Consider the following 144,179-nt stretch of genomic DNA (forward strand, 5'->3'; position numbering starts at 1 on the left):
TCATACTTTCCCTGACCTTGGAGAAATCAGACTGATTGTATCTTTATTTTCTCCCTTCAAGAAGGATAATTCTTGACTAACTACAGCCTTAGCAACGTGCTAAAAGCCTTGGCAAGCAGATACATACAGATATGAATATTAAAGAAGAATCTCAAGGTAATATAAAAACCACATCTCCACCATCAACACAGAAGAGTACCAAAGTACTGAAATGCCTACTGCATAGCAAAGAATACTCAAATAAGAAACTACTGTTCAGCAGAGCTTCATGGAGCTGATTAGAATGGAGTACTCTCAGATCAAAATACACAGAGAGTTTACTGTCAGAACCAGACAATTTTAAAGTTCCTGTAAGATAAATCCCCAAACGTTGTGCTTGAAAGTATTTTCACTTACTTCAGTAGCAGAAAAAAATATATGAAAAAAATTAAATGCAGTATAAAACAGCTTCATGTTTACCTGATTCTAAATGGAGTTTTATGCCAAAAATACTCATTCCTCATCCCAACCTCATTACATTCAATATAGCAGCAACTCTCATAGTAGGTACTGTTTTTACCATGAGAAATCACCCAAGAAAATGCCACCTGACATGCTTGTGATAGTGCAGTTTGTTTTGAACTTCCAGTGTGAAAGCTGCCAAGACACTTGAAGACAAAAATTGTGGTGCAGATAGCCATAAGCTTAGGGGCTCGTTAGCCTCCTTAGGTTTAAGATCACACATGGGCTGAGCAGAGAACATCAGCAGCACCTCAACTGAACAACAAAGTAAACATGTAATAAATCCTTGATCAGACCAAAACTGCTGCTTTGATTTGGTAGTACTGAGTCTGCATCTGGAACCTGAGGCTCTCTTTCTTACACACGAAACCACTCTTGTTCATCAGCCCTAATGTACAGCAGCCATTGGAAACCTTAATTTGGCTCTACAAGCAACTCTCAAAGTTCCATTTACTATTAGAGCTTACAAATTGAATGCAATAGATTTCCTCCCCTGCACCATTACGCTTTGGGCTGTTGGCTGACACATAATGGCTTATAGGAAACATGAAAATTGTCATTTGCCTACAATTTCCAGTTTATCTTTCCTGTGTTTCCCTCTCTTCATTTTAGAATAATTCACTGCCAAAAGGTCGAATCTCACAAGTGGCCCCAAACTGGGTGTTGAAACAAGCCATTCTTTGCTTTCATGTTGAAAGGAGTGAAGCATGCTTGAAATTATAAGGATAACAAGGTATCCTTCAGAGAGAAAATAGTTATCTATCAAAATAATCTTTAGGTTACTGAATGAAATTTCCACCTAAGATGACCACGACGCGTAATAAACATGTAGAAAAAACAAAATTTATTGCACAGACAAAATCATACTTAGTAGGGTGCAGAGAGGAAAAGGGAGGGGATCTAGAGTGGGAAACTAAAAATCACCATTAATGAAATCTCCTTAAAGAAGGAAAGGAAAATACTTGAAAGGAAATATAGCTGTTAGAGAGAGATGAAAGTTACAAGAGAAAAGAGGGAATGAAATAACAGAATGTACATAGGACCAGAAATTGCCTGAGGGGAAAATTAGACTGAAAAAGATGGAAGCAAAAGAAAGGGAAGTGTTCAGGCAGAAGAAGTAAAAGGAAAAAACCAAAGCAATGTGCAGAAGTAGAAAAGTGTACTGCTCTGTATTTCATTATCACTGTCAGGGTTTACTACTTCAAACTGCAAACACTTAAACCAAACTGGATGTAAGCAACTTTTGTACTGAGGCTGCAGCACCCTGCAGATGCTCCCAGCGCCTGATCGCACAGTCTCACAGGGATGTCATTCCTCAGGTTTGTTTTTCTTTTCTGCAGATGTAGCTCCTGCCATTAGTTAAACTCAGCTCACTGAATCCCAAAGCAGTTGACTTCCTAACACCAGCTTCACAACTGCTCCTCTTCACAGCATGTCTTTTTTGGCAGCAACAAAGACAGAATATGACCCAAGTAGCTTTATGTGCAAGACGTCCATTTCTTATCTCTCAGCAGCACTTACTCACATCTCCCTTTGCTGCCTTCAGTTACGTTTCTGCCCTTTAAGCAATAAAGCGTATTTATAATTTTATTTTCTTAAGTAGCACAGAATCAGTCTAATTAAGCAATATAATCATAAATAACAAGTTTTGGCCCCCATTCGTGTTAATGTAAATCAGGTGTTATTTCAGTACCAGATAGTAACTGAAAGCAAAAATTGAACGCAAATCTTCTTGGCTGCTACACAACGCCAAGGACATGAAAATAATTTGCCTTCAGGTTTATAAAGGTACTTCCTTTTGTTTTAAAGGAACGTTTTAGTTAATACCTTCACTTATTTCAAGTATACATTTTCCACTCTTCTACTGCTTAAAAAAGTAAAGCAGCAGTCTGTTCTTTCTCTGAGCAACCATGCACAAAGATATTAAACCTGAGCTGATCAAAGGTCACAGAAGTACCAAGACAAGGAGAAATATGTGTTTTAATTAGCAATAATTGTTCATTAACAGTTTAATAATAGTATTTCCTAACATAAAATAGATTTGCATCATATCTTGAACTTCAGTACATGCTGGAGTCCGATGGAAGCCAAAGCTGAGACAAGCAAGTATTGAAGTCTCTACAGAAGGATTTTGTAATCTGGTGTACATGACAGACTGAGAAGCATAAATATGTCATCATTTAATAACTCATTTACTTGTTAAAATTGATAGCAAAAGAATGCATGACTTGGTTTTTGTATGGCTGCAACATGCAATGGATTTACTCAGTGACATAAATCAGACTTGATGGTCATAACTGTAAAACAACCTGTCGTTAACAAGTAATTTGCCTCTCCACAGGCATCAGACATACTCACACCTTTGCAACGAGATATTTTGAAACACCAGATAGAAAACACTCAGATGCTACAAATCTTCATAAACTCATTATGAACACAGTTTCTGCTTTTCTGTTGTTATTGATTATGGATTTGAACTGAGTAAAAGAAGAAACAAAGCCAATGAATTGATGGATGTGGCTAAAGCATTGTTGATAGGAAACAGAATTTAACATTAGGGTAGAAGAGAATGGGGTGAGAGAAAAGAGTGGTCATAGTAGGGTTCAGTGGCAGAGTTAAAGCTTTTACTCTCTCTTGAATCTCCCACAGCATCTATTGTTTTAAAACTGTCTTTTATGATATACAGTCAGGGCTCTTGTTTACTTGCCTAAGTACCACAGATTCCCCTGCACTGGCTCGTTTACTCTAAGAGAACTCTCCTGGATTTTCCAACTCTTCTCCACCCATCATTCCTCAGGAGTCAATGGTACAGCAACTATAGCTGTGTATGGTTCTGTAATCTAAACTACTTCGACAATTTAAAATTGATCAGAAGCAGTATTTCCTCTGTGGGATAACTTCAGCTTTTCAGAGCCAGAACAGCTTGGTAAACATCCAATCCCTGTTTCTGGAAATACCAGATGGAAGAGGGCAAATGTTGTCTCTGGCCCTTCCTTCCTTTGTTTCAAGGCATCCCCATGAAAAAGAGGCTGTTGCAGGCAATTTTTAGCGTTCCTATACAAATAACTTCTCCAATTTAGCTACAAGTATGTTACTTGCTTGCACTCCTCTTTGTCCTTCCCAGCTCCAAACAGCTCCCCATTTCCCTCGTTAAAAGCAACGCAGGAAGGTTCAATCATACCCCATTCCTGCTGTCCCCTAGTTACTTCGCTCTGGAAAGCTACAAACTCTTTAAAGTAACTTTGATATTTTAATTGCATTTGGAAGATTTCCCTTCCAATGTTCTCTACGGCAGTAAAACCATTCCAAGGGCTAATTAACGCTCATACTTGCCCTTGTCATCATGCAATAAAATATGCCCTTCAGAAGAAGGCACATGCCTGTATCGCTGAGAATCAGTGACATTTTCCCACTCAGAGCAACAAACTTCAATGCTACGTTCACAGCATTCATAACCACCTTAGAGATTTTGCGAATATTGTTTGATTGCTCCTCATCAGCCTTTGTGTTTCTATGCTTCATTTTCTCCAAGATGCAGTTTTTGTTTAAAGTGAAAGCCCATCATCGCTAACAAAGTAAGGGTTTCAATTCTTAGGTACCAGCAACATCCATTTTAGTCTGCCTGTCACAGACAGCGGGTGCTGAGGCTGTATAGACAGAGTCCAAAAGCACACCCCTATCTGCCACAGACAGAAAAACGCTTGAGACAAGAAAAAAAAGAAAAAAAAAAAGCCCCATCTCACTGTATCAGTCTATTTGAATAACCATTCTCATATCCCTGCCCGAGGCTCTTGTTCTATCATTTTGTAATCCCCTGACAAAGACCATTTGGGTTTTAAATTCCTTTCTTCCCTATGGAAACTAATTAAGCAAGATGAAAACCTTTGTACTGCAAAGGTTTGGTGTTTTCTTTTCCTACTAATCATTTTGATTGAAGAGCAAACCTCCGTTGCAGCTATTGGTACAGTCAGGTATTTTATAGCTTTTTTTTTTTTTTTTCCATAGCTGCTCTGAACATTTTATATTTGCTGGATTAACTCGCACAGACCACAGTGGCCACCATCCCTCAGGGGAAGCGTTTCAGCAGCGCAGAAAAGCTTTCCTGACATTCCCTTGCTTTCACATAGCTCATAGCTATCTTAGAAAACGTTATTGGACAAGTTATTGTAAAGAACCTTTTAGCAATTCGGAGAGGTCAAGAAACAAAACAGAAAACAATCTTGCTGTTTAATTTTTTTCATAGTTCATTGCACTTATCCATTCACCCGGCTGTTCCTAATCTATTGATACCCAAGTGTGACATCTTCTAATCAGAGCCTTTCTGTATAGGGAACAGGTTGTTGTTTCTACCCAGCAGCCATAGAATCACTTGTTTAGCCTGACAAAACAAAAGTAAAATGCTCTCCAGAAGGTACTGAAAGGAAACAATTAACAGATGATCTTCCATGACTGCTTTTCACAACAGTACACATTCCATTGTTGTCATCTCTTGTCTTCAGTTCACAAACAGACAAAGATTCTCCCAGGAGTACATCTATGTCAACATGTGGCTCTGTACTGGCAGGTTCAAATTAGTAGTTGATGTGAATTGCCATAAAAACTTGGCATCTTTCCTCTTCACTGCTGAAAATGAAATTTGAGGAAAGCAACATCAGGTGGAATTAAAACTTATCCTTTCAGAGCTCGGTAAATAATGAAGATTTAGAAAATCAACACCGAGTATAGAGAAGAGCTGATGTAGGAGAAGGAAAGGTTGGAATAACAGCTGAACAATTGGGATAATAGAAGAGAATAGAAAAAAACATAAAAATAGGAAGACCTAATAGAAAGAGCAGTGCTTTCAAGTTTGAGATGAGTGTGAGACACAGGAGACAAAGTACTTGGTTGAAAGATCAATAAGGGTATTTGGCGTGATGGAAAAAAGTGGAAGTTTTGACATTAAAATGGAGAAAATCTATACCAAAATTTGGCTGGAAAGAGAAAGGGGGATGTGAAAAATAGGGATAAAAATCATTTCCAGTTCAAGATGGAAAGGATTCTCTATCCCAAAAGCAGGAAGCACAGTGCTTGAAATTCTCTGTTGTAATCCTCCTGTACCATTAGTTTTTTCTGAGCCAATCACTTAAGTCAACATTTTCAAATGCAATTGTTCTGATTAGACAATGACTTTTAGGTCCCTGAAGCCGCTGCAATAACTACAGCAAAAGAGCAACAGTTATAGGAGGAAAAGAAAACTTATTAAACCTTGATAGCCACTGAATTAACAGCTCCAAAAAGTAGATTTCTTAATTTCACAAGGTTAGGTGCAGAACTGCACAAACGGTTTAAAGTCAGTTGTGAAGAACAGCTTATTTCCCCTAACTTGTTCAATTTTCACATGCTATCAAGCAACCTTAAAGCTTTCCATTCAGTTACTGAGACCAGCTAGTATTTTAATCTTCCTTTTTTTTGATTTATTCAATCTTGATCAAATCTTATTTTAATTTCATTCAGCCAATGCCCTCACTACAACACAGATGCAAAAACAGAGCACCCTGACCTCCTTCCGCATGAGATCCTCTGCACCAGCCTCAGAAGTGACTGATGAGAAGAGGTAGCTGCCAGCGGTGGCCAGTTGACAAAACTAGTCCACATCAAGACACTACTCAGTGAGATCAGGTGGCCTCAGACTGGCATTGCCCACCTCTTAATTAGTCTGACAGATTGCTGGGTTAGATAGACAGCGTTTAGAGGAGACAGAAAACGTTCCAGTGAGAAACAAAACGGCACTCTGGTAGGACAAAATTGAAAATCAGCACAAAAGAAATGGCAACAACATCTACAGAATTAATAGACAGGCTCAAGAATAGACTAAGGGAAACAGATCTAATAGGGCATGGAGCCTTTGGTTTCTCCATTTCATGCCAGTATTTTACCTAAGCTGGTCTACTTCTCATTACAAATACTTCAGACACTTCTGTTGATAAGATAGAATCATAGAATTACTCAGGTTGGAAAAGACCTTAAAGATCATCAAGTCCAACTGCAACCTAACTATACTACCCTAACTCTAACAGCACATGGCTGAATCATGACCCTGAACACATTTTGATGATTTATAATTCTAAGAATTTAGTGTAAGAATGAGTTTATCTGTTAGGAAAGGTATCTAAAACCAGGGAATTATTTCATGAAGTATTTCAATGCATTCTACACTATTTTTTGTGTGTGTATGTGAAATAAATATGAATAAAATATGAAGTTTGAAATCTTCACTGAACAATTTTTTTTTTCTTTCTGTTCTCAAATTAATGATAACTTTCCTTTTTTTTTACTTTTGAGGACTCAGGGAATAACAGAAATGTCACTAGTGAAATTTTAAAATTCACAGGAGTTATGTCAGAACATTATATTACTTAATGGAAAACAATTTATGTGAAAGAATATCTTTTCCTGAGACAAAACTTGCATAAAACAGCTCTGTAAGTCACTGTCAAAGCATGCTGACTGCTGCACTGAGCTTATTTTTTCCTTTGTGAAGTACCTTATAAAAATAAAAAGGTGGAACATTTTGAAGTTGGACTGAAAATGTTAATGTGAGAACGTGAAAACAGAATGGATCCTCTTGGCAGCTCAAATGTATAATTTTCCTTCAAATAATGGCAAATCCATACGTCATTTTCTGCCTTTTGAGTGCAGAGGTCCCCAGCTCCCCTGTGCCAGTGAGTCTGGCCAGATCATTGACTGCAGAGTTGATCATATACTCCTCTAACTGGTACTTGACCCTTATCAAAGAAACCCAGCTGCCCAGCCATGAGTAGCACATATAATATTAAACAGATTTCATTGTCCTTCTTTCATTTCCAATCAAATAAGCTATCCATTAAGATCAATGATGGAAGCCAGCTCTGCGTTCTCCCAGCCTACCACCTCTTATTTTGTTTTCTGTTTTGCCTGTTATCTATGCCAGTACTTGATAATTACCAAAGCACTTACATGTTTATGATTGCATTTTCTGCTGTAGTTACAGCTGACTGTCACAGCCAGTACACAGGATTTCTCTGTCCAAGAACTGAGCTGTACTTCAATATACATCATCTATATCAGCCTCTGAGCCTAGAGTTTTATAAAAAACAGGAGGCACCAAATGCAATAATGAGTAGCAAAGCTTGGCTTATTTGCTTTTTTAAATCAAATAAGCGTTGCCTACGTTCAGATGAATTGTTTGCATTTCAGTAAAATGGTTACATTTTACATTAATATTTCCCCTATTGAGCATAATTTTACAAATCCAGTTTTCTGTTGTTGGTTCCATATATTTTCTTTGGATGGGAATTATCTCAGTGACCTCTGATGTCTGTGTTCTCTCAGTGATGCTCATTTGGAGGGTATACAGCCACTTGCACTTGTTAATATTTAGTAACCTGGAGTTAATTACAGTAATTTCTATTCACACAGGCATGTCAGGAAAAAAAAAACAAGAGTCTGGATTTCTTGATGCTGAGATGTTTTTAATTAAAGACATAAGGAACTGATGTTTTATATTCCTCTTTAGACTTCCTCAGAATGCTAAAGGAAGGCACAGTTGGTAGGAAAATGCAGTAACTTTCATTACACCAACTGGTACATCCAAGAGAAGCAGCCAAACGGGCACACAGTGCTGAGCACAGCAGCTGAAGGCCAGGTATTTACCCAAGGCCAAGCAGCCTCTGCCAAGGACACCACAGATACCCTTTAAGAGACAGCAGCACTGTGACCACCTAAGGAAAAGAGAGATTTGGGAAAGACTTCAGCTGTACAGCTCCACTTACGCTGTTTGCATGCAAATATTCCTTTGCATCTTTTGCCTCCAGCTTTCTGTAAGCAGCTCTGTCACGCATCAGACATTTCTGGTAATTCTTCTTATGCAGCAGAGTCCTCCCACAAGGACAAGTGTCAGTCACTTTCTACCTGCTTGTAAGAAGAGTGATAAAGCTCTATTCACAACACACACAGCTCTAGGCATGTCCATCAGGAGTCCTGTGAAGGTGTTTTTTTCTGAACAATTCTTTAAGCTACAGAAAGCCCAGGGTGTGTGATGAATGAGTTAGTTATGAGCTTTCCTGTGTTGTTTCTTTGCAGTGGCAAAGAAATTTCTGAATGCATTCATTCAGAAGTGAAAGAAGAAAAGAGCAATATCAACAATACAAGGAAATGAAAAAACACGTACACAATAGAAATTGGAATCCAATCCCCAGTAGCCCCACTGAGACACAAGGAAGACCAACAAACAGTATTTTACTATCAAAAATAACACTAGGAAACCTGCTGTATTCCATTGCTACCTCCTACGGCACACCAACCTGGATTGTTCAGCTTTCTGACCTTCTGTTTAACATGCAGCAGACCTCAGCTGCCTTCAGTGGTCTCAGTAGCCATCACCAGCAAATGCTGTTTAAACAAAAAGGGTTTAATCATAAAAAGGTTTAATCACAAAAGCAACAATCATCACAGGCAAACACAAACGGTAGATGTACGAGCAATAATACATTCCTTGATGTGGCAACTTTTCAGAAAATATCTTTTCATATATGAAATCAGAACAATTAAGGTTGGAAAAGATGACTAAGACCAGCTACTCCAATCTACCCTCACCATAGCCACTGACCATACTCATCAGTGCCACATCCCCACAGCTCACAGACACCTCTAGGGACAGTAACTCAACCTCCTCCCTGTGCAGCAGCCTGTGCCAATGCCTCACTGCTCTTTCTGAGAAGAAACTGTACCTAATATCCAACCTGAGCCTCCCCTAGCACAACATAAGGACCTATTATCCTATCACCGCTACCTAGGAGAAGATATGGGATCTCACCTCACTACAACCTTCTTGGTACCAAAATGACCAGCTTAGATTTGGGACAGCCAAAGGGTGCTCCTTCTAATAACTTCTTCCATTTTACATTCGCCACAACTTGTTTCCAGAAAGATCAGATGCATTTTAAGAGATGCCACGTCTGTATTTCTGAAAGTTATTCTCCAACCAAATCATACACTTCTATTTCTACAAGGGATTACCAAACCTTCTCTTAAGAAGAATTACAAGTCACTGCAGCACTCCTTGGCTATATATATAACCTTAGACACTGGCTTGATCAACAAGTTTCCCATATTCTCATCAGACTCTGAGTGGAAATGTGGATTTCAAGTACACATCAGATAGTGATAGAATTATAAAGATATTTAGTCTTGCGAATTTTATGCATCACTTGCACTCAGGTTAAATTTACTCAAACCTTTGAAACCCTGGAAATGTAAAGCATTTGCTATCAAATATTAACTTTACTCAAAGGAAACTATACAGAGAAAAAAAGCCATCAATAGTACACATAACTAGGGATAGCTTTCCAAGTAGAAAATTAAGTTTTCCACTGTTTTCTATTCCTGAAACCCTCAGAAAAGCTTCATTCATCATTAAGCAAGTTCCCTGAGTTGCTCCGCAGCTTCTGATCTTATCAGCTGCAAGCAGTACAGACTTAAATCACATTGAGTATGTGCTGACACCAATACACATCATAAGAAACCCATTTATACAGCATAAAGCAGAATATCTTGATTCAGAGAAAATTCATGGGACATGGGGAGGAGAGTAAAACAGTGAATGCTCATTTATTCCCACATACACAGAATTTATATAAAGTAAAATAAATAAATAAATAAATTTTTCTTTACCTAAGTCAAGGATATAACTTCTAAAAGTAAATAAAAGTAAATTAACTTACAACATTTCATTCCCTTTGCTCCTACAGAAATTCTCTTCCCCCAGTATATTCCCACAGTTCTGTTAAGAGCATGCATCTGCTTAAGCAAATGCACAAAACCTCTCACACACACTGAGCCCTCCTGTGATTTTAACAGCTGCTTTCACTAACATTCCCTATTGCAGGAGTGTTTCTCTCATTTAGTTTGCTAGGTTCAGCTCTCCAAAAGTATGCAACTGCTATAATTAAACTCAGGTGTGAATTATTTCCTTTATACTGCATGCCTGCCACAACTTTGCATGCTGCACTGACCCTACTGAAGGCAACAACGGAATTTCCTCTGAATGCGGTAATATTTCCATCTTCATAAAAAAATCACTGGGCAGTTGTCACATGTATAACTCACATGGTTACTGCATGTATAGCTGCTCCTTTGAGGCATGATCAGAGCCTGGAAGACCTTTGTGTTTAAAAAATACCTCCTCCTCTCAGCTGCCGCTATTTGATTTCATTTTCCTCTGACTATCTGCCTCTGGAACTTTTTAATTTTCCAGCTTGTGGTTTGTGTCTTTCAGCACGCTACCCCAGCACCAGGAGCTGCAATCCATACCTCTGCATACAATCAACCTTTAGGACTAAAGAGGCACGCAGCACTCCATGACATTTCATTTCACCACCTTTGCCAGGTCTTTAGATACCTAGAGTACTTTGCTAATACTCATAGAGCTCATTAGGGATCTGTGATTCCTCCATAAATCAGAAAGGTTATATGTGCTGTGAGCTCTGCTTTCCTCATTTCTCTGTCAGCTCAGAAGAGTTTGCTTTCTTGGCTCTCCATGCAATTCCTCTGCTCTCTTCAAGTCAAATACTCTTCAGACCTGTGGCTCTAGGCTAGAAGCAGGGTGCCCAGGGCCCCATATCCAGGTGGGACAGTCATGCCTATTGCCTTTTACTGCTGGCAAATATCTGTTTTTTTCTGAAATAAACATAGATAAGGAAAGATATGCTCAAGACTTTGCTTTGGCTTCCAGTACTAACGAACTCATGTGGGAGTCATAGTGCCGCAAGGAGATGTGTAAATCAAAACTGTCTGGTAAGGGTCACAGATGTGTGACACAGAGAGCAAGGTTTACAAGTACATGCACACCTTTTAAACCTGCTCCAGTTTCTTCTTGTGCTCTCACACATGAACGCTTCCATTCGTATGTTTATCCAGATCTATTATAGCATCTCTGCAGCACCGTGGTTTCCTGCATTACTCACGAGGAAGTCACATCTTCCTGTACTTGATGGAGAGAATTGAGAAACCTCTACTTTTTTTCTGACTGTAATCAAAGATCAAGCGTTCTGTGGCCCCAAATCACTGCCAGGATAAATGAGTCTTGACTATTTATTTGGGGTGAAGATCTTGCATCTCTACAGTATGTAGAATGGAGAAACCTAAAGGTACTGAAGTATAAATTCTGCCTTTTGAGGCACTGCCTCATCTTCAGAAAAAGGAAGATCTCTTCCTATGGTGTGGTTGTATTAATTATTTCTGAGTTCTCAAAACGTATATAGTATAGTTGCATTTTTCTATCTAAATTGAATCAATGATATAGATGTTTTAGGAGATCTCATGATGATCTTTCTGAGGATACACCTGACTACATCAGGGGAAATACACAATTCTGCATTCTTGCCTCTCACTAATCACAGGTATTCTGCGACTTCAAGTAGTAGTGCTTCTTTACACAGTAACACCACACTGACATTTTGCTTCAGATTTGGAAGGTTTGTGTCCTAAAGGAAGGTGTGTAATGAATGATGGAAGTATAGTATTCAGCGACCCACATCTGTTTCAGGGGGCTCAGAAGTAGCTCTGCATTGAGTTAGTTCTTCAGATGACAAAAAGGAGCTGTACATCAAAAATTCGAAGAACTCAGCTTCTAAGCAGATGCTAAAGTTAGACTTTTGTCTCTTATTCTATTGACTTTATTGCACTCAATATAGTTCCAGCAGAGCCATACTTTAGAGGTTTCCTGAACTAGAGCCACATATACATGTTGAGCTCAGAAGTAGAAGAGATCACCAGAAAGTTTATCAACAAGCTATATTATACAAATAATTATGTTTTGAAGCAAAGACCCCCTCCACATCCAAAAATTTGGGTTCTATAATTTTAATATTACAGATAGGAAGAAGTCTTTGGGAAAAAAAAAAAAAAAAAAAAAAACAACAACAAAAAACCAAACCTTCAGTGATTTCCCATCTGGCATAAGCTATGTATTATTTTTTGCATTTTTGTCATTGGTGTAGATATGAAATTAAAAAACCTGCCCTAAAAAATACAGAGGGATTTATATTGTCATTGTGGGAAAAGCAGTACTGTCATGATTAGACTAGAAATGGGAAAGGATGGAGCCAGCTCACTGAATTTTAACTCAAATTTATTTCATCAGTTATTATCTTAAGTTGAGGAAATAATTTTTCTTTGGGTGACTGGGAAAGCATCCCAGCTAATCAACAAACCAGGCGGGTTGTTCAGAGAGAATGTCTGAGCTCCTTGTTTTAGACAAGACCAGGCATTTCTGAGGCCCCAGCAGAGCACAGGCTGCACAATAGGAAAGGAGGGTTTTCTATCTGGAATTGACTTGTCAGTGATGATGAATATGTTATTGTGAAAGAAAATCAATGTGGAGAGATGGCAGCAGAGCTGAGCAACAAACTGCTGGTAAAGGAACACCTGCCTCTTTTGTGGTTTTATCCCCAAACCTCCTTGATATTTTCATCCAGGAAATCATATTGTGTTTTCTCTTAATTTAAGACAAGATTTCCACAAGTGCCTACAGGTAGCAAAAGCCTCCACTCATCTTTGAATAAGGAAACTCAAACTGAATGTAAAACTACCAGCAGTACACGTTATAGACAGTCTGTTTAACTCTTCACTAGTTTAATAACAAAGATATGCTCCTGAATTCTTATCATAAGGTGAGCAAAATTATGGCTGCGTTGCCTCTTGTGTTCAACAGAAGCTATCAAAAGTATCATAGTCTTTTGTAAAGTCCCACAAATTATGCATCAACCACAAAAGCCACTTCCAAACTTCAGCAGGGAAAGCTGGTTCACACCACCCAATGCCAAGCTTACATCCACACTCCAAGCTAGAAACCTCTCTTGGCTTGTGCTTCCAGTGCTGCCCTGCCAAGCAATAATTACCAGTGCTACTTGTTCTTTGCCCAAGCATCATCATCACAGACTCCCACGTGCCTCAATTCCTGACGTGTCCAGCACTGATCTGGGAGCTTGTACTTGCATCACAACACAAATTACTCGAGATCCTTGTTCACAGTGGCCTGTCATGAGACAGCTCAAAGATAGGAATGCATGCATGTGACAGATTCAGTTAGCTAATGATTGCTTTGTATTATTTTTCCTTTGGGGGAGGAGAGGTTATTTAATGGGCTTTCTTCCTCCCTGTTGGTAAAAACTGACAATGAGGCAAAGCACAGAACATTTCATTAGCTGGAAACGTGCAAAATTGCAGAGCTCTACTAAAGTGATTTTCTGAAATAAACAAGATAAAGAAAACCTTTTCACTGCAGTTAGACATGGGGGGGAAAGGGATTTTACCAGAGAAGAAATCCTGACGAAGTTATTTTAATCTCATATTGAGACTACTTTTTCTGTTTTAATGCCCTCATATAATCCTCTGTGCACTGATCTGTGCAAGGGAAGTGCAGTCTAATTTCTAGAAGAACCACCTTGTTTGTTTTTTTAATCTTCCCTTTTCAGTGAATGCAGTACCTTGTTACATCAATACGTGGAAATGGAGTCACAGCAGCTTAGACAAAGCAATGGGTGCTGCATTTCTGTCTTGTAGCTGTGAAACAAAGGTATGGAAATGTTAAATAAAATTCCTCTAAAACTATTCATCCACTGGGGAACAAGAACTTCCTTGGATGAAAATGGGTGATTTTTATCATGTGTATCTCTTTAAGACACGTCTTCTCGACAGAACAATGTAATTACTTTTAATAGATATTGGTGTCAGAAGTTGAAATTGATAGAAGAGACAGGTCAGATCGCAGGATGATGTTAACAATGTTTGCAGTGTCCTTTGAAAAACTGATTTTTTATGAAGACAGTCACTCTGTATACAAAATGCAAAACATTCATCTGCATTAGGAAATCCCATCACTGCTATGGTTGAATACCAGAGAAGAAAGAGATCAGGAATGGGATACAGCTGACTGTATTTGTCCTGAGATACTACAGAGTGTTGGAAAGATTAAAAGATTTGGCAGCAGTTGACAGCAAGAGGAATTCAATTGTGACCTGAGCTTGCTAAGGCCTCATTATACCAACAAGAAGAAAAAAGTTACTTGCTTAAAAAAAAACAAACACAAAGAACTCTTCTCCCATGGTGAGGAGGAGGGAAAGGTGGAAAGGCTGCATATTCCCAAGTGAGGATGTCACCAAGAGGGGGAATGAGGAGCTCAGTGCCTGTGGGATTCAGCCCCAGCTGCCTGGACAAGACAGCTTACATCCAGCAGAGGGCATGAAGGCATAAAGGTGAAACAGGATTTTTGGAAGAAAAGAACACTTAAAAGATTTGCCTAAAACTTTTGAAGAACTTGTTTGGCTTCAATTTAGGCTCCACTCATTGAAATATTAGTACAGGATTAGGGACTTTCTCTGGGGCAGACTTAACTGGCTTAAAAATCAAATGTTGGCTTTAATTGAAAACTAAAAGGCTAGATTTATGGATGAAGTGAAAATTGAATTCAGAATTTACCCAAGTACAAGAGTCTCTGTGTGCTCTTGCTTTATATACGGATGGAAAAGGAGCCAAAAAAAGTCAAAAATTGCTTTCTTTGAGGAAAAAAAAAAAAGAAGAAGAAAAGAAAGCACAAGAGCAGTGCACAGCTGCTGTCAGTTCTGCTTCTTGGTTCTGACTCTTAAGAATTAGAGGTAGAAGTAACAGAGACTCAATGAATGTTTTGTGCTTTTAAACCCCACACAATATCAGATATTAGATGTAAAGCTAAGAACTGAGATTTGGATTCCAATTATCTTAAATCGTGGGGTAATTTAGAGAAAAATAAGACATCTTGTTTTACTTTTTTAGGCATAGGTGCGTATGTAGCATGGGCAAAGCTCTTGAAATAAAGTTTATGTAAGCGAGTTGCATTTTTGGGCATCTTAAATACGAACAGAGGGAGCCATGTCTGTGTATTGGAAGCAGCTTTGAAACCTTGCCTTTTATATGTTGAAACAAGGATTTCAAAGTCTACATGATGTTTGAAATAACTGATGGGCAATTTTGGTTTGCATTTTAAAGAACCACATAAAGCTAAACCTCTAATTCCACAGATGCCAAGATCTTTTTTTGTAAACATACTGCCCTGTGATGAATAATAACCTCACTATACTCCAATATTTAAATGATTGCATTTATTAGGAGAGATAAAAGTATAGTCCTCAAAGGAATTTGTTAAGGGAGCAAAGTTATTATTATATGCTAAAATTTAATGGATCTTTGAGGAAAGAAAGAACCTGATGTTTGGCACTGTTTCGTATTATTTTCATCTTTCCCAATAACTATGTTTTTTTTTATTGTTACAAAGGGGAAAATATGATCCTTTCTTGTTTTCCTTCTGTAGTCATCAGGATTTTAACTACATATATTTAAATTTTCATTATCAGACAGATTAATGTCAATGGTAGAACTATGTGCTTAGGAGATCATAGGATTGCTGACAATGACCTGATGCTGGCTGGGAATTCAGTGCAGTGATATTTTCTGATTATCTTTAGAAGAGTAATTTCACCCACCCTCCCCCCAAGCTCCCATTAGACTATCTTGACGTGGCCCCATGAGAAACCTTCACAATACAGTGAAGAATGGGTTCATTCCTCTTCAAGTTCCAATCTTTTAGCACATAAAGCTGATTCTAAAAGTAATGGTGGCTCTTGTAATGGAAAGAGGCAGTAAGGTAACTTCCAAACAGGTTTGTAAGTACCCTGACTATGGGCTACCTAGGGCTTGAGAGGACATTACATTGGGCTACTAGTCAGTAATCATCTGGAGACATAACCTGCAGCCATTGTCTGAAGTAGACAAGGTTGAAGAGCTAGTCTCTGGATGTGGCTGAGCTAAACTATAACTGAGTTCAACACAGTGTATTCTAGCTGAGTCTTAAAACTATTAATTATCAGATATAATCATTTTGCCATTCCATACACAGAAAATCAAGCAGTCCCATTCAGGCTTGCACAGACAATTATTTAGTTTGCGTTATTCATCCTGACCATTAGAATATAGGAAAATATTCCCAAAATAACCACTGTGCCTTCTTTTCTATTATTGATCATAACAGTAACATACATTAAGTCAATGATATTTTGCTCTTGCTCGGTTTCCTTTTTAACATAAGAATGAGGAAGATGAAAAAACATGGAAAATAGTCTGAGTGAGTTCAAAAGAACTCTCATTAGAGAAGGCAGCATGAAATCTACCCAGAGAGTAAAAGGAAAATGGAAATATTTCAGAACTAGAATATTCCCTTGGTCACCTCACCAATAAAAAGTTAGTACAGTTCAGCTGTACTGAATTGGTTGTGCCAACACATTATGACACCTTTAAATAGAGAGGACAAATACAGATTTCCCATTTAATAACCCAAATGAAAGTTGCAATAAAATTTTGGTAAAAACCATTTGAATACATGCTCGAGCTGGCAGTGAAAGCAGAAGAGTTCTGCTCTGAAATTGCACTCTGATAAAGACCATTCAATCCTCATCACTGCTAAAAAGGAAAGCTGACAGTGCACACAGACAGAAGAGCCCTTAGCCTATGGAAGTAATAAAGAAGGATAACTTGACGTTTTTTTCATAGATCTTTTGCTGCTACAAGATATTGGGATATAAAATACAAAACAAGTTCAAGCTACTTAGACTGGCTGGTTGTTAGTGAAAGCTAGATACACTTGCTGAATGGTTGTTTTCTCCTTTATTTTTGTGTGTCTTTAGAAAAGAGACATGTTGAAATAAATTCCTGTTACACAAAAGACTAAAAAAAAAAAAAAAAAAAGAGACCCAAAAAAGAGCATTACCATATTCAATTTCCCAGAAATGTCTATTATTGCAGTAAAAACAGATGGCACCAGAAACAAATGATCATCCACTATTCTTGACATGTAGTATGTCTAATTAGAACAGGTTGTTTTCGATGACAATAATGACTTTTGAAACTTCATCAGTTTTTACACAATAAAAAGAAGTTGCAGAAAGCATTTTCTATAGCCTGTAATACCTGTATCCAAGCAGAGTTCATTTATAATTGGTCTGCAAAGAAGTCTGTGTACTTTCTTATTTCTCTCTGAACTGACTGAGAGATAAAGGCATTTTAAACTTTTCCAGCAGCCCGTTGACAACCCATAAACTCAATGTAACAGTGCTCAGCTTGGTCAGAACCTTGGATGTAACACTGCTGTGCCAAATGCTTCTTCTGACCCGTTTACTTGGCACTTATTAGTGATCATTCAGGAAGACACATCGCTACACTGACTTACCTTCTGCCTTGGAACTACTTTATTTATTCTGAAAATGTAAAACAGAATTGTAGGTGCTATGGCTGTGCATGCAAAAACAAAATTTGAATTAAATTTGTTTCTAAGACAGCATGAAATTTAAGTACAAATGTATTTAATTGCACCTAAATTATTGAAATTTAAGTTCAAGCCTTAAAATACAATCCAAAAGTTTAAGAAGATTTTGGTATGAATTGGTCTTCATACCTCAAAGAAGTGTATAAACACTTTTTCTGATTTGAACATTGAGATACAACCTAAAATTAGAGCACCTGTAATCTGAGACTGAATGGTTGAAACCATTAAAGATGTATTTTCCAAAAATTGTGCACAACGATTTCATAAATGCAAAATAAATAATAACAAATCTGACAAAGGAAAAGTGCAGTGAAAGGCAATTTATCAAAACATAGAACTGTTCAACCAGTATGGAGCTTCGCTGCAATATTCAGATAATCTTTGACCTACCATAATTGTAGCTAAAATATAAGCCATATCTTTATTACATTATATATAATGTAGCATTATAAGCATACTTTTAAAAACTGATATTTAAGGGTCCTTTGTTAAACTTTGTCCTAACTTTAAAAAAAAATAAAAATAAAAAATGAATCTAGGTGGCTAAGAAAGCCCCTCACAGAATCTGTAAAATTGTCCAAAGTCATAAACTCAATCTTGATGTTCAGGAGTAAGATTTCGTTAGTATGAATAGAAAAAGAAGAGAAAGAAACCTGAAAACATGAAACTTCTCAAGAGCTACCGTGCAACGTGAATATATATAATGTGTCAGTGAATTTACTCTAGCTGAAGCAAGCATATTTCCATATCATTTACTGGAGATGATTACTTAATATTTTAGTTAATATCCAGTGCTCATTAAACAGGCAGATGGACGATGCGGATGTGACTCAACATCTGCCTCTTCCTTCTCTTCTATTAAGGAACCGTTCATCTCAGGCCAGTAAGGATTTTGCTACATAACATCAGCATCATTAAGCATATTAAGTGTCATCTCATTAAAAAGACTGTGAATTTTCGACTATCAAATGGTTTTCTATGAAGCTTTGTCAGTTCTGCTCCTAAATACTGCAAGTTAATTCATTACATTCAACTTACATTATAGTATAACTTTTCTGGGGAGAAGAACATCCATCAGGTTCATATCCAAGACACTGAAAAGATTCAGACAGAAGCAGCTTTATGATTTAGCTATTTTGAGGACCCCAACCCCCTTTTTTTTATATTTTGTATTTGCAAAGATTTGCATAAGCCAGAAAATACTTTGCTGGTTCCCCAGGCTTACAGGAGCCTGGTTCTTTTGTAATTTCTAACAGCTGCAACATTGGCAACACTGCTGAATTTAATTAACCTGACAAAATGTCTGCTGGCCCTCTCCCTACAGAACATATTTTGTGCTCTGAAGACTCAAATATTAGGACAGATCTGTGAATTGTGAAGGCTGAGACTGACTTGCCTGAACCCACAAACAATGAGGCACTCAGTACGCATCTGTAACCTCCCAGCATGAGAACAAGACTAAAGACATTTAAGCTCATGCACAGCATGGTTTCTGTGAGTAAATATGGCAGCGAACCAGAAGTCATCCAGTCTAGCTAGAAAGCTCTCTGCTGAGCTGGGTTGTGACGCGCTTCTCTGTAGCCTAGCAGGGATCACTGAAATATCTCTATATAACATGGATGGTTGAGATTTTTTGCTTTCAGGAAACTCGAATAGCCCATAACACCTCCACAGCTGCGTGCAGCCAGGCAGCCTCTATCATTTAATCCGCAGGTCCTGCTGCTCCATTCCCACATCTTCTGGGTATGCACAAGTTCTTCTCATCAAAGAAATGAGAAAACTACCTAGGTTTTACCAAAATATATTACTGAAAACATACTTATGTACTGAAAACGTGCTCATGTACAGACACAACTTTGTCACACAGGAACGGCCTTAAGAATTGCAAATAGATGAGGTCTTGCTAAATGTTTTCTTCTCTGGTGCCTATGACGATCTCTGAAGGCAATGGGAACACTAAAAGAAACAGGATGACAGAGAAAATCGGATACGACAGTATCTTTCACAACAGGATTCCTTTGCTTATGACCTCCCCTATTCCTTTTTCTTGGCTCTTGTTTAAAAACAGTCTGCAGCTGGGAGGCTCGGCATCTTTACCACCAGCTCCTACCTCCAGGTGGCTGTGCCAGCACCTGCACAAGTCATGGTCCCATTTAGAAACATCAGTAGTCTTCAGTCCTTTGGCCTCAAGCAAGGTGTCTTTTTTCTCATGTACTGTGGTGTTGATGTGCTTCTCCTGTGCTTGCTGCACTAGTTTGTTCCTTTTTAGATTTGCTTAGTGTGAGGAGTTGTTTTCCCTCAGAAAACTAATTCTGTTTAATGCCCCAAAGTAAAAGCTCTTGTAGAATTCCCCCATAAATCAAGATCCTAATTCCTGTTACCAATCACATCTATCTCCCTTTCCCTGCCTGTGTGCCTGGCTCTGCTCACCAAGAGCCTGCCATAAGACATCAGGATCTACTTGTATCACAGGGTGTGTGCAGGTTTCTTCATTGCTTGAACAGTAAAAAGCCATCCTGAGGTGTCCTTGGTAACCTAATAATTACAAATTCAAGATGCTGAGAGCACAGACAAATGCAGACAAGGAGAAGAAGGATTCATACAGCCTGGTATTTTTGCTTCAGCAGTCACATAGCCATTAACTCGCTGTGAACCAGGCTGGTTGAAAGGCATATTTAAGTTCTCTCCCAGTTTTCCCAGCTGCTAGCAGTCTCTATGAAACTTGGTCTCAGGTGGTTCAGCTAAGCAGGAGAGCAAGGTGCCTCTGGACAGTGGGGTCACCTACTGAGGCTTAAAGCCTAATGGAAATGTCACCGGGCCTCCAAGGAAGTCCCTGCAACAAGGGGACCTTGGAGACCAGAAAGTGGCATAAAGTTGAAGACCAGGACATTTACAAGGAATAAAATTAATGCCCACCACTTAATGTTCTGCTGTAACATCCCGTGACTAAAACTTTCCCTTCCTATTCCTGTAACAGCTTGGCACAGACTTGCAAGCATGAATAAGCATGAACTTCACAAGCTGATGCTGCATAAGGCAAGCTTAAAAATCATGCTTGATTCCACCCAGCAGCTGTGGCAGTTCCTTTCGTGCTCCATACACCTGAGCTCCTGCCAGTCACTGTGGGCTCTGAGCTGGTCCCACCACTGAAGCCTACAGGTGCCAGCACCATGCTGGGCACCTCATGGCAGCCAGCAGGCAATTCCTGACTTCAGCTTTTCCATTTCTGGCCTCAGTGGGTTCCCCAGAATAATTACATGCTTCAAATGCATTTCAGAGTCTCTGCACTGGCACTGCCAGAGGTAAAGGCAGAAATCCATAGGTGTGATTTGTTCACCTGCTTAAGAAAGGAAATATGTAATCTATTCCCTACCCAGCATCTGAAAGACAGGAGCCATTACATGGGCCAAAACGTGACTGAAAACACACAGATTTGTTTTAGAGACACTGTTTCAAAACTCTTAATATTGTCTTGTTTCTTCCTTTAAGATTAAAACTGGGGTTATCTTAATTTGTTAAGGATACTTCATTTCCTCCTTTTTATAAAGCTATTTTCTACACTTGAATTTGCATCAAATGCTTCTCATTCTGAGATTATATTTTCCAATATTAATCTATTTAGTAAAATGACTTTTCTGCATGTTTTATTGCCTGATTATCAGCTGCCTTGGCTCTTTCTGTCCCTTGTGAAAGGAGGGCTGCAAATGACTCTTCATGAGGACACAAAGACATAAACGAACTCCCACAGCTCTCTAAGAAATTTTTGTTGGGATCTCTATGATTTGTTGGGATTTCCATGTTATCTCCTGGGCAGTCTTCCCCTGCCCAGCCTGGAATCAAGCTCTTAATTAGAGCAGCAGTCTTCCTCTAGTGGCTGAAATCAGGAAAGGCTGGGATTGCCAATGTAACTATAAAAGCTTTCAATTAAAAAAAAAAAAAAACAAACTGTGTCTGCATTATTGGTTTGTTCACTGCAGATATTTCATTTTCTACGGTGAAAACGTAGACTACTGAGCAACTGATGCATAGAGACGGAACTCAAAATGTATGTCTAAATGCCAAACTAAGATTGATTTTACTACTAACGAAAATCCAGTGAAGTGGTAATATTTTGAGATTAAAAAAAAATAAATTGGAAAATCAAGTTGCTGATGGAGCTGATCACAAGGGAAGCTTGCAATCAGAAAAGCACATAATCAAAACATACAATCACTCCAAATGTGACAATAGAAAAGACCACAGTTTGGTAATGAAAACAGGGATTGCATGTATAATGAAAGCTCATCAGTCAAAAGAAGGAAAAGGATAAGCCTCAGCACAACTGGATAAACTCAAGACTCCTCAACAAGGTCTGAATTGTGCCTCAAACAGCACAGTGACAAATATGGCTGGGAGTACAGGAGGTGGTATTCCATCCCACTTGTTTTCAATACAGGACAAAATGGTAACATGCAGGGGATGGCATAGAAGACAGTACAAGGTGAAGAAATGGGGAGCGATGATGAGAGTGACCAGAGCATATGCTTTGCTCTGGAAAGCAGTGTTCACTGAAGTGCTTTAGCCAAGCCCAGTGCAGCCCTGCTATTTTGTACTTGTAAGCAAATATGGATAACAGAAAAACATTGTGCACTACAAAACTCTGTAGTGCCTCTGTGGCTTCTTTTCCCTCATCTAATCATTAAAAAGCACTTCTCTGCAAAGAACCACTCTGATTAAGAAAACTATAAACACAGCAAGGAACGCCTATCTTAGCCAGATTTTCCTGAGGTCAAAGTGAACATTACTTATTTCTGATTGTTTTTTCTTCTCCAAGTGAAAGAATCTTTTCGCATTACAATTCCTGGACTTTACTGACATAGGCTCACTATCTTACACATAAATCTTTTTTTATTTTTATCACTTGCTAGAGCTCCTGTGTTCACTGTAACATCCACTTTGGCAGGCAAAAGCACGGTGCAATAAATTGTCTGGCAGAAAAAATGCTGAATTTTGTGAAGAAGCCAGACCCAAGCTCCATAAATCTGGAAGCAACAGTTCATTGTTATGCCAGGACCCACATACTTCCCTGTGATCATGACATGCCTTGTGCTCCCAGCTATGGGTCATCCCAGTAGTGGGCTGCCCACAGGTCACCGCCATCTGCTGAGAAGAGATGGATAGCTGGAAGCTCATTCTCTCTTTTAGCTCCTCAATACCTATTCCAAACGACTGCAAATGCTGTGATTAAAAGTCACTTTTAAATCAACACAGATACCACAAACTCATCCCAAGGTAGCTAAGGGCTTGGAAAAGGCTGAGGAAGAAGGGTCGGATAATGCATTTGTGTTCTCCTAAGCAGGAGCAGATAAAGACAAGCCTGTATCTGTTGAAGTTGTTTTATATACACATTATATACACTCACCAGTAACTTTTCTTTAGTTTCAGGAAATGTTACATTTTTAAGTGTTTTGGTAAAATACACAAAGAGAAGAAAAGCAATGATATCTCTAGCACAGGACAGATAGTTCCTGTTCTTTTTCCCCACTGCTCTCTCAGCAGGCAGCATAACTGCTTGGACAGAGCAAATTTCATCCTCATCTTGCCTGTCAGCCTTGAGAGATTCAGGGGGACAGATACTGTTCATCTTCCCAAGATGCTGAGCAGAATCAGGAGCAGGCAGCATCCAGCCAGGACTGCTTATGATAAGGCTACATCTTTCTCTAAAGATGTAATAGTATTAAGCAGAGAACAAAGCCACCTCTAGCTTTGAGGTGGGCAATTACAACATGGCATGGCCAACAGCATCAATAGATAATAATGTAAGCAGGGAGTCATTACAAGTTGGAGAATGGTTTTATTCAATACTAATCAGCAGCCTCAATCAATTAAGGAAAAATTATGCATGATTATTTTGCATAATTCCAAATCTTAGTCTCTTGCATCTCATTTTGTCTGTTGGTATCTGCAAACAGCCATCTGACTGGGTTTTCTTAGAGAGGGATTTTAGGGGATTCACAAATGAACAAATCTCTGCATGTAAATGAGTTTGCGTTGCACTTTACTTAGGTGCTGGAAAAAGGATGCATTTATTCCACGTAAGCAATAGCTTCAAAAAGGTCTAGCAAATTCTCTGAGTGTTCAGAGAACATCTTTAGCAAATCCTTTCTATCACAGCCAACCTCTTTGCAAAACTGTTTTCTACTCCTTTTTTGTACTTGCTCTAAAACCTTCACGTGTGCATGTGCTCTGCAGCCTACCTAAGGGAGCAGGAAATCCAGGATGTACTTGGTGAAGAAAAGTTACAGGATGAAGAAAAGTTACAGGTTCCTGGACCATTTCTTGCTTCTAAAAATTTCAGAAGCAGGACGAAGTATCTCCCTGAGCCTAACCAGCCTGGGGGAGGCACCAGCATCACTGAGTATGCAGTGGCACAACTGAACCATGCCAAGGTACTGAGCACAGAGGTAGCTGGTGGGGATGGAAGGATGCAGTCACAATCCTTACTCTGGTGGGTGCAGCACAGCAGATTTGAATGTTAATTCTGCTGAATGAATTCAGCCAATGTATCTGATTTATATGCAAACATTTCAGCAGATGTGGTTTCCGTTTACTTCTAAATTTCTAAGATCCATGTATCAAGTCTAACATAATGCTCTTACACAAGCAAAGCTCTAAAACATTTCATTGCCCCAAGAAATTACCTCCTGCATATTTCCTCTGTTATGGAAGGCACATTTTTAAGCAGCTAGGCATTTCTTTTAGCAGTCAGCATGCTTAGTTCATCACATCAAGGAACAATTCATTTACAACCCAGCTTGGTTAATCCATAACATTGCATGAGGAGCCACGTCTGATCATAAAACTATCCTTGCTGTGAAGTCTGCTAATAAACTCAAACCTACTAGTTTTACATCTTGCTAAAAACAGCCTTCAGACATCGTTAGTAAAGAGGAAACGGGAGACTTGCACAAGCTCTGAAGTGACCCATCAGTCACCCCAGTCTGCCAGTTACATTAGTGTCAAATCAAATACTAAGAGGATCACCTCATTGGAAAAAGTACCTTCTAAATGTCTAAAAGAGAACTTAATAGCCACCATATAAAGATATTGGAAATTATACTCTAAAGAATAAGTGTAAAAAAAGATACCAAAAAAAAAAAAAAAAAAAAAAAAAAAAAAAAAAACAGAGGTCATACTTTTTTCCTGCATTTCTTTAATTTGGATTTTGTCATCTGATGCAAAATGTCTTGATTTCTTCAAATTCCCCTCTTTGCAGAAAGTGTCCTGGATGATGTAAAAATTTGACTTATGATACATAAAATATATAATAAGAACTTAATTCGCACTTTTATGGAAGCTGTACCCTATAGGGGTTCTTATCCTTGCAGAAACATTTAGGCTTTGCAAGGATGAAATGCAACAGGTACCTCCACACGTGACATAACACAGACAGTTGAGTGACTGGGACATTAATGTGTTTGACAGCACTCTGAGTTGTGCTTTCTGATATTGGGTTATTAAAGTCAACATGCAAACAAATTTCATGATAGATTTAATCTAGCTTTCTTCGCCTTTATTGAGCGTATATGCAAAGTGTGGCATTTTCCCCAGATACAGAAGGGAACCATAGACTTGCAATCAGAATAATACTACATGGGCTACACCAAAAGAAAATTATCATCAGGAACAGGCCCAATTTCTCAAAAACAGGTAATGTACAACATACAACTCTCCAATAAATAAATAAACAAACAAACAAATACTGGAAATTACTTCAACAACACACAAGTCTGCATCAGCTTGGAGCTGTGGTACATTTTTTTCTAGGTGAAACCTTTGCTTGCTTTAATATTGCACTTGCTGAGAAAGTGCTGTCACCACTCCCTACCTTCCTCTCTGCCTTGTAAATTATTGCTGCTGGTAAGCGCTTCTGCCTAATAGGTTCAAGTCTGAAATACACACTGCACCCCACCGAGTTCACTGATGAAGTAAACACTGAAATGTCAGTGAAAGAGTTCAGGGAGGGAGGCAAGGGATGGAGTGAGGGAGCTGTGATTAATCAGCAATGATTTACCAGCGCTGCCTGCACACTCCCGGGATGTTTCCTGAAAACACATCAAGCCTTGCTCACTGTGTGAGCAAAAGTCATCGTTAGAGTGCTCATAAGCTGCTCTCCTGGGCAATATACCAACTCACAGAGCACACTTTAAAGTTAGAAATTGCCGTATTTAAATAATACAGGTTCCAAACCTTTTCTTTACAATAGTACATTAGCATGTTTAAAAGGTTATATTCTCTAAAGAAAAGCGAAAGCATTGGCTGGGATGCATTTTAATGTATTTTGTTTTCATCCCACTGCCAACGAGAACATTAGCTTTCCCCTCAGATTTGTGAGAGAATCAGATATAGTTTGGTCTTTTCAGATTTGTTGCACAGATGCTAAGTAAACAGGCTCTGTAATTTACAATGCATGATATGCATGGAGCTGGGCCAAAGTGACCCAGAGGACCTCTTTCGGCCTTCAATTTCCCAATATGTCAAAGGTGAGGTCCAAAATGCATTGCCTGGGATGCCAGGGGGGCAGAAATAGAAAGGGCAAACTGAATGAAAGCAGATTCTGTATTGTAGAGCATTGCTCAGAGGACGTAAATCAAAAATTGGCCAGGTAATTTAGATGGAAGAAGATAGGATGATAAATTGGATGACCTCGTATGATCTCCTTCTATCTACTTTTAAATGATGTGTCAGACAGGCTGGCAACCACTTTTCATGATCACAACAGGAGTCTCTGCTTCCATCTGTGTGCTCCTTTTTGCACTCCTGTCACATGCACAGATACCAAACTCTTATGTACATTGGTAAAGAACTACTCTTGGAGGATGCTGTCCTCTTCTCTTCATATAAGTCACTACAGGTATATATGTTCATCAGGTGTGGTAGTTGTCCTGTGTCAAGAAAGCAAGATGAATGCTCCCAAAAAACTTTCCTGAGAAAGGAATAACTGAGGTAACAGGCATCATTACTTGCTGATGTGGAAACAATAACACGGATCTTGATTTCTGTCTCCTCCATGCCCCCACTTGGACTACAGAGTAGTTCCTTGTCCCATATTGCCACAGCAACAGAACTCACCGCTGAGGTACCCCAGCAGCATGCCCACAGTGACACCACACCAGCTGTCCTTTAAACAGCTTCAGGACCGCCATGCTCTCTTGTGCTCCAGCAGCAATGCTCACTTCTCTTTGCTAGGGTGCCATCAGCCCATGGCTCCTCTCATACAGTATCATTTACTCTTATTTTCCCTCTTTTCCCCTACTCTTCAGCTTGCCCTGCGCTCTCTCTTGCTGCTCTTTCTTTCTCTCTGGACCTGACGGCTGAATTAATTGGTATTTATACTCTGCATCATAGATCACTGCTAGATACAGCTTTAGTGACCTCCTCAACATCTACTTGAAGACCTATGTAAAATAATTCACTGTTCTCAGCATCTAACAAAAAAGTCTGCATCCTTTATCACAGCCAGAAGTGTTATTTCAGGTTAACAGTTAGGACATGCTGATGAGGAAAGTACTCATGGTTCCCTTGACTCGCCTGGCATTGCGCATTTCACCTATCTTTGCCATTCTTTTTCATTGAATATCTATGTATAATAAGTAGTGAGAAGGCACAAACAGAATCAAAGATGCCAGCAAGTCAGACCCCTTGCATTGCTGGGCTGCAATCCTGCCTCACTTACTGAGAAGTTGCTTGCTTGTCAAGGAGGGCTGTGGTAGGAATGGATTGGAGGAGACAGATGGCAAAGTCCGGATTCCTCTATTCTGACCTGTGACGTAGGGGTTATTTTTTTTATATATCTTACTTATATAGACTATTACTTATCAAACTGAACCTACAGGAGGAAGAAACTTCCCTGCAGTTTAGCTTTTCCTCATTTACTTTGCTCCTCTATACAAGTTTGTTGAACAGATGTAATTGCATGGAAGTTTTACGCAGAGCTTAGCGCTGCACACATCTGAGTTCCCTTCTGAGCTGCTTTCTGTCTCTACTTGATAATTATCTTAAACTTTCAGAGACAGATCTAGGCATGACTACTTTGAAATCCAACACACAGAGCTGATAGAACTCTTTTGGTACGATTATTTTAACCTTAACTGGAATATGGTTACATTATCTTGACTTGTCAGGAAACTATCAAAACCTGCAGCTTTCAATGGACAGATGGAAATAGGAAGGAGCAAAGTCCTTTTTTGTAGCAACATGGGATTCTGTCAGATCCACTTACAAGGAAGACAAAGCCAGCACAGACAAGCAATGGATATATGGGCTCCAATTATTCCCAAATATACTCTTCTACATCTCCTGGGTTTCATCAGATGTTATCTAGTTTTCTATGGTGTCAGAACTAAAGCTGCAGTGGATTGAATGATCGTGGAACTATGCTTGTGAAACTAAAGGAAATGCTCTAAAAATGACACAGAAAACTTTCATTGTTTTAAAAGTATGTTTCAGACTGTTGAAATCAGATTTATGGTGTCCATAAGATTTCTGAAGAAAGTAATTCAAGAGTTCCACATGAGAATTTGGCAAAATTGTCTATAAAAGTCAAAGATGCTCACATTCATGGTTCTGGGTAATTGCCCTCTGAAGTCTCTCTTCTCTGGACTAAACAAGAGGGTAAAAGGAAGACTGCAGTAGCAGTGGAACATGGGAAGAGATTACCAGAAGTGGCTGTTATATCTTTGTCACTGATGGTTTCCAACAATACGATGGTCAAATTTCTGACAGGAGAGGTTTACATAATAGTCAATACTGCCTCACAAAGAAAGATCTGGGCCAGCAGCCTTCAGATGAATATTTGCTGTGAAATCGAAATGGCTCCCCTTTTAAGGGCTGAAGTCCAAAGTCTTTGGAAGAGATTCAGTAGTGCAGGTGGACCAGCACCCCTGCTCACCCAAGCTCCTCCTGGTTTCCCTAATCTCTGATGGTGCCATGGTTCTGTAACATTCCCAAATCTGACTTAAGCTTGTCTAGGATTCCCAACAGCAGTGATATTTGCAAAGAAGCTTCCAATTGTGTGAGCTGAATAAGTAATTGTTGAATGCAGCTCTGTTCTATGCCACGAAGCAGCAGTATCCTGGGGAATATCACCATTTATGTCATACTACATTCACTACCAAGTGAAAAAAAAATTATAATCCTACATGCAAGTGTAATTATTAAGATGATCATGTTTTAACAAATTATTTTTTAAAAAAAAATATATATATATAGACCTCCTGTGGACTTTTCATAAATATTGAGAAACTAAATTATAGATAATTTTATATCGCGTGTTTGTGCTTCTGTCATTTCATAGAATCATAGCATCTCCAAGGTTGAAAAAGACCTACAAGATCATCCAGTCCAGCCATCCACCTATCACCAACAGTTCTCACTAAACTCACTAAATATCCCTCATCACAATGTCCAAACGTTCCTTGAACACCGCCAGGGTTGGTGATTCCACCACCTCTCAATGCAGCCCATTCCAGTGCCTATTTCTCCCATCTGCAGCAAAATTGGTATTCGGTCCTTAGAAATCAAGTAATATCTGAAGGATTATAAATTAAGAGCTAATGGTTTACTGTCCTTTTTAATGGGAATAAAACTAATAGTGGTATGTCCTGACATCCTACAATATCAAGTAAAATTGATTAAACTTGGCTCAGAAATTTTCATAACTGATTACAGACTCTGAGCATTTCTTTAGGGAAATCACACACAGCTCTTTATGAACATCATATTGCTTCTGGATACTTAAAAGCAAGACAGATACAAACACCAGTTACTCAGAATTTGCATCACAATATACAAACCTATGGGGAGCAAGAACAGCCTATCTGCAAATCCACATCTAATTTTCAAGGAATGATCTCATATGAACCCAGTTAAACCTAGGAAGGTAGGCTTTTTTTCCAGCTGTTTCAAAACATGTCTGAAGATACAACAGGTGAAAAGGGAAGCAACACCAATGGAGCTTTTTATACACAGGAAGAATAAAGAGAATCAGATGAATTAAACATACACTAAAATAAAATTGAATGCTAAAACATTGTGATATTTCCAGATTTTTTCCACAGTTAATTCATCATCCTATTGGAATTGCTACCCTATCAGCTGCTGGGTTTGGAGAAAAATCTGCCTTTGCAAGAAGTGGATTAGATCTGGGACACGAGCAACAGAGCATGGGCATCCGAAAGTATTTATGCTGTTTGTTATCCTCACATTTCTTGCTACAGAAATGTCAACATAGGCCTTAGGAATGCCAGTTTGTGCATTAAATACCATTTTGTAGCAACTTTAGCATATGGCATTTAAAAAAGTGATGGATTGGAATGAAGTGTGTGGCTCTAGAAGACAAAAAAAAAAAAAAAAAAAATGGAAAACAGTCTTAGGCAACACAGAGAGAGCACTTTGTGAAAGTGATTTTTTTGAGAGTACACATAGAACACTGTCAGTGTGACAGATTTTTAACTTCATTTGTTGTGAGTTCATCCCTTTGAGTCCACACTAAAACACACCCTGACCTCAGAGCTAAGGCAGTAAGGGATGGTCCTTAGAAATTAAGTAATATCTGAAGGATTATAAATAAAGAGCTATATCTCAATATTTGGACCTCAGAGCTAAGGCCAGGGATGCTCTGTTGATGTTGATGTTTTGAAAAGGATTTAAAACAATAGTAAAAAACCAAACCCCTTAGAACCATGGAACTTCCTTTGCAGAAATATACATTTTCTTCCTTTAGATTTCTGCTCAGTTAATGACATCTCTTCCTCCTACCTTTCCCCAAAGCTTCCCATATGGGTTGACAGTCTCCTTCACTTTCCTCCCTAAAATGCTGCAAGATTTTCTATGTTTTGTTGAACACAAAGCTCCTTGATGCTAGAGATCACTACATTTTATTAGGAGCTCCTGTAATTGTTACACAATATGCATGAAACAGAAAATCCTTATACTCACTCTTAGATATTAAGTTCTTAAGTACTCTGTAACATCTGGGAGAAGATTTGATTATTGGTATAGCTAAACTTCCAACCTAAGCCATTCTATGATTCATTCTATGATTTTACTTGCTTGCAGCTTTATAGACTATATTTTCAGAATGTTTCCAGACTAGCCCCCAAACATAGTTTTTAATTATCAGCTGACTGTTTTCATACATTCTAAAACAAGCATTATGAAAATTTTTGTATGAATTCTTTGGCTTAAAGCATATTGAGGCGATAGCTTGCATAAACAGAAAAGATAGCGTGGCAATTGCACCTCAGGTAAAGCAACGTGCAGAATTTTAGTTAGATCTTACTGAATCCAATTACTGTAAAAAATTCTTTATCTTACAAACAGTAATTAAGTTAAAATTTCAAAGTTTCAAAATGTGGCTGTTTTGTTGAGATGTTTAACCTGAACTGCCCGCATTTGAAGACAAATTACTTTTCTAGATAATATTTATTTTGATTAATATTCTTTAGCCTTTTTAGTTAGAGTCTTTCAAGTATGTATAATTAAACTAACAGACAAATAAACAAACAAATAAAAAAGCCCCTATGTGATGCTTGGCAAATTAGGATCCTAGCGGTTTAATTTATTTTTTCTGAGACCAGTTGTTCAGGACGAATAAAAATAGTACAGATTATTAAAACACAGCAGAAGAGTCATGAGGGAAAATAACCAAATAAAGGAACTGTGCAGCGTCTCTGAACTTTAACAACAAATATTTTGTTGGTAGGCACTCACGATTAATTTTATTACTCTACCAATCCACAAGGAATAACTGCTCCACTACTTCTTAAAACTGTCTGTGCAAAGTCTGCATAGACTGGAAAGAGCCCTCAAGTGATATGTGCCTCTATTCAAGTGTCTGTGGGCACAGAATTGTAGGATTTAGAAAGGAGGCAAACTAAACCAAACAGAGAAAATAAATTCTAGGCTTTTTCCAGGTGCCACCAGTGCTGCTGGAGAAGCTAAACTGGCAAATGACGACCAGGTATTTCCTAGAATCGTAGAACTATTAAGGTTGCAAAAGATCTCTAAGATCCCCAACCCAACCATTCCCACTGACCACATCCTTCAGTGCCACATCTCCATGGATCTCAAACATCTCCAGGGACAGTGACTCCACCACCACTCCCTGGGCAGCCTATGCCAATACCTTACCACTCTTTCTGAAAAGAAATTTTGACTAATATCCAACCTGAAAGACAAGGGAGTCAATAAAGGATATCTAATTAACAGAAACTAGAACAGAAAACCTGTCTGACAAAGTGGGACAAGATTGACTTTGCCAACACAGCTGTTAAACTAATCAGCAATCCACCTGAAGATGGAGACCAAAGCGTCAAGGGAAATGGAGGCAGTGAAGGCTGAGAGGAAACTTGTTAAGAAGAACTTTATTAGGGAGAAAGGCTGAAGATGCAAGCTGACAAATCAACTGAAGTTCAGCAAAGGCAAATGCAAGTTCTGCACATGGGACAGAGTAACACCATATACAACAGAGCAGGCTAGGGCCTGGCTGGCTACAAATCACAAAAGGACCCAGCATTCCTGATGGGCAAGCAAAGCATGTGCCTGTGCAGTAATTAAGATACACCAAGCCATTGTATTTTACCCACTGTAAACTCTTGTGAGACTACAGCTAGAGGAGAGTGCTGCTGCAGGCTTCTCAGCGGAGGCGTACTGATATACTACAGTCACCACCACAAGGATCAGGGCTGGGTGGGAAAGAGAGTGCTTAGTTGTTGTCTGTGGCTCTTAAACAGAAAGTTATAAGTAAGCAAAGATGGACAGACCTCAGAGGTTACATTAAAATTGCTGCACATGTGTTGCAGCAAGTGAAATGAATGCCACATTCTGAGATTGCTCCAGACACTGTGAAAAAGCACTTCACAGTGTGAGCAGTTTCGCTTTGGAGTGGAGCCCAGAGAGGTTTTGAAATCTCCAATCTTTGAAAAACTGAAAGCTTGGCTGGACAAGGATTTGAGCCACCAGATCAAGCATTGGAAGCGGATTTAACTTCAGAGCTGGCTCTGTCCTGAGCAGGCAGGACTGGACCAGATGTTCTCTGGATGTCGGATCCAACATAAATTTTTGCACAGAAACTAGGGGATGTGCTGCATGTTGAATAACTCAGCACAAGGGCAGTCTAATGGCAGTCACTGCTCAAGCTGTATGGAAACGAAAGCAACAGAGGAAGGAAGCAGCTCAAAGCTAGATTCAGACATGGCTTAGGTTGTAACATGACAACTTCTTAATGTGAGCTGTGTCCTAAGCACCAGATACATCTCTAATCCAGTTGGCTTCATTGGTGGTAGAAAACTCACAGATTTCAAAATGGCGGAATAAATTTCCTATCAAAAACCTTTCTATTCATGATTAGGATGTCTGTTCTGTCTAAAAATGGATGAAACCACCTCAGAACAGCTTTGAGAAAAAGTGGTAGAGCTGCAAACAATACAGCGATAATCTGGCCTTGTCCAGGATTCAGAGAACATGATTTGGGTTGTGTAGCTGGAGCTTATCTCCACCAAATGAGTGCAGTTCTCTCTGTAAATAGATAAGGAAGGAAATATTGGATGCATTTTTACTGACTTGTCTTCACTGCTGTGCATGACAGCAGGAGGAACGTCAACGGGGTTGTTGTGTTCGGATGAATATCACTTGAAAATCCCATCTGACAGTGAGGAACAGAGAGGTGAAGAGCCCATAAGACATGCAATAAAGGTAGAACATGGATGAATTATTGCTAAGCACACCTGAAGCTTTTTCTTACTTTATATCACACAATATTAAGGCTTCTGAATCTAACAGAGAAAGGGGTTGTTTCACTTTCTTTTTTTGGGAAACTAATACTTAGAGTATTTCATCCCATGAATTTTTGTTAAGTAAAGTTAATGTAGTAGATCATTTCCAGAAATGCAATAATAAGAAGTTAGGCTCATACTCAGAGATTTCTGATATTTTTAGAATAAGTGATATGAAACAATTTATTCACCAACTTTTGAGCTTCTTTGAGAGTTCCATATCTACAAGTACCATTTTTTCCCTACTACTGAATCACTTCCAGGTTAGTATAAGATTACTACCAAAAAGTAAGTAGTGGATTCAAAAGGAGATTGAGAAGTCATCAGCCACAGGTGATTTCCACATTTCCAAATGGAAACCAAGGCTAGGGATGGTTCTGCCACCCTAATAATTCCACCTCTTTGATCTTCTAATCAGATCACAATTAGGACCTACGAAAACTTCACCTCAAAGTTCATTCCTGAATAGTCACTCATTATTACAAAAGCAATGGTCTTACTACGCTAGTGCTTCAATCATGGACTCATAAAATAATTTGCTGCTAAAGATGAAACATTTATCATGCATACAAGTTTCTGCCTGTCCCATGGTTCACCTTCAGCTACGTACGACAAAACAAAGACAAAAATCATCGCCTTTAGGAAACCTCAGAAGAATGATTAATTAATTTTATCTATTTGCAAAACAATTTTTAGCAGTTCCTAACATGGACATGGCTAACTGTTTCGTTCTTCTTCATAACACATTTCTCTCATGCCTACATTTTTCACTCATTGTATTTTTCCATGGTTGTATTACAATTTTAGCTCAATAATAGACTTAGCTCCTAAAAAAACATCAAAGAGAAACATAAATTAGATTCATTTTGTACATCTATATCAGCAAAATTTACTTCTCTTGTATCCAGCAAAGTACTTAAATTTTCCATGCATACATTTCTAAAGATCTCAAAAATTAAAAAATTCAAGAAAAACAATTCTAGATTTTTGGCTTTTCTGTTAATTTCTTTAAAATGTGAGAAGCGTGGAAAATTCTTCCATTTCTGTGTTGTACCCTGATGGTTTTGTCTCCGTGCTGAGAAGGACGAAGAAGCCAGAAAGATAAGAAACCGGAATATTAAGTTCTGTAAGGCTTCAGAGGGACATTTCTCAAAATAGGCTTTTAGCAAAAGCCTAAGCTTTCAAAATCTTACATTCAAGAAACAAAGGGAAAAAAAGTTACCCAAATATAATTAGGAGAGCTATAACCTGATTTCTGTGAAGAACAAAATGGAACAATGTCAAAAAGGAAAAAAATCCAGAAGCTTATTTTAAACAGCTTCCCTCAGAAATATCATAAAGGAAAAGTTGAAATTACAGCTGAATAAGATGTTCCTGGTAGGACCAAGAGGCCAAACAGAGATGAAAAATGTTGGGAAGACACATACATCTGACACACAGTAATTTTCAGGGCTAGGTTTTATTTACTGGTATGTCCTCCTTCACCATTGCTTAAAAGTGATTTTCTGCTCCAAAGCATAGCTGTATACTATTATATACTTCCCACATTTTCTCACTGATGTCACTGACAGTAAAATAAGCAAAATCAAAGCATTTTCTCAGCAAATCAATTTCTCGTAACTAATTTTAAGCATTTTAGCCACCTGCCTTTGTCATAAATAAATAAAGATTGCAGATGGGCAAGAAACAATGACAGCTTGTTGTTTTTTTTTTTCCACGTACATAATTCTTAAAGAACCATTCCAACTTTGTATAGTTGGGCTTTTTGTTTTGTTCCATTTTATTTTCAAAAACATGTCCTTCAAAATGTTCTTCTTTCTTAAAAAAAAAAACTCAACTTAGCCACCCTTACAGAATAATTTAGAGAAAAAGGTCCATAAGACTGATATTCTGGTGTTCTCAAAAGGCAGAAAGCATTTAGACCTCATAGGGTCTCATTCAACTGCTCTTCAGACTTGCCTTTGCTGAGGCTGGAATTCGAGCCCAAGCTATACTGTCACTTCCTTCCCAGAGTTTGTTAATGAGCTGCACAGGACCTGTGCATTAGCACAGTACAGCACTGTGTACAAGTACAAGTACAACACTGTACTTGTTGGTCAGTATCTACTGGAGATGCCAAGTGCTAAGCCTGAGCTCAGTTGCATGTTCTGCTAACATTCAGTTTCCCCAGAACTTGGTGAATTGTCACTGGTTGAGGATACAGATCAGGCAGCCATCTGCACTCTGGGGCATCTCATCCGGGGACAGTGAAATTACTTCTTTACCCCAAGGTCTGCATCAGTGAACATTCCATCCACAATCAGCAGTGGGGCTGCAATGCAGAGCACCTGGCCCATGCCAAATTCATACCACAAGGAAGTTTGAGTAGAGGGGTATAAATCAGAAGTGGAAATCCTTGTGAGGACACAAAAAGGTAAAATAAGGTTAGAGTTGGGATATGCTTATTGCTGCTTGAAGCCTTTATTGTCTAAGTCATTTGGCAATAGAACTTTGCACTGCTCAGAAACAGGCAGGCAAATGTTCACTAGAGAGATTACATTTACCCGATACTTAATATTTACTGGTGCAGATAGAAAACTTCAGGAAAGCCCATCAATTGCTAAACATTCTATCTGAAATGATTCCTGAGGAAACTGAAAAAAATATTTTATTTCTAAAAGACAGACGAAGTGTAGCGTGAACAGTGTGGAGGGAGTTAGAACGAGAAAACAACCCCAGAATGGCTCAGCCCCTGCTTCAGAGGGCACTGATGCTGTTAGGCACCCTGCAGAGTCACACCTCACTGCTTATCAGACATTCATACATATTTTGATTCAAGTATACCAACATTTTGAATTACTATTTTCACTGGTACCAGAAACCAATGGGTGCTTGTGAATATGTTTGTGTTTATGGATCTGAAATGGAGATATTTCACTGCCACAATTGCGGTGATTTATATTTCTTCTGTGACCTGAGGAGGAAGGGAGAAGTCCTACCATTTTTCTTGAGAAAACAACTTTCCTTGGGCCTCCAATAATCAGTTAAAGTTGTCTCTTATGTTTCTAATTTACATTTCACCTTAGAAATGAAGGATTTGCTTTGCAAAGCGTACAGGTAGCTTAAAGAGACTGCTCTGGCAGTTAAGACTGTGTGCATAGGGAATGGACTTCTGCCTGCATGCAAATAAAAATGCCTGCCTTCTTTTTTAATGGCCACCTAAGCATAAAAGAAACTAATCAGAGATGTAGAAAGTGATGCTGTTTACAGCCTTCAGAAGTATTTTCACGAGCTGCATGGTGACTCACTGATCTATGATTTAAAGCTCTGGGTATCCCAATATACATGTTTGTAATGATTCAGAAAGTGCTCATAAACTGATATTCCCATCCTGTAATAGGTGATTCCTGCATGAAAAAGAACCCATATTTCAAAGAGCCATAAGGAAGAAATTTGATAAGAAGTATCCATCCCTGCAGTATCAGTCCCTAAACCCAGAATACTTCTGTTCCAATTTCAAGCTCGTTTTATTACTGCATAAAATGTAGTCCTACAAATTACTGACAATCAGACACCCCCAGGATATTTTATATTTACTATAATATAGTATTTAATATAGTATTAATATAGATATATTTACTTTAATTCACCTAATACCAAACTTGTTTGGAGGTATCAGGCATTATGTAACCAAGCTGCTGAGGTTTAACAGCCCCATCATATGCCACCCAAGCTGTGACAATTGTCCTGAAGCAGATGCAGGCTGAGCCCGGTCTCCCATCACTAGCTACAGAATGTCACACATCATGTCAGATGATGAGAGAAGTTCAGCTGCAGTAATTTGACCAACTAACTGAATTGGTCTATGTCTATACTTTTTGAATCAGAGTCTCACAATAGTTCACGATACCACTGGTGTTATTACTCATACAATGCAGTAACAGCAGTAAGAGCAACTTCTCCTAATAAGAACAGACAGCTCAATATGTGGCTTCACTTCAATCTCTGGCTGAGCTTGGTTCCATCAATATTTAAAGCCTGCAAAGCTCCTTTGTGCTGCTGATTAACTAACTAGAGAAATCATACTTCTTCTTTAAGCAGCTATCAATTATTGACAGTCCGAACCTTTGCAGAGCAAATAAGCATTTCTTGTACTTTTTAATGCAGAATAAGTAAGGAGTTACCTGCAAATTTTAGAGATGAAACTTAGCTACTTTTAAAAGATTTGTTCTGAGACACTGATTAAAAAAAAAACAACAAAAAGTGTAAATATTGTTCCTCATCTTCTGAGAAGACAACTGTGTTTACCTGACCTCACTAGTATGACATACAACCTTCCCCAGCATTTCATTATCCTTCATAGTACCCTGCAATCAGGCTAACAATACAGAACAACTTGTAAGAAGGCTTTACATCACCAAGGTCTTCAAACCTTAAATTCTAGGGCCTGCTGAAGACAGGAATCTGAATTCCTAAATGGTATTTTGAGTTCAGTTCACAGCACTCCAACAAAGTGTAGTTACTGGGAACTGCAGAGCCAACACGTTGAGGAGAGAGCCACCTCAAAATCTCACTTGTCCCTGAGATAGGAAACAGAACGTGAGGAGTGCTTCTCTCAGCAGAGAAGATGACAACCAACATTACCAGACCTCACTTTTCCCCCCAACATCCATGAACAAAAGGTTAAGTCTTTCAGACAGGAGCTTATTTGACCTGGCCTGGAGAACATTCACTTGTACTCCTTCAATCAATGGGGTTCCCGATCTATAGAACGTCTGCACTGTTACAAGAACAGTTTTCCAAAGCCTGAGGTTAAAACTTCCCCAAGGACCCTTTTCAGCAGCAGCACTATCAGCCTTCCCTCCTCCAGAGCATTTCAGAGGCACAGACTGTGCTTTCTATCCTTGCATATCAGATTTTACAATCATTCTTTTCCAACCTAAGTTACTCATTTATTTTTTGTGAACTGTACACAGGAAGAGTCAGAGACCTATAGGATGACTCAGGCTAACGAATTACAAGTCACAGAGGATGTAAAGGTGGAAAAATGACCCCTCTGTTCTCATTCATCCACCCCCAGCTCACTTTAGGTCCTAAGGCCAAAAAGCAGACCCTCTTCACTGACTCATTTCTTCCCATTTACAGGTAAATAGGAAAACTAAAATCTATTTCTGAACGTTTTTGACAGTGATTCGAGAAGACATTAATGCATCTGTTGTTGATATATTGGGTCAAAGTATTAAATAACAAATTAATTTTGTGAAAAAAAAAATCTTCAGTTTGGATTAATTCATTTTTATGTGATGTTTATCTAAGAAAGATCGTGTCCTTTGGAAATATTTGAACTTCATTTTGCCATACCATGTTATTAGCTACTTTATTAGTCAGAACAGAGGAGGTGGATTGTAGGAAATATCATTTGTTACCTAGGAGATAATACAATAGATATACAAACCAAATTTGTTAAGATTCTCTTCTAATAATTCATGCATTTTCCCTACTTAGTTTTCATGATATTTTGTTTTCTTCCATTCTTCAGATCTTAAGATACACATAGTGGTGTCCTCTGCAAGCCCAGAAAACTTTTACACTTTTTTGCTCAAAAATCAAGTAAGAGAATACAGCAGTTTTTTGTTCTGTTGTTTCTTTACTTTTTTTTTTTTTTTTAAATATGCATGTATCCTTCAAGGCAGTCAATAAAAGATTATTGTTGGCTTACAATGCAGGAAAGTACAGAGAGAGATGTGGAATGTAGAAGCACTTCAAGGTTCAAGAGAGGTCTATAATAATCCCCAGCACAGCTCACTCCAGGACTCCCATTCTCTCCAGCATGCCCAGGACATGCAAAATTGCCACTGCCATTTACCCATGAGAAGGAGACCAATGCTTGCTTCCTTCTCAGTGAGGCTGGACTCCAGGGAATCCCTCTAGAATCTTATGACTTGCTTGTTTTCCCCTTCTCGGATTATTTCTGTACTGAGGGAGCTCTGCTCTAACCTAACAAGTCCAGCTTCCCACTATGTTATGATCTTCCAGTTCAGAACATAGGTATACATTGCAGCAGAAAGTGCATACCAAAAAAGCTTGTCCTATTCTATCCAGGGTTCCCACTATAACAAGCATGTGACTAGTCTTGTTTCTTTTGTTCCAGGCATGATTTAACCTATAGTACAAATCAGAGCTTATACACCAAAATCAATTCCTTCTTTTTTTGTTATAATAAGCATTTTCTTAGTGGATTCAGTCAAAGCAGTAACTAATTGCATGAACTTACCCTATGGGAGCTGACTCCTGAAAAAGGCTGCAGAAGCATACCTGAGATGAATAGATATACCTCATCCTTGCACTTTTTATTCAATCACCAAAGTTTAATAACTGAGCTTCATGGAGTGAATTGCTTCTTGCACATTTTCTTCTCTTGACCATATGGCTCATGTAGTGGTGGTGATCTGTTTTCTTACGCACAGTTTACTTTTTTTTTTTTTTTTTTTTTTTAAATTTTAACAACCACAAAATCCCAAAAAGTTTAATCCAGAAACAAGTTATGACTCAGAAAAAATAAAAACACGAAGAAGTTTTACTGTATTTAGAATCAACGTTAACGAAATTATCTGTGTCTAGGAAGATTAATGAAATACAGCTTTGTATTAATCAACTATCATGGAGAAAATTTTCTTACACCATAGATGTGCCAACTGTGTGTGTCAAGAACGTGTCAAGTAAATGACTTCTACAAAGGGGGAGAGTGTAATAGGTTACATGAATTTTTTCCACAATCTTAAACCCTGTAACCTTGACCTTTACATCAGACACTCAACAACGGCTGACCTGGCTACTGCTCAACTCGACAATGGCTACTGGCCCACTTACGGTACGCCCTTTTGGCATGGCAGCCCTCACAGGAGATGTGTATGTAGCCTACAGTTCAGATAGAAAGCTTTCTATCTAAATCCAGCCAGGACTTGATTCCACCTCTTCCGGTGCCCAGGGATAAACCATGAGTTCCTTTACACACATAAATGATGAAGTCAACTGTGGATGGCCTACATCCCAGTAACTTCCACAATGCCTTGTGCAATCAATAGAGCAGGTCTGTCTGGAGAAAATTTAATGGGCAAGAGCATAGAATTAACTTGTTTCTGTTATTTTTGGTTGGCTGGTTTCATCACAAGAAAGAGAGACTAATGCTTTTGCAAGTAAAAAGGTGTCTCAAAGAGCAAACTGCGCTATAGCAGTGAGACTTTGCAAGAGTAGACCTTTGTCAAAGCTTTTATCTTTAATATGTAAGGAGAAGGTAGGGGCTAATAAAAGAAAAAATATTGATGAGTTGATTAACATGATGATAGGGACAGAAGGAATGGAGAAGAGTTAATGCACAATCATGGCAGCATAGGCAAGCAACGTTCAGAAGTCTTCTTTATCTTCTTCTACTTTTAAAGTCTGTCCGTGGTTTACCCTGACCTGCAGCTGCAGATTTTTAAGCATTAAGTAAAGCACAAGAAAATTGCAGAAACAACCAAAAATATATAATAAAAAGGAAGATTAGTTACCAGCTCTTTCCGCAACACAAAAGTCTCTCTACCCCATTAATTTCCCTCTCTCAGGATTTTGCACACTTTCATTAATGATATGATGCCATTCAGTTCCAACCAGGGTTTCACACAGCATGAGCTACAGTAATTCCATTTGGCCTCTACAGAACTGTGGGCTCAGCAGTTTGGTAGACATAGCTTTAAAGAAAAGGAGGAGATTGTAGGAACAAATGGAGGAAGACTAGTCCTGCTTTACTAATACATCTTCTTAGAATTAATGAGTAATGGAGAAGAACATTCAGAATAGGTGGTAAAAGCAAACTGGTTCTAAGTGTAAGTTTGAGTCAGAATAGCACAAATTTGGCCAAATAATAACACGATATCATTTATTTAGGAAGAAAAGCAGGGATTTCTCAGATCATTTATAGTATGCCTTCTTTAGGCATGATACACTGCTTAGTGAACAACTGCAGCCTCCTGCTTGGGAGCAGGAAAGCGATGTGTAAAGAATGCAACAACAAAAAAAAAAATTAGGAATTTTACCTACATTTGTCTTAATATAAAAGCCATTGGGAATAAAATTAAGTTTCATTATTCATAATTTTGGGCATATTCCAAGAAAGGATGCAGAATTAAACTTGAACAAATTAAGTACTGTACTGCTTTTATTATAGAGCACAGATCTCTATAGAAATGCCTATTTCTGGTCTGCATGAATTTGGTATGGATCAGGTTATTGGCCTGTAAAACAGCTTTCTCACTGCCATTAATTTACACCCCTCTTCTTGCTAATCAAATACATTGTGTCTCTTCAAATAAGGTATATCAAATGTTTATATTCAACTACTATGAGAGCAACTGCTTGGGGCAGAAAACTGTTAAAGAAAACATTGAAATTAAAACATGGAAACACACCAGCAAAATCAGATCCTTCACAAATAACAATTAAATCAAAGTTCTGCATTCTGGCTGCTGAGAATGGGTTGACTCCATTTTCCGTACTGTGCAGGTTACACATTATCACTACTAATTATTAATCTTTTATGTACTTCCAGAGATTGCCAAACTTTTGATTCAATCCATACAGATGCTACAGCATTATGAGATCAAGATTACTCAGTTATCCTTCCACTTTCTTTTAATTTTAGCTAAGAATCATGGGTTAAACCAAAGCACCAACTTCCCCTCTCTACAGCCCATGTGAACCTTCACTTTCAGCACATACATATCAGAAGAACCACATATCTTTCATAGACCTGATAAAGGCCTGATATATTTTCCCCACCGAAAAAAAATAAAATAAAATCCTAAGGAAATTGGAATACAGAAGCACAGTGCACATCTCTAGCACCATAGGATGATCAAGGAAAGCAGCAAGTTGAGATTATTATAACACACGATTGACATCACAGTTCTAATATGTCCTGAGATTTCACTGAAAGGAGACTCCGTGTTCAGGTCGTGTACTATTTTACTACTGTTACAATTAAGTTCCAGTGGAAGAAAGTATTTTTAATGTGTATATCATTGCAAAGAATTCTGTTTCTCTTTGCAATACTACAACCAAATCCAAAGTTACAGTGCACAGTTATTATAATTCTAGATTTTGATTTATAAAGCCCTGAGTATTATAATGAAAACTGATAGTTTTTTTAAACGAAAAACATCTTTTTGTTCAAAAGACACTTTGTTGTAAATTTTTTTGCATGGCATACATTACAGGGCTATCTGGGATAAGTGCACAGAGTTGAAAGCTCTCAAAACATAAGAGTACTTTGATAATATAAAGATGAAATTGATTAGTTTGATTCCTGAAACCAGAAGAACTTGAGAAAAGCCATTCGTGCTTATCCTTCATTTGGGTGGATTGCCATGTAGGAGGGAATCTGGCTCATGTGCAGTGTGGTCTTTGTGCTCACAGCTGGTGATCAGACAGAGCTGGAAATTTGCTAACAATTCCAATTTTGTGCTAAGTCTACGTTGCTCACCACCTGGAAAGAGAATATAAAGGAAAGCAGACAGCAAAGCACAGCAAGAATGTACCTCTCCTGAATTGTAAATGGGAACAAGACTTAATTCCTGCTTACATGGAGAAAATGCCTTACTTTTGTCAGGTCACTAATCTAGACTGTAGTCACAGAACTGTAAGTAGTAGCTTTATATAATGCCCAAAGCTCACAGATAAAGAGATTTCAAGGAGACAGTGATAGACTGCGTTAAGAAGTGAGCAATCTAGCATTGCAGAATTCTGAATGCAGCAAAAAAGCTATCAAAAATGCAACAAATATATATATTCTGTATGGAATATGAAGTGTAAGGCTGAGTGTGGTTATTATTTCAGAAAGCACTGAAAAATATCACAGAACTGGACTCATAGAGGGCCACTGATCCTATCTAAGTGAGGAATTAAATGCAACTTTGTGTATGACAGTGTGATATAGGTCTGCATTTCACTCCCCACTTTGGCATCCAAAAGAAACAAATCATCTTCAATCTGTGTTTATTATCTTGCAGCTGCTCAGACTCAAAGTGTTCCATATAAACAATTAAATCCTATGATACTGGTCCAAGCTGAAATGGCACTCAAAGTTTTGGTATTCACTTGTCCCTTCTCTGCAGATCACAATTTTCCATCAGCAGCCTCTTACTGGACAATTAGGCTGGTGGCAGCTCTGACTGCTGAGATCATGAGATGAATAATAGCTTTAATTCTGTGATAAATGTCAAGGTTTTGTGCTGAGCTGGTGGAATTAGCACAACAAATTAAAAGTGATGGATGCAAACTACCCGAGGAATCCCAGCTTGGAGCACAAAGCTGCCTGTGAATTTGCTGAGTGTTTCTGCCTGCAAAAATGCTTTCTAGAGATTTCAGGAAGATAGGAACAACCAGAACATGAACGTGCCTAAGAGAGGGGAATACACTTTTTCCCCATTTACATTTCCCATTCCTTCAGGTGGTCTTCATTCTCTGAACTTTGTCACCAACTGCAGATTGAGAGCTGCAGAATCAGGGCATTGCAACTCAAACCTGGCTTTCCCAAGACTTCCACTTCACTGGCTAACAAAGTATGGGGCAATTAAGTCCTACCTTCATATGAAGTAATCATTAAGCACCAAGTAAGTATTCATATTATAACTGCCACACAGCTAGTTTCATACTCCACAAACTTACTTTAATATTGTTTCTTTTTTCTTAGCCTAAAGACCAAGATAATGACAGTATATAACCAAGCATTTTCAGAATAAAAATGCAAGGCTATTATCTGAACACTTTCAATTTTCCCTTTCATTAACTTCCTGTTTTACAAAACTGCCAATAAGTCACTGTATGATTTCATGGTGAGACAGAAATGCACCCTTTTCCAATCATTTGGGAAGATTATATTCATATTCTTGGAAAGTACTAACATTCAGATGTGCCTGAGATGTCTTCCATTTTAGAAAGCATTACAAACATTTAGGAAGCCAAGGGATGACATTTGCTGCTGACACTGTAACCCTGACAGAAGGACCAGACCTGGGATGTTCCCATCAACACTGCTGGGATGCTGAAAGAGAACTTGTGTTTGGTGGTGTGTTAATCAGCTAGCAGCCCCACGTCTTCTCCATGACCTCACTGGGAGGACTACCCAGGACTTCATTATTTTTGGTTTCAAGTAACCGAGTAAGCCCACACTAAAGCTGGTGAAAATCTTTGCCTATAACCTACAATCACAGATAGCTACCAACCTGAAGCCGTCAATGGACCTACAGCAAGGTTTTTAAAACCATAGCATGGTTTTTAAATTTCTATTCCAAATCACCTGATAAAAAGCTACTGCTTATTTTAAGATGACAGACGGTAAGTTTATTTCTGCCCCTAAACACAAATGCAGATCACATCCACGTTTGTAACACAAATTAAACGTGTCAGAATATCAATTTGAATTCAATTTCCACTTCAAATTTGCTATCAGCTTCAGTAGGAGCCCCAGGATTTCACCGTTCCCTGTCACTTTTCTTGAGTTACGTTAGTTAATTCCTTATTAAACAGATAATATAAAGCTTAATGTGCATAACTGTATATAACACAGACTATTAGGATAAGGTCATAGAAGACCAGACCATAGAAGCTGTTAAAATTCTATCTACATCTAATTATAGTAATTCGTATCACATAATGAATGACATGAAGAAGTTTTCTTTTATTCAGAATCCAGTATTTAGGTTTAACTACACCAGAGCTACCACTTCCTTAGATAAATAATGATGGAAAAAGAATAGAACTTAGTCTATTTTCTAGAGAGAATGGCAACTGATCTAACTGACCTATTTCCTAGGATGACAACTGATCTAACAAGTTACCACAAGACCCTTATACCTGGAGATATGAAGAACTAGTTTCTTGTATCGTGTAGATATATTACCTTAAGATTAAGTTTTCAGCAGCCTTGGAATTGGACTAAACTCTTTGCTTTCTACCAAAGTTCCTTGTGAGTGCAAAAGGGATAACTGAGAATGATGTATCTGTCAGAATGACAAGGGGCAAAGCCACCCCACTGGTACATCCAAGCAGAGGGCACGCACAGGATCCGCACGAGCCTTTTTAAAGCTCCATTTTTTGGATGGTTGTTATTTCCCTTTTCCAAAGTTAAAGACATTCTTGCAGAATACTAAAAGATGTTTGATTTGAGCTAAGCATACTAGCTCAGGAGACTCTTGAACATTCTGGACAAGTCACAATAGCCAATTTGGTACCACTTCTATGAGCTGTGCTGTGTTGGCTTAGGGCTGTCCAGAAGACAAGTTTCCCTATGCATGTATTTCTTCATTTAATGATAGTTGGACTTGAATAATATTGAACTCCTTCCACTTACCAAGTGTATTTATTAAAGAATAACCATATTTATAATTACCATTATCGGCAAGGGTAAAGGATTTGTCCTACTTAAACAGTACAAAACTAATAATGCAGTGCATTTATATAAAATTTTATTTCTATGTTCATCCGTTCCTAGCTCTATTTTATAAAGCTGCAAATAAGCTAGTAATTGTGTGTTCTTGTTTGTCTGGAATTAGACATCCTTCTTGGGGCCAATTCTACATCCTGATACTGAGAGTTCCTGTTTTCAAGTGGGTCACTGCTTTATTGGTCTGTTCTGTGGAAGCTGTTTATTGAACTACAGAGAGACTGCAAATATCAGCAAATCTGGCTTTAAAGGAACCTCCCAAGCACTAAAAAAATCAGATAAAACACCAGGAAATTCAATACCTCCCGTGGGCCTTTGTGCCCTCTCACCCCTCCTCAGCTGTGCATGGCCCTAGTCCAAAAGCTGTTGTGAATTTTATCAAGTCCAAAGCATCCTCAGGGCTCAGCTGATTGAAACCAAATGTTGGCTGGTGTCCGTTTTCTGCTGTGAAGCTCCTCCAGGCCCCATCATTAGCACAGAGGTCACTTCTCTGCCCTTGAGACACCATCATTCCCCAAAAGGGAGAGCACAAACTGGAGGAAGCCTGGCACACACACAGCTTGGCAGTCTAGAAGCCAGCATTCAGCACCAATAAGCCTTTGGGCTGCCCTATCCAAATTTCATCATCACAAAGCAGATGAAATTCCACATTACAGTACTTTAGATTCCAACAAGATAAAGCACACATGATGACTGACAGCGAGGGCTTCACAGTGGATTTCAATAAGCTAATACCAGCAAATACTTTGCACGCTGACTGTTGAAACAAAGATTACTTTTCTTTGGGGGTTAGTGCTGTCTCTCCTCAACTATTACCCATCTGCTTCAGAAACACAGTTCTGGTGAATTTGTGGTGAACCATGCACACAGTGCAGCACGGGGCAGCTGGCTCAACTCTGGTGGCCATAGGCACAGTGATTTGGTGCAGGCTGCATGACCAAACACAACATCTATCAGTTCTGTGCTGTGCAATTCCAGGTATTTGAGTAGATGCTTCAACAACCGCAGCTAATACAACATTCTTGGAGTTAATTGTACATAATTAGATTAGTGAGTTGGCTTTCTTCCAACACATGATTTGCAATAAACTTTTCTGCTCATTTATTCATTGACCAGGACAGTAATGAAATCTATTAAACTTCACTCACCATCCAGTAACACAAACACATTCTTGCAGCTGGATGCAGTCAGAAAGGCCAGGCACACTCTCTGCAGTATGTATATTTTCTGAGACTATTCAATCCAACCCAACATGCTTCTCTAAAACTTCACCTTTGGATTTTTTCACCTGTCACAACCAAAGCACAAGCCATAGAGCTACCCAAAACTGCTTTCTTCTTGTTATTTTTATTATCTTTCATAAGTAATGGATTTCTAAAACTAAGGAGTGATTTTCTTTAGTCTAACTACCCAGTAGCCGCAGATTTTAGAACAGATTTTTAGATTCTAGAAGTATGAATCATTGGAAAGGATCAGGAATAAATCTCTCTGTACTTGGAAAACTTTTATTTTATCTTATTTCCAAATATTTGATTATATCTTGGGGCTTTTTACCACTCATTCATGTTCTGACCTTTGATTTTAACCCAATCCCTATCAGTAACAACGTGGTTCAGAACATTCAGCCAGAGGTTAACTACTGCTCATCGTTGTCAGCCTGGGGCCACAGAAGTCCCCCCCCAGAGCAGAGGTAGCGGTCCTGTCCATAAGCAATGTGCTGATGTGTGGCATCCCCAGTGGGAAGGATTTTCCTGCCAGCTCCCTGCTTCAGCAACTCTAAGTCACTTGCTAACATCCTATAGTGGAAGAGCTGGACTATTACAGTGATTAGTACACCATCAGTGATCAAAATTCAACAGTAAAGATAAACGCCAGCTATTTGGCCAGCTTTCCATGTAATCGATCCACATTCTTTCTTGAGTCCTTCCAGACTTGTCCCCTGGGGGATTTAAAATGAAGTAGATCATTTAGAATGGATAATTCACGGCAAATTAATGTAGAGGAAATAAAAGCCATTCATCCATAAACTCTTGGTGAAAAACTCAAGATGTATGGAAGTATCATCCAAGAAGCCAAATTTCAGAGATTCTGCCAGCCTTCATCTGATGCTATTTGCTGATTGAAAGGCAGAAACCTTGCAAGCCAAGGAGTCAGCATCTGCTCTGCAATGCAGAACTGCCAAGCTGCATGTTCTTTGGGGCTTCTCAGCTTTGCACAGCCTTCCTCCTTCTCTGACATCTGAATGATGATTCTTAACAATATCACCAAGGCTTTAAGTAATTATTAGATCCTTTATAGAAGCAACCTATAAAATTTGTTGCCACATTAACATAATTCTTTGAAAGTTTAATATCCTTTAAAGAGAATTTCAACTTGAACACCAAATATGCTGATCTGAGGGACATGTGATAAATATTTGTAATGCTAACTTGGGAAGCTGGACATCTTACTCCAAAATCCTTTGGGGTGTGTCTAAATTAGAACTGAACATGGATTTTGTAACAAAGCATTAAGCTGGACATCATCATTACTCTCCACGTTGCACTTCAAGAAAGATCACAAAAAAAAATCATGCAATTTCCATGGCACCCAGGAATTTGAGAGTTTCCAGATAGAAAAGCAATACTATATACAACACTTTTTTGGGGCTTTCCAAATTACAAAGCCTTTACAATGATGTTTTGGCCAACTGTTTCACAACTCTAACAGTTTCGCATGGTGTTCAAGATCATGAATATCTGTTCAGAATAAATACAATTAATATTCTATCTTCATCCTCACTGCTATAAAACTAAAAAGCTCTTTAGTGGGAGTCCTTGAAATACTTTCTTTAGCACAGTGCGTGGTGAAAACAATCCTCACTGCTTTTTTAAAATTCTAACTAGTATTTTTAACACGCACATTTTAGAATGCTATTATAAAGTCACACCAGGGTTTCATAGGAACTTTCCTCATGCAGATGTACTGCTGCAGACTGTGCCAAAACAGGTAACAATGCGGAGCGCAGCACAGACTTTCTCTCCATGTCAGTATTTCCAACCATTTCAGAGGCTCTGATTTCTTGCTGCAGTCACATTTCATAACACCAGAGCACTTCACATACTGATTTTAGCATTGCCCAGCAGCTACAGATGCAAACAGAAGCAGCTTTACCATGTCCTAAGAGTCACGCAGCTGGGTGCTGGAGTCACTGGAGTACACCTGTCTAACCAAGGTGAGACAAATGAGCCCCAAATGAGTGACCCAAATTCAGACTGCGGTTTGAAGGTTTGAAAAAGTTTGCAGGATAATTTATTAGTGTCACTGTCTGCAGCTTTCCAGATGTTCTCACTCTGGAACATGCACAAGGAAGATCTCAGATGTAATCAATAAAATGGTTTTGAGACATTTTCGCACCAGAGGGCTTGAAAAATTCAAGATGTTCTCCAGAAGAGGCTAAAATTAACGACTGACTGGATTGAGGCCAGAGGCAGAGAGAAACATCACTGCAGTCGTTCTTGCTTACATTAGGGTAGAGAGGCTAATAACTGCAGCACACAGCAAATGGCAGCAGCTCTGTGATGGGAAGGAGGACCCAGCGACCATAACGTGGACAGCAGCTGCTTCTCAGCCCACATGCTGCTGACGACTCATTGCCTCACTCACAGGAAAGGGTCTTATTTTGAGACTGGTGGTCAGTTATGTCACTTCTCTCCTTCACCTGTTAATGAAGGTGCACTCATTGGCCATCAGCCCAGAGGATACTACCCTAGTGAGACCCTGGCATTAATCTCTTGTATGAGACACCAACACTTGCTTACTGTATCCTAACTTTTTGCACAAAGCCACATTCCTATGTATCTTGTTGGTAATTTGCAATGCTAGATAGAGCAATTTTATATTATCTGACATTTAAAAACTTGGCCTAACCGACAATGCCAAATAAATGAGGGGAGGATGGGGGAAACAGCCCAACAATAAAACAATTCACAAAACAAGGCAACATGAAACCCTGTGCTATGCATTCAAGTTCAAACCAGAATTTTCACTTTGCACAAAACCATGAGATTTTTCTTCTGCTATTCTCCTGCATAATCAGTAATTAACCTACTTAAGTACCTGGAATAAAGGTTTCTATTTAATACCAACCCTTCATAAAAACTATCTGGATGATTCTAAATAGAATTAGGCATTAATAATCGATGACTTGAGGTATTCCAAACTTACAAGCTACAAGAATATCCTTTCAACTCTTTCTACTCTTGTCAGGCTTAAGCAGCAAACAAACACAAGGAGGTAACACACATGGATTCTAAAATGCTGTCTACACCCATCAGACTGGTTTCAGCCTAGTGTGCCCAGACACCTAAGAGTCTCATTAACAGTGAGAATAGTTGATGTTAAGATTTGCTGAAGTTGAACAGAGTTTGACTGACCCACTTTTAGACTTCAGGGAGGTTTATATCATATAAAGAAGCAATTTGAGTTAATGACCTGTTTAAGAGCGTAAGCATGCCTGCAAGCTCACTTTATCACAGACAGAAAATAATGCACAGTACAATTCCTAGCCACATCTGACCCCCACTGATTTCAGCAGTGATCAAAGGCAGCGCTATTTCTGGCCCACCCTGGCCTGAAACCGAGTGGAAACTCAGAGTGATGGAGAAGCAACAAGAAAGTTTTTAGCAGAGTGCAGTTGAGAGCAGGATATTTTTTTTGTCTCCATCTCTCCTAGCAAACCCATTGAAATTCACACGGCTGGGTTGGTTTAGATCGTTTGCACCTATTAGTGCTGGTGTTTAAACAAATACCACACAAACCCAATGCACCTGTGAACATCCGCAGCTCTACCAGTGATGATCTAGCAGCAGGAAAACCAGCTTGCAGCCATCGGGGGTGATTGACTACACAAGGCTTTGAGGGCATCACACATTACATAGAATTCTGTGTGTTATTATTAATTACAGTGACTCTTGTTGTTTAGCAGATTATCACAACGTAATGAGGCAGTCTTTCTACAATGACTCACAAAAACCTTTTACATAGTCACACTTACTACTCCATAAATACCCTACAACCATTACCAGTACCAATGAACAATAACTCCATATACCAACGAGTCAGGACTATAGCTTTTGGAAAGATGTTAGGTGGTACAAATTTTGACTCTTGTTATTAGCAAGAAAAACACAATGGGGAAATGTGTGCTTACTCACTTAGCAGTTCTATAGAACACCTTAAGAACTACTATAGACATTAAGAACATACAGGCTCAGAAAAGGAATTTTCAGAACAGTCTTTCCAGAAAAGCCAAGAAGAGGTTAATAGCCCTGACAGGCTACAAGCCATTGCACTTTAAGTTTGAAACCAGGTTTTATTTAACAGCAGACAGGAATAAAGTTAAGAATACAAATCCTGGTCCTTCTCAAATTATGAAGCAGTGAAGGGAAGAAAGAAACACAGAGCTGAAAGAGTTCAACAAATCATCAGTTCTCCCTGCTGCAGAAGCCCTCCAAAAAGATCTGCAAAAGAACAAGGCTGATATTGCTGCCCTCCTTCGCTCAACAGCTGCTCTGTAATTTCACCACCTCTCTGCTTTGCAAACTTCCAGCTCTCAGCTACTTTATTTACATTTGTCCTAGGAACTCCCAAACAGAGCAAAGGCTAAGTTTCTCTCTTCCTAGAGAACATAAATGCACTTACTAGTCAGAAGCTCTTCCTGCTCCACGTAGGTCAGTTCTCTATCCACTCCCCAAGCTTCAAGCTCCTGGATCGTTTGTTGATGCAGCTTCTATTTGTGGTTGCACTTGTTCCCACCTGCCTTGAGCTGAATACTCACATCAGCTGTGCTCATCTGGGAGTTTGTAGCACGGGAGGTTTATTTTAGTATTAAAAAAAATAAATTAAATTAAAAAGGAGACTCCCCAGTGCTAAAAATTAAAATGGGACTACCGCCTCTGTGAACTGAACCCGTGTCATACTGAAATCTGGGTGAACATTTCTCAGACCAGGTGAGAATATATGGGCAAACACAGTAGGAACAAATCACCCACTTGAGTACAATCCTGTTACTGTGGGTTTTTGTAGGACATGAGTGACCTGGAAGCCTCAAAAAGGTGGAAATTGGCTCTATAGGCTGACAGAGGACTCTGTAGAATGATGTGTGTGTGGAAATGCTGCAAGCTTCTTCCCTAGTTTTAACAGTGTTAAAACTACCAGTTTTATTAGCTGAAATATGGAGTTAGAACTGTTTTCTAAACGATCACATCTGTGTGAAATGGAATTGCTGTTTTCCAAGCAGGTCATCGTAAAGATATGTTTGGCCTTTTGTTCTGTGATCTGTTTAAGGAAGACAACTCCAGTCCTTCTCACATTCAGTGATACAGAGCATGTTTTAAACCACTTTTCCTTTGTTGGGGAATGCTGCAGATGCTAACTGTAGCCTATTTAAAATGACAGATTTATACCTGTTACTTTGAAGGACAACACTGGGGCACTGCTCGGATATTCTTTTCCTTTGCTTTGCTGGAGTGTTATGTTAGCTTCGATAAGAAGCAGAATCTGAACCTTTTACTATGGCTTCAATTGGTAGAACTGGAAATTAAGATGAAGTGCAGTTGTATATTCACAAATGATCTGTAATGCTGATAAGAAATGATGTGCACAGAATTCAGACTAATACAATAGTAATGTATTTTAAATCTGCCTGATAAAGAACAGAGTTATTTCAAAATCCATTAAATATCAATAATTTGTACATATTGTACAATCTCAAGTGGAGATTCCCTTCTCCTAATTACACTGGCAGAAGGAATTGAATACAAAGGTCAAGAAGAACTGTGAGAATACGGTGATTTCAGCAAGAGGCACCAGGCAAGTCTTTGTGCTTGTAACTCAAACATTCCTTTGCTGAGATCTCTTCCAGGAATTACAAAATGGGCATTTATCTTATTGACATCTTTTTGCTCTTAATTTTCTTAATGGTGTCAGAAGCTCATTTTGAGAGAGATACTAACCAGAATTGTGGCAACACTGGGATAAGACTCACAGGGCTTGGAGCTGTTGAAAGGCAGAGTTATGCCTATGAACAGAATGCCAAAATAACAGCAAACCATATCTAAATACCAAAATAAAAAGAAGAGGCTCCTTGTGCCCAGCCCCATCTATTCCTGGAAATAAGCTTGTTTCAGACCATGTGAATTCAGTCTTTGTACCAAGTGTTAAATTCCAATAGGTCTCTAGTATAATAGGTAACAGCTGTAAAGCTGCCAGTGAAATTGAAGGCTTTTTTGGTCTGCTAACAAGAAACTCAGTCCAAAGGTTTAAGGTCTGCAGAGCTGGATGATTTGATGCTTGAAGTTCTACAATACATGTGAACTGGTTCTATGCATCACTGTATCTATTTATCAAGTCAAAGCACTGAGCAAGAGTTTTCTATTTCATGCCCCATTCATGCCTCGCTACATAGATTGCATGATTCACACTACCCACTGATGCCTTTTGTTTTTTTGGGAAACTTTTTTGGAAAGGCTTCTCAGAAGCTGGCAGCAAAATAACAATGGGCAGAACTTTAGTTTCTGTAACGTCCGTGTATATCTATTGCAGCTCAAGCTTTTCATAGAGGTTTATGGGTTTAATCAAGATCCACATCTGGCCTGAGTGGTCTGAACAATCATTTCTTGATCATCTCTGCAAGTGTCATCAAAAGTCCTCCAGCAGTCAGCCAATGGTGGGATGTGTCAAGCATGTGCAAAAAGCATCTCAATTCATCTCAGTATACTGGGGAAAATCCATCCAGTCTTGATATTTTAATGTTTAATGTTAATATTTTAACATGTTCATTATGGGTTTTCCATTGAGACTTAATGATGTTCCAGGCTGCTACCATGGAGGCAACAAGAGAAAGAAAATTCAAAGCAATGTTCTTTCTCTGACTGTGGTACTCAACTTCTACTCGGGCTTTCAGGATTGCATCCTAGGAGGAACAGAAATTCCATTTTCTTGCTTTGAGTGAATATCTGCATGGAGTAACTCTTCAATGCCAGGCCCTGCCCTTGTCCCAGCAAGCACAACGCTACTGCAGTGCAATAACACTGGCAGGCTAGGTGACATGGAAATGATTATCTTACATGCAAGCCTTTACATATACTGAACTTCAAAAGCAAGAAAAACAAGCATCTTCCCTCTCATCACCCTAATGCTGCCATGGTCAACACTTTTCCCTTTGCATTAGGATAGATCAATCCAACAGATCTCTAACCCAGAAGAGGAATATGTTACCAAAAGAAAAATCATCAAAAGTTACAATATTTCATTAACTATCATCCTAGAAATGTAAAAGCATGAACAGAAATGGTAAGAAGGCCTTATGTCACTTACTGGATGTGATGTGATTAGTGATCCACAAAATTTCCACTGAAATGAGTGGAATTTTATTATTAGCAAAATAAATTAAAAAAGACATATCTTTTTTTATTTTTATATCCACCAGAAATTATTTTTAATCATTGAAGGAAAGAAGGAAAAGGAGGCTTTCTTTTCACACTAAATGTAATTCAGGTGCTTTATGCATGGAGAAAGAAGCAAGGGTGAAACCAGATTAAGTTGCACACAAGGAAATCTGAGAATGAATCAGCATTTGTGCTCCAGTTCTATTTGCAGTACGCTGTCTGAGATATGCATACAGTGCAGGGACATTCTGCTGACTGATTTGCAATCTTATACGTTTGGTGTCAGGATATTTCTGCTGTGTTCTATTAGATCTCATTGCCTTTTCCTAGTCTAACCACGCTTCATAAAATATGGCATTCCCAATAACTTGAGATACACAAGGTGACAGGTAAAAGGGACCTGTTGCAGACTACTGGTTTAATATTTCAAAATTTCAGCCTTGCAGGCTTACACTGTACATTTTCCTGGATGGATGTTGGGTAGCATATTTTGATTAAATGAGAAAGGCTAGTAACAACAATCACTTTTGGAACTGCTATTGTGCATAAATAACAATTACATTAAGGCTTCTTTTGCTAATGCTCCACGTGGTTTATTAATTAAACTACGTTGATAAAAAATGGTAACACTCAGATGTACAAACCCATATTCATGTGTTGTTTTATTGGTGCATTACAACATCACATATCCTTCACACTGAGAAAGCATGAGATTAAAATACATTGATCCACAAAAAATGCCTTCCCCACGCTGACTTAACACTGGTAATTACAGCATTTACAGATCCTGCTGTAAGTTTCACCTCATTATGTCTTTCATAATATTAATTACAGTTTAATCAAAGCTTTCACATTGTCTGTATTATGACTTTCAACTTAATTACATTAAAATTTGTTATTCTTTCCTGCTTTGCAAAGCTCACCAATTACTCTTGCACCATAGTATCAATGCTGCATTACATTTCACATTCCAATCTTTCAACAGCCACTACTCATTTAAGGTCTACACAAGCACTTCTCAACCCAAAGAAAATCACCTAGTTGTATCAAAAGCCTTAAAACACTGGGAATGTGAACAGCACAGTTAGGAGGCCCCACTCACTTTTGAGAATAAGCCAGATCTATATAAAAACATGCAAAATGCACTATGCATCAGTATTAAACTTCTACTTTTAAGATTCCTTTTTTTTTTAACATTTGCATATTACCTGGAAGACTAAGGTTCCTGCTGAAAGAAAAAGCTAATGGCAAAGCCCTATACAATGAAAAGACAACACCCTTACTGCAGGGCTTTCTTTTAGTCATCCCATATGACGTAACAGAAAATGGTATCACTGTTACAGAACTCGATAGGATGGTTTAAAAACTTTGTAGAAAGACTAAACCTTCACTAAACTTTGTGGATTTCTACAATAAGATCTTAATTACACCAGAGAAGTGTTTTGTTAAATCCAATGCGCGTACAACGCCAGCAAAATTCTGCTTCACTTTTGCTAGCTTCATGACCCAGCACATGTACACCAGAAAGACAGTTAGGTTTGGCCAATTATCCACTCTATAGCTCAGAATACTGTAACTGTCAGTAAAAAATCCTGCCTCTTACATTCTGTTTGACTATGCAGCCAAACCAGTATCAGTAGATCAGGTCTAATTTCTGCAGAATCCTGCTGAGTTTATGCCTATTAGAATTTGTCCCTTCACGTCACTCCCTATTTACAAAAATTTCCAAGTATCTTATATGTTTATACACAGTATCATTGTATTCTCAATTACTACAGTTTTTAAAAGGGAGTTTAATTTCCTTGTTTTCCATAAAAATTCAAGTGTTGCCAATCAGGAAGTTGCTCTTCTCAAAACAAAAGCCTACAAAGATTACCTTTGACAAAAGTAAATGACAAGCATTACATAAACACATTGAGCTGTTTGAATCACAAAATGCCTACAAGGCCAATACAAATTCCAACAGGAACACATAAATTATAATTATGGCAGCAGTCTCCTCCAGTCTAAAGCACCGTAAAAATGATTGTTGGTCAACACTGTCTTGATTGCTTTAAGTAGCAGCCCCTGTTAAGAAATGTTCAACTGCCTGGTCATGGTCTAAAATACCTACCTCTATTTTCACAGGATATCCACAAAAAGAGATTCTGGAATCTGACAATCTGCCATCCAAAGCTATATCATTTCACAGGAATGTGATGTATACTGCATAGTGCATACGTAACAAAACTGGATCCTAATAATAATAAATTAACTAAGGTTGTTTGGTCATCCTCTGTACCAACGCTGTTTTGAATGAAGAGTTTCAGTTCAGGTACCAAGCCAACCTTTGCAAGTACCATGCACAAGAACATGATGAGCTGCGAATGTGGAATGGTTAAAGTGGAACACCATTGCCAGCATTCCTCTGGATATGTTACAGTGCTGGAAACCACCAAAAGCATTCATGGTCGTGCATCCAAAGTCACAAATGAAAATCTCCTTGCATTTCTTCAGATCATCAATGCTGCAGTGAGTCACTACACACAAATGAATGTAGTACACTGAGAATCACAAAACCATTATGTTTCTTCATCCTCAAACTTTATTATCTTTTTAAATTTGTTTTAAAGACTTCAGTTTGTTGAATGTCATGAATATTCCTTACTTTCACTTTGTTTTGATGGCAATTACTGCAAGCACTCTCAAAGAATTGCTAATGATATAACACCAAGTTTCTGATCCATCCTATGAACACACGTTATTGCAAGCTGATAACTTTAACAGTGTGAAATTTCTCAAATATCAGCATCATCCTCTAAAACTATTAATGTGACAAGGCTTGGCTCTTACAAACTTGTAACCACTCATGCCTGTCGGCTGCTTGATTAGTAGCTCAGAATGACTTTGCCAAAGCTTAATACAAAGTCCTCCCATCATAAGGAGTTTATCGTGTTAGAAGGCAACAAGATAAACAGAAGGATGATGCCCTAACTTATTAAATTACACAAAGAAACATCTGGCCAGAACAGACACTGAACACTTGATGAAAAGTGCTGTGTGTACTCATCACCCATTGAAGTGAGTGAGTGCTGAAGACAATCAAACTTTCTAGGAGATACAAAGTACTTAAGAAAATCTGTTTCCAGATCTACAGTATCCTCAACCACATCTTCTTTGAAATCACTTTCTTGATCAATCTCCCTGTGGGATTGTCTTTTAATGTCCTGTTTCCCCTGAATAATCTATCTGTTTGCAGTAGACTGAAAACAGATAATTCAGCAGTCAATATGAACAGAAACTCGGAATTTAAAAGTATAATGATACTATGACATTAAAAAAAAAAAAGTTCAATTTGTCTTTATAACAAGGAAATGGAAAAAAAAAAAAGAAGTGCAGACCAAGTGTATGGTAAGAAACACTGTGTTAAGAGACCAGCTTAGTGAAAATGTGAGAAGGCTAGAAGTTCATTTTGCATTTCTTAGTCATACTGGACCTTCAGTTATTCCCTCCAGAGGCAGGCCAGTAGCATTATCTGCTGTAGGTCTCTCTTCTTTCTTCATTGAGTTCTGATCTAGCAGGCTGACGTAAGATTTATGACAAGCTGTATTACCCAAAGGAGGGTAGTGCTGTCTGTAGCAAATATAAGCAAAAATGAGGCCAATGATCCCTCCAACAAAAGCATCTAGGTAAGAAAAGCAACAAAGTCATGTTACCACTGAATGGACAGACTGTAAGGAACACTGTAAATACAAAGCATTTGATTGACCCATGTTTAACCCAGACTTACTTTCTACCTTTTTCCTTTGCCTGTAAAGGAAAAAGAATAATATTCTTTTAATTTCAGCAGTTATCTTTCCTTAAAAGAATCTCTAAACGGAGATCATGGGGACTTGAAAGCAGTCAGTATACTCAGGATTCATAATGAAATATTCTAATATTCATCTATTTCAACAATAAATCCTGAATGCTACATTTTCTAGCCAAACTTAACGGGCTTCCTAAAATCTTATAATATTAATGTTCTCAGTCTTGACTTTGTAATGTACATATACTCTACTCCACCTTTCAGCTACAGTATGCCATCTTGGACATTGTATTGATGGTCTTCGTTCACACACCACAGCACATACAATACAATTGGATGACACTGCTGGGCATGAAAAACAAGGCCTGAGCTTTGCCATAGCATGTTACAAAGTGAACATGACTCTCCCTTGAGAAGATAGTTCTTCCAGCTAGATAGTTCTTCCAGCTAAGGGCACAAGTCACCTGCAGAGTATTGTGTGCCAGCACGATTATAGCTTGGGAAGAGCTATCTGAGTTTCCAGATTGAGTTTCAGAAACAAAAATATGAGCACCTGTAATTGGATACAGATACAACCCCTTGGGTGTAGTTTCCATCCATCATATATAAAATACAGCATAATAATGTGCCTCAGAGCACACATCAGTACATAAATCCTAATCCTTACTCTTGGCAAGATGTAGTGCACAATGCAAACACACATCCAGAACTAGAGAGTAAACCTGTACACTGCTGTTCATATTCATTTGTGTTAAACTAATTCAAAAAGGTCTCACACAGAGCACAAGAACCCTAACAGCTTTGTGCTCTCTGATCTGAGTGCACCAAGCCCTGGAACAAGGTAAGAACTCTATAGGAAACTAAAAGATTCCTTCAAGAACATGTCAAGGTTAATGGATTGTGATTAAGCTGCTATGATAGAGCAAGATGCTGCACAAACACAAAACCAGAGGGGAAAAAAAAAAAAAAGCGTGTAATAGGATGTCTTGCTCTGGTATGGGGACTTCTGTATGAGATGGGAAAGAGCTCAGTGGGACCAAGTAACGCTGCACATAATTGAAACCAAAAGGTAGAAATTCAGGAGTGTCAGCCAAAGAGAAAGAGAGGTCTGCAATAATGTGCATTGTAACTCACATGATTTCAGTGAAACAAACAAAAAAATACAGAAATGCAAAGCTAATAATATAGATACTTTTTCATGTATCTCCATAGCTCACCTTGCCAGTGGTGTTTGTAATCACACATACGTGACAGAGCAATCATCATGGCACAATAGAGAGGCAGTATTGCTGCACAGAGCCGCCAGCTCTTCCCCCGGCCATTTTCTGTGAAGCAATGCAACTTTCCAGCTAGGTAGAAGGTGGTAAAGCCAAGGCCTGAAAATGCAACTGAAAGAAAAACGCAGAATTATACTAATTTGTCATAAACACACTGTAGCATACTATCCTTTCAGATCTGACAGTAGAATCCTTCTACTGCAGAGAAGCCATGATCTCTACAGGGGGAGATGAGGAGCCAAGCTGAGATGGCAATAAGCTCCATCAACAAGAAGTGAGGGAGTTTCAGAACACAAATGATGATTCCACATAATCATATTAACGATGCACTTATAACTTTTAAAAGAACGTGGCCTATGCTCTAGGAAAATATATTATTTATTTATTTATTTCACAAAAAGTCAACCATTGTACAAATTAATATTAAAAACAGCCACAAAACCACACAGCAGTACTGTATGAACGGAATGGGCAAAGATGATGTGCAGACCCACAACATACATCTGCTCTCCACAGCAGTGGCGTTATCTGCAGCAATGCAAGCAATCAGGGAAGCAAACACTGCAATGTAGAGCCACTGCCATCTGATCTGTACTGAGCTCTCATATAATCCAATGCGTCTGCAAATACTGTGCTACCTCTAGCCATTCACATTTCCAATAGCAATTGATTCTTTTTTCCTTTAGCAATTCACCTTTTTCCTTTGGGGGAGAAAGTGGCTGCATAAAGGATCTCTGATTTTTTTTAATACATTAAGTTAGATATTTAGATGAATTTATAACTTGAGTCACAAAAGCCTTTTCATGTTAAACCTTCAATACGTCTTTCATGATTCGAGACCTATTGTAAAAAGTTCAGGCTCAAAGCTGAAAATGAAAAGGATGCAATTGTCTTACATTTAAATGATATTTTAAGTTCCATTAACACGTTCCTACAGAACACACTGAACTGGCAGCAATTACAGAACACAGCAAGTTTCTGAGCTCAACTTCCTTTCTTTTCTGTTCACCTTCCAGAATGCAAGTGGGGTGTTGTGGCTTTTTTTGTTTTGTTTGTTTGTTTTTAGACACTTTAATATATTTTATAGCTGTAGAAAAATCAGTGCTGCTGCTGAACAGGTACCCCTGCGAGATACAGCAAATGTCCACAACAATCATACACCAAAATAGAGCATAATCACAGAATGGCCCCGGTTGGAAGGGACCTCAAGGATCATGAAGCTGCAACCTCTTGTCACATGCAGGGCCACCAACCTCCATATCCAACACTAGACCAGACTGCCCAGGGTCCTAACCAACCTGGCCTTGAACACCTCCAGGGCATCAGGGATGGAGCATAAGCACATAAAGCACTGACAGCAAAATTATTAATATTTATCCAAGTATTCAAAATCCTTTTTTTGACTGCTTCTATATGTTTTACCTTTCTAATACCTACCCAGCTCTGTGAGAGAAGATAAGTTGCATTCACGATAGAAAATTCTGAGTTTCTGCCTTCGGTGCTGGGTCAGACGTGCCTTTTTTCTAATCTGCCAAGGCTTTTTAAATGCCCTTGTCCTCATGTTCCCAAATGCTAAGTGTGATAAAGTAATTACTCTGCTTTGCTGATGAATCTATGGGACGGACTATTTTAGCTGACTGCACAATGGTTTTACAAGCTTATACCACACAGCTGTTTAAATGCAATTACTGAAGATTTGCATTTCATCTTCAAACACACAAATAAATCATTTCTTTAGACTGGATAAAGAGAGACAGACAGAATGCTAATTAATCAGCAAACCAACACACCAAATGTTTTGTTTCCTAGCAGCTTTTCCAACCAGTGCTGATTCAGTATTTGTCAGAGGACGGTGGGAGGCAAACCTTAAAATATAAGAGGCTGGAGCAATTGAATAAATCTAAGATTTATTGCAGATTGGGTTACATTCTTATGCTCAGTCCTCTGCAAGTGCAATATACATTTGCTTTGCCCTTCATACCATCTATCTGACAGGAAGAAATCATTCCTTCTGCCATTTTTATATCATGGTGTTCTTGAAATGAATGTATTTTCAAGACACATCCTCAGAGCAGCAGGTTTTTTAAACAAAACAAAAACAAAACACCATCTGCATTTCATTCAGATTTCCACTCTATTGGAAAAAAGTCTTACAAGGTGTAGGAGCTTCTCATGGGATCAGAACAGAAAAAAAAACACTGAAGTACCTCTGTATATTAATGCCTCTGCTATACAGAAAAAAAAGAAATTATCTACAACATTGATATGGTTGTGATAATGAAGAATGCAGAGAAATCTTTTCTTTATGCACTTAAATTCACAAGTGCTCATGCCTTAAGTTCTTCAACCTAAACCTTAGTTTCTAAACTGAGGTTTCATATTCATGATTCAGGTAAGGCAGAGCTGACCTGCAAAAGCACTACAATGAATATTACAGCAACATCCATCGAAATCAAAATGCACTGCGTTGCCTTTCAGCAACTTAACTTAGCCCCCAGTTAACAGAAGGCATAAAACAGAACTTTCTTCTTTAAAGGTAACTGCTTCATTTGTTTCTGAAGTGGAGTTTAAGCTGAGATCTTCCTCGACAGTTAATCACTCGTGAAAGATGAATCACTGTAGGATTCTCAGAAAACTGGCTGAGGAGATCAGCACCTTGAGAATTTGTTCTACTGTAACACTCTTACTAAGGCAAGGTTCCTTTTGGTATGGGACAATGTAATCTTTTATATATAACTCCAAATCAGACTGAAATACTTATTCTGAGACTGAGCAGGAAAATTGCACGCATCATAAAGAACATCTGCTGCAGATGGAACTGCTGAATGGAAACTGTTCTTTTCTCCATAGTAATCTACACTGAAAGCACACAGTTTGCTGCAATGAATGTTTTAAAGAGGTGAAGCAGCACACAGAAACACTCTCAGCCACAGTAGCTACACACATTTTCATGATTTCTGGACTCAAGTCTCTGTGGATGTTATTTATTCATTTATTCACCTTGAATTATAAATAACTACTCTCTGATCTTGGAAGATGTATATGCATGGCAATACACAACCAAACTGTAATACAGTTAGGATTTAAGGCCTAACTAGACATACCTAAGTATTTCCAGAAAGAAGAGCTTGTGAATGAACAGAGAACATCCACAGAATATATTTTTGAACCAGACACAAAGCCAGATTTTGCCACACGTGGTTGTGTTCCTCTAAACTGAAGGTGAAAAAGAAGAGACTCACACACACTCCTGCAAGGGAACTTAAGCCCAATGGAAGTTGGAAAGGTACCAAAATGATACTCTAGCTTGTAGCTATGAAAATAATAATTTGCAAAGCAGCTTTGTGTTACAATATTATAAGACTGATTTTCCTTACCCTGGAGTGTGCACATCCAGAAAGAGCTGCTTGACCCCATATTCACAGCGATAGTGCAATCAGCAGAGAAGAGCATGGAATTAACAGCTAAATACTCGGGAATGTGAGACTATTTATCATAAACATGCTGAAGCCATGGTTCCTCATTCCACATTTATCTGCTGGGTTTTCAAAATATTTGGGAGGATTTCTCCTGTTTCCATACAGTAGAGTGTGTGGAACTAATTTAATGCTAATCACCATCTAAGAAAGGCAGTTCTTTTTTCTACTTCCATAGGAAAGAATAAGGGAAATGAATTAATTCTGAAGATATCCATGTCAGTGAATGTAACTTAAAGCAAATGCATCTGAATTTGGCAGGTTTCAAGCTAAGATCCCAACATTTCTGGGTTAGCAGATGGGAAAATTATCGAGAAAAACCAAATTCATATATATGTATGTATTTTTTGTGATGCAGTTCAGCTGTGGAGCTTGACACCTTGATGCCATCACTGTTTGAGATTAATGCACTACATGGGATTGGCAGTAGGGTTGGAACTAGATGATTTTTAAGGTCCCTTCCATCCCAAACTATTCTATGATTCTATGAAAGAACTCAACTGCTATGCACTCCGTGCAGGCTACTTTGCTTGATGGCTGTATTTTGAAGATATGATCAGTCAAAATCATTGAACAAACAATTTACTCTTCAAGAAATCTAGGACTGCAGGTGATATTTACACTGAAGAACTGGTCAGTCAGTAGAATGTACTTGAGAAACCTTTTTTTCCCCCCCATGCAGGCTGGACTCAGTATTTCCCTGCATCATAGGAAAACTGCAAAAACGTATCAGATGACCTACTCTATTAGATACGTATTTTCAAATTGTCTAATGTAATAAAAGTCATCATTGTGCACAAGAAAGATGGCAAAGAGGCACAGCAATGTTCCTCATCTACGCTAATACTCCTACTATGTTAATTTCTTATGATCTGGAAGAAACCAATACTCTGTTTACATAAATAAAGCAAGGAGCTGCATAAAGTACCAGCCCTCTTTAGAGACATTGGCATAAAGGAAAATGAGAAAATCAGTTTGATTCAATTTAAAACAGCATTATCTTAAGATATACTTAACACAAATTCCAGACAGAAATATTTAATTAAGTGCTCAATGATGGGAAAAGAACAAAGGCACATTTTTTAAACTACACAGTAATGGTGCTTGAAGCATATCAGAAAGAGCTCTATCTCAGCATTATCATTATTGGAATGCACAGAGCTTTGTTAGACTCAACTTTTCAGATTGCTTCTGTCACTCTCTTTTGAAAAAAAGGTACGGAGAAGAAGCAAAGGGAATGACAGCATCTAGGAGCACAGCAAACCCCATTCCGACATCTTAATCTCTCAGGGGATGTAGGTGGGTTTAAAAAACCATCTGTATGGAACAAACCAATTATCAAGTTAAAAGGCATACAGGGACAACCCGTGAACAGGAATCTGATCTAAAGCCCCCAAATAAATTATTCATTAAAAATGAATAGCTTTTATGAGTGTTTTCTGGAAAATGAAGGACTTGAGGACTTTCAGCATCTCAGGTTTCAGTGGATGCTTTGCTAAACACACAGCATGTGTCTTCCTTACATGATACAGCTTAAAAACTGGAAAGAAAAAAAAAACAAACCCCCAACTCATCTCAGTGGCAACAAATTATGAAACTGCAAAACAACCATCACAAATGGCCTGTCAGAGAAAATGATCCATCCCTTTGTAATGCCTTACACTTGCAATGATTACTGCATATTTTTCGTATTCAAACACGTACTATTCTTCACAGGAATTGCACAGCAGCCTGCTGCAATTCTAGCTGGGGCAACTGGTGAATGTTTTCAGTTTCACACTGTTCAAAGCCTGAAATATTTATCTTTCCTGAAGGAAAACATATGATACCAAATGGCTGCATAAATTTTAATGCCAAAATTCAATTCAAAGAGGATTTTATAGGAGTACAATTCCCAGAGTACATTTTGAGCTTATTATCACGAGGCAAAATATATATCTGTTTTTCCAAGTGGGATAGTCAATCACCTTTCCTGTGGCTCAACTTTATTAATTTCTTTCCACAACAACAAAGAAATACAGTTTAGCAGAAGCAACATGAAAAGCACATCACAAAATACAAAAATACGCAAGGATCTGGAAAACAAAAAGGAAGTACTGGAAACAGAGAGACGTTAGAACAAAGAGAGAATTATATTATCTGAAAGGTAAGTAAGCAGACTATTAATCATTAGCTTGCTTTGGCAGGACTGCTGCAAGGAATTCCCATGAAACTTCTTTGTGCATTTTTTTGCCTGATATGTAATTTACAGGAACCTTTCAAGACATCTCGCTACATCTGAAATATCTAAAGTGGTCTCAAGGCATGCATCACATCTAGAAAAAAAAAAAAAGTGAAGTTCTTCTGAATTGCTCTGTTAATTACGGTATTTAACAGAAAGTCCTAGAGATGAACCTGTTCCATGGATTCCTTTGCCAATTCTGATGACAGAAACCTTGAACAAATTCCCTTTCTCTGAGAACACAGTAAAGACAAAGCCCAAAACATCTCAGATTCTGGAATTACTCTGAATATAAAGAGGACAGCACTCAGGCACTAAGCACAGCAGCCTTAGCATCCAACACTACAACAGATCACCTGATGAATTCAGCCCTCTTCACACAGTTGAGCCAGACTAAAATACATCTCTGCAAGGTGTGGTTTTTACTCTTTACTCATCACTGAGATCTCCACGTTTTTCAGTCACGCTTGGTGAAATTAAACCCAACTAATGAATTGATATTGGATTTAAATCCAGGACAGAATGGCATTTGGGGAACGGCACCGCTCTAGTGTGGTCTGTGGATAATGCATTTATCTCCTTACAGGCATAAGGAAAATCACGGATTGACTGAATTTTGTTAGATCAGACCTGCATCCCTTTATGAAATAAAGAAAATATGCCTCTAATTTCTTCCAGAAAAAAAATATTAAAACTGAGACAAGATTTGTAGAGTAGTTCAAACAGGTCAGCTCTAATTAAATGCCTACTACCTTGACATTTATGATAGCCAGAGGATAATTTTCTTTTTCTGCTCTTTGTTAGCATAAAAACAGCATCTAAACACAAGCTCTAGATCATCAGCTATTTAATTCTAGTACAAATTATTGTCACTGTGGGATTTATGAGGCAACTAAGTATAAATAAGTCCTGTCATGGACAAGTTTTTCTTTATAGCTCAACATTCTTTCAAAGGGGGACATACCAAGCCACACACTGAATGGGGTAACTTCTTACCACCCATTCTGTCATACATAAATCTTCAGTATTGTCCTTGTAAATGGATGACATACTGCTCAACTGCTTACTATCACATTTATCATGCCAGGTAGTTGCATCAATCTCTCTTGGACATATGGATCAGCATGTGAAATACAGTCAAAACACAATTTGAAGAGTATTTTAGTGGACAGAAAAGCTTTACAGCAGAGGTTTGGAGTGTTTCCACCAAACACACAACACAATATGGCAGAGAGCATCAAGGAGTGTGCTGTAAAAGCTGTAGCCTGTTTGTATTTTTAATTCAAGAAAAATAAGTCTTTTGGAGATCTGTTTGAGATGTACATAATCTGAATCTCAGACTAGCAGGATTTGATTTATTAGTAGTGTTGGAGAACTAAGCTTTACAGAGTTTGTCTCTTAAGCCCCTCATGAATTCAAACAGCCTTTGAGTGCTGAGAGGTAAATATGTCAAAGAGGTAAAAACCTGAAACACAAACATTCCCAAGTATGCTTACAGTTTGAATTAAGAAGCCAATAAACCCCACAGGGGACCTTTTTTTTCTTGCCTAAGACATTCATTCCTTACTTCTCAAGATACTTATATAAGAGGATGAAATATTTCAAAGAGGCACTGCTGTACAGTTGTTAATTAAGAGATTTATCTTGAAAATAGGGAGTAGCAGCAATTACTGCCAAAACCTGTGGCTCGTAGCTCGTCTGTTACTTAAAATGTTCACTCTCAATTGAAGGAAATATGATTATCCTCCATGAAATTGCTAGCTAAGGATAATTAACAGTTGAAATTTAAATACCCAACTATAATTACACGTACTGCAGTAATATTTGATATAAATTATCACAGCATAGCAAACAATTCTATTGAAATTCAATAATTCCTTCACTCTGAATCAAACCAACCTTTTTTTTTTTTTTCAAACAAATGAATGTCTTTTAAAATGTAAAAATATTTTATTTTCTAAAACTGACTAATTTCAGTTACTTATTGAGAAAGGGGAAGAGAAAGTGGCTGTCCACTGTTCACCTAAAAGACATAATACTTTCCAGCCTCTGCCTCCTCCTATTTTTGGGTTGTTTGGGGCTTTTTTTTAGTGACACAGCAAGACACACCACAAATACAACACAAACATACATGAACGCATTCAGCAGAACAGATAATTGTAGAGATAAAGGAGAAATGAAATATTAAACAATCTGCCAGTCAACATCAAAAGTGCTTTTTTTCTTTTCTTTTTTAAACAGCTACGATTTTCCACATCTAAGATGGCAGGTTTACACCAAGAAGTCTCCTACTCTAAGAGATATTTATAACATAAATATGTTTGAACTCCTACTTTTAGACTTTTTTCTTATTTGCAGCATGTGATACTTCCATTATTCAATACAGGATCTTGCTGTGTTCATCCACACAAACTTGCTAATTTCAAGGAAGTCACAGAGGAAAACAGCCAGAGCAGGCAAGACAGAGAAGCCAGGTTAATAAAATGCAGAATAAAATAACTAATAGTATGACAGAGGACTTACTGCATCACTGAGCACCTTTCACCAATTTAAATTACACACAGACCTGAGTCTGTACAATTTGCTTTGCTATCAGAAACTATCTGAACCATCCCGATTTCCTTACTTAACTCTCTCAGTACAACCACCCATGGATTTTTCCCTCTCCCCTCTTTAAAAAGAGCTCCTTTGCTATTTTTCACTGGCAATTTCATTTCTATGTTCAACTTGAGTGGTTTTCCAACATGATATGGAACTTCCAACGCAATCATTTTCCAAAAGTTTCTGCTCAAACAGAATACAGAAAATTGTAAAATCACAGTTTAGATTAAAAACAAGCGAGAACGAAAAGTCTCAAGAGAAAAATCACCGGAAAAAATACAGGAAATCAGTTGACTGCTACAAAGCAGTGTTCACTTTAAAAATGTTTAGCATCAATATTTTATGTGCAGGGTTTGTTAGATAAAGTAGTGACTTTATTATTTGCTCAGTCCTCTGCCAAAGGGAGGAAAAAAAATATTACCTATCTGCTCACTTATCTGTAATAGCTGGTTTCTTTCTGTGTAGAACTGACAGTAATAGCAAAACCCAAATGGGACTTTCTGTAGATGCTCTGCACTTCTCTCATTCTGGCACAAATTACAGTCTTGATTTCATGCCATCTATCACACAGTATTTATCTCGAGAGATTTTTAATATTTCTTTGTTTTCAACAGATACATTTACACGATCAAATATCTTTATTACTGAGTTTCCTATAAGTTGATAAATCAGGCAGACCCTTATCTACATAAGGGTGCCTCCCATTTCAGCATTTTAATTCAATTTTGAGGGTTCTATTTATTATTATTTTTTTGTTTAGTCTTAGCATGGTCTCCAACAACATAACGCAATGTGCTGCAAGAGGGGACTGTCATAACAGTTTCAACAGCACATGCCTGATCAGAGTGAAAATGGTGCCACAGAAAGTCTTACCTGGAGTCTCTAAAGATTTAGAAATTTACCCTATCCAAAATTAAGAGCTTCATACAGTCATTCCTGGACAAAATAAATCACAGAACCCTATGCACCAGCCTCCTCTGTCTTCAGGTCTGAGTTGATACATCTATTTTCTTGAGCTTTCTGACCCGTTTTGCTCCACAGAAGAGCTGTCATCACAGATCACAGGCTAAAACTGATATTCAGATCCTTAGAGTAACTCAGAGTCATTTTTGCTGAACAGGTCAGTCAGAAGAACAATGGTCTTAGCTTTGTGCACAGCAGAAGTCTACAATACCGTAACCTTTTCTTCAGGCTATGAAATCAAGCATGTACCTCAACCTTACTGAAAGCTTAAGGTTAGGCAAAAGAATGGAGAGAATTAGTCTGAAAGCTTTTCCTCTACACTGATGAAAGAAAATTCAGCTGTAATGACCAAGAAGGAAAAAACAGCTATAATAACCAAGAAGCAGCAACAGCTGCTGCAAAAACATGTTTATCCAAGTCAAATTCAGAGACTCTTACTTCCAGCTCATTTCTTTCACTTTGCTTCTCCAGCTCTTGAAGATGAACCATGTCAGCTCTTAAGAGCCATTCATTCTACTCCTCATTAATGACCTAGGATGCAAGATGATAACCCTTTTCTTTCCTCACTCTCCTTTGAAGCCTCAGTCTATTCCTAAATTCCCTGTATTACATGAACTGGAGATTAGGAAAAACAAACAAAAGCCTCCTAAAACCTTTTGGTTTCCTATATGGATCACAAATTAGAGTGGACTGCAAATCATTAAATCACAGTCCTGAGACCAAGAAATCTGGTACAATTTAGTTACAATTTTCTGATGTCTCATGTAGGCTTTGATAATGCTAAATCACATGCTACTTCTGTGAAGAATTACACTACTTCCAGGTTTTCTTCCAGAAGGTTGGTGAATGTTGCTGGATAGCAGAGAGATGTAACACCTCAGGTTTTTCAGCCATCTTAACAAAAAAGGCTGCGTGCTGCTGAGAAGCAAAGATCCCTCATGCAGCTTGAAAGCAAGACTACCGTTTTCAGAGAAATTAATGGAAAGATAAGGATGTTCCCTTTCACCTTAAGATTTGGTATAGCCTCAGGCAAATAAGTGGTATTAACAACAGCATAGCTACATGGCTATATCTGTGCACAAAGAGAATGGCAGCTAAATAGCAACCTTGATTAATACAATAATATGCATTAGAGCTGCTCAATAAGTCGGCAACTGAGTAATTCAACATACAGTCTTGATAGCTTGTGAAATTTAATAGGAACTCTGTTTCTAGGAAATGTGGTCAGAGCTGGAAGGAAAGGCATACATACTCCTAATAGGATGTGGGGGCTGATACTCCTTCTGAAGGAAGACATGGAAATGCAATGAGTAAAGGCAGCTGGGACTCCTTTTCTCTCCTTGGTCACAGATAGGACTGAAATATCTCTGCAGAATAGTTTTGTTTGTTTGTTTGTTTTTGTTTTTGTTTTTTTTTTTTGTTTTTTTTTAAAGCTTGTTACTAGGCTGAGCAATTGCTGCAGTCATTCATAATGGAATCTGGCTACTTAAAGTAGAAAATTACTATTCAGAAATGGTCCAAGGATATAATCTCATTTATTAGGCCAGCAGAAAATAATGATCCTTTTTTTTTTTTCCTCTATTATTGTTTCTTTTCTAGAGACACTGCTCTTTCTCCCACCAAATAAGCATGGCTGACATCACATTCAATACTCTTATCATGTACATATCCTATTTTTAATATAAATAGAATCTACATCGTGTTACATGCTCCACTTGCAAAGTTTTCTTAAAGGCAGTAGCTGTACTAAAGTGTAAGGTAGGTATCAAGACTCTAATTCTTAGATTACTGCTCCCATTAACTTTGTTTGCTGATCATTTATTTGATGTAGCAAGACAAATATTAACAGAACAGAAAATTCCCCAGCTAATTCAGTTCTGGCATTGATTCTGATCAGTTACCCTCTATACTGCAAAAAAACTGAAATTACCCTCTATACTGCAAAAGGACATTTTACCTTAATCTGTGATGAGTTTATACCTGAAAAGGCTCACCCTGAATAGGGAAATTAAAAATCAATTCCTTGCAATGTTACAATTTGAAATGTGAAACTCTTGCAAATCTGGCCATGGAAAATGTTAATTACCTAAACAGTGGCATATCACCACATAGGCCATTTTGGTAAGGAAAGTGCAAGTTGCTAAAAAAAAAAAAAAAAAAAAACAAAACCACACAGTTTGAAAGAAACAGTACTTGTGAAAGAAGAATTTCTAATAGAAAATGGATAAAACCAAAACATAGAAATTGACCATTTGTTGATTATTTTCCTTCCCGTCTATGGAGACTGTGAGGTATTTGTAAGCTGTGGGCTGAAAGAGACACAAAGTTGACGTACATTTAGCAGTTTAATACTCCCAGAAAAGCATTTTCTTATGAGTACCCAATAAAGACTCAACACATAAAAGAGAACTCAGGTTATGACAGTAAGAGTCCCACACTGATCTCACTGTGCTGTTTCTCTCAACCCTCTGCCATCCCAGTCCACATCATTCACAGCCATAGGCACACAAGACCCATAAAACATATTTGCAGCACATTTGTACTTGGCATTGGTGGCATATCTTCATTTCAATGACAAATTCTGGGTCAAAGATGCAACTAAAATGCCATGTGGCAGGTCTTCCTCATTCTGATTCAGAGCTGAGTGCAAAACTTGGTACCACCAATTTGAGGAGATGATCTGGATTCATAATTTTGAATCAAAATCTTCACAGATGGCAGCTTAAGGGAGTTAATTGCAGGCAGTAATTGGAAAAAGATGTGGATTTCTATGAATTTGTGCTTCTAAAACTTTTTGTGATAATTGTTTTTCATTCTTTTACAGTATCCCTCAACTTGCAACTCTCCACTTTCATCGTACACACAACACTCAACTTCTCCACCTGAAGAAATCTAGTTACTGGAAAATAGTACTTTAAAATCAATTATCAGTCAGTGTACAAATAGTCCACACGTATCTAGCCTAGATAAGCACATGTTCTTACACTGAAATCTGTTTTGGTCAAAGATGATTTTCAGAAGTGATCAGATGTTTCCCAATGGTTTTGATACCTGGAGAGCTTCATGGTGCAGTAGCCCAAAAATATTTTCTGGATCTCTTATTAGCATTCTTGATGAGAAAAGGAAGTTACTACAACAAGGAAAAAAACCTCAAAACTATGCAGAATATTACTGGAGCATGCAGTAATCCATAATATTCAACCAAAGCTTAATAGAGGAAAATCATACTAGCATGATGAATTCAGAGCAATTAGAAATGAGATACCAAGATCAGAAAAGAGATATCCAATTAGGTGGCTCAAGATTAGACCAGAGGGAAGTATTTATCCTACAGGAAGCTCACAAACCGCATGCCAATCAAGGTAATTTTCAGCTGTAGGAAAATGCTACAATAGAAAATGTTTAAAATTAATATAGCAAAACGTTTTGTTTTTTAAATTTGTCATGAATATCTGCATGTGGCAATGAACTGACACAGCACAAGTGATACAAGAAGGTTTTACTATCTTCATTATCTGTGAATCTATGCATATACCTAAAAGACAAAGTATGTTTCCAGATTTAATTCTGTAAGATGTCAGGGTGCCAGACTCCCTGGTCAAACCTTCCAGAAAGACATAGATGGCAGGAAATATTCTCAAAAGCCACCTGTGTACAAGCTCGCAAAGAATTTTTTGTTTTATCTGTTTTTGTTTGTTGCATAGCAAGGGATCAACAGCTTAATTGAGCTCTCTCATTTAAAGTAGGAAAAAATACACAAAATAAAAACAACACATAACCCACAATATTTGACAGGACCAGTTTATATTTGTGATATCATCAGAACCATAAAGTGAAAAAAGAATTTTGCTCCTTCAGTTCTCCCCATCTTACAGGCACCTGATTGGTAAGACAACAACATCACAGCTACCTTAGCAGTCACAGTCTTCTTCTCATCTGCCTCTACATTACAACCATCACTCCTGTCATAACCATGGCATATCAGCTACAGATCTGCAGCTCATTTATAAAACTGCTGTAAAAAAAAAAAAAATAATAAAAAATAAACTTGTAAAATTTTCCAATCTCAGCTTGCATTTTTTGCTTCTTCACTTAATGGAATATGAACACAAAGGGCTTAAAACCTCTTTTCCTATTTCAAATACCTCTTTCATTTCAGGCAAAGATGCAGTTCACATCTGTCTGAAAGTCTCTTACCTTACAAAACAGTCTGTGCTCCACACTTTTTTAATTCGTTTTATACAACCTGCTTGGTACAGGGAGATGAAAGACAAGGGAATTTAAGTGAAAAAAAAAAATTAAAAAAAAACACCAAAAAAAGTACAAAAACATTATCTGTGCTCTAACGAGGAAACTGAACTCTCCTTCAGGGCACAAGTGGGATACAGGTAGTTCACAACATTATTTTTGACTACACAAGGTCAGGTCTGGCCATCTGGGGGTGCCAGCACTGCCACTACTGTTACACATCCCAGTAGTGCATTTCTATCATACAACAGTCACAGCAACACGGACTTTCATGTTAAAGGCCACATTTTGCGTGGCTGATGCTTTAGATCCTGATATAACAAAGCCTTTGATTGACAGCCTGTCCAAGGAGCAGTGCAAGAAAAATGAGTTTCAGGATGAAAATGGCTCTCTACTAAAGCTTCTAATCTTTCTATACAGGCAGTCTGGAAGCTTTCACTTGTGATTCACTTTCTTCCCATGTTCCAGTTAAGTAGAAAATGCCAACCTACAGCTGGATACTTTTAAATGTAATTCCAGAAGAGGTACTGGAGTTCAACATCAACCCTCGTTCTCCCCATTAAAATTTCTTCAGCTGTGAAAAAAAAAAAAAAGCCAGTAACCAAATCAAAAAAACAGTAACCAAAATCGTTTTTGCTGTCACTTCACAAATTCCACACCAAACAGGACAATTGAAATCTGAAGAATGGAACTCCTTCACTTTATCTTGTAGTGATCTCATGCTGTAGGAAGGGAAAAAGTAGCAAAGGGAAAAAAAAGTCTTGTACTGAACTTATGGAAGGAAAACCTGCAGTTAACAGCACGTTAAGAAGGCAGGAAGGGTAAATTTTTAAAGCTAATGAGGGAATAATTTTTATTTTACTTTACTTTTTACAAAGACGAGGGAAATGTAGTTTATGTTTTACACAAAGCCAAAGACTGAAAATGCAGAATTACAGAAACAAATGCTGAACAGAGGTGACAATATGCTGAACATCCTCATTGCTTCACACATCCAGGAAGGCAGTGAAATGTGTTTCCCACAGTAATGTCTATCAAGAAAATAAATACTAACACAAGTATAAATTATTCTTGATAAAATACTAATGAAAAAACCTCCATCTAAATAATTTTGCTTCACAGAAGGCAAAAGGGATGGCATCCCATGCATATCAATTTGCAATTGCTTCCTTCTCCATTAGAAGAATAAAATACATGTGGATTCAAAATACATAACCTTATCAGACTTAACTATTTGGAGCCTGACGTTATAATATTTAAGTACTTCAAGCAACTTCAGAATTGCCTTAATTTCACATACACTTGCAAACAGATAAAAGCTACTGCATATATAATATCTCCTCATTCTCATCACATGATAACGAAAGGCTTTGCGGCAGGAAATAAAGCCAACTCAGCCACATGCTAATATTGTTCTAGTCAGGGAAGGGGAAAGCCACTCAAATTTACTATTTTTTTTTTTTTTAATCTAAGTCCACTGGGTCATCATTCTACTCCTATTGAATTTTCTGTGAGCTGCAGCAACATAACTCAGTGCTGATAAAAACCAATGGCAGTTACAATTAAAACCTCACAGTGCGTTCTGTGAGCTGCCCCACTGGCATGGCAACAGCACACCATGCAAGGTGACAAGCAGCCTTGATAAGAGAACTCTGACATGGGTCAGAACAACCCAGAGCACTACACACACACACACACACACACACACACACACACACAGGCTGTTTCCAGACTGAGCACACCCAAACGCATCTCCCTAGATTAAACTTTGCAGCCCTAAGGAGTAAACTGCTACACTGCAATAAAGTGAGCAATTATAACATTTGCTGTTTATTGTGGGGTAACCTGCAGATTCTAGGTACATCAGCGTGTACTTCTAATTATTTTAAGCTTTTGTTGTTACACAGTGAACCAAGAGAATTGCAATTAAACATGACAGTCAGCATCTGAAGACAGTCTAAAGATAGCAGTAAGTACCTTTTGTTCTAAGTGGCATAGGATATAATCTGTTACTGTCTCTCCAATGTGAATCAAAACTAATAAACAAAATTTGACACAGCTGGGTTGGTTTACCACTTAAGACTATAAAGCTTATAAGCTTGCCACAAACATCTAGTACTCTCTTAACTGTTTGGGAACTCAAACAAGAAAAAGGAAACAAGATCAGCCTAGAATTTCATTCATCTCATTAAGTGACTTATTACGTAACTCTGTTCAGTTACACAACTTGAAGTTATGAGTTCGAAAGATCAGGAAGATAAATTCCAAAGGTTTGCATTGGTGCTACTTAACTGGCTGTTGTCAGAAACTTAACAGTGCAAGAAACAAACAGTATCAGCCAAAAAAAAAGGAAAAATCACGCACAATAAACCAACCTTGCAGTAATAAAGTTATTTTACACATCATAAGAAGTTTTATGAGACCTTCTGACATCAAACACAGTAGAAGTCAGGTCTGCAAGACAGAGGAAGGAACCTCTGTAACATCTGAGTTAATATAACTAATTTAATCAGATCTGAGTTTTCACAAAGTCACCTACATGTCTTCCAGTTCACAGCACTAGCTAGGAGCAGCTGATCATTCCATAATATCCCATGTGGATAACGTGGATATTGTCAAAAGACTAAGAATACAGGAATTCATTCTTCTACCAGCAAATTATGATAACTTCCAAAGCTGTGGAGACTTCTTGAACCCATCTCATACCCAGTTTCATTACAATGAACAGCACCACAATGATGCACCACACTCTCTCTGTATTCCTTCCTATCCCTTTCACCTCCAAGCATATAACTTCCCATGAAGAAAAGCATTTTAGTAATAGAATATTATAAAAATAGAGAAGAAAGAAAAAGATTTAGTAGATCTAGTACTTGCAAGATATTAACTCTTACTTGTCAAAACTACTTTGGTCAAACACACTCTGCCACATTTCATATTTCAGTGGAATATAACAGTATATTCTATACAAGCACTGGATGCACAGAGGCCTGCATTAAGAAACAGGTATCCCTTAGAACAGCACTGTTTTCTTTAACCCTGTATAATATTTCACTCTACTGATAGTCCTGCTATGGCTCTCAAGTGGTTCTCAAGATAAGGAGAGGGAAATTTGTGGCAGTGGTGACTGAAGACAGAAGCACCCCTCTAGCAAAAATCAAGCTCACCATCTAACAAATAAAGAGTCATTCCAAAACATAGACACAATACAGCTTTTCACAAAAGAAACGCTGCATCTGAATGAACTTACAAGAAGAGTGGATACTTGGAAAGCTTTTCCTGCCTTCAGACACCAGATCTGGATCACCTGTGCAGTGCATTTCAGAGTTCATTACTCCATCTGGAAAGCAGCGGTAAAAGAAATCGGGACGCGGTCTACAAAAAACACCATGGATATTAAAAATATAAATGCTGTAGTAACACATAAACCTCAAAGCGATTATTACATTCACTGCCTATTTCACATTGAGTAGGTTTCTTCCTGCTTTTAACACAGAAGCAGAAATGTTTCGTTTTTCTGAAATAATCAATTTAAGGCAAATTTTTTTGCAGGCAGGCTCCCTCAGGGAGTCCTCCAGAGCAGAAGTTGTAGCCTGTCTCTCCCCACGGCATGTTTCATTTGAAAGAGCACGCAGGATCTCAGCTCTGAAAATGAGCATGTAAGGCTGCACCTCCCTACAGCAATCAGTCATGCATAACACTTCCAGGGACAGAGAAAAGTAGTGTAGAAACCCCAGAAAGTTGCACAGGTCACACTGAGGCTTGGTTGAGAACAGGACAGCTTATGTTATGAAACTGTCACCAGAACAACAACCAATTCCTATTGCCAGCCTCCATGCTGCCTCTGTGTATACACTGAACAAACCAAGATTCTTTTGCCCTGCTCTGAGCTGAGCAGTAGCACGTAGGTTTGGCTGGTATCACAGTGGCTGAGCTAATAAACCTTGCAGGAAGCAAGGTGAAGGACCACATCCGCAGACAAGCTGACAGCGCATCTAGCTGCCTTGAAGTGCAGGCAAAATGAGCTCACGTCTGCCTGAAGAAGATGTTGCAGACATTCTTAATTATATTGCAAAAGCACTCCTTAAAATAAAAGTGCCAAGTACTGTTATTGTCAGGGCACGAGCTCTGTAGCAGAGAGGGTCCATCAGGCACCAAACACAAATACTTAATGCTGCAACACAGCTGAAGCTAATCAGTTAAACGATGTACAAATTCAAGTCAGTTATATCCCTTTCAGGAGAATTTTTGATAAAAAGCCAAAAACTACTTGAAAATTATTTTCCAGAAAATTTGCTTGCTACCATTTTTTTTTTTGATTCCTTCATTCAAATTTACACTTAAAGAACGGCCTACCAAGGAACGTGCTCACTGCTCAGCTTTAAGTTCTGCTGTTACCACACTGAGCAGAATACTTCATATAAAATGCAGGCAGTGGGTTATATCAAGGCTCAATTGATTTCTGTTCCAGCAGACTAGTGGCACTAGCATCTAAACTCCCACATACTGTGACCCTTCTGCGTTACCAACATAATGAACTGGTGTATGCTCACATCTCTCCTTTCAGACTCCTCATTTGTCTGGATCCACCAACTGATCAAACAAATAACACAACACAAGGGTACACATTCCCATCACAGTTGGATGTCACATAATAAAGTTATACAATACCTGTACCAGGGCAAGGACAGTTTTCCAGAGGCCCCTGCTAACTCAATATGCTTTGGAGCAGCAGTTATATTTTTATTAAGATGTATTGTACCTGACAACTCTTTCTTAGTTTCTTTAAAAGTTAAAGCCATCATTTATAATATGACAAGACTTACCTTCCCACTATTAATTTAATAGTATTTGTGCAGACTCCATTCAGAGCTAGAGCCAAGGAAACAGCTACAAAACAGAATGAAAAAAAACAAAACACAACAGAACAATAGCAACATAAATACCAAGCTATATACTGTAGCATTCCAGCATTTGATTTACAGACTGAAACCATCGGTGAACTGAAAACTGAATGAGCTCTGAAACCAACTGTATTTTTTCTGAATTACCCATACTTAGGGTAGACCCCAAAGAATCACTTTCTTTGTTCTGCTTTTATTCTTCAAAACCTGATTTTCCTATCATGCCATCTGCACAGACACAAACCATCAATTAGTAACAATAATTAGAGAATCAGTCCTGTGTTTATCACTTTTGTAATTTACCAAATTAAAATCTTATGCTCTTTTGGTAAAGAATTCCTGTATATACCTCTTCTAAAGTTATGTACACATAAATAAAAACACATGGCTATATGCATATCTATGCCCCAATGAAACAGTCTATTTTAAAGTTAAATAACACCCTTTTGACTAAAATTAGAACTGAATAATCTTTTATTTTTCTTTCAGAAGGACGCGGATGTTTTGACTAAAAATCTCAACATTTTCCCTCCTAGGATTTACCAACTTTCCTAATAAAACAGGAGTAATAAACAGGAGCTCTCATCCTAGGTATGACTGGATGATATTCTTTATTTGTACTCACATGCTAAGTCCCAAGACTTTCCAAATAACCTCATCTAAAGCCTGCAGATATTACAGCCTTGATTTCAGTGGCACTTAGATCCACTCTCTTTTAGTATAAAACTAACCCAATGTTGCAGTCCTCAATGTAGCTCCCTGTTAAAGGACACGCATCACTGAATTTTATTCCTCATCAGAAAAAAGTATAAGTAAATAAATCAGGCAAATCTTTCATTTCCAGAACAGTTGCAGTAATAGAGCTTTTGACCATGACAGCTGCACGAGCTATTTTCCCATTGGACTGCTGCCCCAGATGCTGCACTTCAGCAGCATTCATCCTACCTCCATAAAATTGTTGCCTGAGGATATTATAGATCATAAAGATGTGTGTTGTAGGATCTTTCTTTAGGTAAAAAAGAAGAAAAGAAAAAGGACCTCCATCAAGATAAAATAAGAGCTCTCAGACTTTCAGATTTTAACAGTAGCTGCAAGCAAAAAAAAAAAAAAAAAAAAAAAAGGAACAAGTAAATTCTAGAGACAATGATATTGTTCTAAACAGTCTTCCACTTGCAGCACCTATGCTCACAGTGACTACTTAGGCCCATGCTCTTTTTCCTCTTAATTGGTTTTCTCTTGGTTATTTATAGTGATCACATATCATGAGAAACATGCAAAATTCCAAAAAATCAAATGCATATGAACACCTTTGTCACAGCACATCCTCTATTTTAAAAATGGGTAAATGCACAGACACCTGCTTTCCAAGACATGTTTTCATGTCTTTTCATTAAGCCATTGTTTATGACATGTCTGAATGAACCAGACTTCTTCCACTGTTGCATATCATTTACAATGGCAATCTGATCATCAGATGTCTGTGTGAAGCTGGTAAAAAAAAAATTACATCTACCCTCACTTTATTTACTTCAGGAAAAATTCACACTGCCCACCCATAAGGTGCACAACTGTGTCAAGAAGGCACTTCAAGAGGAAGGATTAATGGCATCTATAGCAGGAAGCTAACTGCTGCTTAGCCTCAGTGCATTGGATTATCTTTCTTATACTAACCTACGTGATGAGCAAAGCATTTTCACATCCTTTTAACCATTCATTCCTAAAGAAATTCACCTTTTGAGGGATTTCTTGTTCGTTCGTTATGGATGTTACATGCTAGATCTCAGCACTAATCAGCAAGGCTATCAATTAAAGAATCTTCCTATCAGCCTCACATCACCAGATGCATCACATCTGGTGAATAAAAACACTGAATCAAATCAATGGTCAGTATACTTGAGCATAATTAAGCCACAAGGAGCTCTACATCTATGGCACTCGTTGAACAGGGATACCTTGCAGAACCATCAAGGTTGGTGCTTCCTTAAAGTGAGAATAGCAGAGAACATGGACCTGAGAACAGAGATTTCTCAGGGGTTCTATAGAGGAATCATAACAGAAGACGACAATAGAAGGAAAAAAAAAAAAAAAAACAACAAACAAAAGCCTCTTCTAAAAAGTGAGAAAAAATGATGAAGAAATTAATCCAAAGCTCCTTTTCTTCACACACCACAGAAAGTGAAACTCAGCACTGTTACCATACATGATTTGTTATTCAAGCTTACTTCAGCTCAATAGACTTGACAGCAAAGTATCACTATAAGTCATTTCAGAATTTACTACAAATGACTGTTGGAAACCAAATCAAAAGTAGGATCTTCTCACACATGTGCTAGAGCACCTGGAGAAAGAACAAGCTGATAAAATTCTGGTCTTTGCTAGCTAGGCTTTGTAAGAAAAGCACAGAATCCACACATTTAGAAGCATACAAAAAATCAGAGATCGCAAGGAGGCTTGCAGCTACAGCTGCATTGAAACCTACTGTAATGGACTGCAATGGAGACAGGCTTTCTTCGTGACTCAAACTACAACTGGAATTGATCTCTGAGGAACATCACACAACCTCCATCTTGAAATATGACATACGTTACCTAAGAAAGCCTCTTTAATCTCAGTCTTGTCCGTCCGCCGGATTATTTTCACCACAAAAATGACTGCCAGTGGCGTTAGGAATGAAATTGCCTGTAAGAGGTAACAAATATTGTGTGTAAGCATCGATTACTTTTCAGTCCAACTGACTAGTAATTAGTTCCAGTTAGCTCCATTTAAGCAGGAAGGCTGAATGATCTTCATCAAACTCTTGACCTCAAGCAAAGTGGGATGATTCGTCTTTGCAACGACAGGACAACAAATACATTAAAACTGTAATAAGATTTTGAGCTATAATTGATTTGCAATTGCCTGGAGCTACATTTAAAGTGTTAGCTTCATAAATGAAAAAAGCAACCAACTCTCAATTCCCTGAATTCCCCTTAATTAACACTCTGATCCATAGAGAACCTGCATGTTCTTCCACACTAAGTATTGCTTCAGGAGGCAGTTCAACCAGTCTGTGCTCTCCACAAGACCCTATGCAATCCAACACCGTATTTGAATTTCTGAAGAGCATCTGCATCAGCACAGAACAATTTGGACTATAGTTGATGACTGACATTAAACGTGTCGGTTAACTCTAAAGCATCCCACTCAGTGCAGTGCTAATACATTACAGGCTGTCCTCCCATCCCAGCTTTCTCTAGGAACACAAACCAGTTTCTCTCAACTATAATACCAAGGAATTTATCATTAGTAGCTTCCCATTTAAATCCTGAGTTTGTTTCTAGATACTCCTTTCATCTTTTTTGTCTCAGACCTTCAACCACAGAGGCAAAAGACAGCCTGGTAGGCAAAATTCCTGTCTGAAATCTACAAACCTCTTCACAATCACATTTCTTTAAAAGCAAATCAAGGTCCTTCTAAAGCCTTCTAGCACTTGCAGGAAAGTGAAAATGACACTTTTAAATAAGGCAAAAATTAAGTTGTACATGGCACTTGGGGGGGAACCAAAGCCCGACTAAAATTATCCTGTTTTTACTGAGACTGAACCACAACTTACTTCCCCACCGAAATATAACACAGAGACATTGATTCAGAACACGATCAAAGATCTGCAATTCCTTTCTTCCTTTTATGACACAGATTAATCCTAATCCCCATTTTACACTTTTCATGTTGATTCATACTCAGCACTCAGCATTTATTACTTTGGTAGCGAATCTTGGACAAGATTCCCCTCACCTGCATCTGCAGATTATTATTATTATTTTTTTTACATTTAGAAAGAAAGCCACATATTTTCGCAAGAAAAAAAACCAACATAATTTTCACTTGAAACTCACACAGCCTGGAGACAGAAGGGAGCTTTAACCTAAGTTATGCTACTTCAGAAACATTCATTTCTTCCTATACTCAGCAATAGCTCAATATCTGCTTTCAGAGGCAAGGAGTAAAACAAAAATTATTAAAGCAGATCCTAGAATTGTTAGTTTTATTCAAAAAAGTAAGGACTGCCACCAGGAAAGAAAAGAAGAAAAATATCCCCATTTCATCGTTGAAGAACACGTCACAATACAGGCAGGCTGACAGGCCTGTAGATGTGGCTTAATGGACTTAGAAATCTTTGGAACAAGCTGGAGCAGCAAAAAGTCAGCGAAGAATAGAATTCAAGTAGCAACTTGTTTCAAGACACTTCACAATCAGTCTTTGGAAATCTAGTAAAACTACAGAATTCCCCATATTTTACAAGCATATGGATCTTGTAGAGAGATAAAGAACTAGATGCTGTTCCTCACACAAAAGCATTAGCTGAAGGGTTTTTTTGGGGTTTGTTTTTTTTTTTTTTTTTCCTGTTCTGCAACAAAATGTGCACAGAAAGTTTTGGCTTACCAAAAGGATTCCTTTTCCTTTATTTTGTAAAATGATTCTGTACGGCTCATATCCATTACAGACTTAGGAGCAGCCTGATGAGCAACACTAACCTCAGATACATTTCTGTAAGGTTTTATTTTCTAGCAGTGAAATATTCTGACACATTTCCTCGCTTTGCTGAAACACAGACAAAAAGCCCACCCATCTCATTCGTTATTCATCCCAGCAAGCCAAAGATACACTACAGTTACATCCCACGGAGAAGCACTCCGTCTACTTTGATAAAACCCACTTCCACATACAGCATCATTTGCACATGGAACAGCAGTGATATACAATACTGTTTTGCTTCAGGATCTCATAGGATTTTTCAGTGGCCTTCTCAGAGCCCTCCTGAGAACAGCATGGCAGAAGAAATCCCACTTTTCAAGGGAATCTCGCACACCACTCTTGGCAAACTGCATAGAAAGTTGTGACTGTATAGTACCAAATGTGACTGCTGTGACTGACACATTTCATACTACTCCAGTACTATCCCCCATGGGATACAGAGCTGTGGTGTGAGTCTCATTCTACAAGAAAATCCAGTGAGTCCCTTTGCCTTAGGACTACTGCAGTGTAGCAAGAAGAAGGTGGTGCACCAATACAGCATGGTAGTTTGGAGATGGACAATGGAAATCATAAGACACTGGCATTTGTCATGCTGGTCAAAGCATTAGGCTCAGACCTATTTTCCTATTCAGTCCTACTGTGCATTTTCTTTTGCTGTTCTTTCCTTTCTCTTGCCAGCACTTTGCAAGCTATCTGCAAAGCCTGTATCATCAAAGGATGGGAAGGAAAAGAAGAATAAGAGGCAGGCCATCCGTTTTTTTCTCATTTTCCTGGTGACGCATTTACATTTTCCCAACAGGGTCCTGGAACAAACCAGAGCTGATGCAAGGTCAGATGAAGGTGGATATGGCAGAGGCTCCAAGCCTTGTATCTGAAGAGCGGTGAAAACAGAAAGCACTTTCACTGGGAAGAAGGGAAGCCAAAAGCATAGAGCACCTTCCATGCTCTTGCTTAAGTTAAAGAATGGCAAGTGTTTTTAATATAAATATAAGCACTTCATTTCCTTCTGGCTGAAGACACTCTGAGTCAGGGGCTTCCTCAAACTTCCATGCATCAAGAGTAGTTAACAGTAACTTGCACTTTACAAGACAAGGAATATTCAGTGCTACACAGACAGAACAAGGCTCAGGTCTTCAAGTCCTCATGACTTGCCTGATGATGAAGCTGACTTCTGATTGGTAAGTATCAGAATTTAGAGTATTCACAACATTTATCTTAAATGCAAAGCTCTGAGCATATTAAAAAAAAAAAAACAAACCAGAAGTTCATAAATAAGATCTAAGAAATTGCCTTCTGTTAAGCCATAGCAATATATTTTAATGCTGGAGTATAACACTAGTAGCAATAAATTCCTTACATAATGAGAGCTTGTGATCAATGTTATGGCTGGACTTTTCTTCTTTCTTCTTCTTTAATTAATGAAAGAAGTGCAAACCATATAGAAGTGTTCTGTGGTTCTTGCTTTAAGAAGCTGTTCACTGAGATACTGCTGTGGTCTGAGCCAGAAAGAACTCAGATTTCAGAAAAGTTACTGACACAGATCCCTGGAAGTTCCAGCTGCCATAAAGTACACCAAGAGCTGGCTCTGTATGAAGCTGGTGACAAGCCCAAGTGCTATGCTTACATCTCAGAATTATGCTTCCCAGTGGATACTGCTTAGAGTACAGAGGAAGGACTAATAATTACTCCAACCAGTTTCAAAAATAGTTTCATCACCAAAGAAATCTCTTGTATGATGATTCACTATTGCTCCTTAAAGCCTTTAGTTATAAACACAGATCAGACAAACCACGCAGCAAGGTAATACTCAGCCTAAGAGAAAATAGCAAAATTAAACTCGGAGTCTGTCTTTTCGTAGCACAATGATTTCATTTTTCATTTTGGTTGCTGTTGTTTTAAACAGGTGTCTTCCATTCCAGAAAAAATAACAATAATTCATCCCTCTAGGCTGAAAAAGTACTTAATGGAGCTGATTCTCAGTGCAATATAAATAAGTCAATGAACCTAAAACCTGGTCTTCAGCCACTGTCTTAGAAGGCCGAAATATATTGTTGCCTCATAAACAGGAAACATGTTTAAGTTGTTCCATGTTTAATTAACACATTCCATAACTTAAGGCTTAAAAAATAAATAAATAAAAAGGCAAATTACATATCTGATTTGTGTTTATTCTGAATTCAGGTACTTCGTCTGAACAGTGAAACCCTGGCTTTACTGAAATCATTTAAACACAAGGATACTAGGATTTGACCTCATCTGCCATGCCCCTTCCTGAAAAATGTGGACTGAAGAAGCTTCTCCAGACAGACCTGGTTGTTTTAATAGCCAAACTATATCCCCTAATTTCTTAGCATTTATTCACTGGTCTATCTTACTACTCTCTTACACATAGCCTATTTGATAGTTAATCAATATTGCTAGTGAAACTTAACAAACTCATGAATTTTGATAACCAGACCAACAGTAGAAATCAGACAGTCAGTCTGCATGTCAGCATGAGCCACGCTGGGGGGCACCAGAAGAACAGTAGCAGCAATATTGTGCATTTAATACACTCCTGGTACCTCAGGACTGTTAGCAGATGCCAAAACAAAGGTTTTGTCTACAGTATTTGGAAACAAATAACTCAGTGCCTAATACGCCTAAAGCAAATTGGATTCCAAAATTCAAGCACTTAACCTAATAAGAGCACTTAACCTAATAACGAGGTTTAGTGAGGTCACACAACCAGCTAATTCTAAAAGCTTCTCTAATTGTTTCTCTAGAATCTCTCTACTTAACACTAGTTTAAATCTTAATCTTAAGACTCAACATTCCTAAATTCCGTCAATCTGGTATTACTGGTTTTTAGACACTCTCCACAATTCACCATATTTAGCTAGTCAGGACATTCCTGTTTTAGAAAATAATGGTCATTAGAATTAAAAGAACAAACTGTTCTTATGAAAGGTTTCTCACTGCTTATCAAACAGTAGTGGATTTAGTTTACAGCTATCAAACGATCATGAAATGCAGTACTTACAAACATAAGACGAGTAGGTATGTTGTCTGATTGCACCAAAGGATTTTTATACAGCCAGATCTCTTCCGGCTGGATAACCCGCTGGAATGGATCCAAAAATTCTGTAAAACTGAGAATAACAATTGAAGATACATACATATTTTTTAAAAAATTAGAAACGAAAAAAATTCAAAAAAAAAAAACCAGAAAACTTATGATCATTTAAAACCTTACCTCCCATTAATTACGATATAGCGTGCATTAATTAATTTTATAATACTCTCCTATCCTACACCAATGCTTTTTAAAACCTTCATTGATACAGGAAAATGGTTTTTAAAAGTCTATATTCTACAACTTTAAAGAAGTTCCATTATCCCATTATATTCCTGTGGGAAAAGTGTGCAAAGTATTGTGGAAGTAGAAAAATCACATGCAGCAGATGTTTTACACTGAAGAAATTATGTACCAGTTACCAAAGGTACATAACAAAGGGCATTTCAAACTGCAATGGTAACAGCACTGGTGGACAAGGAAAGAGGAAGCAAAGTCATCTGCCTCAACCTGTGGAAGGCCTTTAATGCAGTCCCACACAACAATCTTGTCTCTAAGCTGTATGATGAAAAGAAACCGGTTGGCTGGAAGCCACATTCAAAGAGCTGTGGTCAACAGTTTGATGTCTAGGTAGAGAGCAGTGATGAGTGGTGTCCTTCAAGGGTCCACATTGGGACCAGAACTATTTAATATCATCAGTCATTACATATATGGCAGGATTGAGTATACATCAAGAAGTACTAAGTTTGTGGTGCAGATAACACTTAAGTAGGAAGAAATATCACCCAGAAGGACCTTGACAAGTTTCAGAGGCAGGCCTCTGCAAACCATGTGAAATTCAACAGGGCCAAGTGCAAGGTCAAGGCAATCCCCAAACATCTGTACACTGAGTGATAAATGGATTACTTTGCAGGGAAGGACTTGGAGGTGTTGAGTATTTCATCCACCAATACAAGCCAGCAGTGTACACTTGCAGCCCAGAAAGCCAATCATATCATGGGCTGCATTTTGATGAAGATCTTTGCTCTTTTAAGAAAAATGATCAGAGGGTGAGGGAGGTGATTCTCTGCCTCTACTTTGCTCTCATGAAACCCCATCTGCAGCTCTGCATTCAGTTCTGGGTCCACCAATACCAATGGATATTTTACAGCAGGTCCAAAGACAGGAGACAGTCTCCAGCCTTACAAGGCAGGCTGAAGGTACTAAAGTTATTTAGCCTAAAGAAAAAAAAGAAATTATCTATTGGCATTCCAATACTTAAATTGGACCTACAAGAAAAATGGAGAGACATTCTTCACCAGGGTGTGCAGTGATAGACAAGAAAATGTTTTTAAACTAAAAGAAGATAGATTTAGAATTGAGATAAGAAAAAAATCTTTACTAGGAGGGTGCTGAGGCACTGGCATAGGCTGCCCAGAAGCTGTGGGTGCCCCATCCCTGGAAGTGCTTATGGTCAGGCTGCACAGGGTTTTAACCAATTTGATCTAGTGGAAGGTGCCCCTGCCCATGGAAAGGACATGAGAACCAGACAACTTTTAAAGTCCTCTCCAACCCAAACTATGATTCTACAATCCTATGACTACATCTTTCAGATCGTTGCATCTTTTCTGACATACTCTCCAAGCCATCTGCTGGTCTGATGCCTGTTTTGAAATAGATCTCAGAGCTGATGGATATGCCATGAAAAGCCTGGAAGCAGAAAAACGTCCTCTGACATATCTGGACCTCAAAGCATTTCTTCAAAATGTGAAGAATAAACAACACACAAACATTTAGGCTTCAAGGTGATCTCAGTATTTCCAAAAAACAGTGTCACATTAGACCAGGGATTTAATTATTTTGACATGATGACACTTGATATTGTGAGCAGATGTTAAATGAGTTATATGTTTTTTTTCTCTTTGTCCTTTCTTCTTTTCTCCTAATTCTGTAAGAAAATTCAAAGTAAAGTAAATTGATTATTTTTTGTTTCTCTGATGTCATCATTCTCAGAGGAATCATAATGACCCTGAAAATACATCATTTCTTTAAAAGCAAAATAATACACATGCTATTTTTCACATTTTCATCTTTTTAGCATTTGATTCCAATTGAGTACTGATTTTCTGATTATCATATATTATCCCTGTAATCTTCTGAGAAAAAGATTAACCTCAATGAATCTACCAATGTCAGTAATAGTTATTACAATTGTCATCTTATTTAGTAGTAGCAGTTTTTTAATCCATCGCCTACTGAATTTGATTACGTATCCACTTTTTTCTCTTACTTGTATTATCAATTGTCTTCCAAGAAAAGTAGTCAAATATTATGCAGAAACATGCAAACAAACAAAAATGTTGTAGCTGTGTAAAAAATAGTTCAAAATCTATAACAGTTCAAAATAAATCAAAATTGAAGGTGAAAAAAATATAGATATAGAAGGTGGCATATTATGTCTGTGTGAGCAATACAGAAATTAAAAGTAAACAGTCAAAGGAAAGTGACTACATCAAAAGAAATCACTTTTTCCATCCTCAGAATGAACTCAGCTGCTTAAATTTTTATAACCAAAATTCACATGAGAACAATTCTCCTCTTTATTTGAAGCACTGTGGATGGGCGACTGGGTACAAGATTTCCACTAGCTTGAAGGCAATTCCCTTTGTACTCTATTAAACAATCATGAGGACATACTAGTTTCTAAGCTGCCTGACACTTAGTGATTTATGTCCCTTCAATCTAACCAGAAGTTCAGTCTATTACTATTCATAAGCTAACACAAGCTTGTTTAAATGATTAGATGTTGTTAGAAATGGATGTGGCATTTGGATAAAGAAAGCTAATTTCTAGACATTTTCTGTTATAGCTGAAATTAGAAACTCAATGATATAGTACTCATTGGTAGCAGGTATACATAGGAAGCTTCGTAAGTTGCCTAAGTAGATAAAAATGCACTATTAGCTTTTTGCCTTTACATTTTCTGCACATTTACATATTTACTCAGCATTTTTAACAGTTTATTAAACATGGTTTTGAATAGGTCGGTCTGATAGCATATACTGAAGGCATAAAGAACTTCCATTAACTTCAAGAGCCTTTTAATGTCACTTTCAAAGGAAAGTAAGAGAAACCAATGGTAATAAGATGAAAAACCTCAGTGATGAACACATACCCAAATGCCTGAAGTTGCTTTGGGCATCCCAGCTTACTGCCTAAAAGACTACACTAAATAAAAATTGCCTTTTTTTCTAAGGACGCAAGCGCACTTTCAAATTACACTACCCAGATTTTCATTTAACATATAGCCCTGTAAGATAATTTCTATGCAAGTACCACACCACAGACTGATCAAGGTACAATTCAGTGGTAGTGAATGAATCAAACACTGAACGCCCTGTGTGAATCAAACCCTATGATCTGTGCTTCCACCATGCTCTTCATCTCCCATAAAGGCAAACCATTGCTTAGCACCTTACCTTAGCACTTCAAATGCCTCCTGTAGCAGCTACCATCCACAAAAAGTAATGACATTTGGAAGTTGCTAAGAACAGAGTCAGATCAATAAGCAGCACTGCACTGGCAAAGCTGGTAATGTAGAAACCTTTAAATGTTGCAGCACAAATGTTCCCAATATACCAACAAGAACAGGATGGATGGGCCCACCATTAGGATTATATTGTAGGCATGATAAAGCATGGGAAAAGAACAAACACAATGCTGGTACTCAGACTTTGATATCAGATAACTGATTACCAGATCTCTGACAAGCAGATCTGATCCTAATTTCTCTCTTTTTTTTTTTTTTTTAAATCCCGTTTGTCATCTGAGCAAGCAGAGAAGCAAAGGTGCAGGGTGTTCATCAACTCCCGTTATAAATCACAGTCAAGGACTTGTGAAAATGAATTTGGGTCTGACCATCATTTCCAAACTCCCCCACAAAACAAATTAGCAACGATTGTGCTGCTTGAGCCGCATCACAGACTTCCTTTCATGAATGCTTTTCTCTCAGAACATTTCCCAAAACATGTCTCAGATCCAGTAATAAAAGCTTTTACCATGTACATGCCAACTTAAATCGTGCAATCAGTTGTCCTGAAGTTAAAGCTGCACAGCTGCAAGTGGCATCAGCAAGACAGAAGTTGGGAAGGCTCCGTACAGCTTCTCCTAATTACAGTAGTATATGCACAATACATAACTCATTGAAACATTCTCACAAATGAAACTCATTGAAACTAAACTGCAGCCCCAAAGTTGCTAAAGAAGTGCCATGAAGTACAGCACAGCATAGGGCACAACAGCTGTGAAGGAATTCCTGCAGGGAGTACAAGTACACAACCTAGGTTGAACAGAAAGCTGTCACTGTTTACACCAGTTGGGTGTATCACTCTGAATGCTGCTTTTGCACATTGTCTGCTCACATCTGGACCTGAGATTTTAACTGATCTGCTCTTACCTGACACACACTAGTTGCTGGAAAAACATTTGTATCTTGTTATCTTGAATAGAAAAAAAAAAAAACAACACAAAATCTCCCCAAACCCCCCTCCCAAAAAACACCCTGAGAATAACCACTCTTGTTTCTTCTCGATATTATTAAAGAAAAATTAGAACTTTTTAGTGGACTCTTCCAAAGAAAGAGAAAATATTAAAAGCTTGACACAGTCTGTGGCTGGAGTGCAAAATCAAATACTGCTGCTTACATGCATTAGTGTATATACTTGGGAAACAAAATTAATGTTTTTATTGATTCTTCATAAACTTTGATGGAAACCTGTTATGTTACCCATCATATTGTAACTGCACTGAGCCATTTTCAGCAATTTACACTTGCACTGAGAAGCAATAAGGAAGCAGCTCTACCAATAAAAGGTAAGTTTCACATCTACCTTTTTGAGCACTAAAACGCCGTTCTGTACTTCCCAATACAAGGCCATACAGTATATGCTCCTGTCGCTTTTGATTAACATTCTATAATCCTAATATGAAGCTTTATTGGGTTTGAATGTCCTGCAGTATACAGGGTAGACAATATGCACCAGAAATGCCATAAAAATAATTCAATGGCAGTCTTTGTTGCTACAGAAGTGGGAGGATCTGCTGCCTTCCTAATACTTGCAGAAACCCTCTGTTTTGTTTGTAAAGTAGCATTCGCAAAGACTGAGTATTGTCAGAAAGTGAATACAGCTAGTGTAACATCAATCCTTAGAGTTGGAAGGGACCTTCAAAGGCCATCTGGTCCAACTCCTCTGCAATGAGCAGGGACACCTACAGCTCCATCAGGTGCTCAGAGCTCCATCCAGGCTGACCTTGAGTGTCTCCAAACACTGCATACCTTATATTCCTTATTTTAGCAGCTTAATTTGTAGATTACAATAGATGCTATTAAGGTTAGCAAATGCCTCCTCCTGTGGCATTTGTCTAGTGAATGAGTGATCTTCTCATACCCCTGAGAAATTGCCTTTATTATTCTCCTCCTAGCAAAACAATGATTTGCAGTCCTAATATTCTTACAGATATCCCAAATGAAGAACAGTGTCAGCCTAATAACATTCCTGAAACAGTACGTTTCGAGTAATGCATTTGAAAACTTTGTTTCATTTAAAACACAAAAACAAGCTAGCAAGACTTGCCCACAAGTAACAGAAATCAGCAGAAGCATTAAATTAGAAAGCACTTAAGAACTGAATTGAAGGAATAAGGAGGAAAATGGGCAGACATTAATCCAGTAAAATTAGGTGTAAAAAAATATAAGAAAAAATAAAAATAAAAATAATTTTAAAAGCATTTTACATCTTGTTTTTATTTAATGGCGAGTAGAGAATATTTTCTCCAGGGTAGGTTTGGCTTTGGATGAGTCACTATCACCTGATGGAAAAAATTTCTGAATATTTTAAATTAGCAATTGCAATCTTATGTTTAATTAGCACATATGCCCACATTAGCCCTCTAGACATGAGAAATCATTTTGAGTAAGGGATTTAAAATAAATCCTGATGCAGATTAATATAATAGATATAGATGTATGAAATCATGGCTGTCGTATTTTCCAGATGTGATGATGAAAGAGTTTCCAGCATTTTTCTTTAATCATACTAACAAAGCATAGATTTGCTTCATATATCCATTGATTTAGCAGATGTACGTCTGGGTGCTACCTCCTTCCAAAGCCAAATGGCCAGCCTGTTTTCTGTTCTCCTTGCAGCTAGCATGGGACCCCAGTCAAAGCAAACTTCACTATAATTTGGCCAACAAAACCAACTACAGTGTGAGATGAGCTCTTCAACAATGTGCCTAACAAGATAACGGAGTTTCTAAGTATTTTTGAGCCGCTGGACCCTTCTCTGATGTGCTATTTGAGGCTGTATTTACTCACGCTTCACCAACTGTGCCTGGGATCAGGCCCAAGTCTGCTGCAGCATGACTTGAGCTACGTGCACCCAAACTGAATATAAGGAAGAAATGGATTAAAACCAGACCCAATACTTCTGCTCAAATTTTCTCTCCCAAGCTTAGCCCAAATTCAAGAAATGATATGAATTAAATGACAGGAGTCTCATTGCTTATGAGACTACATATAAATTATATGTGAATGCTCTTAGAAAATACAAAATAGTGAGCCAGCAATTCTTTCACAACACTGAAAAGAGAATAGCCTGGAGTATAAGAATCTAATGTTCATTTCCTTAGTCCCTAAATTATACCTCTACTGTTTTCTCTACCATAGCATTTGAACTACGTCTGGACATTTCCCTTGTGACATTAACTCAGGCACACTAAGCCTACAAAGTAAGATAAAGGATTACACAAACACCACAGGCCACCAGCAGAACCAAACAGAGAGAGCTTCCAGTCTCCACAATCTCCTTGCTCATGTGCTGCCTGCATGTTTAGCCTTAAACACAGCTGAGCATTATTGCCAGAACGAAGAAATTAAGTCTGGAAACCTTCCATGCTTAGGAAAAAGTTGGGCATCAGAGAGTTAGAATACTTAACCAGCTCAGATACAACCTTTTTTGCCATCATTTCTTCCTTAGAGAAGTGGAATATTTGGAAATGAGCACAGTGAAAGAAACTGGGAATAGTTGGTCATGCTGCATTGCAGCTTTGAACAGAATAGACAAGTGGTTACATTGAAGCAGGAAGAAAGCACTGTAAAATGAGTCACTTTGGCATATTAAGGCTGTGTTTATATTTTAAAGTTTTCTTTCACATAACGTGAAAAGTGATCTTTGCCTCTTTTTCCTTCCCGTTCAGAAGAATACTACAGGAAAAAAAAAAAAGTCTAGCATTTAGCAGCTTCTGAGGTGAAAAAGCAGCTCAGTTCTTGTGATCCCTGCTCCCACAGCAACAGGGATGCAGATCAAGCACAAGGCAAGCAAGTTACAGCAGCTCCTTATTGACAATGCACTGAAGTCAATGCAGTAGAGCTGCAGTACTGCAACTTGCAATACAAACAATCAACAGTGGTACAGCCTTACAGTGGTATAGACACCAAAGTGAAAACCATTGCATACTCTTTTCTTTGCTTATCTTTTTTTTTTTTTTTTTTTTTTTTTTTTTTTTTACTTAAAGAACAATTTAGGGTATTAATTGTTCCCTCCTACGATATTTTTATTAAGTATTTCCTATTACAAAAGCTATTTCACAGAAGTCATGTGTTTGCGTGTGTTTCTGGGGAGATGTGGAGAGAAAAAGAAAAACCTTTAGTAGCTGAAACACTGACAAAGCCAGCAGAAGTTTCAAAGCCCGCAGTGGTACACTGTTGTAAATAATGGAAGAGTAGAATTCATATTACAGGTTAAAAAAAAAAAAATCACCCAAGCCAATATCTGAGTAATGAATCAAAATACACTGCAGACGGTCAAAATTTTGCTTTCCATTCATTTTAATGATTGATTTTATCATCTCGAATGCTTTTTAGCCAAACAACTCTCAGCAGTTCCTCAGACAATTATCCCAGCGTTATAGCAATTCCTGGTCAAGCAAGAAAGTATCATTTTAACCACAACAGATTGTTTTGCTTGGGAATCTATCAAACCCCATTAATCTTATTTTTAAAAATGCAGATTATAAAATGAAACACTTCAGGATAATTCAAGAGATACTTTCCGGGCCAAGATATTCACTAAACTTAATGCGAATTTACAAATCATTTTGTTCCCATTTTTCCTTTCAAGTTGTTTTATGCAATGACTTCATTATTGTCCAAGGGAAAAAAAGAAAAAAGACCTGCCTAACTATATTCAAAAAATCAAAATTAAATCCAAACTGTAGTAAACTCACTCACTCCAAAAACACTTGTATGAATAATTACATGTTCCAGACACTAGCATTAATAATGATCCAAAAAAGATATATTAACAAGGAATATGAACATCACTTTTAGCATTTTGTGACAATTACTGAAGTCCAATAGCAAGAGCTACACTCCTATAAAGCACCTTGGACACAAGAAGAATAAAATTGTTAACACCTTCTACGTTGCCCATGAGAGTACAGTCAGGCTTTTAGATCTGTTCTTCCATTAGGGGAAATGAGCAGCTAATGAAAATATATAACACTTTGTATCAAATGATGTTCTCCATGCTGTTTTCAATTTGTAAGGTTTCACAATACTTGGTAGGGTGCCACAAATCCTTCAAAGCTGACATATTTCTGAGCTGACAGTCAGTCCTCCGTTACCAATTCTGAGGTCAGCAGTAAAACATCTGACTCAAAATACAGTAAAACGTTGAAATGCATGATTGCATGTGAAATATTTCATGTAATCTACGATTTCATTTTCCTCACAGTCTTATCGGTGCAGAATCTTTAGAATAAGGTATCTGACATGGCAATGCCCACCAGCCATGAGGGATCATCAGCTTCTGCTCTATCTTTGCCGAAGTATTCTCCAGGTAACTTGGTATTAATAATACCATTCCCTTCTCTGCCCATCAGCATGAGCCAAAAACGAAACATTGCATTAATGTCTCAACTTCTCCCACATGCTGGGACAGATACTCAGGCAGAACAAGTAGCAGTCTGCTAAGTTATTACTTCATGTCAGCCTACAAGACCATCAAATCTATCTCCTTCCAGTAACGTCGTTTCAAATTCAGATTAAAAACCAACCAACCACGCCTGATGTATTTTAGAATAAGTCACTCTTAAAAGTTTCCAGTGGTGCAGATTCCACATGTGCCTCAGGTAATCCATCCCAGCACTCAGATGTCCTTAGAATCGGGTTGTACATTTCCACACTCCACCTAAGTTTCCTTGCATCATTCCTTTCTTTAAGTTCCCCAAGAACAAGAAAAGCAGTTTGCTCTCTTTACATGTCTCTACAGCAGCCTCTTAAAGGAGGAAATTACTGTCATTTCCAGACTCAACAGCTCAACTATTTCCACCTTTTCCCCACCCACCTCCACCCAAGAAAAAAAGGTCTCTATACCCTCCTATCATCTCAATCCACCCTGATCCTTACAAATTTACTTGCATGAGTTATCAGCCACTTCTTATGAAATCGCCAGTTGCAAATCCTGTTATGCTAACCTCCACCTCAAAACAAACAAACAAAAAAAACACCATGGAAAAACCCCACCACCAACAAAAAAAAAAAAAGCACCCAACATCACACTTACTCAATTTTAGCTGTTTAATTAAAAGTCAGCAGTATTTAAACTAGGGAGATATTTAGTAGTAGTAAAGGCCAAAAACAATTTATTTTTCTGCATTACAAATTAAGAGAATACACAGGGACTGCAGCAATTTAGTTTACAACTGTACAGTTTTCCTGATCTGGTTTTCTTCAGAATCCCATAGATTAGTCACAGATTTTCTTGCACGGTAATGACTGAACATAACAATCTCAAATTTACAAGGAGAAGGAAAAACATGAATTAAAATACCTTAAAAAGTTGAGAAATTATAAAAAGTTTATTTCAAGTGCCACACTTGATGACAATTTTGTTTATTCTATGAGGATAATCCAATTGGATCATATATAAAGCTGTTATTCTCATTCAGAAACCATTGAGTCTTTCTTTAGTCATTCAAGAAGTAAATCCCTGATGTTTATCAGCCCATCACAACCAATACTTTAAAAAGGATGCATGTGTTGCCTTTACTTTCTTTGGATCCATCAGTCCTTGCAATACAGATACTGTACTCAAAACATCCGCTCAGCATCAGGAGAGTGCTCACTATAGGAAAGAAAAAAAGCCCATAGGAAATACACTAAATCTAGTCTTTAATACACTGTCAGTGATTTCTACCAACTGCTTCTGAGCACTGACTTTTCAAAATCATCACCAGACTGGGAGACCAAAGATGTGGCACGGTAACTCCAAACCATGCAGAAGCACATTCTCAGCAACAAGACTGCAGCACATCTCTATTCCTTACTGCAGTGGCTTTCACAGAAAGTACAGCTTGACTGTGCTTAGATCAAAGTATAAAATTCCATTTTTTAAAGAAAGCTTTCCCTTACAGGAACCACATCAGGTTTAGTAAAATTCTAGCTATAAAAAGTCCTCAACTAAGGCTGAGAGTGAAGTGCCAAAGCCAATGAGTACATAGGATTCATTGTGAAGACACACAGTCACCAGTTACTCCCCAAAAATCTGGAGCAGATGCTTTGGCATTTAAGAAAATACCTTTTTTCCATACCTTAGCATGGATTCATGTGAGAGTTTAGCTATGGGCAAAACTGTGAACCCTGCCCTATTCACAGGAAAATTAGAATTCTTGACATTAAATCCCATTTTGCTCCCTGGAACTCAGGTAAGACAAACAAACTCAAGGGCATAATCAGTAAAAAAGTATTGAAATTGTTTTGTATATCTTTCGTTTATCTTTTGAACTGACAGAAGTCTGTACACACACACACACACACACACACACACACACACACACACACACACACACACACAAAGAGCAAAAAAAAAAAAACCCAACAAAGCCATGTTATGGGTACAGTTTTTTCCTGAATAACCTTTTTTTTTTTTAAAAACAAAGTCAGTACAATACTACTCTAGCTTCAATAAATAAAATAAGAAAACAATGCAAACAGAAGCTTCAGCTCTGTGAGGACCAAACCGCAATTGTCTCTGTTAGCTTGGTGATATTTCATTTATATTGGGACAGGCACACAGCCATTGCACTGTGTGCTTTGTAGTACATGAGGCACAACGGGTACCTATGAACTTTTGTTTTACTATAACCTTCTCAAGGAGACAAAGCTGAGAGAAGCTTTAAAAAAAAAAAAAAAAAAAAAAAAAAAAAAATCAGGTTACTTTGTGGTGTATCAGTGAGTTAAAGAAGCTCCATGGCATTCTAATTCTCCCATGGCTTCAAAGGCATCCTGAACTCTGCTGAGCACAGAACAAGCCTGTTGCTTGCTGCTCAAGCTCCATATGCAGCCTCTGAAGCTCCATGTGCAACCTTTGATATATGCTCTCAGATCACAGTCACCAGAGAAGCTAAGGTCTTTTTTTAAAGCCAGTCTCTCCCTTAACTGCGCATTAACCAGACTCAGTGAAGGAGAGCTCAGCCTAGGCTACTGATTCCCTCACTTTAGCATGATTTCAATTATGGTTTACAGTAGAGTGCCTATTTTTAAACAGGCAGCAATCAAGCGTGTGGATGCTCTCACTTCCTATCATCATTACCACTTGCGAAACTAACTCTGAAAAGGCTCCCAGAAAATTCACTGCTCAGTGGGTCTGGCTACTGTCCACATGCATTTCAATAAAGAATTTATCATCTAAATGAACCAAGGGTCAGAAAAAAGTATTATTCTCCCTTCACAGAAGAGACATTAAGGTACAGAGAAGTCCATGACTTGCGATCAAAAACCAGGTTCTAAACCAAGTCAAATCTTAAGGTCAAAAAAATAGGACTCAAACAGGCTAACAAGCTCATGTGGCCAAATACCAATTTCTCTTTGAAATGCTCCCCTATAGATCCTACCCTTGAAGCACCCTTTGCGTTCTTGGTCCAACTGATTTGTGCAGTTTGTGTCAACATGAGGAAACGTCTTGATGTCACAGCCTGGTGTTTTGCTTCTCGGTACCGTTCTGCTTATGCTACCTCCAAGTGCTCAGTGGTTCCAGCTTAGTCTATGTTCCATAACTCAAAAGAAATTACATAGAAAAGGCAAACCCCAACTGCAGGAAAACAGGAAGGCAGCACTGTGAACTGCCTCAGCTAATTGATTTTTTTGTCTGTGTTAACAAGACAATACACAGTGTCATTTCTGAAGGGAACTTATCCAGATCCCCACCCATGACAAAGAAAGCTGCTTGAAAGTGCCTCCCAGCCTAAAGCATTTCACGCACATTCATAACTCAATTAAAACCACAATTGAAGAGATCCAACGTACACTGTATCAGTTTGCATTTACTTAAGCCAGAGCCTGAACAAAGCACACGTGCAAAAGACATCAGTATTAGTTAGCACTGCACACTCACGCGTGTGTAAATTCACGTATCAGCCTGCAGAGAAACACACTGCCCCAAGGGAGTCTATTAATGAAACTGTGCTGGAGGGAAGACATCCAATTACTTTGAATGACATTTATATTTTAATCACATCACACTCACTGAATAGCTTGCAGTTTGATGAAGCAGTCCTTGGAAGACTTTTTCATCATTTAGACAGCTCATGAAACATAAGCAATATGCTGTTGACACCAGAAGTCACTGCACTAAATACACCACAAGACACACAAATTCTTTCATCTTCCTATTAGGACAACATCGTGGTCTTGAAATGACTGAAAAAGTTTTCCTTGTAGAAGATAACTAAAAGTGAACAACTCAAACAGAAGCAGCCTTACTGGCAATTTAAGGCTTACACAGAGCTACCACTCAATGTGTTCCTTATTTTTAGAGAAGATGAACATGGTTTTAAGGACATTGCTCCTTGTGCTGGCTCACAAATATTTTCTTCAGTCGTCTTAATACAATCAAGTCAGTCAAAACAATTTGCTTTCTTCAGACATTCAATAATGCCATCATCTGCATGGAACAGAAAAACTGATCACATTTAATGTGGTTTAGCATCAGTCAAGCGTCATAAAGTGCTCTAAGTCACAGGAATAGATACAAAACGAAGAAAAGAGGGATGCAAGATCATATATCATTCTTTAAACTACTGTGTTGTGTTTTTTTGTTTTTTTTTCCCCTATAAACACAGTATTTGTAACATTTGTTATAGTCAATAGACCACTTCTATTTCCCATGCCTTACATGAAAAAAACTCTTTCAAAAATCCAGTTATGCACTCTCAGATACTTCTGAACAAACAACAATCTAAAACAAAAAATATGAAATGATCATTGATTAAAGCTTGACTGAAAAACGTGTGAAGCTGCATAAAGTAATAACTGGTTGAATTACACTGCGAGGATTTTCTTTGTCCAGTATGCAGCAGACCATCTATGCTCATTAGGAACAGTTCAGTTCAGTCAAAAGGTGCAAGGCTGAGTATCTTGGGAACTAAACAGGAATTTGCTCATCTTGAGGAACGAGGAAGAGCTGTAGGATGGAACAGAAATATTGCTGATTTCTCTGCGGTTTGTGACTTATGGCTGGAGAGCTGCTTTGCTGGAGGGAACTCAACATCTAATTACCCTCCCAGCCAAGTAGGCATCAAGTACGTTTTTGACTGCAACCAGTTGTTTTTAAATTCCGCTTCTGAATCTTAGGCAGCTGTAGGTCCTCAAATAAATCTCTCCTAACTAATCTCTTCTTCAACAGTAGTAAATCCTGAGGAATAAAATGCCCTTCAGTACAGATCTCTTTTAATGCACAGAAGCTTGAGCTGCTTAATTTCAATACCTAAGCCAGTCTTTAATTGCTAAGTGAACACTTCACAATTACTAAGAACACAATGTGTAGAACTGAGTCAGTTGTTATTATTAAAGCCCGCTGAACTCACCCAAACACACAACCACCAAAAACGTGCATAACTTGTAATGCTGTACATTCTTGTGACAGAAGGGAACATCAATGAGAAGTACTGGGTTTTTTTGCCCCAAGTGACACGAGCAAAGTTGGTAATTTTAGCTTCTGGGGAAAGAAAAAAAAAGTTGCCAGCCTCAAGGGTAGAAAATATGGCTGTTGTTGCGGCAAAATACATTCAAACTGGCAATACATTTGCTTTCAGAAATCAGCATCAGTTTTGACACCTCCATTTTTAAGAAATCGCATTTATCACCAAGTAAAGCTATAACACATAACATGCACCTGTTCCTTTTTATAGTACAAAATATGCCAATGTATCTTTCTGAGTTATATTAGTCAGTAGGTTGAAACTAGAGACATCTGTGAAGCACATATGGCTTACATGACCACCCCATAACTATGGAACCATTCTCTTCAAGCTCAGACTTCCAGCACTGGTTTGCAGCGACCAAAGTGATCAACATCTTCTCAGGATGAACTAATTCCCTTCAGCCCAATTCCTGGTCAGCAATCACCAATGCCACTGTTAGCATCTCAGACCTGGCCTCAACTCACTGGTGCTAATGGCACTCCTTTCCAAGGGAGGACAGAACCACACAGCCTTTTCATTCCTAGAAACAGTTTCTGCAGCAGAGCTTACGCTGCTGTTGCCTGGGTCCCAGTCCCAAGGCTTCCAACTTCATCTGTATTTGTTCGTTCTTGAAAAGATATTTCAATGAACTCAGAACTCCATAAAAATGCATCTCTTGTTGTCTACAAAGCCACAGAAAACAACAAACACAAAGGGGTTTCAAAGGATAAGTGCCTCTTTGAAAAGCTGAGGGAAATACCAAATAGCAGTAGCAATTTCAACAACAAAAATATACTTAATGTTAAAATTATTTCACTATAAAAGTCATTGGTTCTGTTTACTTAGAGTTTATATTCTTGCAATCACTGCCAACAAATAAAGTGCAGTTCTTCATGAAACTAAATGCCAACCCGGATGGGAACGTTTAGTTTTAGATGTCAATTAATGCTCCTAATGACCTATTACAACATCTAAATTATTCAGCAAAATTCCAAGCAGGCAGGAGTTTGAGCCATAAGGAAACATGACAATTGCTTCCACAGGCATCAGCCATTCGGCACTGCAGTGACTCCACCAAAAGTATTTCCTTCAGCCACCCATTCAGTTAATTTTAAAACAACTGCATAAAGAACAGCAAAAATTACAAAATAAGTGCTGAATTACAAAAACAAAAGGCATGACCCTGATGTGGCATTGCATCCTGAGGTCTGCTCCCATCCTGTAATCACACACATTCCAGATGAGAGTTCTGCTGAAAGGAGCAGGACTACTTTTAAGGTAAAGATGCAAATGAATTGAAAGGTATCAAAGGTACCTCTCAGGTTATTGAAAGAAAGTCTTTCCTAGAAAAAGAGGATGACACTGATTAGAAACATTGCAAATATACTGATGCAAAAAAGAAGATCAGAGAGAAATGAGCAACAAGGAGCAATTCAACTAGTAGCGAAGTGGGCAAGTTATTCATTAACCATGAGACTCAGAAAGGAATCAGATCAAAGCATGCCAGCATTGCAGCTGTAAGTCAGTGCTGCACTTTAACAGATGCCCCACTACTGCTGTACGCATCTGTGACAATCTGAACCCACTGCTAAGCAGGCAAACAGGCAACAGCAGAACCTGGTCTGTGATGCTTTAGAGAGACCCCAAAGATGTTGGATATTCATCTTTCAACATCAAGCCAGCTTAAACGAAGAACTGAATATCTCACTGCTCCAATGCATGGAGAACTGTCGAAAAAAAAAAAAAAAAAAAAAAAAAAGAAAGAAACGGGTATAGCTCTGAAAGGGCAGGGAGCAAAATAACACGGAACTGCTTTCTGCTCTTCCAGCAAGCAGACTGTCATCAGAGAATGGCCAGGGTTGGAAAGGACCTCAAGGATCATGAATTTCCAACCCCCCTGCCACATGCAGGGCCACCAAACTCCACATTCAATATTAGACCAATACTAGTGATGACTTGTGTTCCCACGTAGCAGTGTGCGGCAGTGCCTTTCCAGCCCCGCTACACACACCTCACTCATCTCCAGGCGGCGGCTCACCACGACAGGAGCCTGCCCCGGGCCAATCAGAGCTCTCCCGCTGCCGAGACGTGAATGCAACTATAATCGTCAAAGCGACAGCAGCAGTAGGGTAGAGGGTTTGTTTTGTTGGGTTTTTGTTGTTGTTGTTGGGGTTTGGTATTTTTTTGTTTGTTTGTTTTTTGGCAGGTTGATTTTTGCACACTTCTCCCACAAAACATAAGGAACATAATTCTCTAAAAATCTCCTGCAGCGCATCATCCCGGGTCAGCAGTGTTCCCGTACCTCCAGGGACTAAACCCCCCTCGCAGACACACCACTCCCCCTCACTTTGTCTACGAGAACAGCAACATCTCCCCTCGCCCAAAGCTACAACAGCGGCTGCGGGGCGGCTGACGGCTGTTACCCGGCGCTGAAGGGCTGCCAACCCCTCGCCCCCTCCGCCTCCCGGCTGCGAGGAAGTAAAGTTGAGGTACTACCGGAGATACCCGCTGGTGTCGTTACCCCCTCCCGCTGCCCGGCCGCTACTCACACGAAGACCCCGAAAAGCAGCACCCGTATGCCGATCTCGATCGCCAGCTCCCGCATGGTGCGTCCCGGCGGACTCCGGCAGCCCCGCGCCGCCGCCGCCTCTCATTCCCCGCTTGGGGTGGGGAGCACCCGGGGCAGCTCGGCCGCCTCACGCCGCCGTCCGGCAGCTCTCCCCCTCGGTCCGAAGGAGCGTGGCCGCCGCTCGGAGCCCCTCGAGGTGCGGTCCGCGTCCCTCCATCCTCACGGCCGGGCTGCGCGGGCGGCGAGGAGCGGTGCTGCCGCCAGCTGACGGCGCCGACGCCGCGATAGAGGCGGGCGGCAGCGCGGGGGGAGGGTCTCGGTGACTCACGCGGTGTCTCCCTGCGCGGGGGCCGGGGGGGTTCCTGGGGATTTCCCGGGATCGATGCCCCGCCTCAAGGAGAGCGCCCCGAGGCTGTTGGACGGGCTGGAAGAGAAGTGAGAAGCGCTTCTTCTGCCTCGTTTACTACAGTCCTCCGCTCCAAGCCTCAGCTGAAAGAAATTAACTCTTTGCCCGCTGCGAAATTTTCTCTCTCTCTCTCTCTCTCTCTCTCGCCCCCCCCCCTCCCCTCCGGGAAGAGTACAGCTCATATGAGGAGTCACAGTGTGACTTCGGATGGAACGCTGCACTCCCGAAAAGATGGACGCCCCCAAAATAGCGGGGTGCTGGTAGCAGCTGCTGTTCCTAATAACTGCTGCTAGTTTGTGAGACGGGCAGCTCCATCCGAGACCTCCCATGTCGGCACCGAGCTTGGCGTGTTTACATAATGTTTGTGTAAAGGATTTGCAGTGTTTGAACATTTCCTGCAGGGTGTGTGTAACAGGAGCTCCACGCGTTCAGGCATCAATGTTGTTTTAAACTCTACTGCCTATTGTTAATGCAAATAACCCAGGGTGGCACTCTGCCTCAGCCGGTCAGGCTCTACGCAGTACATCAGCTCTCCTCCTTGATCCGCAGAACCAGTCCAGCTCAATGAGCAGGCAGAATAGTGGCTATGTGGGACTGCAGATTGCTGGCATGGAACACAGGTGACAAAACAACATTTTCACCCCATCCCCACAGCAAACTCGGAGCCACCTGGTCCCGAAACTGAGAGGTTGTGGATGCCCCATCCCTGGAGGCTGGATATGGTTCTGGGTAGCCTGGTGGTTGGTGACCTGCATATAGCAGGGGGTTGAAACTGGATTATCATTGTGGTCCTTTTTAACCCAGGCCATCCTATGATTCCATGATCTTTGTGTTGCCTTAGCCTACTTTTGCTGAAGGTTAGTTTAACTACCTTAGGATTGAATCCTAATCAACTTTATTGTAAGAAAAATGCAGGCTGACCTCACTAAATCAAACTAATTCACATCTGAGTGCTTTTAATTATCCATCTTTCTGTGGCTGTTGAAGGCAAGTGCTTCAGGAAAGCCTTCGTAGCTATTAATATTGCACGTAGTTACAAAGCAAACATCAGCACTGCATTAGGGAAACAATCCATTTTACTGCATGATTATTGCTCAAGAGTTATACGCTGGAGGGGCTTTTTTGAACCTGTCTGCTATATGTATCAGATGGAGGCATTGAACTCCAAGTGCCACGCAGAAAAGCTCTTTCTTACCACTATCCTGGAACATTGTGTGGAAGGAGCTCCATACTGACATCATGTAAGCAGTACAGTCATGAGAGTGGCAGCAGCTTAGAAAACACAGGTGCGTGACTGCCATTGGAGACAGCACTTCAAATGTTTGTGCTTCTTAAACGAGATCTGCCTCCCATGCGTGTCTCAATTCACCAAAAAGAAAAAAAAAAGCGATTTTTTTCAAGAAACAAAGCTAAATGTCAAATCTACAAGTTGTTGTTAAAGGACACCTCCCCTTCCTTTGAGAAAACACGCAATTGGTTTGTATGCTATTATTGAATATTTGTATTTTCTCTAGTTCCTGTCCCAAATGACTGGTGAGTTCATGTATACGTTGTTGGTAGGTGTGCATAAGAAAAATCAATGTTTATAGAATCAGCCCTTATCTATGGGAATAGCCACATGCTTGGTGTAAATCAAGCCAGCCATGTAACCTGGGAGCTGCAGGGACTGTCAGGTGATACTGGTTCTGTCACCATCACTGAACGATTTAAGATCCATCTGGAGGTGGTGCTGAGGAACGTGATTTAGTGGAGGGTTGTTAGAGTTAGGGTAGCATGGTTAGGTTGTGGTTGGACTTGATCATCTTTAAGGTCTTTTTCAACATGAGCTGTGATTCTGTAGTTACCAGATCCACACCAGCTATGGGGCACGCAGGTGACAGAATGGGCCAGCTGTGCTTTCCCCACTTGAGTATCTAGACACCACCTATATGGTGTTTAAATGGAAAACAGTCACATCTTTTCCCCTCTGCATTTTTTTCCTGCTATTATATATATTTTTTTCACTAGGCTGTGGATCCTCCAGTCCCTTTGGCTTTGATACAGTACTTGCAGTACTACAGAAGAGCAGATTTTCCTGATAGATTGGTGTAAGTTTGGTATCATTCAAGTCGTATCAGCAGAGCTAATAAATAACAGTTCTAAATTAGGAATGAAACAAAAGTTATCCTGCTGCAGCTATCTACTTGCAGCGTTCTGATTCTCTAATATGCATTAGCTGATGGTGATTCATGAAGCTTAAATACTTCTGATTTATTTTCAGAAGTTAGATTAAGCTTATATCTGGCTGCTAAACAGAACTTGTTCTGAGTTTTCAACCAAATAGGAGGTAGAGAGATAACTGGCAGGCAACAGACTTAGTCTACAACCTGCAGCAGGAGCAGTGTGGAGTCACTGTGCTGCAGCTACAGATTCTCACAGCAAATCACAGTGGGAACAACTCAGCTTACCATTCGTCCCACCCCTACCATAGGCATAGCATATGGGCTTAATGCAATTGACTTAGTTGTTACCGCGAAGGAGAGAGAACTGGTCCCACTATCAAGCCTTTCAGGTGGATGGCTGGGGCTGCCAGCAGTTTTCTCTCACCAGGGTTAGTATTAAATGTGGAGGTTGGTGGCCCTACCTGTAGCAAGGGGGTTGGAGCTTGATGATCCTTGGGGTCCGTTCCAACCCAAGCCATTCTACGATTCAGGGTTAGACTCCCTGTGTGTACTGGCTCCAGTTTGGGAGCAGAATGGAGAAAGCAGCTTCTTCCTTTTCTCAGCTGTGCACTCGCAGGAAAGCCTGAGCCGCCTGCAGTCCACTGAGAGGTGGTCAGTGGCATAAGCAGCTGCATGGCTCATCCTGTGTTTCTGGAGGCTACAGCTTTCAGTTCAGCATGATGTATGACTGATCTCACCTGCCTTGGTGCCACACCTTGCAGCCCACGCTAAATTCAGCTTCAAAAAAAAAAAAGACTTTGCATCAAGGTAGGTAAATTTTACCCAACCAAAAAGCTGTGTGTGGAAAATAATATACTTGCAGCAAAAGAGTTGTGACAAAACCCAAAGTGGTGGTTACAACTGAAACTGCAAGGTTTTTTTTTCTGTTTCCAGAGAGCTTGTGACACCTCTGGGATCTTAAGCACAAAAGAAAAACAAGCTTGAAATAATGCTGTCTGGCTCATTCTTTCTCGTTTTTGATGGGTTCGTTTTGTTTTTTTTCCAGTTGGAGATGCCTTTAAGTCCATAAAGCCTCGTGGGCTGATGGTCACAGGGCTTTGCTTTTGTATAAAGAATTCTTTAGAAGGTTATGTGAAACTAACTTTTCTTGTCTTATGTGGCTACAGGCCCTGGTTAGTCAGAGAAAAATCACAGGCCCAGCCTAAATGCGGTCAGACCAAATCCATTTATACATCTGTTCATGGTTTTGTATCAGAGACAAGTATTACCTATGTTAAAACAAGCATTCCCAGGCTGCCCAGGTGAAGATAAGCTCGCCTATGAACAAACAGTTGGAGCATTTCAAATGTTGAAGAAACGCATTTGAATCTGATAGAATACCGCAGGTTGGAGGATCCGTAGGTCTGAGGAGGGGAAGGGATAACAGCATTACTTATTTACTTATTTAAACAAAAAGGAAGAGGAAGAGCAATGTTCTTTCAGAATTCAGATTACTGCTTTGTAAGCTACCTTTGTTTTTCATATCAAAATACAGCGGAATGAAAGTCATAGTTAGAATCATAGAATTGTATCAATAAAAGCCCCGTTTAAAGCCTGTGTTTCCTCTGGATCAGGGTGTTAGGATGTCATTGTTGAATGACAAGCTACAAATCTGCCATTATTACCTGTGTGAAACTCTTCGATTAACACAAACAGGTGCAACCAACCAACAAGAGTCCCTTTTCTTTTTTCCTCTGAACTTCTACCAAATGTCAGTCGTTCCATAGCTCTCTTCTCTCTGTCAGTTGCCATTTTCTGTTACTTAAACACAAATGACGAGGAATGAAAAGAAAAAGAAATTTGGAGCATGTATAAACACATCATTTATTTCTGAGAAAATCTCTAAGTATATGTGTGGGTACCTCATGGGAAACTCTTAAATCTGCATAAGTCATTTCTTAATTACGAGAGCTTATTCTGGGAACAACTGGCCTCCTTATTTATTTATTTATTTGTGTTCATTTCTGTGGTAAAAAGCACATCTACAGAATGCCTCAACTGGTGGCCTAGGGCAAGATTATGTGAACAGTTTGTACTGCACTGGGAGGTCAGGTCTGCACAACCACATCAGGACCATGTTACTCAACAGGGGAAAGCGTCCATTCCTTTATGTGCACTTACAGTGCACTAATGAGATTGTGGTGGAGATCTTAAAGACTATCCAGAAAGGAAAGCCAAACCCAGAATTTCAAGTTATAACATAAATTTTTCTAGAATTCCTGAACCAACTGTACTGTTTGTGGGCCAAACACCCTCTTACTGTTTATAACTTTACTGAGTTTTTTTTACAGAGTAAAGACCTCGCTGCTAAAGTCAGTAAATCACTGGTTATTATTACCTTATATATAAAAAGGAGTATACAAGAGCAGATAACTTTCTTTCATATTTCCTCATGATGGCCCCATCGAGGAAATAGGTAACAAGTGTACTTTCCTCTCAGAAAGTAAGAATTATGCCTCCGGCATGCAATAATATCTTACAAAGATATTAGATGGGACATACTGTATAGCTTTAATTTAGTGCTACCTCTACGTGATATGGATTCTTCATGGTACAGAGAAGCTGGGGCATTGACTCTTTGTGGAGATTGGACTAGATGAACTCCAGAGGTCTCTTCCAATTCCAATCAATTCTGTGATTCTGTGACACAAAGCCATGCAAGGTGTTTGAAGTGAGCCCTGAAGCTAGGCATGGCTTTTGCATGAGATTTGCGAGTTTAATTTGCACAAACAAAACCTGTTTCTAAGGCTAAGCAGCAATCTTTCCTTAATATGAGACAAATGTCTTAAGGTGCCAAGGGTTCAGAAATCAGCATGTGTCAATGAAGAGACAGACTATGTTCTAGTTCTAGAACAACAACAACCTCTCAAGGAGAGAGATAGAAACCTCAGTACCACTGCTGCTCTTTGGAGAGTTTGATCTATGCTACATACCCTGGTTGTAAATTTTGTATTCACGTAGCTCCAGAGTCATGGAGGAGTTGTTTAAGACAACCGGAATCAAGAATCTTCTGAAAATTTTATTTGTTCAGTACATGCCTGCACAGATGCATATGGCAGCTGGAAGTTCCCCGAATCAATGGGCTTGTCTGCTCTGCCAAATGTGCTGCCAATTGTTTCTTTGCTAAGTTGGTATTCTGATGGTCAAAATGAACTTCAGAGAGCAGAGCTCAGAGGAATCATAAATTTCAGACAGCACAATGTAATTGTCCCCATTTTAATTGCCCTGAATGTAGTATTTAAACATTTATAAAAGCAAATTGTAATGTTTCTGTTTAGTTCTGTTAGTTGCCTATACAAGTGCCTACCATTGGCTCCTGATTGTGCCTAATTGAACATTTCTTCTAAAACTGAAGTACGAGCACATTTCTGTAGCTGCCATTTAACGAAATTGTGTCAAGTACATCGTCTGAGAATTTATTAGGTTTGAATGTATGTGCTTGGAGCCATCTCGTGGTCCAGAACTACACTGCAATGAATACGCGGCTCCTGCCTGGTCAGGGACATGGGGAAAATCTGCATCCCGTGCAACCCACCCCAACAAGGCAGTGAGACCCACACTCCCATCTTCAGCTGTTTTCAGCAGGCTTTGTCTCCTGAACCCTGCCTTAGCTGGTTCAAAATGAGTCCTTTAGAACTATGCTTGCCTGTGGCAGTCAGCACACTCTTGCACCAATCGAGCAGCCTCTGGGTGAAATTTGGTAAGACCAAGTAATGACATTTATGTACATATGAAATGTATATGTATTATTTATGAGACAGTCAACCTTTTAATTACTGAACCCTTAGTACTCTATATACTGTTTACGTTGTTGAGGGGTTACCACTGTAAAAGTATTAATATTCCCATAATAAATGGGAGTACATTGAAGTTTGTAACATTTACAATAAACAGTATTCTTGTGCTGTATTTAATAGGAGACTGTGACTTAAAGCTGACATCTGCTGGTTTTAATCGCAAGAAATACTTCATGCCAAGAATGGCCTTACTGACTTCAATGAAACAGTTATGTAATTTTTTTTAGCTCGCAAACGTTGTAGAAACTTGACAACAGATGCCATGGTCATGTTCAAATACCTCTTGACTCAAAAATGAACACAACAAAACAGAATGATTAAATGTAAGAGGGAGAAAGAAGAATCATAGAATCATAGAATATTTTCAATTGGAAAGGAATTCTAAAAGGTCATCCAGTCCAACTCCCCTGAAATGAACGGGGACAATTACAGCTGGATCAAGTTGCTCACAGCCTGGTTCAGCCTGACCTTGAATGTCTCCAGGGATGGGGCGTCCACCACATCTCTGCACAACCTGTTCCTTTGCCCCACCACCCTTATTGAAAAAACTTCTTTCTTATATCCAATCTAAATTGTCCCTTTTTTAGTTTGAAACCATTTCCCCCCCCCCCCCCCCATCTTATCACAACAGACCCTGCTAAACAGTCTGTTCTCTTTCCCCTTAAAGGCTCCCCTTAGATACCGAAAGGCCACTCTCAGGTCTCCCCAGAGCCTTCTCTTCCCCATGCTGCTCAGCCCCAGCTCTCAGCCTGTCCTTGCAAAGAGGCTTTCCATCCCTTGTATCATTTTTGTGGCCCCCTCCTGGATGCACTCCAACAGGTCCATGTCTCTCCTGCACTGAGAACTGCACACTTGGATGCACTGCTCCAGATGAGGTCTCACCGGTGCAAGAGCAGAGGAGCAGGATCACCTCCCTCAACCTCCTGGCCATGCTTCTTTTGATGTAGCCCAGGATATGGCTGGCTTTCTGGGCTGTGAGGGCACCTTGCTGGCTCGCGTCCAGTTTACCATCCACGAGTATCCCCAGGTCCTGTGCTCCATCCTTACATCCCCCAGCTTGTACTGATAGCATGTGTTGCCACGTGCAAGATGTTGCACTTGGATTTGTTGAACCTCATGAGATTCCCCTGGGCCCACTGCTCAGCCTGTGTCTCTCTGAATGGCATCACATCCTTCAGACGTATCAACTGCACCACACAGCTTGGTGTCATCCACAAACTTGCTGAGTGTACACTCAATCCCTCTGTCAGTGTCATTCAAGAAGATGTTAAAGACCTGTACTGACCCCTGCGGAACACCACTCATCACATTCCATCCAGACACTGAGCCACTGACTACCACTCTCTGGGTATGAGCTCACAACCAGAAGAACAAATAACACAAGCAGCACAAAACGTGTTAAAACGGCCACTTTTTGGATTGGTAAGAAGTTACAGAACAAATATTCCCAGTTTTGAATGTAGCTTTGTGGTTTAGCCCTCAGTAGCAATACAGGACTGTTTGCTCATGTTTCCCTGGGACTTTTTGAAATTATTGGCCATTTCATCTGGGTTTTCTGCAGTAAACAAGCGAGACTATTGAAGCTCCTTGGAGTAGGATTTTGTACTATCTCAGTTCTATTGGAAGCAGCCTCAAGAAACAGCAAAATGGGTTGAGAGAGTATTAGTGGAACTTCAAGATTTAGGCTAGATTGTCCTTTAACTATGCCATTTGTTGCACAGTCCTAGGAATCAGAGGTACACATGATACACAGGGACCTGCACTCCCAGCATCGGGAGAACACTGCATGCTCAGGGCTTGTGCTTGCTGCAGTGGTGCTAGAGGGCTCCAAAAACAACACTTCAAGGTGTTCTGGCAGGAACTGTGCATTGCTGCCATTCTGGGGGCTTCCTCAGCCACTGGTCAGTGATACATAGGAAGAGAAACAGGATTTTCTGCTGGATGGTGATGATACTAGTTTCAAAATAGTAGCTATGAGCTAGTGCAAAAGCAATTCCAAAGCCAGAGAGTAGGAACAATCAGCAGGGACTTCATCCCTCTTTAAATTCTGTGATCTTCTGAGATCTGATACATTCACTTACATTGCAGTGAAAAGAGCGATTTCCTTTTTCCTTGCATCCAAGTCTTACCTTATTGAGCACTGAGCTGTGCAGCTGCAGAAGTAATAGGAACGTTCTTATTTCCATATCTAATCCTGATGTTGTTCTGTCAGCACACAGCACTGGTAAAAGGAGGGCAGAAATATCCCAACTTAATAACAATTTCCACAAGTGCTGCTGTAAAGTAAACTGCAATTAGATCTGAATACGTAATGCTATGCATTATGACTGGGGGGGGGGGGGGAAAGCTCATCCTAGACTTCCTCAGCTTGAACCCTGGATTTCATCCTTCATAACATCTGCTTAAATCATAATAATTCTGCTCATTTAAATTTGGCCCATCTTGCATGACTTGTATTTCTGTCACATGAAGATGTGTGGTTTAATTTGTATCAAATCTAGCATACAGCAGAGGATGTATTTTAGCAGTACACAAGAAGAGGAAGGACAGGGCAGGTGTCAAGGAATATTAGCATTTAGATGCCTAAAAAATGTATTAACAGTTTCATGATTTCCTGCAAAGTAGGCTGAGAGACCCCAGGGCTTGTTTTCACCTGAGGAGCATTTTGACAGCTTCAGTACTTTATTACTTTTGCTTACTCTTCTATAGTATCTACATTCTAAAAAATCAGCAGCTCTGCATCTCGAGTAGGCTAAGGATCTGATTGTGTGCAAAACAAAGACTGCTTATTAATTAAACACAGTGGTTGAATCCCAGCTCACAACACAAAGCAGTCTTTGTTCCAAGCTAGTCAATGTTTCCTAGCAGGGAAAGTAAGCACCATTAGTGGAATAAACCTATAGTCCTAGACATCTGCGTGATATGGCAAACCTAAGTGCATTGGTCAAGGTGAGCCAGAGAGTGACTGTCGTGCATCAGTTGACAGTGATAAGGTTGTTAAAGATGGCATAAAATAAAGTAAATCAGCTAGGTAATGTAAACCTGAGCTAGGTGCTATCGCAGGCTGCTGCAAGGTGGATGCTGGCTGCTCTAGGTTCACAATCAACATTTAGTTTTCATTTTCTGACTGAAATGTGTTTCCTCTTAGAATCAGAAATCAGCAGTTCTTTTCCTTTGCAATTTTTCCTAGGAATGCCTAAGGCCAATCTGAAATATTTATTGGCCTTTTAAAACATATTATGAAGTTCTACGTATTGATTTGTAAATTACGATAATTGAGCAAAATGGAGCTAAATCAGTTCATACATATTTTATTTTCTACAACTGCAGACAGATTTTAATCAGCAAGTTTTAAAGAATTTGCTCTTATATCGTGTGATGGTAGAGAGAAAACTTTAACAGTAAGCCATACAATGCTGCTGTATGTAAATATTGTGTGTAGAACTTTGGTAGAAAGATCTGTTTCTGCTGTGCAAATACTCACAAAAGGATCCCCGTGGATTCAAGCACAAATAACTGGTTATATCAATTCAAACTAAATGAAATTGTGGGATTCCTACAGAATTCCATATTCACTGCCATTAGTTATGTGTATTTATCACAATTGGTGCTGTACAGGAGCAACAATGATCAGTTACGAAGCTTTAGGAAAGGACCTAATAGTGCTCTGAATGTTTCGTCTCTGCAAATCAAAAAGCACAGAGCATCTTTGTTAGCAATTCAGCCCGCAGATATAACAGGCTTTCTGTTTAAGTTTCCAAGGCTTTTAAAGGAAGGCTTGACATGTTTTGTGCTCTAATTTGTTCTAAAGGGAATATTAGGCTCAACTGCACTGGAAGTGGGGTACCAGAATGCAGTAGGTGCTTACCAGTGTTTGCTGAGAGGCTCTTTCACTGGGCTGCCACTGTAATGTCACAGAGATATACATTATCTAAAATGCTTTAAAATAGCAATGCATTTAACTCAGCACACTGGGAAATTCCTTTGTAAGCAGTAAAGCTCTTTTTTTCTTCTCTTAGATTGGCTTCACTGATCATTGTAAAATAGACTTTTTTCCTTTTTTTCTTTTTCTTTTTTTTCTCCAAAGGAATAGTAAAAAAAAAAGACAGAATTGCTACTTTTAGAGGAAGATACAAAACAAATTACGTCCTCAAGTGTTTATTTGTACTGGTTTTACATGAATAATTCATCCCTCTTTGGTCCCCGGTGTTGTTAATGATAATGTGATAACTAATCAGTTATGCTACATTTGTGTTGAATATAGCAAAAGAAGAACACATAAAAATATCAAACTCCCTTCTAATGACTAAAATTCTTAAAAGAATGTCCCTTTCTCAGCCTCCTCAATCTTCTCGTTTTGTCTGATTAATCATTTCTGATTATCTTTTTCCATGCCTGTTCTAATTCTTCCCGTTTTTAATTCTTACCCAATCTTTTTGTTTCTTTTGCTCCTCAAAAGAGCCATGCCTCTTTCCAGCCCCACTTCATTCCTCCAGAGAATCAAAAATACTTTTACTGGACTGCAGTAAGGGCCTTGATGGAAAAAGGGGACCAATTAGCAGCTAGTGTTTTGGTGCTGGTGTTAACAGAGTTAGTAGAGTGATCTTTTTAATGCTCCAGAACTGGAATTGAGAGCTGTTTAGATTTCTTCTGTTAGAAAAATACCAAAGCATTCTCACATCACTATAGTCCAGAAATAGCCTTGAATTCTTATTATTTTTGAAGCATCTATGATTTGTCCTTCTTTGTAATTTTTGCAACAAAAAAGGGCTGTTGAAAAGCTATAGCTCTAATTCCTGCTAGAGACAGTGAAAAAGAAATTTTTCACAACAGCAGAGAAAGAGCTCAGCAGTGCATTGCAGAAGGCCACTTTTATCCAAGGGAATCAAGCCATGATTTCTTTCAGTGCTATTTTCAGTCCATATGGGGCTGAAAATTCACATCATTCGTCTCAGGAATAGGTGCTCCACATCCTATACCCAAAAACATTGCTTTGGTGTATTGTTTAATTGCTTTTAAACGAATCATGTGGATACAGTATGAAATTAATATTGCAAGGTATATTTGCTATGGTGCAAAGGTATAGATATTTATTTTTTATAAGAGGACATTAGCTGCAATTTGCCAAGCCACTCACTGGTATGTCATTGAATCTGCAGCAGTGTCTCAAGTGCTGGCAATATCCCCACTTATTTATTGTTGTGTTTTTATGAAACAACAAATGTGTAATTTAATCATAATGATAATTTGATTCATTTCTCTTTGAGAAGGACATTAAGATTATTAAGATTCTCAGTTTACTAAATCTAATTTTCCATGGCTAGACTGATACAGAAATATAAAGCATCATCTCGGTTTACCATAACCTAGGAAGAGGTAATGATGGAAAAGTGTCATAAATATCGTAGAACAAATCATTTTATAGATAAGGGGTGCATTTTTTTCATCTACCAGTACTTGTGGTGTGAATGCAAGATGTTAGCTCACAGTTTTCCTTTAGGTGGATGGGAGCACAGCAGTGCTCTGAAACTACGAACTTCACAGACTTGGCAGAAGGACAAATCTGCAGCTTTGGTCTACAGAGGTGATTTGAGGGGAAAGCATTGAGGTGAAGCACTTCACCTTTGAATAGCAGAGACTGTGTTGCATGCTGTCTAATAGACACTGCAGTAATGGTAATCCAAATTAGCTCAGTTTCAATTTGAATCCAAAGCGCCTTCAGAAGTCACACAAAGCTTAGTTTATGAAAGACAGGAAGAGTTCACTGGTCTCAAGCACTACAGGTGTCAGTGGGGGCTCTCAGTCCTCCCTTTATTCTCCAGCAGCAGCTCACAAGGCAGGCATAAGCCTTTGCATCAGATACATGATGGAAGAGTCCACAAGTTTCTGTGAGAAAAATCTGTGTTTCCTAATTGTGGCGCAGAGTCACAGGTCCTTTTACATTTTCCATGCCTTTCAAACCCTCCACAGAGTGAGAAGCTAAACTGCAGTCAAGACAGTAGAAGAGTAAAGCTAAAGCTTTTTTGAGTCTTTTTCTTGATAATAAATCCATTAAAGGAATTTACTTTGTATCTAGAGACAAAAAATGCAGCTCGGAAAGAGTATAAACAGCCAGTCTGGATATTTAAAGTGCCTGACTCACTCTCTGAAATGTAAAATGTCTTGAAAAAAGACATCAAATAATGGAGGCATCAAAAATCTGACATTTCTTCAAAACATTATTGCTCTATGCAGATAATAATGATAAATGTAGATAAAAATGAGGGGGTGAGAAAGAAAAAAGACTTTAAGTTCATCTCCTGAGATGCAGTTTTCTATTGCCATTATGCTTTGTACTTTTGAGTCGTCCAACCCTCATTTATAAAACCGATTCCAGAACAATCTGAAACTTCTGATGTTCAAGAGATCTGACATAAACAAAAGCACAGTCCTGTGTACAGTGGGCACCTGTTTTACACAGATGTCATGCAGTATTTATCATAACATTTTAAAATTTTGAACACTATCTTTACTCAAACTTGTGTTCATTCATGCAGCTCCTGGCTGAAAGAGAAGGAAAAACACTTAAAGCACTTTCTTTTTTCTTTGAAGAGTGTAGCAATTTCAAAGGCACACAAAGCCATCGCAGTCTGAATTGAGATAAAGCTACTAGTTCCTTACCTTCGCCTTTGGAGTTCTTAGCCTTGTAAGATGTGCTTTTAATCCTTAAAAGAATTGCATACATATTTCATAACATACTTTATACTGTAGACTGCATCATATACAGTGTTTTACATGCATATTTATCATTAAAATAGTAGCTTAAATTGTTGAATGAATTAAATCTTGCCATGCCACATGCGAAAGCTGTCTCTTATTTCATCCATTTCTATTTACTGTGCAACTTTACATATATTTCCTGCAATGTACGTGTGGTAAAGCTTGGATTTTTTATTGCCATTGTTAGGACAAAGGCAGCAGTGACATTTAGTGTTATCAGTTCTTATGATTAAAAACCACATTTATGGTTTCTCTGTTCTCTTCCATGATTCCCAAAGACCTGGGTTCTCAGCCCAGTGACTCTCATATCTTCAGGTAATTCCATTACTTTTAGAGGAAGCCAAGAAACTCCAAGGTAATGCTAAGTTCTGGGTGACTTACTCCAGCTAGGACTAAGAAATGTGCAGCATAATCAAAAATACACCCATAATTCTAGGGAATTTACATGTGCTAAGCAATCTCAGTGCTTGTGTCACAAGTTGACAAAATTTTGAATAAAATATAGGAGTATAGGGTACATTTCACTGATATGTAAAAACGAAATACATCTCTTATATAAAAGGGAGATAAGTTGTCATTTCTAGATCTTTAAAGCATCACTGCAGCAATCAATGTTGGTTTTGATGGTGTTTTTTTTTTTCTTTTTTTAATTCCTCTTTCAAAAAGTAGCTGTAGCAATAGCAGGTTGAAGAGTCTTTACGAAAAATGGTAAATGCAGTCTTAGTTTAAATTAATTTCTTCATTAAATGGCTCCAATTTCTGTCAAATCCAATTTCTCCTGCAAGGCCCAAGAGTGTAAACATTTTGCTTTTCAGAAGAACAAAGGAGTGACTTCTTTATGAACTACCTGTTTCCTTCTTCCCCAATTGGCCCATGTTGGCATCCACGCAGAGAACAGGGACAGTTTTGCTGTTTGTTCAGCAAATGACCTCACATCTAACAAAAAGGACAAAACATTTAGTCGTTATGCTTTCCTTTCCTGTTTCATCCCTCACCTTTGCTTCTGTAGTAAGCTGACTTCAGCTGCCAAGAGCAAAGCAGATGGAAGCCTGACCCTGCAGCAAATGTATTTTAAGTCATGGGGTAGCGATAGAAGGTCTGAAGGCTATCATCAAAGCAATAGAATAATGTCCCACAGAGAGATGGAGTTGCACAGCCCACATTTTATCTCAGCAAGACTGCGCAGCTAAGTGTAGGGATTGTTTTGAAAATGAAAAGGGGCTGGGAATTTGATTAGATGCTGATATGATTTTATATTTCATTTCCTATAATATTTCTTGAGCAAAAAGAAAGGAGAAGCTCAGAAACTCTCCAACTATTCATTTCAAAATTGGACACAATTGGAGAATGTTAAGGATAAGATGCTGTGCTTTCAGATGTGATAATATCAGTGGAGCCTTTGGAAAAGAAAAACAAGTTATGTGGCAAATAAAGGGGATCCCAGCAGAGCAAAATCTTGCTGCAACATCTGTGTTTATCTTTCAGCCTGTGCTACTGGAGGTTTTTTTGTGAGTAATCCCTGAGGGAATGTCTGGAAAACAGGGCAATATTCTAGTCCTTACTAGTATGGGTTACATGTGCATATTAGGTTGACAGGTAGCACAGCCTCCTAGGAGTGGACTGAAACAGTTGGTGCTGAGCACTTAATGCCTGTTTTGTATGTTTAGGGGATTGCTCCATAATGCATCTAGGCTGGTCCCGAGCTGAATTCCCATGAGGGACCAGAGAATGTTTGCTGAGCTTTCTGTTGAGTTCCGGATTAGGTGGATCTTCCAGTTCAGTTTCACCCAAATAAAACTCAGTTTCTATGCTCTGAAGCACACCACAATGATGCTAAATGGCAGTGCTCAGGAAAGTCACTCAAAAAGCACACTTCAGGTGCTGATACACTAATAAAGATGCATCTTCAGATACCAATTGCAATACTGACACCAACAAAATCTTATGTATAGATTCAGACTTCTCAGGTTCCCAAATCTCGGAAATGATTCATCACTCCATCACTTCAGAGTCTTTTACTTCAGCACAATCCTCTACTGATACTGACTCTATCAACTCTTTCACAAAGAGCATGCAGTCATAGTCCAACAGAGCTGAGGTTAACAGTCACCAGGCTGGCTTCTGTCATTCATTCACATTGTATTTCCCAGAATCCCTTTTTCTGTATTTACTGATTAAATGAGAGTATGAATACTAAAGTAGATGTCTGAGACAGCTGGAATGCCTATCTGAAGATTAAAAAATAGAAAATAATAGATAAAATAGAAAATAATACCTTTACTAATGAAGAAGAGCTAATGGAAATGCTCCAGTGCTGCGTGTTCATTAATTCCTATTTTCCATCTGACCTCATGCAAATATCTTGGTTGCTATGTAGTGTTTTAAATGCAATAAATACTGAGAAGATCAATAAAAGAGGAGAATGTTCACAAGGATTTATTTAGAGTTCCTATTGACCAATACATATCTATCCTACTTAGAATTTAGTAACTGCAGATGAGCAGGCCATTTATAATAGAAGACCCCCAGGCATACAAAAGAAAATGCCTCTGGCTGAGATGAACTTGCACATGCAATGGGGATTTGCAGCACACACACTAGCAACGATCCATTGAGTTAAAGGGAAACTGACCTGGAAGGTCCTGCTGCAAATAACTGTCTATCCAGCACTGTGACTGCAAACCATCAGGTCTGGAGTCTGGAAGAAAAGTACTTATGCTTTATACAACTGATTACAAAAACTAAAATTGATTTAGGGACTTAAGAAAACAAAAATCTCTGCCATAAAAAAATAAACAAGTAAGGACAGACTTCACCATCTCGTTTGTTGCCCACTTTTATGAAATTTTATTGGCAGCATCCTCAACTAAACTCATCATGAGCTTTTTGAAGGCTGTAAAATCTCCAGGAAGCTGAGATTTTTTTATCACCCAGCAAGCAAAAAAATCCCACAAGACTTTGTTCTACGATACACAGAAACCTCTGATTTGGGACCCAAATCCCTGAGAGAATGGAAGAACTGTTGCTCTAGAGAATTTTAATGACAGTTCATAGAATCACAAAATCATTTATGTTGGAAAAGAATTTCAAGATCAATTCCAACCATCAGCCTGACCTATTGAGTCCCATCATTAAACCACATCCACATGTCAGGGATGGGGACTCCACCATTTCCTTGAGGAGCCCAATCCAATGTTTGAAATAGAATTAGATTATACAGAATTCAGAAATTAAAACTAGTGCCTTGAAAATATATATGGAAGGTGTAGGCAACAACTGGAATTTTTCATTTACAGGCATTTGAACCATGGATGACAAATACATCCTTACTACTTCTTTTTATGAGGTCCACTGGTACCTTATGCTTAATGAACACTTCAATAATAAACGTCAGTCACTGCTTCAAAATGCAGCACAGAGGAGCCATGTAACTCTGCTGCTTTATACCCGCCTGGCTGCAAGTCTAGAAAATGCTTTTTCCTTACAGTATCAGAAGCTACAGATTTTAGTAAACAGTTTTGGTACGTACCATGTGCATCTTGGCTCAGGGCTGCTAGTGAATTTAAAGTAAGGGTTCATAATTTAATTCTTTACTGAGACCTCTCAGATCTGTGTCTATGAGTGGGTTCTTAAACCACAAAATTGCTCAGGTTGGAAAAGACCTTCAAGATCATCAAGTCCAACCTCAAGATCATTAAGTCCAACTACAAAAGATATCGTTACACTGTCTTATGTGTTTTTCATAGTGACAATAAGAAACAGTTCTGATCCTGGTCCTGGAAGTTTATGTCTCACCAGTAGGTCAGAGAAGAAGGAGGAAGCCATGATAATACTGATTTCAATTACAGAAAGGGTGAGTCTGAAAATCGTTTATCATTTAAGTCCTGTTGACTTTCATAAAAATTGGGATCATAAAAAACCTTACCTCTGAAAGCTTACCCAAGAATCTGAATTTATCATGGTATTCCTGTCACCTCACTTTGTCATCTCTTATGTAATTTAATGCAGCCATTTAAACTCACTTTGTAGTCAATGCAGAGAGAGCAGCATCTTCAGAGAAGAAGTCATCCTGTTCATTTTTTTTTGCGATGAGATAAATTGCTTTACGAGATACCTGTCTGTGGTGTGCTATAGTATGATGGCGTTCAGAAATGAAAAAATAAAGGCTAATGAAAAGAAGTGAATGAAAATACTTTAACCCTCATTAGGGTTTAAATGCTTTCTGATTTTGTCTTTTTTTGTTTCTTTCACTTTTACTTCTTTTAAAGGTATTTTGATAACATTGGTTAGAAAAGTATAAAAATACTCCCATGGTGGAATATATTTGAAATTATGCATGGAGCTTATTCAATGAAATAATTTAAACCATAAGATCATTAAACTCTAATCACAGATTTGTATATACAAGATACTCTAAGCTACATAGACTCATGAACTTGACACTAAGAGGCACAATGCATTTGGAAGAGGTATATCAAGCTGACTTATAACCTCTTGAGAGTGAACACAGTCAAGCCTTGAGACTTCTGCAGCAGCACACGTTTCAGCAGAGGCCAGGCACTATCAGCTTTTGTATAGTTCACAAGTTAAGGGTCAGTGTAATAATTAAAGGTCACTGTAAAAGGAGATAGAATTTTAAATGAGAACTAAAACCTTTTGAAGGCTGCACATTTTGATATTGGCCATCCTCCCCTGGCAGGAGCACCATTTCAGTTTTAGATCTTTGGGCATCAGAGCTGGTTGCCATGTTCACAGCACGCGATTCTCTCCAGGAACTCCAGCTTGCTTCAAATGAACATAGGCATCTATTTAGTAACTCCTTCTTTCAGAATCAATAAAACACAAATTTACAGATGCAGGCTTTTGCAAACAACCTGGCATTTTTACTCATGTGGACAGTGTTCTTTTAGGAACTTAAACTTGGAAGAAAAACAAAGGGTAAAAGCATATCTCTACTTTTGACTCTGCCTTTCCCCTTGTCCTTTTCTCCTAAAATTTCAGCTTCCCCTCTGTAATATTTGCCTAGTTTCCTGACACATTCTTTCATTCTGAGTTTCAGGCATGCTGTTTTCAGAGGTTCTGTTCTCCTTGGCTGCCAAAGGCTAAAAATATGTCTGGTCACTTTTCTTCTACCAGTGCATCCGAGGTTAACCTATTCATATGCTGATGGTCCTTGAAAAGCCCTTCATTCCAACCTGGCAATAGCTACAAGTTACCTAATTCCTATCATTCTGCTTTTCTGGAATCGAATTTTCCTTTAGCCCTGATGGCATCAAAGTAAATGTGTAAAATGAGTCAACGTAGCAGATGACAGTGCAGTACAAAAGATGAATGAGTAAAATGAACCGTATCCATCTTTCATGAGACTAATGCTAAAATTCAGCACCCATCTCACTACCATAAAAAAAAGAAAAAAAAAGGAAAAAGAAAAAAGGAAAGATGCCACCTGTTTAAAAATAATGAAAATTTTAACTTAGCTGTTTGGATTCTTGTGTAGTCACATGGCAGGCATTTTTGCTTACAGACAAGTTATGGACTCCATCCTTGTGTTCAAGTATGGTTCTGTGGGGGCATAGTGAGGAACTGGAATGTTGTACAAAGACAAGAGAAAATTATCTTGATATTGGAATATTAGTGAACCCTAATACTCAGTATTTATTTATCAAGAGAAGAGAACAACCCCTGGTGAAATGTGAGAGAGCCCCGGGCACATCCTCCCCTTCTCCAGAGCTTTGGGATATCCCTACTTTGCCACAGGTGCAGCACCCACAGCCACCCACACTGTGCCCCAATGGGCTTTGAGCACACAGCAAAACAGTACAGCTCGCAAAGGCAAAAAAATATTGTATAAAAATACCATTAAGGATATAGCTCCAAGGAAAAATAGGCATAGTAGACCCATTACTAACTACAGTCTCTTAGCTCTCATAAATTATTACAGAAGGTGGAATGAAAAGAGTCCATAGTATTACCAGAATTACACACTGAGCTGTCTGAGAGATCTAGATGGTTTCCTCCTAAAGCACTCACTCCTCAGCCCCTCATGTATTAGCTTCCCCGCTGGCAGCTCCTGTCTGCAATGCTACAAAAATCAGTAATCTTCCACACATGAGCTTCTGTTCCATTCATCCCTCCTGTGCCAGGGAGCGCGATGGTGTCAGAAAACATCTGAATCCTACACAAACAAACACAGGCCATGAATTATTGAAGACCAGTATTAATATCTGTAGAATGAATAATATATGTTGAGGCAAGTCTCATTATTTTTCAAACTTCTTTTGTAACGTGACTCATTGCTCTTTGCATGTGAAAATGTACCCATATCATCTACTTTACAATTCAGTAATACTATTTTCACAAATCCAAGTGTTAACTCACTTTTTTTGATAGTTCATTTTAGCTCCACAGAACCCAAAATAGCAGGAATCATTGTTTTTACTGGTGGGCCAAAGATGGGTTTTCAACATCCCTAAAGTTTAGACAAATGAGATTTCAAAAACATTACAATTGGATCATTTAAATTTGAAAGGTAAAAAGAAATGAAAGATTAGCCACGGAGCTATGACAGTCTGTCTGAATTCATTTACGGTGTGCACTAAGAGCTATTGCAGTGATAGGCACCCAGAGACAGCAAGAAGATGAAAGGAAGTGAGAAAGAGTCATATGATGTCAGGAGGTGATAAGGTTGAGTGATAGTACATTTGTTAATGGTGACATTAAAGCTTCTGGATTTGTCACACACAGTGCTGGAAGCATGACATGATATGTGACAGTTTCTCAACGTGTTCCTTTTGACTCTTCTTGGAGAAATAATCCTCTCCAAAAAACCACCATGGCTCTGGCAAAAGTCCAAAACAAGGAATTTTGGTAAAGGACTAAATATGTAGGTCATTCATCAGCAGATATAAAATGCAACTTTTAGAACTGTATGTCTGGACAGCAGAGCAGGGAAGAAGTTACAAATGCACATCTGTATAAGAACAATCTTCAAATGATGCTATGGTCTGTATTTTCAAGAATGTGTCCTCCTTTTTGTCATGTAACTACAATGCCTAGAAGATGGAAAACAGACCATGTGCAAATTATTCCACACATAACATCTCCTAGAACATGCGAGTAATCTGGTTGAAGAAAGGTCTGAGATGCCAGAGGCTATTTCACAGAATTGTTTGAGTTGGAAGGGACCCTTGAAGGCCATTTGGCCTAACCCTCCTGCAAGGAACAGAGACATCAGAATGCTCCATCAGAAGCTCAGAGCCCTGACCTTCGGTGTCTCCAAGGATGGAATATCAATCCTTCTTGGAATATGTTCCAGTGCTTCACCAGTCTTACCTTAAAAATCTTTTTCTTATACGCAGTTTAAATCTTTCCTCTTTCAGCTTGAAATCACCTCTCCTTGTCCTGTCACACCCCTTGGGCATGAAATTTCTCAGATAGCACATAACAGAGGCAGGTTCCATTGAAAAAGGATTCTCCTGGAATATAATAATCTAAAAACAGGAAAAGAATAATTATGTTTCCATCAAAAACAGAAACTTTTGTTTGTTTGTTTCAAGGAATTGTTAAAAAAAAAAATCAGAATTAACAGAGGATTTTCATATACTCTTTTTTTAAAGTGAAAATTCTTAAGAGAACTCTAGTTTAAATTTTCATGCTCCATGAGACTTCTGAAGAGCACAGAATTGCATGGTACTTGATTCGTAGGATTAGACGAGGTGCCCGAAGACACAGACTAAGTTCATGCCTTTTGAAACCTCTATAAATTCTGTATTTCCTTCACATTCTTGAGTCCAAAAAGACCACATAACGTGACCACCACATACCTGTGAACCACAAGTCCACATTTCTAAAGAAATTAGCATTCAAAGGCTGTCTCAAAACTGTCTCAGAGGACAATGACAAGCCAACCTAAGACTGCTCTGTTACCAAAAGGTACCTCCCCATCTTTCCTCTTGATCCTGGTTCCATGTAATTACCCTTAATTTATTGCTAAAATTACGTGGCCCACAGGGTAAATTCAGTCATTTCATTGCTCAAATGAAAATGAACCATTTAATTTTTGGAGGTTACATTTTCAGTCCAATGATTCACTGCAGAACTGCTTGAATATTAATGCTTACTTACAGAAGCAGGGGGGATCTCACAGCTGGAGGAGGTGAAGAAGTCAGATAATCCCCTGAGACAGAGAGTCCAGTTATGAAAATGCATCTTAATATTCTCAGAAAGTCGTCTGGTCTTCATAGTAACACTTTGAAGCGTTATGCAAAAGGAATAACAAGTTCATATCCACAAAAAATGTCAAATAAATAATTTCTAAAGACTGAGAGATTTTAACATGGACTCAAGCATTACATCTTTCATTAAAGCAGTGGTAAGACATTTGAGCCAGCCATAAAACAGACAATTGCATGTTCCAATTCAGAAAGCGTTACAACTTTTATTTAGCTACATTACTGTTGGAAAATACCATGAAAATTAGTCGTGTTTGATTGACACACTTGGAGATTTTGCTTGCACAATGACTGTGTAGATTCCCCTTAGTGTAAACTAAATAAATAAATGTAAGGACCAATATAATTTTCTGAAGCAGAGTGAAAAATTAAAAATAATATTTTAGTATCTTTGCCTTCCACCCTTAGCTTTCTTGTAGATAAATAAAAACATGCGAGTTGCTCCAGCAAGCTCAATATTTCAGTGCTATGAAACAGCTTTGAAATATAAATTCTCTACTAACACAAAATTTTAAAATAACTTTTGTTTGTAATTTATTTATTGTAAGCACAAAATGCTTTCCCCACTGTTTTTAATTGCAAGCTAATCTTCCTTCCATCTTTTATCTTTTCTTAAGTATACCTATGTTATAAAATGATGAAGTTATTAACTTGCTTGCATGCTGGGGTTTAATGGTGCATCAAAAAAAAAAAAAAAGCAAAAACAACACCATGGTGTGCTAGGCTACTCCACTTTTCTGCTGCTTAAATGAAAGTGCATGAATATATTTACCCAACATTGCCCTCAGCACCCTGTTTTGTTCCCATAAAAATGAAATTACTTTTTGAGTTACTAGATTTCAGTGCTCTTCAAATCTAGGTGGTTATCTCTGTAGTAACAACTAATGTGGATTAAGTGTTATGAATAAATCTAAAATGTGTATACCTCACTTTAACACTGAGACATAAAAACTGCTTTATAGAAGCAGGGAAATGAGAAGTGCACCCAGCAGCCAAAGTTCATTGGTTAAATTGAAGAAGAACATTCAGTATTCTGTGCATGAAACTGCCATAATGCATAAGAGTAGAACAACATATAATTTAATTCAATTATTCAGATTAATATAATTTCAAAGCCAATGTTATTACATAAACAAATTAATACACATTGAGAATGCAGATTTAGTCTGTTGCAATCTTCTCAACTGATCAGACTGTAAGAAACACACAAAATGAGACCTAAAATAGGACAAGGTTTTTTTATCGAAACCAAAACCAAACTGCAAGGAATTTGGCTATAGCTTCTCTGTATTGCCACACTATAATATGTACAGCATCAGCAAAAAGATATTTCAAAAGGTAGCCAAATGTCCTAGCATTGTTTAGAGTTTAGTCAACTCCTTGAAATATGTGACCTCTGAAAACTGTCTTGGCATTTGATTTTTCCCATTTTGAAAAATGCGTCTATATTTTCTAATGTTTTTTCTTTAGTTAAAATTAATGATCTAGCCCTGCAAAGATTTTCTTGTAGCACACACTAATACTGAGATATAGATCTCCTTGAATCAAGATGAATGCTTTATAATTCACAGATTCTTTTCAGAAGTTCCATGAATCGAGGACTTCTTAGTGGCTAAGCAGACTGGACATATCCCCAGTCACTGAAATCAAGTGTTGTCTGCAGTAAAAAAAGGCTTAAGAACGGATAGCAAATTGAAGAGCTACTTCTATCTTTGTAATATACAGTCAATTACACACACTTGACTCATACAAAGAGTGCCTCAAGTTTGATTTACATTGGTTTGTTTGCTGCTTGGATTAATAGAATGGTTGGAACTCAAGTTGGACTCCAAAGGACAGACAGCGATATATTTGTTTGCAGAGGAAACCAAACCTGTGCTCCTTAACAACTTTGCATCCTCAGATCTACATATGCAAAGAGTAGTAGATCTGAAACAAGCAAGAAAGAAGGGCCCAACACACAAATATGCACATCAGCTTCTTAGCATGATACTAACAGAGGATAAATGCAAATTTTTGTCATTTTTCATGGGAAGTAGAAGAAGAGTTTTACTCTCATAAACAGTTGTTTGGAATCTCATGGTTTCCAAATACTGATCCTTCATTAGAATGATTTGTGGATGCCTATACCCTGACACTCCCTGACCTCCTGCCTCCAGCAGCTCCAGCTTTGCTAGGAATTTTGCACCATACCGAAGGGCAGAGCTGGTTCTACTTCTCAGGTCAGCCATTTCCTCAAACTTCCCTGGCAGCTCCTTCAGCTCTGCAGTTCATTGTGCCTACCATCTTTCCCCACTTTGAATTCCCTCTGGCTCAGTAATGATCGATTTGCCAGGAAAATTTTAACTTAGCACCTTTTAGAACATATCAATTACTCTAAAAGCTCTCTTGAATCATTGTTTATGTGCCCATTTCACCTTCCTATCTTAGTTTCTGTTAACCTGGTAAAACCTCTTGATGTAGCCTTTGCCAGTTCTTGTGCTTTCTCATTGCAAAGTCTTGAGCTTTATTTGCCACGGTAGTTTTTGGTGGTGGTTTTGTGTTGTTTTGTACGTAGCTTTATATTGGCACAGTCCTTTCTGGACTATGTGTGATTTTAATGATCTGAATATACTGCTGACTGTTCCATCTTCAAGTTGACCCTTATCCACTGCAACTCAGAAGGAATCTATATCTAAATATCCTAATGCACTTTGACACCTTAGAGTAAACTTGTCAGGTGTTTTTTGTTATTGTTGTTGCTGTTGTTGTTTCTCTTGTGCCTCTCTCTTATCAACTAACTTGTCAGTTCCACCACATAGGCTGTCAGGAACTACATGAAGGAAATGCATTTTGTGAATTAATATTTATAAAGACAGGCAGTGGGATGTGATTTTCATGCTAGAGGAGGTTTCATGCTAAATACAAACTACTTATGCATTAAATTTCCCATCAATAAAAGAACTAATGCATCAAAGAATGACCTTTACGTATCCACCTATGCTATCATTCTTAATTCAGATACCCTGCAATATCATTTAATAGGATAATTATGTTGTTAACCTGGCACATAAATCTTCAGTGTAAAAATTAGGCATATGGTCTGAGTGATATTTCAGCTCTTGGGTTCCATTCCATAAGATTTTTTTAGGCTAACAAGAACAAACAAAGGTTCCACTTGTAAATTCAGAGGCACCTGTCCTTGCTAGAATTCAAAAAATCTGTGAGAGAAATACCTCACATTGTTTGCTTATCTTCACACAAATCTGAATATCAGACCTGAGATGGCTCATAAGCTCTGTTTTTTCTCATGTTACAAAGAGGTTGGGATTGAGGTGTCAGAGCAATCTCAGCTCCCAAGTCCTTCAGTACACTTTCTGGGATGCAAAGATTTATCACTGATCAAAGAATTACACTTTCCTATGGAAATGCATTTTCCTGGGGAAAAAAGAAAACAACATAACTAATATAGAAGCAGACCTCCTTACAAGAGTGCATAAATGTTGAAGTTTTGAATAATATGTTTCTGTCTTGTAATGAGGAGGCGCTCTTTTCTTGTAGAGTGCCTCCTGAAGGCATTGCTGCTTCTCCATGCACAGTCCAAGGGCATTGTGATTGAGCTGCACACTGAAGCAGTCACTGCTTGGATAAACACTGTCAGCTGTCAAACTGTGATTCACCAGTGTTTTATCTGGGGTTATGTCAGTAAAACAGAAGTTCCTTAGTAGAAGTCAAGGTGCTGTCCTATACTGTCATGGTTTACGTGACAATATGCAAAAATAGCTTTAAACAGTTATTCATTTTCTACCCTTAAAACCAATCAGGATGGGGTTGGTGGTGTTTTCTGGAGTTGCAAGTTAAAATACATTAAAATAAGTTTAAAGATTTGTCCAAAAATCAGCTGACAGCTATTCTTCCTGAGAGGTTACACCAACAGGCATGGACAGACAGAACATAAATTGGACACATTCCTGTAGAACAGTTGCATAGCAGCTACTGTCTTGAGAAGCCTCCCTTCCTTTCAAGCTATGGACAATCTTTCTACGCTACCTGGTACTTGTAGTGTAATTTCTATTCCCGTGTCTGTGCCTTTCCTTCTTTCCCAAAGTGACATCCTTTGTAATGAGATTTAGAAATCATTCCAGAGGTGATATTTTTAATTATGATCTCGCTATTTTCATATGTTTATATCACTCCGATTCTGTCTTTCATCTGCCTTTCCTCAGTAGACTGCAAGATGTGTACTCTTAGCTTATAAATTCTTAATGATGTAGTTAAGGAGCACTGGATAAATTTTAGCTACAGAATGACTCTAAGCTGGTGCCTAGTGTAATTGCACGTTGCAGTAAAAATGCTATACTTTGTTCATTTCACCAAAAGAATAGCATCCTTCCTTCTCTAGCGAAACAAGTAAAATTGATATGATACCAATTTCACTGATTATCGTGTTCTTCTGATTATGAAAGACTGTATTCTGTGGAACATCAGAAGAACATGGTAATAAAAGCAAAGAACTCATTAGGCACTTAGACTAATTCACTGTTTTTCTGTAAGTAAACAAAAACCACACATATGCCATTTATCTCATTCACTGAAAGTTCCATTACATTCTACAGAGATTTTGAGCTCCATCTGCAAATGCAGCTGACTCTGCTCATCGAGATCTAACTCCTACTTGCAGGCAGCAAACTTCATCAGGCAGAAGAAATTACTTAGGAATTAGCTTCAGAGGAAAAGCTGGCTCAAGTATTGATCAAATTTACTGTTTCAGAAAGTTCATATTTGTATCATTTTTCCACAGTTGACACATCCCATAGAGATATTGAATGCAATGGAGCAGGTTAAATTATTAATAGCTTTTTAAGGTGGAAAATCTTACCACTACACAAAATCAGTAAAATAGGTGAGCTACGGAGTCTACAGAGGGTCATCTATCACCATGTACCAAGTAGCCTTCACATACATCCCCAAGTGTCTTTGATTAAGGGTTTTTCATCCATAATTTGTTATAAATGTGGGGGTATTCATATCCATAAGCTTGTTACTGAAGACAGAAAGCATATACCAGAACAGGAACGGGACAATAGATAGAGAAACCAGTAAGGTTTCAGAAAAAAAAAACCATTTTTCCATGGAGAGAAGAGTCTACGTCTCCATGAACAGAATTAGTTGTATCAATGCCATTGTGAGACAATTGTAAAAGCTGTGAAGGAAAAAGGTACATTTACTCTAAGACTACTAAATTAAGCAAAGAATGTAACAGGAGATTGCCTTTAATTGATATAGTCTGGGGACTTTCAGCAGCCCACAAAATAAACAGGGATCTGATCCGTTAAGATATTTGCTGCAACTAGGACTTTTCTTCTCTGATTTTGTGTAGCTAAGTGTCTGTAGTATTAATTAATGCAAGAACACATTTGCCTAAGATTCACAGAATTTTAAAGAGGACCCCGTAGGCATATTTGGAAAAGTTCCACAAACTGCTGAGTTCTCTTCTGATTCCAAAAATAGAGGTTAACCTGAGCACTGACAATCACTGCATTTGAAAACTTGATTTAGCAAAATGAAACAGAGCAGGGAGTGAAAGGAATTGAGGCCAAGGTCACAGGACCCAAAATAATGTTAAAAAACATCCCCAAGGCTTACATTCCATTCCTCTGTTCAAACGTCTCTATGCTTCTATGTGGTTTTTTTTTTTTTTTTTTTTTTTTTTTTACAGAAAAGAGCTAGGGAATTAGCAGTGTTATAAACATCCATAATCTGTAAATTTAGGTTTCAGAAGCAGCTGGAAGAACTAGCTAATAACTGTTTTCTTCTCCTGTTTATAACATAAAAGTTCTTAGTTAGATAGTCTGACATCTTACTCGTAACACCAAGGAATAAATATAAAGCAGGATTTAAACTGCTTGTCTGAGCTGGTCAGCTTTTATTCCATGGAAAAGTTAGTGTGTGTTCAAACTCTTGAACTGTCGATGTTCTTTTTGGTGATTAAGTAGAAAAACTTCAACAAAACAACAAAAATTACATTCCCATACTCCCTAATGAAACAATCATGGCACCAAACCTGCTGGCCTTCAAGAAGCCTTGAAGGGTTTCATTTGACATGTAGGCTGAATTTTGGGTGGTCCTAAGAACACAGTGATCTGTGTGGGTCCCTTCCAACTATGATTCTTTGATGATTCAAAAGGAATCTTGAAACATCTAACTAACATGAATATTTTATAATGCAATTAAATTTATTCTTTAGGAGAACTTACGGATAATACACAGAGCCCCAACAAACCAAATATAAGGGAGATTTGCTAACTAGTAGCTGTAAAATCATCAGCTCTACTTCTTCAATTTGGCTCACGTTCTAGTCAACAGTGTAGTAGGACAGAAGCTGTTTGCACCTTGAGGTTAATATCATCCCAATCAGCCCTGGCAAGCTGAAATAATTAATTGAGGTCATCTGGTAATTGTGCACTCTCCAAAAATTCAGAACAGTTCTTTTCCTCATTAAAATATATCTTTTTTTCTTTATGGGCAGAACTTCCCTGCTATCTTTTCAGCTCTTAGCTTCCTTGTCAGTCCCTGTTGAAGCAGAACAGTTCTGGGGGTGTTTTACGTCTAGAATCAGAGTTCCTCTCCCAGCTCTGCAAAGCATATTACTGCTATCCCACAGCTGCTTTTGGTTTGACAGCTCTCTTCTCCTGCGTCTTCCAGATATCAAGACAAGATTTCACACAACATTCATCTCAAAATCAGATGGGACTTGCTCTGCTGAAGTCTCACGCAGAGCTTAATGACAGCAATTGAAAGATTTTTGACAGGTGCTGCATTGCAGTGCTTATCTGTAAAGGCATCTTGTTTTCCTTCTTTGAAAGATGGGAGCTTAAGACACAGCTTCAGCATTACCACTGCTGAATAATAGAATGGCCAGGGTTGAAAGGATCATTGTGATCAACTCATTTCAACCCCCTGCTACGTGCAACCACCAGACCAGGCTGCCCAAAGCCACATCCAGCCTGGCCTTGAATGCATCCGGGAATGGAGCATCCACAACCTCCTTCGGCAACCTGTTTTAATGCATCACCACCCTCCATGTAAAAAGCTTCCTCCTAATAAGTACCAAGGAAGCTTCCTTCCAAAGGAGTTCCACTATTTTGGAGTTATTCTTTCAAAATAAATTCTTGCCGGACACTTTCTAGTACCAATTCTTTTTATTTTCAACTCATCATACATTTGCTGTTTGGAAGATAACATTTACATCTTCCCATTCCATCCATTCCTAACTGTTCAGTCATGTTTATTTGCCATAAGCTTGATTTAATTTCTTAGCAAGGACCACAGGGAAATTGAGTTGCCCTTCATTAGTCTCTTGTAATTATGTTTTTAACTCTGCTTTCTAAAGCAGCTCTCAGATGCCTTCAGCTCTGGGGCTGTTTTGAATCATATCACTGCCTCATTACCTGACATTTTTAGAAAACTGCTGAAACAGATGAACTAACTTGACATGGAGACTGCTGCAGTATGTGTCCCAGTAACATCAGATAGAAAAGGCGTGAGGAGGTGCTCTCAGTGATGTATCAGTACCAGGCTGGATTTGATTTCTCTGAACTTTGTGATATTCTTGCTTATGGATAATAACCCATGCAGATTCAAAAATTCTAACTCTGATTAACTCCACTGCAGCCATCATAAGAACAGTACAGCCTTGATTATATAGGCAGCATTAAGGTATAACTTTTCCAGTATCTGAAAAAGCTAATAAGCCTCCTAGCTGACTAATTGGCTATTTTTGCACTATTTGATCTAGTCTGAGGGAAACTGAAGTATGTATTTATTTTTAAGTTAGAACAAATTGCCAATCTTTGGAGCTCTGTATTCTTTAACTTCCTCCCCTTTGTCTTCCTCCTACACATGCCCCTTGGAAGACAACTCTTGCCCCTTGATGGGCAAATCTGACTTAAGAGAACACATCAGGGGAGCAATTGCTGAAAACCATATGGCTGCCCAGAAAAACTCAGACTACAAAAGAGAGACAAGAAAATAACCCTCAATACAAAACGAATCTGACCTCTTGAACTTCTTTCCCCTGCTCTGATGGATAGATAGCCTTCTTGTTCAGAAATGCATATGGTTGGCATCTCCCAAATCTCCATTTGGACATGACACACGTTGCATCACTACAATCTTTTCTATTCACAAATGAATGGTCTTTGCTTTCTGGTGTGGCTCTGAAAGTGAGAGAGGTGGTCAGACTTGACATTTTTTCTTGAACCAATGATCACCATTATTCATCTCCCTTTGTGATGCTTCCTGTACTGATAAATTTCCTACCTTTAGGAACTGAACAGAGAATTTTATTGCCTTGAGCTTAATTCAATAGCACATACAAGACGCACTAGCTCCTTAATGTACTAACTCCTGGCTTTGAACAAAATCCAGCTTTACAAGAAAATCTGAGTCTTAGCGTTCAATATAATTGAACTTGAATTCAATATAATCAGTATATAATTATTGCATAGTACATCACTGAGGTAATATCTGCTAGGATTTTTAGTTTCTCCGTAGCCACTTTAACAATTTATGAGTAAAATTGTGTGGTTCACATTTTCTCCTCTACCTCATCTGATATCAGCAAACTGTGAGTTAAATCATGGAGTGACTTAGCTCTATCCTTGTCCTTTCTGTTGGAGCTATTTTGTAGCAAATCTGATTCAGTATTCACTGCATCTCTGAGATGCATCTCAGACTTCAATCTCTGCAATGCCCTGAGAGCACTCTAACCCATAAGCTCTAGACTCAATTGTGAATATTTCATTCCAAACCCGCAAATACTTAACTTTATCAAACCCTACAGTTAGAGCAGATTAAGGCCTGTACAATAATTACCCATAGACCTCTGAGAAATCTTCCTGGGGGTCAAGGAATACACCTTCAAAATGCTTTATGATTAAACTATATAGAAAAAGTGACTTAAATTCATGCTCATAAACACTTAAGTGAGAGACTAAAAGCAGAGATGCCCCCTTACTTATTGTCTCTACCAACTAGTTACCAGCAGCTCCCATTCAGCTTACTGCCTTAATTTTCTACTGAGTCCTTCCAGGCACTGCCCAGGAAACCTACCTACCCTTAGAGTTGATTATTTATGACCCATTGTCTGCAGCTTTTCATAATTTCTTTGTTCCAGTATCTATTTCCATACATTAAAAAAAAAAAATAAGAATAAAAATAATAGCATCCTGTTCCAGCTGCCATCTTTAGCCCAGAAGTTGGAAATCTTAAAAAAAAAATTTCCAATCTGATTACTAGTAGAAAACTCCCTAATTACCAGCTCATTTTTTTTTTTTCATTTAGCACAGAGTGAAGCTTCATACTTCTCATGGACATTAATATGTTTTGAACTCTGGGCATGACTGGAAGTGGAATTTTTGTAGCGAGATCTCTTGAGTATGTTCTGACATTTCAAAATCCAGTGGGGGATACAGGTACCCAAAATCTGCTGAAAATCCTATTTTCCTTAAGTAGAGACAAATTTAGATGTTCTCACTGCTCTGAAAATTCTGATTATAGTTCTATCTGGGTATGATTTGTGTCTCTCTCAGGTAAACTTGGCCTTTTCAGCTTTTACTTAGCAATGCATGGTTTATGCTCTGTTACAGCCATCTCTGGCTTTGGATCAGAAGATTCTGTTAGGAGGTGATTGAATTTATATTCATCACAGAAAGCAATTAAGTAAAAGCAAATCATGATTAAGAACAAAGGGCACAACACTGGGAGGGAAGCAGCAGAGACAGAAAGAATGTGAATACCCAGTTCAGTCCCTCGAGTTCTCTTGGCAACAGCCATACCTCATCCTTTTTTTCCCCAGGAACTGTACTTAGTCTCCTGTTCTTGACAAAATCTGTGCTCATAATCTTATCCTGATGTTACTGTATTAGAATTGAATACCAACAACAGTAGATAAGATGATGTGATATTGCTTTTAATCCCAAATGAACGAACTGCAGTAAACGTTGCATAGAACAAAGCACCAAATTAATTAGAAGTATCAGAAAACATAAAACAGAATTTTGGTTTTTTCCTTTTCCCTGAGTTAGTCATCTGATTTCATTTTTCATTTAGTGCATTGCAGGTTTTTTTTTATGCCAGTCTGTTTCTAGATTTAGTGTACTGCTATTTTCACAGCCAGGAAAATAACAAGACTCACTGCATTGCTCTCTCTGGATTTTTGTTTGTAGTTAATTCAGTCTGAGCAAATCAGAAAGAATTATACTATAGCATCAATTCAAGATAAGAAGCAACGCTGATCAAAAAGTAGAGGTTTCTATTTGAAGGGATAATTATCTTACGTGAATAAAACTTACTTTTGTTTCAGAATCCAAAACACCAATTTGAGTCAGAAGCATCCAAAAAAATACAGCTTCTCAGCAACACTGACATTTGAGAGCATTAATTTAAGTGGATACGTGCAGTGGATTTCCTAGCTTTTCTTCAAAACACTCCCACTGTAGGCTGACTTAAGACTCTTTGCCCTACTGCATTCTATGATGAATGTTTTGGATCCAGAGGAGTTCATTAAACCCAAAATTTGTTGAATGAATTTCCAAAAAAAGATTGTAATTAGGTGGAAAAATTTATTAACAGCTCAAAAGAGAAGTGCCCTTAGTGGAAACAAATGTAGAAATACAATCTTTAGCAGATAAGAAATTATTTATCCTAATAATTAAAAATCAGTTTAAAAATTTGAAATGTACTTGCAAATTATAGTTATGAATTTAGAAAAGTAAAAAGAGTAGCAATTTATTAACAATTTTGAGTAATGAAATCAATTAAATACTGATTAAATATTGCAAACATATTAATGGAAAATACAAAACTGAGGCCATTTTGAACTCCCCCAGGTAGAGACAACTTGAAAATTCTTTTCAGTTTCTCTTTCTCCGTGCCTGTTGTTTCTCTAGGTCTAGCAACCTATAAACTAAGTGAAATAACAGTACAGTTGATTTTGCACACTTCTTCCTATAAAAACAGGCCAAGATCTAAGTGAAATCCAATCAAGAATGTGGTATAAACACCCTCATTCAAGAGGTTTTACCTAAAGTCGGGGGATTGAAGTCTATGCACTGGAACCTTGAATCTGCAGAAAGCCTCAGTGAAGTCTGCAAATAAATTTGAAGCCTGAGGATCTGAGCAGGGGAGAACCCTGCAGCTGGGGGCTCTTGCCAAGACTCCCACTAGACTTCATATGACACACTCAAGGTGCTCCTCTCTTTGGAAAATCATTGCTATCAAGACCATCCTCCTTGTTATCACACGTGATTAAGTGATTGCAAACAAATGCAACGGATATAAAGTTTAAAAAGCTACATTATTTTTGTCTCACAACGTTAAATTTTTTTAAACTATCCCTTTCCAAACATCATTAATAAAGCTAAACTGCCATTAAAATAAATAGAAAAGGAATTCCAAATCACATACACAAGATTATTCAAGAAATCTTGAAAACGTGTAGGCTTGCATCCACCAACATCTGTAGTAGCAATAAAAATAATGTATGAAGAACAGTTTCAAGACAAAACAGTACACTAGTTTTCCACCATTTACGCTCATTTTGGAGTTCAAAGAATTTTCAAATTGAAAAAAAAAATCAGGAATTTTTTCACCTGCATTCAAAAGGCTGATGGAAAATAACTGCCTTCTCATTAAGCTAAGTGAGATCTATTAGCAAGTTGTCACTCACTAAGACAGAAAGTTTCTCCCCAAGTTTGCATGGAAACCAGGAAGGCCAGTTTAGATTCATTATGCATGGAGCAAAGCAGTATAAGATTAGGCTGTGGCTATGAAGATGAGGTGCTGGAGGCCCTTCTGCCACAGTGCTACACCGACTAATGAAACTCATTTATCAGCACTCCTTGCTTTGGGGAACAGGAAGGAAGGATATGCTGACTTTTTGAGAACAGCTAACATTTTCTTTAATATTTTATATATTTATCCAGAAAGTAATTAAGTTATTTTTGAAATTATAAAAATAGAATGGACGCACTCAGGTAATGAGCATTATATGTTTCTGGGAATGGATTGACTTCCTAAGATTTAGCAGATTGTGGATCAAAGCTCTGTATTTCTATGAGTGTAAAAGCACTGGCAGATCTATTGTTTGTGTCCAAAAAGCATCAAAATGGCAACAGTAGATTTTAAATCTCCCTTCGTAGTTACATTTCCATTTCTCAGATTACGTCCAAATATTCCAAGAGTTTGTCACATTAGAACCATCGTAAAATCATCAAAAATCGGAAAAGCTCTCCAAAATCATCTAATGCAACCATCCATCTACAACCAGTATCTCCCCACTAAGCCATGTCCCTCAGCACAACATCTAAACACTTCTTGAACCTCTCCAGGGGTGGTGACTCAACCACCTCCCAGGGCAGTCTGTTCCAGCACCTGAACACTATTTCAGAATAGAAATTTTACCTAATATCTACCGTGCACCTTCCTTGGCACAACTTGAGTCCATTACCACTAGTCCTACCTCTAGTTATGTGGGAGAAGAGGCCAACTCCTATCTCATCATAACCTCACTTCCAGTAGTAGTGAAGAGCTATAAGATCTCCCCAGAGCCTCCTCTTTTCCAGACAAACAATTACAGTTCTCACAGCCACTTCTCATAAGACTTTGTGCACCAGACCCGATCTGTAAACTCTGTACAGTTCCTACTTCTTTAGTGCAAGCTAAACACTTAGGTCATAGATTGCTATGCTGTCAGCTAGCAATGCATTCCTGAGTACTTGCTGTACCTGAATAAGACTTAAAATTTTGAAGAGGTGAGATACTCCAAAATGAAAATCTAGCAAAGCTCTTCTGAGAAAATAGGGCAGGACCTGTTGGACCCCATAGTAAGGGAATCAGAACTGTATGAACTCGGATGTCTCTATAAACAAAACCGAATCAATTGGTGTCAAACTACAGATAGAGCCCCTGAATACCTCTTGGTATCTGAGAAAAGTTTACCTGAATACAATTTCATAGGTGGAAGAGGAGGAAAGTACTCCATGCAAGAACAGTTGATAGCAGATGATATGAAACAAAACTGAATTTTTGAGTTATTGCTTGAAATGTGTGCCACTGAGATATTAATAAAGATTTTGAGCTATTAATATTTTTTAAACAGAAGCACCAGGAAGGAAACATGCTGAAAATTATATGTATATTAATGTATAATATAAAATATTCATTAACACACAAAAATTAAGATAGCATCTAATTAATCTGCTTAACTTCTAAATGACTAATTAATCTCATTAATATAGACAATGTTTGCTGATATATAACAGAAAATAACAGCAGTATTTCCTCTTCCATGTTTAGGAACAGCTGTGAAATCAGAGCAAACAGTGATAGACTTTTCCCCATGTCTGTAAATGAGTATTTCTAAGGCACCTTTCTGAAGAGCAGCGGTTGCCTGGAAGGACAGGAAATGAGCCAAGGTGAAGGGCAATATGAATGCAGGAAGTTGCATTTTCGTCAGTATTACATTTTCATCAGTATTTATTACCTTGTTGTTTTGAAAGTCTGAAGGTTTATGGCTTAGTTCTTGTAAAAATAATTTCATTTTCATACTTTCCTACTTCTATATATTTAACAGTGATTCTTCACCTGTACTTCAGGTCTGGTATATTTCTAAATGACTGAAGTCCATGATCTTTCAATAGAATCCAGTCTAAAAAGAGAGAGGAGTCAGAATTTAATACTTCTAATTGCAGCATGGACTAGACTCATTCCTGCTGCTGCTTGACAGTTACTATCAAAAAGACATGTCATAAGCCCATTCAAACCTCTTTTGGCCAGGAATTTGAAAATTAGCCTTAAAATGCAGTTAGCATTCAAACAGCAGACCACAACTCAGCTTAATGAGTTCCCATAAAAGTGTGTTCCATGTAAAAACCTAATGATTACCTTCTTCCAGTATCAGCTCTGTCCATTTTGCAAACCAATACATTTCAAGAGGAACTGTTTAATCAAGGATGACTGAAAACAAAAGTCAGTATCAAACTTTAAAGGAATTCTTACATGCTGACAACTTCAAAAGTTGTCCGAGTAATAGAAAAAGGACCACTTCAATCATGAAACATAAAACTAAAACATTTTCACAATTTTTCAACACATTTTTCTCATCAAAAAGGCTGATCTAGCAAAACAGAAGGGAGATGGAAGATTTCACAATTCCAAATACATAGTTATCGCTAAAATTTGTTGCTGTTCACTGAATGTTTTCAAATAACTCTCCTCAAAGTTTGGATAGTACTTTGTTCTAGGGAGCATACAAAGAAACAGAATCTGCTAGATGATCCAAAATTAGATTAGAACTGAAATTAATGGCAAAAATTGACCTAATTTAATATGATTTAACACATCCAGCCACTTCATTATCCCCAGTGGTGTAAGTAATGCCCTACTTTGCGCTAGCTGGAACTAATTCTCACATAGCTTGGGATCTTTGAATACACTATGCCAGATGGAGAAGGAAAAAAGATTGTTGTTGTGTCCCAAAAGAATGAGAGAATAGGGAAATATTCATCATCCATCAAAATGTTTTTGTTCTGGTGCAAAAAAAAAAAAAAAATAGTTGCTTTAAGATTAAGCTCTTGATGCAGACCTTTCAATGCAAACAGGTAATTCAAGCATGTAATTCACATTGCTGACTTCAGTGGAATTGTGAGCACATAGCATGCTTTTGGGGAGCAAAGTCATAGAGATTTTGACATATTTTATACAAAGAAAAACCAGATTTATTTATGTACCCATGTTCTATTTAAAATATACCCATTAAGACATTTAAATTAAACATGATCAGTCAGCTCAATTTTAAACCTCAGCTTTTGTAGAGTTTTAACTACAGTACACTACAGGAAGCTCATGTAGATTTTGTTAAAGATGCAGTTTTCTTTGGCTGTGTCAAAAACTTTGGAAAATACATCTCTCCTCGCATAACCACACCAGAAATTTGAAACAAAAGAAGAAAAAAAGAAGAAGCAAACAAGTATGGAGTGAACGTCAGTAGTTTTTAAAGATACAATGAAAACTCATTAAGTGGGAATGCTGCTTCCTGATGCCAAGGCATTGTTCTCAGCAGGAAAACACCTTAAGGTGGTGGACAGAACGGGCTGTCAAGTTGGCCATAGCTGTAGATGAGTCCCCTAAACTACAACATGCAACGCATTTGTTTTCTGTCTTCCTGTCTTAATTCCAGGCTTGGAATGAGCTTTGAAATGAATTTAATAAAACTTGCAGGGAAAGACCAAGAGGATACAAGCAGAACTGGGACAGCTTTTTCAGAACTTTTCTTTGTACTCAGTGAGTCTTTGGCTGAATGTTTTTAAGTCACTCTTCTACAGCTTCCTAAAGGCAAAGTCCTCATAAATACTCATAAATGCCTAATATAATTGGCTTCATTGGTTTGCCATAGAGAGGAAACAGAGCTAAACTACCCTATCTATGCATCTATGATCACACAAACGCAGCCAGAACAGTTATTACAATATAAAATACGGCTTTTTCACAATAAGAAACACTCAGCATGGCTTAAAGCTGTAACCAGAGCTGAAAACTCTGTGCCATATCCCTTCCTTCAGTCACAATAGTTTTAAATAAGTAAAGTTTCATTATCTTCACTGCCTTGATTTAAGCAAAGCAAGGGTTTCTCAGCAGATGGCCACTTTCTGAACAGGAGATGGATTTTGTTAAAAAGACTTCTGTGTGCATCTCTTAAACACTGCACACTGCACCACATCCATAAAAATAAGAAAATGTTAGTGCTCTCTAGCCCATGAGTAAGCAGTGGCTTAGCCTTGCCTTACAACCTGCTTTCTCTCTGCTCCTATTCCATCCACGCAAATTTGCCATTCTGATGCCAAAGTGCAGACTGAGCACAGCCAATAAAACTTGGTGCAACAAAAAGATTTCATATTTCTGCTTTCACATTGGTGTAATTTCACTAATGCTTCTGTAATTACTTCCAATTTACTATGGAATAAAGGCACAAAATTGCAGCTGATAGGGTCTCCAAGTTATTACACAGTTCCTTCAAGAGAAGTAAAAGGAAGCTAAAGTGCTTTTTTTCACTCCTTTTTGGCTGTACACTTTAATGTCACGTTTTGAATATGTATGAAGATCATTAAAAACATATAGCACTTGAGTTCTAGGTGTTTAAAGACATTAAACCTCCATTTTAATAGATGTGATTTAATTATGGAATTCTTAGCATAACAGGTCCAGACCATGCACTGCTAGAACTTAATGGTAATGGTGGGTTTTCCCTCATGGAATCAGAGAGCTTACCAAATGTAATCTTCCACACCCATCTACAGTGTCATTAATTCTGTTACCTGCATACCAGACAGGCTCACAGACACACTTTGTTTGATATATGCTAAATCCTTTAGGCTCTGTCTTCTAGCTCTCAAATAAGCTTGTCAAGCTGGCAAAAATGATTAAGCCAGAAGAACATAAGCTCATATTGTGAAAATACATTGAAAAATCATACGTTAGGTTAAATACTATTAAATGCCATTCAACACTAAAGTATTTTATTTTATACAAAGGGAACTTATCAGATTCCAAACCAACAGCTATTCCACCATCTTTTATCATTACGTATTACAGAACTCCACTGACTAATTTACCTTCGTGTTCTGCTGAAAAGTGGAGTCTTTTCAATTTCACATGGGAAAGCAGCTCTGGTGTGGTTTTATTTCTTCAGCTGAAGTAGGTGGAAGAAATCCTGGTTGGCTCTGCTTCACTTCTGCCAGCAGTTACAAAAAAAATACTTTCTCTAATTATTCTGGCAAGCTTTTATTGCACTTGCTTTAAAAAGTCTGTTACTTTAGAGTGTTAACAAAATAGCAAAACAAAATATAGCTCTTCTACCCTTTCTGTTGTTATTTAACAGTGCAAAAAGAACAAAATTTAACGAACTTATTTCAGTGAAGAAACACTTTCCAAAAGGATTCCCTTGCCATTACAGGAAACCAGGAGAAACATTTATCACAAGATGCTCCAGCTGCGTCCCACAGCTTCATACTGCTCTGCAGCAGGTGGTAGCTTACCCCTGCCAGGGGAGCCACATTTTGAAAATGCAGCTGTGGTGTTATCATAGAGCAGAACCAGTGGTTCTATTCGCAGTGGGATTTTTTCTCTTAGAACACAATGTAAGTATTAAAAAATAACAATTGTAATAAAAAATAAAATTCATGATGAGAGAGGGATGTAACTGAACCACATCTACAACAGAAGTAGAACATCAGGGTGATTATGAATTTGGAAGGGTGGCTATATATTAATGCACTAACGTTAATCAGTGCATTGGCAGTTAAATCATATGCAGCTATAAGACCATTCCTCCTCCTTTACCATCACACAGAAATTTATAGGAGATACCCTTCTTCCAATTATGACCTAAATATGCTGCAGTGCATGGTCCTGAATAGGCAGTGCCTTGCATATTAATCACTCTTGTCACTACTATGGAGGGCATTGTCCTGCGGTCAAGAGCTGAATCACATCCACTAGGATGATCACAGCTTAGTCAAGATTCCCTCTCAGAATCTGGCCCACAGGCATAATAAACATTAAGTCCAAGAAACAACAGCACTGAGTGACAGTTTTAGAACATTTTTTTGGTTTGATTTTTTTATATAAAAGGCAAACTCTGCAAAATTAGAAGTGGAACTAAAAGTTCCAGGGAATTCTATCATTTTCAGCACGTAATTCATTCAAGATGTAACAAACTCTTAAAAAGGCTTCCATTTCAGTATCTTCTAAATGGAATATTTTTGATTTTCAGGTTAAAGCTATGTTTTCACTTAAAAAGTGATGAAATGAAGATAATCAGCATTTAAAAGCATCTGTTCAGTTGAAAAAACTGTATTGCTTTTTTTATGAAAAACTATCATCTGCAAACTAGTGAATCCAACATGTTCACAGATGCAGCAATGACCTGAAACTAAAAGTCAATGGATGTACACTTCAGCATTCCTGGAGATGTCTTACGACTCAGAAGAATCTTTTATATCCACGATTGTATCTTCTACTATCTTTTCTTTCATCTCTCGTTTTGTGAAAGTGATTTTTAAAACTCTGAGAATGACTGCAAATTCTCTCTCTAAATCGTAATTCTCAAGGCAATTAATGCTTTGATAAAGAGAGCAATAAAGCCAGGTGCAAAAGACAAATGCACTGACCAACTTTGGAGGCACTGGAGGTCAGCTCCATGCCAGTGCCCCAGACCTCACAGACATCCCAGGTTTGTATCTGCCTACAGCTTCTACCCCGTGCCACAAAACTGCCTGTTTTGGCACCAGATAAATCTCACCCCACTTCTAGATGGCATTATAATGTCTTTGCTTTCCATATTGAAGGGGTAGTTAAGCTCAGAGTGAAGCGTATCCCACAAGTAAGAAATAAATGAAGACAGATACAGTCCTAAAGAGTAACAATCATGATTACTTTAATGGAGCAACTCCAAGACGCATTCAGTAGTGCTGTTTTATTGAACTCTTAGGATTTTTCTACATTTGGAAGTTTACCAAAATTGCTAGTCAAGAGTAATTACCACGCTAAGCTCTTTAATTCAGCTTTAAAATGACTTTTTCCTATTTAGTATAACCTATACTGGAACTATGCCTGAAGAGTTATATTTGGAAGATTTCTAATGTAAGCATGTCTTTAGAATTATGAAAGAGACACACAGTATGATACACAAGGACCAGGCAATGAATATCCAGTCCAGAAAATCTCTCATTTGTTTTTGCATGCATCAAATAGAGAATCAAATACAACTAATTTACACATAACAAGCTGAGAGTTATAACAACTGAGAAGAGGCATCTCACCTACCTTGAGCCTCTCAAGAATTTCTTAAGGGTTCTAAGCATTGTTTTAAGTACAGTACTTCATTAATTCTTGTCATCTCCTTTCATTCACATTGGCTACTAAAGCTCATTTCTTGACAGGTGTTAATTTGAACACCTTAAAGGAGTTTATACTGAAAAACTGTAGCTTGGAATTTATAAACCATTCTTCTATAACTGAGGCAGTGATATAACAGTGAAAATAAGATTTATGAAGAACCCATGCCTCAGTGTCCCCTGGATAGAGAATAGCAAGTACCATTATTGGTTTGTATTCAGGTGGAAGCCTTAACATAGATTGTCCTACATTACCTCCAGTGATTAAGAGCTGTAGTCTCTTTTGGGATTCACGTGTATCACAGTTCAAAAAGGGCACAGAAAAAATAGTCAAGACTGATTAAGAAAAAACTTGGAGCGAGTGAATATCTGTGGAGATCTTGGAAATACAGCTCTTCTACATTTATTTCTAACTTTGGATCAAAGGAATAAGGATACCTGAGAGTTTCAGGAGAAGCAAGAACAGGACTACATGGAGAATGATGCTTAATAGCCAAAGAATGCTTATCATCAGCAAAGCAAAAGAAAGGAATAGTTCTAGAGCATTTTAGTAATGATTCTGTCTTAATACCTTGTGAGGATATACTAAAACCTTAGCCATTTACGAGCTACATTAGCTATCTACTGAGAAGTGACAATAATTTCTCTGTTGAAATGAAGCATAAATGTGGTGTGCGCTGGTCAAAGGAAGTTCTACATAAGATCATGCACAAACTCCCAGGCAGTCTTGTATATCAGGAAAAGATCTCATTTTATCTCATTACACCTAACATAATAAAGGTCTAAAGTAAAGGGGCTGAACTTAGAGACAGTGATAAGAAACTGGTAAAACAATCTGATAGCTCTTTGGACATACCATCTGCATGTAATGTAGGCCTGTCACTGCATAGGTCTCTTACGAGTAATCACTAGATCACGCACAGCTGCAAGAGTGTCAATGTTAAAAAAAAATGATACTAATGAAGGCCCAAAAAAGTGCTGCCACTTTCTTCTAACAGTCCACTGAAGCTGTGAAATAAGTGACTAATTTCCTTATTATTCTACATATGTTCTCTTTTCCTTGGGAAAATCACGCTCTGTCAACTATCCAGAAAGAGAAATGGAAGTGTGCTGGGAACTATGGTATTATTTTGCAGTAGCAGGATTGTCATTTGCTAGCCCCAGAATGCTGCCCCAGCTGCAAACTGAATGTAAGCTGCAGTCCATTGCAAAAGACATTGCACTAACGCATTGCACTGCTGCTCTGCTACACCTTCAACACAACTATAAACGAGCCCCAGCTGCTGCTGCTTGTCTTTGCAGAGCTACTGCAAAGAAACTATGCAGTAGCAATTCTGACAAAGCAAGATAACTATTCTCAACTGTATAAATCAGAGTTATTTCACAGAAGGCAATGAACTGAAGCTAGTTTACAGCTCCGGGAGATGTGGATCAAAATTCTACCAGCATAAAACCTACTACATGGAGCTACTTAGAATTACTTATGAAGCACCAAATCCCCAGAAACTTCTTTTCTGGTTATTAATCACACTATGCTTGTTATCCCCACCTGCTAATAGAACAGTTAGGAAAAGAATGCATTCCTATACAAAGTTCTGCCACATCTTTTCATACTGTATATTATTTTACTATTTTGCCTGAGAGTAAAACAAAACAA

The 144,179-nt window shown here is 38.4% G+C and overlaps 1 protein-coding gene across 1 annotated transcript; it reads right to left on the reverse strand.

Annotated features, from left to right (window-relative positions):
• Positions 1–55,198: 55,198 nt before the first annotated feature.
• On the reverse strand, positions 55,199–102,236 carry PLPP4 (phospholipid phosphatase 4). Its single transcript, XM_042818340.1, has 7 exons — positions 102,174–102,236; positions 85,591–85,699; positions 80,642–80,732; positions 77,976–78,039; positions 76,400–76,524; positions 59,581–59,751; positions 55,199–58,240 (listed from the first exon to the last, which is right to left on the reverse strand). Exons 1-7 carry the CDS (start codon positions 102,227–102,229, stop codon positions 58,041–58,043), a joined length of 816 nt encoding a protein of 271 aa, XP_042674274.1. The 5' UTR covers positions 102,230–102,236; the 3' UTR covers positions 55,199–58,040.
• Between the last annotated feature and the right edge of the window lie 41,943 nt (positions 102,237–144,179).

The sequence above is a fragment of the Centrocercus urophasianus genome, unplaced genomic scaffold (genome assembly GCF_019232065.1).
Source record: "Centrocercus urophasianus isolate 14NV4802_14NV808 unplaced genomic scaffold, USGS_Curo_1.0 seq_17, whole genome shotgun sequence".
NCBI classification, from domain to species: domain Eukaryota; kingdom Metazoa; phylum Chordata; class Aves; order Galliformes; family Phasianidae; genus Centrocercus; species Centrocercus urophasianus.

What these genes read in the sequence shown, in the direction of transcription:
- PLPP4 (XM_042818340.1), bottom strand. Translation starts at nt 102,229, where the DNA reads ATGCGGGAGCTGGCGATCGAGATCGGCATACGGGTGCTGCTTTTCGGG. An exon ending in CTGCTTTTCGGGGTCTTCGT is followed by an intron (nt 85,700 to 102,173) that starts GTGAGTAGCGGC and finishes TGTTATTCTCAG; the next exon opens with TTTTACAGAATTTTTGGATC. An exon ending in GATTAAAGAGGCTTTCTTAG is followed by an intron (nt 78,040 to 80,641) that starts GTAACGTATGTC and finishes TCTGTTTTGTAG; the next exon opens with CTGTTTCCTTGGCTCTAGCT.